Below are 120,427 nucleotides of genomic sequence, written 5' to 3'. Positions count from 1 at the left end.
CTGCAACTGCTTTATCAACTAACTTTATGTAACATTCTAAATCTTTTTTTGTCATTTCAAAAGTTCATAGCATCTTCACCAGAAGTAGATTTCATCTCAAGAAACCACTTTATTTGCTCATCCATAAGAAACAACTCATCATCCATTGAAGTTTAATCATGAGATTGCAGCAATTCAGTCGCATCTTCAGGCTTCACTCCTAATTCTAGTTCTCTTACTATTTCCATCACATCTGCTGTTACTTCCTCCACTAAGTCTTGAACCCCTCATAGTCATTCACAAGGGCTGAAATCAAGTTCTTCTCCACTCCTGTTAATGTTGATATTTTGACCTCCTCCTGTAAATCACAAATGTTCTTATTTTTGTTTGTTCTTTGGGTTTGTGTGTGTGTGTGTGTGTGTTTGTTTGTTGTTGTTGTTGTTTTTTTTTGAGATGAAGTCTCACTCTGTCACTCAGGCTGGAGTGCAGTGGTGTGATCTCAGCTCACTGCAACCTCCGCCTCCCAGGTTCAAGCGATTCTCCTGCCTCAGCCTCCCGAGAAGCTGGGGCTACAGGTGTGCGCCATCACGCCCTGCTAATTTTTGTATTTTTAGTAAAGACAGGATTTCATCATGTTAGCCAGGCTGGTCTTGAACTCCTGACCTCCTCTTGGGAGGCCTTGGCCTCCCAAAGTGTTGGAATTACAGGAGTAAGCCACTGTACTCGGCCACAAATGTTCTTAATGGCATTTAGAAGGGTGAATCCTTCCTGGAAGGTTTTCAGTTCACGTTGCCTGGATACATCAAAGGAATCACTATTTATGGCAGTGATAACCTTATTAAACATATGCCCTAAATAATAAGATTTGAAAGTTGAAAGTCAAAATTACTCCTTCATCTATGGGCTGCAGAATGGATCCTGTTACTAGGTATGAAAACAACATTAATCTTATTGTACATATCAGAACTCTTGTGTGACCAGGTGCATTTTCAATTAGCAGTAATACTTTGAAAGAATTCTTGTTTCTGAGCAGTAGGTCTCAACAGCGGGTTTGAAATATCCAGTAAACCATCCTGTGAACAGACGTACTATTATCAGGCTTTGTCTCATTTATAGAGCAGGGGCAGGGTAGATTTAGCATAACTCTTAAGAGCCCTAGGATTTTCAAAATGGTAAGTAAGCACTGGCTTCAGGTTAAACACCAGCTGTATTAACCCCTAACAAGAGAGTCAGCCTATCCTTTGAAGCTCTGAAGGCAGGCATCAACTTCTCTTTAGCTATGAAAGTGCTAGAGAGGAGAAGTTAATGACTGGCTCCAAAGCTTCAAAGGATGGCATCTTCTTCCAATAGAAGGCTATTCAGCTACATTGAAAATGTGGTATTTAGTGTAGGCACCTTCATCAATGATACTAGCTAGATCCTTTGGATACCTTGCTGCAGCATCTACATCATCACTTGCTGTTTCACCTTGCGCTTTTGTTATGGAGATGGTTTCTTTCCTTAAATCTCATGAACCAACGTCTGCTAGCTTTGAACTTTTCTTCTGCAGCTTCTTTACCTCTCTCAGCCTTCATAGAATTGAAGGGAGTTAGGGCTTTGCTCTGGATTAGGATTTGATTTAAGGGAATATTGTGGCTAGTTTGATCTTCAATCCAGACCACTCACACTCAAACTTTCTCCATCTCAGCAATAAGGCTGTCTTGCTTCATATTCATGTGTTGATTAGAGTAGCACTTTAAATTTTCTTCAAAAATGTTTCCTTTGCGCCGGGCGTGGTGGCTCACGCCTGTAATCCCAACACTTTGGGGGGCCGAGGCGGGTGGGTCAAGAGGTCAGGAGATCAAGACCATCCTAGCTAACACGGTGAAGCCCCGTCTCTACTAAAAATACAAAAAATTAGCCAGGTGTGGTGGCGGGCGCCTGTACTCCCAGCTACTCGGGAGCCTGCGGCAGGAGAATGGCGTGAACCCAGGAGGTGGAGCTTGCAGTGAGCCGAGATTGCGCCACTGCACTCCAGCCTGGGCAACAGAGCGAGACTGCATCTCAAAAAAAAAAAAAAAAAAAAGTTTCCTTTGCATTCACAGTTTTTTGGCACAAGAGGCCTAGTTTCTGGCCTATCTCAGCTTTCAACATGCCTTTTTCACTAAGCTTAATCATTTCTAGCTTTTGATTCAAAATGAGAGATGTGAGACTTTTCCTTTCATGTGAACACTTAGAGGCCATTTTAGGATTATTAATTGGCCTAATTTCAATACTGTTGTGTCTCAGGGAAGGGGGTGCCCAAGGGTAGGGAGAGAGATGGAGGAACAAGTCAGTGAAGCAGCCAGAAAACACACATTTATTAAGTTTGTTGCCTTATATGGATGTGGTTTGTCGCACCCTAAAATATTACAATAGTAACATCAAAGATCACTGATTACAGATCACCATAGCAGATGTAATAATCATCAAACCAGTTTGAAATATTGCAAGAATTACCAAACTGTGACACAGAGACAAAAAGCGAATATATGCTGTTGAACAAATGGTGCCAATAGACTTGCTCAACTCAGGGTTGCCATAAATCTTTAATTTGTAAGAAACACATCTACAAAACACAGTAAAGCAAAGAGCAGTAAAACAAGGTATGCCTGGGTAGATGAACTTAGCTATTCAAGACAGCTAAGCACAGCCTCAGACAATAAAGTATCCTTCATGTGATGAAACCAGAGTAACCGACAAGTCCAGCCTGGTTTGTTTAAATCAGATACTGAAGTTGGCCTTTATTAAAAAAAAAATTAGGGGGAAACTACGATCCAAAAAGACAGGTCTCAAACAAGGGCAAACTGCATGATCAAAAAACTTCCAATTTTTTTTCTTCCCTACACAAAGATACCATCTGCAACAATTTCATCATCTTTTTTTTTTTTCTTAACTTTTCCTGAAATTTTCAAAATATCATCAATATTTTGCCATATTGTTGAACTCTCCTACACTTAAAAATTTCTTTTTTCTGTTTGGAACACTTTAAAGCAAATTCTAGACACAGTTAATAAATGAGGTATGGCTGTACTCAGCAACTGACAGAACCCCAACATTGGCTCCCTGATTGAGTGTGGGCTATTATAATAGGAAAGGCCAGGTAGAACCACTAGAACTGCCTCCATCTGAAAAGAGAGTAAACCGAAAGCAATCCCACATTCCCAGAGGGACTTAGAGGTTAGTGCCACCATCAAGGACTTGATGGATGCAGTGGTGGTGATTCCACCACATCTCCATTCAAGCCACCTATTTCACCTAAGCAGAAAAAGATAGGTCTTGGAGAATGAGTAGATTATCACAAACTTACTCATGTGGTGACTCCAGTTGAAGCTGCTTTTCCAGATGTGATTTCATTGCTTAAGCAAATTAACACATTCCCTGGCAGCTGGTATGCAGCTACTGATCTGGCAAATGCCTTTTTCTCCATATCTGCCCATAAGTCCCACCAACAGCAGTATGCTTTCAGCTGGTAAGGCCAACAACATACCTTTACTGTCCTACCCCAAGGGTATATCAGCTCTCTGACCCTATGTCATAATTTCTCCACAAGGTCTTTGATCGCATTTCCCTTCCACAAGACATCACACTGGTGCATTACATTGATGATATTACGCTGATTGGACCTAGTCAACGAGAAGTAGCAAATACCCTAGACATATTGGTACGACATTTGTCTCAGAGAGTGGGAAATAAATATGACAAAAATTCAAGTGCCTTCCAGTTTACCAAAATTTCTAGGGGTCCAGTTGTGTGGGGCATGTCAAGATATCTCTTCTAAGGTAAAGAATAACTTGTTGCATCTGGCCCTCTGACAGTAAAAAAACAGTACATACCTAACAAGCATCTTTGGATTTTGGAGGCAACATTGTTTTCTATATTGCTCATGTAATTCATTGGTCTTACCATGTTCCCCATCATCCTGGAGCAGCTGGCTTGATAAAATGGTAGAATAGCCTTTTGAAAACTCAGTTACAGCACTAGGTAGGTGGTGACATCTTGCAGGGCTGGGGCAATGTTCTCCAGGAGGCTATATATGCTGTAAAATTAGCATCCAATATGTGGTGTTCTTTCTTCCATAGCCAGGATTCACAGATCCAGCAATGAAGGGGTGGAAATGGGAGCCGTGCCACTCACTTATCACCCCTTGTCCACTACCACAATTTTTGTTTTCTGTCCCCAAGTTCCTATGCTCTTTAGGTCTAGAAGATTTTGTTCCAAAACCAGTAATACCTCAAACAGGAGACACAATGATTCTATTAAACTGGACATTAAGATTGCCACTCTGCCACTTTGCACTCCTCATGCCTCTGAATTAACACATAAAGAAGAGAATTACTGTACTGACTAGGGTAACTAGTTCTGATTGCCCGGGGAAACGGGACTGCTACTGCACAAGGAAATAAGGAAGGGTATTTCTGGAATACAGGAGATCCACTAGATCTGTTTTACCAAGCCCTGATTAAAGTCAGTGGAAAACTTTAAAACCTATTATAGGCAGGACAACGAATGGTTCAGATTCTTCAGGAATGAAGGTTTGGAATACCTCACCAGGCAGAACCACAAATAGTCAAGTTGCTTGCTGAGAGCAAGGAAATATGGAATAGGCAATGAAAGGTAGTTAAAAATACCAGCTACAACCACACGTCCAATTGCCAAAACAAGAACTGTGATTATGTCTATTTATGTATACAAATATGTATATATTACACATACACACATATATACTGAACAAATCTTTTTCCCCCTCCTTTATCCTCTTAGCTAATGTAAGATATATTAACAGTGGTATCCTTACATCACAGTATTAAGGTACAGGATAGCAAGGAAAAAAGTGATCACCAAAGGACTTTGCATCCTCCTTTGGGGAATGGATTGCATCCTCTTCTGAGGAAACCTCCTCCAGGGAATATTTGCGGTTGTACGTGTTAGAAGTACAACCTACTTAGTCTTTATTTGGAGACTAAAATATGGTTTAAGATGCATACAGGCTGGGTGCGGTGGCTCATTCCTGTAATCCCAGCACTTTGGGAGGCCAAGGCAGGCGGATCACCTGAGGTCAGAAGTTTGAGATCAGCCTGGCCAACATGGCAAAACCCCGTCTCTACTAAAAATACAAAAATTAGCCAGGCGTGGTGGTGCACATCTGCAATCCCAACTACTCGGGAGGCTGAGGCAGGAGACTCGCTGTAACCCACGAGGCAGAGGTTGCAGTGAGCTGAGATCAGGCCACAGCACTCAAGCCTAAGTGACAGAGTGAGATTCTGTCTCACAAAACAAAAAACAAAACAAACAAACAAAAACAACAAAAAAAAGATGCATACAGGTGCCAAGCTGACTAGGAGTGGACTGTGAAGGTTAGTTTTATGCATCAACTTGGCTAGGATACATTGCCTAGTTATTATAACATGAATCTAGGTACTGCTGTGGATGTATTCTGGAGATGTACTTAATATTTATAATCCCTTAAATTTAAGTAAAAGAGATAATACTCCATAATGTGGGTGAGACTCATCCAGTCAACTGAAAGGCTTTAAGAGCAAAACTGAAGTTTCCAAGAGGAAGAACTTCTGCTCCGAAACCGCAGCCTCAGCTCCTACCTGAGACTTTTCAGTCTTCTGGCCCGTCCCACAGACGTTAGACTTGCCAGTCCCCGCAATCGCATAAGCCATTTCCTTGAAATAAATACACGTATATCCAACCGGTTCTGCTTCTTTGGAGAACTCTGAGACAACTTTCTTCCCCAAATATCCTATTTTATTGTTTGTTGAAATATTTCATTTCTATTATTTTTGAACAGTTAAAAACTCAAAGTACAATGAAGTTTACAATGAAAAGGCTCACTCCTGGGATCCTTATCCCCCAGGTATATAGTTCCACTCCTTGGAGACTACCAATGTGATCAGGTTCTTCCATGTATGTCTTCAGAGACAGTCTACCATATACAAATAAATAGGAATACATACATATTTTTTCTTTTTATACATCAATTGTAGCATGCCATAGTTTGACACCATGCTTTTCTCAATAAACATTATTATGCCTTAGAGATCCTTTCATCTCAGTACCTAAAGCACTTCTTCATTCCTTTTTCCACTGGGCAAATTAAATGTTTCACCAATCCTCTATAATTTATTATCTAAAGTGAGACATTGAGAGTGAAAGCACTATTAATAATTATCCAAGAACAGCAGGTATAAACTGGTAGTCTTCAAAAAGCCAGAGCATATGGTTATCCTACCTATGGCAGATATTTAGGTTGCTTCCAATTCTTTGATATTACCAAGTTGCAAAGAATATACTTGTAAATACATACTTTTGCACATCTATGTGCTTTGTTTGGTAGGATAATTTCTAGTAGTGGAATTGCAGGGCAAAAGGTTATGTATATGAATTTAAAAGTTTCACAGACTGCCAATTGCTGTACGTAAAGAGTATAACAAGTTACACTTCCCTAGCAGGCATAGAGAATGCTTGCCCTACTTATTGAATAATCCTTTTCCCATTGTGATCCCATCTTTATAACAATGTTTTAAGCCCTCACATGTATGTACTGGTCTTTTTTCTGGGTGAGTACATACCACTGATATCTAGTTGTGCATTCAGTTCTGTACTACCTTTCAAAAATAGTTAATCTAGGTTTATATTACCCTTTCAAAAATTTCTTACCAATTTTCACCAACTTATTTTTCCAGATGAACTATGGGATAGTTTATCTATTATACTGCCTCAGAAATTTTAACAGTGGCAGCATTCAACATGTAAAAGTTAAGTAGCTCCATTTATTATCATTTCCTTTTCTAGGATTTTTAGATATACAATTATTACCTGCAAATAGAAATCTGGCCACCTCATTTCTAAAAGACATTGTTTCATGCACCATTGCACTGGCAAAAATTTCCTGAACAATATTAAATAATCCAGATAATGGGAATTCTGGATTTCAATGAGTACATCTAATATTTCAATTGTAACAATTAACTACAGTCATGTGTTGCATAACAATGTGGATACGTTTCGAGACATGCTTTGTTAGGTGATTTCATCATTATGTGAACAGCATACTGTACTGACAGGAGCCCCAGATGGTACAGCCTACTACTACACACCTAGGTTATGGTATAGCCTGCTGTTCTGACCACCCTTGTATGTGGTCCTTCACTAACTGAAACATCATTATATGGTACATGGCTGTATTTATAGCTCTTTGCAGGTAAAGCATTGTATCTCTTGCCTCTATTTTCTTGTCCATTTTAAGGCTATTTTCTTGCCCATTTTAGGTGCCCCTAGTCTGTGGTTCTACACCATCCTATGTATAGCTTTATCATAGCACTTTCTATACCTACTTCCTTTACTGAACTCTAAGTTCTACAAAGGAAGGTATCAGAAATTAATCTCATATTTACACTGGAAGGAGGGAGGAAGGATGGAAGGAAGAAAAAGTAGCACATGGCCCAGTGCAGTGGCTCACACCTTTAATCCTAGCATTTTGGGAGGTCAAAGCAGGTGGATCACTTTAAGTCAGGAGTTCAAGACCAGCCTGGCCAACATGGTGAATTCCTGTCTCTACTAAAAATACACAAATTTGCCAAGCACAATGGTGTAAGCCTGTAATCCCAGCTACAAGGGAGAATGAGGCATGAGAACAGCTTGAACCCAGCAGGCAGAGGTTACAGTGAGGCAAGATCATGCCACCACTGCACTCCAGACTGGGCGACACAGCAAGACTCTGCTGCTTAAAAAAAAAAAAGAAAGAAAAAGAAGCAGCACGGCACCTAGCCAATTGCCTCACTGCACAATTCTAGGGATAACAATCACACATATTCTACGCGAAAGACAACTCCCAGAGCATAGATGTATGATGAGACATGAATGGTGCTTCTTAGAATTGTGCAATGTGATAGCTCTGCTGACTGGCACACAGGTGCTCAATGAATATGTACTGAACTGTTCCAGGGAAAAACTGATTGTCAAAGAGCCTAGAAAGAATTTAACTCTGAATGATAGACTGCATTCCTGAACATAAAGGGCATATTCTAGAACTGTAGTACCTCTTTCATGCAGATTAAATTAGGTTCATGCCTGAAGTTTCTTGGTTTCTTTTCTTTTTTGTTTCTGAGACGGAGTCTCTGTTGCCCAGGCTGGGGTGCAGTGGCGCAATCTCGGCTGACTGCAACCTCAGGTTTCTTTTCCAATTAACAGTTCATACTACCATAATACAATCTCCAAACCAATACCTACAAGAAACACTCATTATTTATTCATGTGGCTGAAAGAGTAAATTAATTATGTTTAGATTTTTGAAAAAAGTCTGAACAAAAAAAGGACCTATACAGTGCTCAAACTATATTTTTAAAAATACTATTTTATTTTTACTCACATATGAAAAAAATGGCTGTACTATCATGTTTACATACATACTAACATTGGAAACAGAATAACGAATTGTATTTAAATTTTATAAAGAACACACAAACATTAAAACACTGATTGGTTACAGAAAGCAGAGTTTGAGGAAAAAACATTAGCTATAATTTTCATTTTCATTAAAGAGCAGCACCCTCTGAGAATAATCAAACTGATTAGTAATATTCATCTATACTGCAAAACAATATGTACAAAGGAAAGTTAGTGATTGTACTGATTTTATTACTTTTACCAAGCCATTTTATGTTCCTCATTCAATTCAAAGAAATAAAACATAATCTGAAGAAAAATATGTCCTTATTACTATTCACAATAAAAAGCTGGCTTCATTCTGCAAGCCTGGGCATATTGTACAATTGGGAGCACTTAACGGCTCAAGTGGATCGATGTACCAGTTTGATTCTGATCCACTTAATAGAATCTCTCATCCATATCTGGCGACCAGACTAACTCCATGGGAGCTGTGATAGACTGAACCATTTCTGTGGTATCCCTAGATCTCACTAAATAAGAAAGACCCTGCACCAGAAAATATAGCAACTGATCTATCTATAAATTACATCTATATGCTAGCTCTTTAGTGTAAGTTGGAAAAAGGGGCCCTTTCTTGAGCATATGGATGAAAGTATTATTGTAGTCTAAAGATTGCTGGATTGATATTGTGTTGTTATAATGAAGATAAGGTACACACTGAAACCACTGTCAGATTAAGAAACTTCCACAACTTGTCTCAATTCTTCAAATAATGGAGCAAGTTCCTTTTCTAGGCTGACAATTAGTCCTAAAATAAAGAGATTAAGAAAATTACATGTTAGAAAAGTGTTCCTCAAAGTCTGAAACTCAAATTTCCTTATGTCCAAAATACAGTTACCAAAAGTAAATCAGAACATAGCTTATTTCCCACGACTGAAATAAAATACAGGTTGACCATCCCTTATCCAAAATGCCGGGTACCAGAAGTGTTTTGAATTTTGGAATATTTGTACAATACTTACTAGTTGAGCATCCCTAACCCAAAAATTTCAAATACGAAATGCTCCAGTGAGCATTTTCTTTGAATGCCATATTAGTGCTCAGAAAGTTTCAGACTTTAGAATGTTTTAGATTTCAGATTTTTGGATTAGGGATGTTCAACCTGTACTATAACCCTAAATAAAGCAACCAAAAACTCCTCAGTCATTAAGTTTATTTTCAGCATCTATTACTAAAGTGAATGAGTGAAAAATACATAAGTATACATAATATACATAAGTACATTAGGAAATACAGAATAAATTATATGCACTATAATTTGTTAGAGTTTTGAAAGGAAAATCTTAATTTATACCTCACTGCTCCAAAATTTGCATTGACTCAGAAATAATGCGTACAATTTTTACTAACTAAAGCATACTTTTGTCTCTAAGCAAATTTTAACAGATTACCTCAAAAGATAGGTAGATAGGGTGCTTCTATATTGAACAAAGGAAATCAGAAATTTATTTTTATAAATTCAACAAAGCTAAGACATACTTCATTTCATTTTTCAAATGAAAAAGTATTTTAAAAATAAATGGTAGAGTACAAAACACACTGGAGTTCAATGATGAACCTGGAAGATAAACATCTAGAAATAAGCATATCTTGCTTCTCCTTAGTTTACTAGAGTAAAAGGCTATCTACCTCAAACAGAGCCTGTTTTATGTTCAAACAAATAAAGGTCTTTCTCTGTCTTATAGAATATAAAAAGCATCTGGACTCTCAAGGAAAGGGTCCAAGTACTAAAACAGTGTTCTGTACATTATCATAATATATAACAACTGGTGACTTAGTATGCGATGATAGGTGATTTATCAAAATTTAAGTATATTTCATAAATATACTTAAAATCTTAACACCATTACTATCCTATATAATTCAGAAAGTGTTTTTACATATAGTATTTTACAGATTCCTAAAATGTTTTGAAATGGAAGAGATCTAATAGATCATCAAATCTAAACCTCTCATTCTAAAGATGAGGTATCTAAGAACAGGCTGCAGTGACATAGCTAGAAGAACTTGCTCAGCTTGGGAGAAAAAAGAAACAGTAAAAAATATGTTACAATTCTCAACAGCAATCAAATCTAAAGGAGACAGACCTTTTAATAAAAATCCTACTTTATATAAAATGAAGTAAAAAAATTACAACCAAGTGAATAGTCATTATTTTACACATAAATATCCACTGAAGGTATTGGATACAATGGAATCTTACTATTCTCTGTAAAGGGTACAGCTTCCTAGAATTTGTTCTCAAATTCTTCAGTTCTCAAGAAGAGTGAGACTATGTTCATCCTATTCATGCTCTTTAAATTCTCAATCATATTCATTTTCCCCATTACGTAAAATTTTAAAAATTCTAATTTAATAGATTGGTCTATAACTCATCGATCATTTTAATGCATTTTGTTGGGTTATCTTCACCTTGTTTTCTTAAACTGCTATAATGGGAGCAAGACGTAGCACTCAAGATAACATTTAATTTTCCTGTCTCCAAAAAATAAAAAAAAAAAATCACTTAACCATACACTGTCTCATTTGAACTAGAAAATAACACTGTAAGATGGAGAAAGCGTATATTATCTCCATTATACAGATATGGAAACCAGGATTCAGAGAAATCACTTTTCCCAAGACATGGAAAAAAGATAGTGAAACTGGGCCACAAGTTCAAAATTTTTGGCTCTAAATCTACTATTCCTCTTAAGGTATGGTAATTAAATTAATTTTTTGAAATTAAGGATTAAAAGTGATATTTAAGGTAATTAAACAAACCTGTATTGGCATTGCTGCTGGCTATAAAACTCACCACCAAAGGTAAACGATTAAATTGAACCACCTAAAAAGAAAATAAAAGCCAAATAATATGTTGCATTATGAAAAGGTAGTATAACTAAACTGAAATGTCTTAATCTTTCAACAACTTTAAAATCATCAATGTTTTAGCCCAACATCATGGTATTATATTATGAAATAGGAAGGAACTTTATATTTCAGTGAATATTTCCATAAAACAGAATTAGTGATGATCTCTTAGAGACATTAATACCATTTAGCCTGGAAAGTTTTTAAGGTGAAAACATATCTCCATCTTTTTATCTCTAAAGCCCAACAGAATGTCAATTACATCGTAAGGACTTAATAAATAGTTGATAATTAAATGGATAAATGCAGTATTTCTCAGTTATTCAAGTAGTTTTGTCTTCATGTTATTTTCTGGCTCTTGTGTATTACTGTAATTTAAATTAAAGTAACTTTAAATCAACTATCTTCAAAAAAAAAAAAAAAACTTAGTTTCAACCTAATCCTTATTGATGAAATTAAAGGTCAGATGGTTTGGTTATCTTTTACCTAATACACATTAAAATATATAACTTTTAAAATAAAAGATGGGCCTGGCACGGTGGCTCACGTCTAATCCTAGCACTCTGGGAGGCTGAGGTGGATGGATCACTTGAGGCCAAGAGTTCAAGACCAGCCTGGCCAACATGGTGAAAGCCCGTCTCCACTAAAAATACAAAAATTAGCCAGGCCTGGTGGCACATGCCTGTAATCCCAGCTACTTGGGAGGTTGAGGCGTGAGAATCACTTGAATCTGAGAGGCCGAGGTTGCAGTGAGCTGAGATCATGCCACTGCACTCCAGCATGGGGAAACAGAGCCAGACTCTGTCTTGGAAGAAAAAAAAAAAAAGAGTAACTTAACATCAGTTGATTAGGAAACATCGCTCTAAAGCACAAGGAATTAGTCTTAAGAAAATGTAGCTTGAGATCAAGAGACATGCAAAAACTAACTTCTTTCCCACAAATAATAACCTCATTTATTACATATATATATTTCAAAACAATGAAGGAATTAGCAGCAAGAGCAAATTTAATAAACTTTCAAGGAAAGTTTTTTTTATCTGTTACTACAACAAAAAAAGTGTGTCATCTGAGAATTCAGTTGTTTAGCTAAGGGCACCATCTACTGGAGGTAACAGTGACCTGATGTACTCTTTTTAGGATAACATGTACTTTATTAAATCACTTAATTACTTTTGCATAGTAATTATTTCCTGGTATAAAATGTGAAGAAAATTACAACATTTTAATACAACCAATTTGAAGGCTAAAATTTTACAATTTCATCCGCTTCAAAACTAAAATTGAGAACTACAACACAAACTATTTTATATATAAAAGTCACAAAAATGACAACTGAAATCAGCAAATCATTTGATAATTATGAACTTACCTGGTAGGTGTTATAGTAACAGATGATACTTTTATTTTTTGAAAGTCCAAGTTTGCTCCCTTGGTCTGTTGCAAGGGCAAAAGTGGATAAGAAACCAGGTCGCAAAGCATGCTCCGGAGCATTGTCATTGGCCACTAGAAAAATAAGTGATTTAAATAAAAATTATGCAGAGGATATGGTAGAGAGATTTACAGCCCTTTTTTTTTTCATAAACCTCTTTTTAAAATTGAGCACAAAGGTTATGTTTCACAATACTGAAAATCATATCACTAATGGGGTCTCACCACTAATCAGGAAAAATTGCTCAATCAAAAGTTCACTGATCACAAGTCAGAGAAGAAATGCTGACTCTCACAATTTTGTTAAATTTTAAAAAGAAAACTAAATGTTTATATTTTCTTGATATCTAACTTAAAACATAGACCAAGTACATTTAATTGGTTATCTGAGGACTAGGCTAGAATAAACTAATGAAAAAAGTTACTAAACTTCTGCTCTTAGAAAACCCACAGCAGCAGTATCGCTCATAGATATTAACAATCTGCAGCTGGTTACCTGTTTCACGTTTCTCTCACTCATTAAAAGGTCTGCATGGAGTTTGTTATATTAATGAGCGCAGGGCTCAAGGCTTTAACACAGAGATCCTCATGAAGAACATTAGAGCTGGAAAATCTGAGATTATTTTGTTCCAATCCCTCATTACAGAATTAAGAGAAGGCAAGCAATCTGTCCACAGCCATTCAACAGCCATTTTATAGCGCGTTAGAAAGCACACTGGACCACATATCAGGAGATGATGGGTTCTATTACTGTTTTGTTACTGACTCATGTCCGACTTTGGACAGCAATGTCCAAAGATTATAAACCACAGGACCTCCTTCGTTCTTATAATGTGTTTGCCAAAATTCTCCCAGAAATGGAATCAATGTGTATATAGAAATGTTTATAATCTTTACAAATTCATGCAGTTTATTAATAAGAATCTAAGACATAGCTAACTCTCCATTAAAACTGCTAAGAAGTCCAAATGTCTTTGCACTTTATCACCTTCACTTATAAAATGAAAGAACTACATTAGTTGACTTCTAAACCTCCTTTCATTTCTAAAGTCTAAAATTATCTGATATATATGACAACTCCAGGTGGAAAATTGTAAACAAAATATACAGAACATTATCCAATATTTAATCTCTGATAAAGCCATTACAGTGTCCCAATAAAACTAGGAACATCCATTCTCCTAATACCATAAAATAGAAATAGTAAAAATTGTCTGAATCCATACTGACTCTCTGTGACATCATGTTTACTTATGATCCAAATACAAGGGTATTATCCTAAAACAACTAGCAATTTGATAAAATGTGTGTATGTATGTACGTATGTGTGTGTGTGTGTGTGTGTATATATACACATATACATATACATACATATATATGTAGGGATGTCTGTGTGTATATCCAGCTGAATACATGCTCACTCTCATCACTTAGATTTACTAATGGTTTACGTTACACTGTAAATGTCTTTAATGGGAAATGGATCTGTGATAAATCCATGCTTAAACTCTAGATGTTAATATGATACATGTGATACATAATACATTGTAGATTCAAATTCAACCTTTAACATACAAAAGCAAACACTTTCCCCAATACTAAGACCATCTCCCAAATTTACTAAAATGAATTTAACATGTTTGCCTGCTGTACTACTCAGATGTAAATTGCACACATTTTTAGTCAAAAGCAAAGAAGACATTTGCATTTAAATGTTCAGTTTTACCTTTAATAACAGGTACTCCATCTCTATCTGATACAACAATGGCATGGAGCCCTTCGACACTAGAAAAAGAAAATAGTTAAAATATAAAAAAAGTTAAAATATAAAATTTTTAAAAGTTAAAATATAAAATATTTCATTTTCTCAAACTATGCACCTCAAAGACATAATAATTCTCATGTATTTACTGAAAAACCACAGACCCCAAAATTCTCCCAGAAATGGAATCAATGTGTATTACAGAAATGTTTATAATATTTACAAGTTCATGCAGTTTATTAGTAATAACCTAAGACATAGATAACTCTCCATTAAAACTGTTAATGAATGATCAGTCCATGGTACACAAAAGCATGAAAGATTATTAGTGGCTATAGTGACAAAAAAGAACCTTTTTCCTTTTTCATTCATGCAAATATTAAGCGGCCAGTATTTGTGGCACTTAATACTTTGATACTATGAAAAACAGAAATAAGCACAATCATTGCCTCCACATGGCTTACAATCTAAAAAGTGAGTGTGTTATCAATAAAATAATCTCACAGTAACAAACGTAAAACTAAAACTGGTGGCAAGTGTTAAAAAGTTCATAGGGATATGAGAACCTAGAAAAGAGGAGGTTGATGTAGACAGACAGTGGGCCAGAGAAGGCTTTCTTGGAAGCAGTAATACATCAGCTGAGATGTTATGGCACTAAGTGAAAAGATGTGGAAAAACTGTTCCTGGCTAAAGAAACAGGGCAAAAGGAATGAAGGCCATGCAGTAATCCTTTCAGCCATGCTTACGTAAGAAGTAGTAAGCGGAATGGTCAAGCTATAGCTCTAAAGTTAGAAAGATCTGGGTTCCAGTCTAGGCTCTGCCACTTATTATTTATGCTATCTTGGGCTAGTTATGAAACCTTTATAAGCCTCAGATTAACAATCTGAAAATAGGAATAACTGTACTTACTTAGATATTGTGAAATTTAATAATATAAGGCATGTAAAGTGTAGGCTGGCACATAATTCAAAAATATCACTTATTAACTAATACCAATGGTGTCAATTGTACACACTGACAATGACATAATTTATCACTACAGTTTAAGTACTAAATTATCAGTGAGAATCCCTGGGAAATTAGCAATTAAGAAATACATACGGTAGAGCACAAAAATACTGTGTTAAAAAATATAACGTGACACTCCTCAACTTTCAACATTTACGCAAAACCCTTTCATTATAACATAAAACTTATAGTCCTGTAACTATCTTACGGTATCTATAAACTACAACTCAGAGATTTGTTCAATGTCCCTACAGCAACCCGGAATGATCTATTCTTTGTGTTAACTTTAATGTATTAACTAAGGAATAGGAAATACTTATATTAACCTAATGTTTAAATACTGACATTAAATTTTTAAAATTCCCATTGTCAAAAACTTTTAAGTCAGAGAAGTGTTATTAAATGTGAGTGGAAAACGTTACAAACAAAATCATTTGTCTTCCTTACATTAAAAATAAGAATAAAATAACTTTATAAATGACTTTTATACTGTTTTTATCCTATTATTGGCATGATTTCCTATTCATTCAATCCTAAACTTATTTATGGATTAAAATATATCTCTAAGATTAATATATAACATAGGCCGGGCATGGTGGCTCACGCCTGTAATCCCAGCACTTTGGGAGGCCAAGGTGGGCAGATCACCTGAGGTCAGGAGTTTGAGACCAGCCTGGCCAATATGATGAAACCCTGTCTCAACTAAAAATACAAAAATTAGTCGTGTGTGGTGGTGCTTGTCTGTAATCCCAGCTACTTGGGAGACTGAGGCATGAGAATCGCTTGAACCTGGGTTGCAGTGAGCCAAGATCGCACCACTGCACTCCCAGCCTGGGTGACAGAATAAGACTCTGTCTCAAAAAAAAAAAAAAAAAAAAAATTAATACATAAAATGAATATATTCTTCTAAGTTAAAAACTAGATTATATAAAACATATCCTACAGATATTTGTAGATATGCCAATTATTTTGTGCAGTTACCAAAAGCAACATCATTTGAAACGGTAAAGCATTACAAATCCAACTGTCCATCAAGAAGGACAAGGTAAGTTATGATATACACCTACAAAGGAATACTCTGCAGCCATGAGAAAGAGGAAGTTCTCTATGTACCAGGAAAGATTACTCTCAAAGTTACATTCTTAAGTGAAAAAATACACAGTTTAGAACAGAGTATAGAAGAAGCAATAAATTATGTACCAAAATGTGCAGGCATATATGTATGTTGCGTGTATAAATACGTGTATATACATGTCTGCTCATAGGTACATAAAATATCTCTGTAGGTAATGGTGGGTGCCTCTTTGAGGGGAAACTGTGCATGTGGCTGGAGAGGAAGGATGGACAGCTTCTCACTCTATGTTCTTCAGTTAAGTCTTGAATCTGAACTTTGTGAATGTACTACCTACCCCCAAAATAAATTAAAAAGCAGGTAAAAAGAGGACCACAAAAATGTTTAGAAAAATTAGTGCTACCACAGGTAGCTTCTTTTTTTAAATTTCCATGGAAATTACTTTAAATAAAACTAATGCTCCAAAGAAAATAAAAGGACTTTCTTTTTGATGGACTTCACAGAGAAATGAATTCAAGAAAGTAGAAAAATTATTTACACTCTTAAGTATATAATTGTAGAAATCAGGTCACAAATATAAAAGCTGTTTGCAATTCTACATACAATGCACAAAGAGTAATATGAATAGAATTTACTAATAATTAAAAATAACTAGCTCATTAAGAGATATTATACTTTTAGAAGAAATGAATTAAATTTTGTGAAATATTCTGAAGAAATCTAAATCTTATGCTTACTAAAACAACCATTTTTTCTAAAAACAAATGTTGCATTACTAATTAAAGACATAAGATTTAGTTTTATACACATAATTATGAAATATTTGGTTGTTTTAAAACATACAAAGTGGGATTATTAAAGCCTGAGACTGCTTTGGGTCACAACCAGATTTTAAATTGCAAATGCAAGAATGATATTTTGCAGAGAATTCAAAAAATGCACAAAAACACACATTCCATTAGTATCCGTAGCTGGCTGACTTTGTTACTGAGAGGCACTGAGGTACAACAGTTAAAAGTATGAATCCATGGCTCTGAAGCAGGATGCCTGCATCCAAACCGATACATCTAGCAACAAATCAAAGTGTATATTCTACTATTCTTCATAAATGTTCAAAACATTATTATTTCTTCATTATTATTGTTCTGGGATGCAGTAAGCCTGTTTTCAATAAATGATATTATGAGTTGAACTGGCTTTTTTTCATTATTAAAAAAAAAAACAGTACTAATACCTTTCCTGCCATTATGAAAGATTTTCATAAAGCTTTTAACAAATATCCTTTAACTGAATTTATTTCTTGGATAAGCACAACAACCTGATATTTCCCCTTTTGTTAAAAGATAAAAGACATCCGAATTCAAAGAAGAAGCAAGCATTTACTTTCCAACTATTTTTGATCAACATTAGAACTACTCAGTAATATAATAAATACTTTTGGTATTATTCTCTAATTCCTTTATACAGACAGCTGCACCATACCCAGTGTCACACGCTATTATGATTTTCAGAGTACACTTAATAGTTAAAATGAGATCCCCACTGTCTGAAACATTTTTATTGCTTATAATCACAGATGATGTAATTAGAATCAATTATTGCTTTATTTATTAGATCTCCAGGTGAATAATGAGTATCTTTCCGGTGGGTTTATAACTTCAGAACACTGAATGCAATTTTGCTGTTTCTTCAATAAGAGATGCTAACACTCAAAAAAGGATTGTAAATCACTAAGACTTCTAAGTGAATTAACTATGCACTATTAACTATTTCATCATATCACCAGTGTAGTGGGGTATCTCTCCGTCCCAATTTGAGCGCCCTTTCATTATGCTAAGGTAACTACAGAAAAAAACAGAAAGCCCTCATTTTGCACAGTTCCAATATGCACATTTTAGTTCCTATGGTTAAGTAACACCACTCCCTGCAGAAGAGCACAGGTCAAATATTAGTTAGGATGGCATAATACCTCAATAACTACATAAAGTATAAACTTCTCTCTTTAGTCCACAAATCACGACATAAATAATTATGTAATTAACAGATGCACACTCTCATCAGTAACAAGCCACATCATTTCTTTCAAAGTATGTTGATGGTTGGTCACTGTGCATCTGTTATGCAGTTCATGCAGAGATAGCAAAGCATGTAGTTTTGTACCTCCTTGTCTCCCAATGAAAAAGTATGTGACATTTAGAAAAAGAGATAATAAACAGAGGAAACTGGCCAACAAAGACGAAACACAGCAAAGAAATGAAAAGTAATAATGCTGGAAGTGAATTTCAAATAGAAAGTAAAGAGTTATAGAAGAAACAGATGACCAAGGGAATGCTGACACTATCGCTCTAGATACACAGAGAACTCAGTGAAGGCAAACTTGTTGACATAAATGAGGAAAGCGGTTGTGATGAAAATTTTCCAGAGGACATGATGCTGGCAAAAAATATTCATATTAAAGGAAATCTCAGAGATACTTCACAACATTGAAAATACACAGACAAAATACTTCATAAAATTAACATACGGCATATAGAATGTATTCAATAACAAATTAAACATTTCTTACCTTGGTAACTTTTTATACAAGAATCGCTTTAGGTCCTGAAAGAGAACATTTAAAAAAATCATGTTATAATAATAGGCCTTCCACTGTTTTCTAGATCCTGTCCTATCCAAATTTTAGGGAACTTCAGTTATCATTCATAACCTTTCTTGCTGTGTTTTATCTTTCTCTGTCTGATTTGGGTGTTTACTAGTCATGCAACTTGGAGTAAGTTAACTAACCTTTTTTCTCTAAGCCTATTTCATTATTTGTTGAATAGGGCTAATATAGAACCTACATCATAAGAGTGTTGTTAAAGTTTATTGAGAAGATGCATGGATTAGCGTACCTAGAAATGGGAAACACAAATACATTTTAGGCATGAAATTACATCATAATTTTCATACTAGTGTTTTACATCCTGTTGCTATTGTGTTCACTTGAGAAGACATTATAAACATCTTTCCATGTTCAAAGACAGACTTTCCACCATCATTTTAATGTTCTTGGGTAAGGTGATAAGACTTCTGTAAGACTGTTGTCTCACGTGACTATCACATTATAAAAATATGCCTTCCATTCTTTCATTATTTGTTGAACTCACCTACTCAACAAATAATGAAACAGTGTAAGGCATATTATTATAATGTAATTTTTAAAATATCCTGTTTAAGGACCTAAAATAAATTCTGTATGACTATGTGAGGCAACATTTTTTTCTTTGAGACGGAGTTTCGCTCTTGTTGTCCAGGCTGGAGTGCAATGGCGCGATCTCGGCTCACTGCAACCTCCGCCTCCCAGGTTCAAGCGATTTTCCTGCCTCAGCCTCCCGAGTAACTGGGATTACAAGCACCCACCACCACACCGGGCTAATTTTTTGTATTTTTTAGTAGAGACAAGGTTTTAACATGTTGGCCAGGCTGGTCTCGAACTCCTGACCTCAGGTGATCCACCCGCCTTGGCCTCCCAAAGTGCTGGGATTACAGACGTGAGCCACCGCGCCCAGCCTAGTCTTACAGAATATAAGATAAATGACAATGTGTGTCAAGTGTTTAACACGAAACACAGTTAAGACTAAAGAAATAGAAGACTATTTTATTTTTCTAAGCTGGGGCTCACTGCAACTTCCAACTTCTGGGCTCAAGCAATCCTCTCGCCTCACTTCCAGCATAGCTGGGACTACAGGGGTATCAATGTGTCTGGCTAATTTTTAATTTCTTTTTGTAGAACGGGGTCTTGCTACGTTGCCCAGGCTGATCTTGAACTCCCAGCCTCATTTTGAATTCCCAGCCTCAAGTGATCCTTCCATCTCAGCCTCCCAAAGTGCTGAGATTACAGACTAAACAACTGCATCGGCCAGATCGGCCAGAAGACTATCTTATTTTGTCTCATTACTCTCTCTCATCCCAGGAATTTCACTGACAATTTAGGTATCAATTTTGACCTCACATGGATTAATCAGGTATCTGTTGTTTTGAGCCTCCAACACTTACTATTCTCCAAACCCGAATGATCATTTTATTTCATGTTATGACTACTGGCTTACTTTTGTTCTCATCCTACACACACACACACACACACACACACACACACACACACACACACGTTACCATGTTTCTAAAGAGGCATGGGTTAGAAATCATCGTAAATTGCTACAATAAACCTAATGAGACATTGTTACCACTTACTGGAAAAAAGTATTGTGGGTACATGTCCTACTGACCGAATTCTGACAGGAAAAGCAGCAAACCATCATTCAGAATTTCAAATGGTAAACATACAGAGCCTCTCTTATGCCCCAGCTGGATTGGGGAGTAGGGAGAATATAATTTTCTCAGTCTCAAGCACCTTAGTGTCCTACACCCCCATTCGAGGCAGAAACTCAGGATCCTGCAAATTCATTCATATTAGTCTCCCACTTGAGATATCAGAGAAAATAATTAACTGGGATGAGTGGGGCTTGGAGGATCAAAACAAATTTCTACTTGGGAAGCTCTACCTCTCCCCGCTCAGTATTCCCCTCAAAATTCCCCACTCTTCCCTTCCTCTTATGTAGGGGTGTCACTCACATCCGCCATGATGAACCCCCTTCTCTCGCAGGATCAATCTCCACGCCTGGAAGAGAAACTCCCGGTGACTCTTCCCTCTTCGGCCTCCTCGTCCTCCCCACCCACAACTTAATAAGCGAGATCAGACCTGGTCAGAACCAGGTAAAACCCCCGCGGTTCTAGAGCTTGGCCCAGCGAGCCCAGCGGGAGTCGGAGTGCCCCAACACCCCCAGCTGAGTAAGGGTACTCAGCTGGCACGCCTTACCTCAGCCCACCCCATCCCTGACCCTCCACCCCAAAGAGCTAGGCCCAAAGAAAAGAAGAGGGGGTCCTCTCCTTCTGTTTAATCTCACCACTCGCGCCACCTGCGGGACTAGGCCTCAAAACCAGGCAAAGTAGCGCCAGTTACCTCGGGTTTCTGGGCTCTCTGGTTCTCTCCGCTGTCACTTAAGGGACAGCTTTAAAGACAGGTTCCTCCTCAAGCCACCGTCACATGATTCATGACCTCTTCTGCACTCCAGGAAGCACTTTTTACGCCGCCGTTGCCCCACGATATGGGATTTCCGGAGGGGCCCGGCGGAAGCTGCGAGGGCGCGGCCGCCGGCCGCGCCCCGCCCCTTCCCCGCCCACCGCGGGCCGCGTCTTGCGCCTGCGCCTTGTGTCACGGGCCGAAGGACGTCAGCTGTGGGGCAGAGGATTTGTACGAGATCGCTGGACCCTAAGAAACCCAGAAAATGCAAGCAAGGTTATGTGTTACAAGACATTCTTGTGCAGAGAGGGTGTATAAATGCCATTAGTTTTGCAGGGTCCGTTATCTTAAAACCTTTTCTTGTAGATGAAGAAATTTGAGGGGATGGTGTGATGAGCTGAAGAGCAAGCACCAGATTGCCTGTGATTGGAAGTACCAGGTCCACAGGTTTCTGACCTGTTTCCTAGGCTCTTGTGACTTCCCCAAGGGTGCTCTTTACTCAAGGCCTTATCTAGATTGAATGGGGAGGAGCCATGGGTATTCTGGAGCACTTCAAGCGTCTACTTTTAACATGCAGACACTGATTACGGGCACCTTTTATGTTCCCTTTTACATCAGAATTCTTAAAAATTACTAAGGTCTCATGTAATAAATAATAATTGAAAAAAATAAAAGCCTTGCCGGGTGCGGTGGCTGACGCCTGTAATCCCAGCACTTTGGGAGTCCGAGGCGGGACAATCCTTTGAGCCCAGGAGTTCCACACCAGCCTGGCAAGATAGGACCCCATCTCTACAAATAACAATAATAATAATAATAATAATAATAATAATAATAATAATAATAATAAATTATCCGAACGTGGCGTGCGCCAGGTACTCGGGAGGTTGAGGCAGGAGGATCCCTTAAGCCCAGGGTTTGAGGCTGCATTGAGTGGTGATTGCCCCACTGAACTCCAGCTTGAATGACAGTGAGACCCTCAAAAGAAAAGCTTCTTTAGAAATCGCATCCTCTTTCAGCTACCACCCTGTTTTTCCTCTACTCCCTTTCATAGCCAAATTTTCAGAAAACTTTAGCCTGGTTTTTAATTGCTGCTTCCGTATGTCACAAATCTAATCAGAGTTCTGTTGATTCTACCTGCTACATTTGAAAACTATTCACCTATCTATATTCCTACCCTAGTCCAAGCCATGATCATCTCTCTTTTGACAATAACCTCCTATTCTTCTTACATTCTCTTTTGCCCTCCAGTCTCCACAGCAACAAAAATTAGTTCTAAAAACCCAAATCAGATCATTTAACGCCTTCCTTGAAAATCAGGTTTATTGACTTACGATAAAGTTCAATATCAGCATCATGGTTTATATATCATTCTTACGGGGATCTGGCCCCTATCTTAATTCTCTCACCTACCCTGGATTCCTTATGCTATGATCATACAAGTTTGTTTTCACTTCCATAAAGATTTTTATCACTTTACCAACTTAGCACATTCTGCCTGAGATATTTCTCTAGCACACCTTAATGCTACTAATCTCATCTTTTGCATTTCAGCTTAAATTCACTCTCAGAGAAGCCTTCCCTGACCCTCACTGAATAGTTTAGGTCTTCTAGATAAATGCTTTCATTGTACCCTGTAATTTTCTTTGTAGAATTTATCATAATCATAATTAGTTATTTACTTGATATTTATTTTCTTTGCTAGATGTAAACTCTTTAAGGTTTTTGTCTTTCTTATTCAATGATTAATTTTCAGCACCCAGCTCACTGCCTGGGATGTAGCAACCAATGACATACTTGTTGAATAGTTGAATGAGTGAAAGAGTGGCCATATTAAGAGTATAAAACATGATAAAAACAAACATTTTACAGTGAGAACAGACCTTTTTATTAATATATTGAGATAAACTACAGAGACTGAAAGACAAAAATTCATATTTCATTCAGAACATTCATCAAAAATCAAATGCATTTACTTTGAGTTCTCACAGAAAATTTTATTTAAGTCTGATATAACATTAAATATTTTACAAATCAGACATTTCATTTTAAAATCTAATTTATAATCCTGAATGCATTATAGACAAAGTAAGCTCTCCTTTACCAGTTTCATTTAACTTATACAAGGCTTCCATTATAATTCCATCAAACCTTAAAAATTACCTGCAGCTTTTAAAAACACATAAAGTAAATGGAAAGAAAGTCTTATGTAGCAATCCAAAAACCAATACCAGAAATTGGCAAGAAGCATTTCTTAATACAGATAAACTGCAAAATATCATTTGTGTTTCTTTCTTCTCATTGGTTTAATCATCCTATTCAAAATAATTTTTTGAAACTAATAATTACAATACTCCAGTGTCACTGAAAATCTCTATGATTTTAATGGTGTATTTAAATGGCAAAGTAGAATATCAGATTGAAATGTACAGTCTTGTGCTGAAGTGAATGAGACTTGCCATGCCAGATGTCATCTGCTATGTAGTTACAAGACATCTTGGCAACTAGTCGTCCCAGTTTTTACTAACTTACTAAACAAGGACATTTCAAGAAATACTTCTTACCCCTATATATTTCCAGATGGCTGGATATAGAAAGATATAATTATGTTTGAAGCATGGGCCTTATAATAGGAATCTCTGCATTAAAATATGAAAAAGAGCAACGGAAAGAACTCACACCAATGAATTTGTATTGACTGATTTTCAAAGTTAGAAATAAAAACATCCACTGCTAATGGAAGCCCTGCTCTGTGCAAACATAGTGTGGTATATATTAAACAATCACACATTTGAGGTATTAGCTGGAAAATATATATATATATATATATATATATATACACCTATACATAGACATATCCACAGAATATTCACAAATCTATTGGCCCCAACACCAGCAGATAGTCATATTAAATGAAAAAAATCACATACCAACAGGAAAAAGTTACACATAGGGAATTTACAAAAAATATGGTGCTATAATCCTTAATATAAGGAGTATGTTTTGAATTAATGTTTTGAGGAAAAGTGTTTCCATTTATATGAAAGTATCTATTTAATAGTAATAAAACCAAAAAGGAAGCTGAATTCTAGGACTGTTTTGCCTGCCAAATAATTGAAGGGATGAGCAAGAATTCCTTGAAAAGCCTCATTCTATCCTTTTTCTTTGTAACTAAAAATTAGAATTTAAAATGTTGGAAATTATTGCCAGACAATAATTCATTGGTTTATAGAGAATTTTATGGATTTTAACTAGGCAATGGTCCAATGTGGTCAACAGACATGGTTTTTCAGCTGTTGAATGAAAATTAAAATAAAGATTTATTGTTGATTTTCATTAGTTTTTCTGTTCAAATAAGAAAAAAGATTATGAATTCCCTTTCAGTTTGCTTCACTAATTATGAAGATGGATAGTAATAGGATAGTACTGAACCCAAGCTTCATATGGGGAAGCTCAACAAATGTACAAATTCTCCTCTTAACAATTTGGTCCTCTGACATAAAACTTGCTTAACTGGCAAGATGGCTCACTTGGTCCTCAAGCCAACATCAAGAAATATTTAGCTGTCTTAATACAGGTGGGAGATTTTTTTTTTAATGAAATACATAGGAATCCATTAAGTAACATTAGCATGTCATATGTGTTAAATAGCTTCATTTAAAAATGTTACAGATCAACAGAAGGGAAATCAAAAACTTAATCATTTTTCTCAGTAACTACTTTACATACTAGTGTAATTAAAGATTTAACTGGAAGAAAAATTAAGCATAAAAGTATAATTAAAGTAAAAAGCTGGTATTCCACATTCCTGTTCCTGTGAACACCTGAGCTGACACAAAAGCTGAGTAGTTTAATGCATTGGCATGTATATGCCTTAAGGACTGTACTTTTCTCTACCAAATCTTTGTAAATCATAAACAAGCATGTAATGATTATTAAACAAATACTTATTTAGGCATTCAAATGTAATCTGTTTACAAAATATATTATTTTCACTTATTAGATGAATTCAACTTGACATTTTTCATTGTTGAGAATTCAGTTCACATTTAATCAAACTACATTCTGAAATTTACAAATAACTAAATGACTAGCACCAGTCTATTTGGGAATTAAGGAATCAAAAGAAGAGGAGAAAGGTACTATTTTCATTTCCCCCAAACCCTCACAAGGACAATAATGTTTGTGTGTATATGCATGGGTGTATTTGTGTTTATACAAAAAGGGGTAAAATGTAAAGCATTAATAAATATAACTGCTGCTAAACTGTTAGAATACCAGTTAGAGGAGCTAATAAAGCAATATTCAAAGATTGAGGACTTTTAGGTGGTCATTAGAATGAGCCAATGAAATTGCGAAGTTCATGTAGCTAAAAATAAGATGGCAAAATGTTGGGATTTTTATTATAAAAAAAAGCAGCAAACATGAAAATCTTTTATCTCAAGATATCTAAACTCTTCTTACTTTATACAATTAACTCCAAATTATAAGACACTTGTTGAGCTTTTATACCATGATATAGATGACATTAAGGACTGAATCTTTACTTGCATACTTCATATGTGGCTTAAATTGTCAGGCACTCAGTCTGTCATTTCTCATTGCAGAAAATTTTATCAAACACATTTTCCCTAGCATTTTATGAAATTTAATGGAATGCAGCAATGCAACTGAAATGTAATACTGTCCAAAAGCCATGTATGACTTTATAATATATACTTTATGGTATCACTTAACTTTGTACAATAGACCTATCTCCTTAAAGCTGGGATTAAGGGAAAAAGAATCAGTCAACAAGAAGGTAAGTTCACAGAATTATCAGCCATAATAGTGTAAATTTGCCATTAAAATTAGAAAAATAAATAGATGAAATTTTTTACACTCAAGTTTTCATAAATTTTCTGATGCATATGAACTTTCAAAGTTAATTAAAATGCTATGAACTTATTTTTTTAAAAACTTACTCTACAGGCTCAACAAAATATTTAAAATTGTATTTTCTCTTAAGCACTGCTTTTTTTTTTTAAGTTAACATTTCTAAGAGCAAGTTGGTTAAGCTGTCCAGTTTTCCTATGACAGTATGTTGTTTAGTTTAACCTACTAATTCAATCAGGCATTTCTATTGATTCACCTGGAAAAGGGGATACAAGAGAACATTTTTTTTTTTTTTTTTTTTTTTTTTTTTTTTTTTTTGAGATGGAGTCTCGCTCTGTCGCCCAGGCTGGAGTGCAGTGGCGCAATCTCGGCTCACTGCAAGCTCCGCCTCCCGGGTTCACGCCATTCTCCTGCCTCAGCCTTTCCGAGTAGCTGGGACTACAGGCGCCCGCCACCACGCCTGGCTAATTTTTTTTTTTTGGATTTTTAGTAGAGACGGGGTTTCACCATGGTCTCGATCTCCTGACCTTGTGATCCGCCCGCCTCGGCCTCCCAAAGTGCTGGGATTACAAGCGTGAGCCACCGCGCCCGGCCTAAGAGAACATTTTTAAGAGGTCATTTTAGCAGTTTTATTCAACAGATGCCATAAATTAACTACATTCAGAAAAAAAATTTAAACAAAGAACAAAGCCACCCTATCTAGCATTCTCTCACTCACAAAGAAGTATCAAAGATATGTTTATGTTCCATTAACTGAGTATGAAGCAAAATCATTAAAATATTACAACTGCTAAACACAGAAGACTAGAAATCAAATAGTTTCATATCCAGTATACAGGCACCAAAAACTTCAATTTTCAGCTGTTTTTTTTTTCTAATTCATATTATGGATTTACTTACAAGGAGCTTATTCCTATAGGATTAATTCAGTTACTCAATGGTGAATAGATTTTAGCTCAGAATTTTTAAAGGATGACTTGCTTTAAATTACTATTCTACCTGCTGCTATATTTCTGCTCACACTTGCATGTGGCCAAACAGATCATGCTCTGATCAGATAAGTATACTGTAATCTACTTATATGTTTAGGAGTTGGCATAGAGTTAAAAGGCACAAAGCTGTATTTCAGTACTCATTTTTCTTATTACTTATTTGTAGAAGAACTTCTTTGGATCCTGCTTAAATGATCACCAAGAAACTGCAAATTCCTATGGGGGAAAATGTGAGTCCTCTTTATAAATTTTAGCAGCCCTTCAAGGACATATACATCAAAATTTGGTGGCCTTTAAAGTATTGGAATTGTAAATGACATAACTGCACTTTACTGTTGAAGACCCTTTTAGTTTAATATTTATAGCCATTTCCTCATATTTTCTTTAAAATCTATCAGTATAGTATTTTCATTTCTATGCATGTATATGTATAGTAATTCATAAAACTAAATGGCAAACTGATATTCTACACCAGTTCATTTATCTCAATATATATTTTGGAATATAACGGCAATATTAAAAATATCAATTCCCTCTAAGCTGATAATACTATAAGATTTTACACAAAGTTAAAGTTTTTGTTTTTTCTTTTTGAAAAAGTTTCATTGTTTAAAGTCCACATATTTGACACCTTGATAAGGAAAATGTAAATGTGTCATATAACATTTATTCCATCAATTTAAACTGAAGTGTCTCATGGAGCTAAACACTAAAAGAATTTAAATAAAAAAGCAGTAACCTGTATGTACACAAAATGATCATTCCATAGATATTTACATGACAAGGGAAAAAAATGGGGAATCACTAAAACTGGAAATTGCTACAGGTGTGATAATCCTTTCTCAAGACATTTTAGTTAGGAATCATGTAAGCTTTTAAAATGAAAATAATTGTAGAAGCGTAACTAAAATATTCCATTTTAGTTTTCAGTTACTATTTAAAGGAGACAGTAGGTCATAAACAGTCCAAGATTTCAGGAACCAACTGTTCAGTTTAGTTTTCAGTATCAAATCTTTTCCTTCATCTCTCATGATGAAACCAAACTTACTTACAGAAAAAATAAAGAGTACGCTAAAAGGTATAAATAAAAATTCCAGTTCATCCTCCTTTATAAAGACTGGTAAGCCGCTCTAATTCTTTACAGTTGTCCATGCTCAAGGCATCTGCCTTCCTTCGGAGTCGATCATCACGGTATACTTTTGCTGCATACTGCATATCTGTTTCTGTTAACAAAGAAAAATATTTTGCTAATTGAATGAAATTTTTGTCACCTAGTTGCTTAAGCTCAAGTGATGCTTTACAGGAGCACTTCGACATATTTTGATTAACTGACCTAAAAAAATTCCAAGTACAACTCCTAAAAGCCATTTTAGTAGGAAAAAAACTTCTTATGAAAACTTTATCTGAAGTCTAGCAGGTAAAACAAACACAGAAAATAAATAAGGATAGAATCCTGTCAACTCATGTTGGAATCCTTTCTCTCTACTCCTGTTCCCCAGTGGTTTAAAAACTATTCCTCTGAAGCATCATCTTGGACTCTTTTCCTAAAAATATTATATGCTTTTCAATACTGCCAGTGGTTGTTTTTGCCGTGGCCTTCTGTTAAGATTTCAGATTATCCCAAGACTTACATATTTAATAAAAAATTTAAAATCTTATTCTGAGTTTACTTAAATTAAAAAAATACATATAATAATGTTACTGAAGGAACACAGATTAAAAAAATGCTTGTTATACGATCGTAATATTGCTATTCAGCAAATAAGTACTTCTGAGGCTTCCTTCAGTGTGTGGGACAGCACAGCTACTAATGATATACAGACTACAAATCAAAATTCTTCAAGGAGTATTTCTTGTTTTTTCCTGTTACTCTCAGTCATTTCACTGTTTATTAATACCTGTAAAGACTAGGAGCACTTAAAGAAGATGTAACAGAAAAAGAAATCAGTTACTTTCTGGAACACAATGGCCAAAGTAGAAGACATCTGCTTTATATGGATTAGTCAAGATCACATTCAAGATACACTCACAGTTAAGACAGTATTCCATTTGTAAAGATCTCCAGAAATAATCTTTACTAAATCAACTGGACTAGGATTAACAACTCAATCAATATTATCCTATGCCTTTTATTTACACAGAATGCGCTTATATCTATTTACAGATGACTCTTCCCAAAGAAGAAATTTGAGACTTAGATAAACCAAAGTTCACACTGCTAACGAATGGCAGAGTCTAGATTCCAATCCAATTCTCCAATGCCTAGCCTATATTCTTTCCATTATTTCAAAGTACTGCTTGGGCTGGATAATTTTTTTGTTGTGGGGGGCCTGTCCTGTGCATTGTAGGATGTTTAGCAGCATCTCTGACCTTAACCTGCTAGATGCCAGTAGCAATCCCTTTCCATTCCCATCCCATGATGACACACAAAAGTATCTCCAGACATTACCAAACATCTCTAGGGATGGGTGGGGTGGGGGAAGGGTGGCAACTCACTCCCAGCTGAAAACCTAAAAATCACTAGTCTAATGTAACCTTCTCCACACTGAGGACAGACTGATTTCACAAACTCATTGAGTTAGAAGTCAAAGAGGTCACATCTCTAACTGCCACTATATAGAGGAGAAAACGAAGACCAGAGAGGTTAAGGACTCTCTTAGAAGTTACATTTTATCAACTTTTCCCTAGCAAGGGGGAGATGATGATAACTGCTGACACTTTCTGAGCATTTACTATGTGTGAAGTACTTTATTGCCTGATTTAATTTTCACAACAAACCCCATAAAGTTGGTTATTTCTGAGAAGACTTTGGAGCACAGGGCCTGGATGCTAGAGACAAATTGTCTGGTTTTGAATCACAAACGACCTCTATGACCTTGGGCAAGTTAGTAATCTCTCTTTGCTTCAGTTTCTTCCTGTGTAAAATGAGTATAATCTCACAGGGTTGTTGTGGAGATTAAATGAGTTAATACTTATAACGTGCTTGGGACAGTGACTGAAACAGTAGGCATTATATAAATGATAGCTATTATTTCCTCTTCCCACTCATCATCACCAATTTTACACATGAAATAAACTCACAGAGGTTACAATTTGTCAGCTAAAAATTTCAGAGCTAGGATTCAACTTTACTCAGTTTAATTCCAAAGTCAGTTCTCCTAACACTACACTATATGGTCTACATCATTATTCATAACAATGGTCACAAAAACAAGAACCACAACACTCAATTCACATGCAACATCTCAGCAGATTCTTATGTCAATCTTTATAGATGGAACTGTTCCTTAAATTAAGAAAACTGAGGCTGGAAAAGCCTAAGCAAATTAAGTGTTCTGAAGAGCCTCTCTGTGTACAAAGTAAAGAAAAAAGAAATGTCAACAAAACTCATTGTACATTAAATTCTAAATACAAAAGCTAAATTAATAAAGAGTTTCAAACTTAACTCTGAAAACAGGATGCATCTTAAAATTGATGACATAGTTTATCTGCCAGGATTTTTTTTGTTTCTTGGTGGTACATAAAAGAATGATGTGTCTTATGATGGATATTATCAATACAATAAAATTTGGTATTACTTATTCAACCAAATATTTATGGATAACAACAATACACAAGTACCATTTATTAAGGCCTTACTATGTGTCAATTCCTGTGTTAGGCCACATGTATATAAAACACATGATCTCATTTAAGTACTGTGCTCCAATTATGTGCCAGGGAATTCCAGAACATTCCTTGAATAGGTAAATCTACATTAATCAGTTCTAAAGACTGTGAATAAGTTTTAAAATGTTAAAAACATGACAAACTTACTTTGTTGTCTTTCTTTCCAGCAGTTATTTCGAATATTAGTCACATAATCTTCCTCCACACTCTTTTCTACCTTTTGTAATAACATTCCTTTATATTCATTTTTAAAGTCCTTGTTGACATAATAAACAACACCCAAGTTTTCTGTCTGCATTTTAATAGTTTGCCCTGTTCCACTGTAAAAGAGATGCATCATTATTTTAATTAAAATTGGACATTCCAATATGCTACTGTAAACGAAGCGAACAAAAACAATTAAAAATCATTGAAAAGTTAATATCGGTAATACAGGTTGAGCATCCCTAATCCAAAACTCTGAAATCCGAAATGCTCTAAAATCTAAGACTTTCTGAGCATCGACAAGATGGCACAAGTGAAAAATTCCAAAGCTGACCTCATGTGATGGGTCACCTTTTAATCAAAACACAGCATCATAGGTGGAAACTAAAAGCCTGTAGTTGTTTGTCGTTGCTATTGTTTAACAGCTCACACAGGTATTCTAGTGATGCTAATATGCTGGTTATTTAACCCTGAACACATTATTTTTTCACTGTTAAATACTTATATGTGAATTAGAGTAAGAAAGTGATTGGCCGGGCGCGGTGGCTCACGCTTGTAATCCCAGCACTTTGGGAGGCCAAGGCGGGCGAATCACGAGGTCAAGAGATTGAGACCACGGTGAAACCCCGTCTCTACTAAAAAATACAAAAAATTAGCCGGGCGTGGTGGCGGGCGCCTGTAGTCCCAGCTACTCGGAGAGGCTGAGGCAGGAGAATGGCGTGAACCCGGGAGGCGGAGCTTGCAGTGAGCCGAGATCGCGCCACTGCACTCCAGCCTGGATGACAGAGCAAGACTCCGTCTCAAAAAAAAAAAAAAAAGAGAAAGTGATTGCTTATCAGTAGCATATAAATTCAGAGTCAGGAATGATGCCAAACAACCACAGGTTGTCCACATGGGTGGCTGAGATAGTAATACCTTTGCTTTCTGATAGTTCAGTGTATACAAACTTTGTTTCATGTGCAAAGTGACTAAAAATATTGTATAAAATTACCTTCAGGCTGTGTGAATAGGGTATATATAAAACATAAATTTCATTTTTAGACTTGGGTACCATTCTCAAGACATCTCATAAAATATACGCAAATATTACAAAATCTGAAAAAATCCAAAATCCCAAAATCCAAAACACTTCTGGTCTCAAGTATTTTGGATAAGAAATACTCAATTTGTAATTTATTTACGTTCTCTCAAATTGCCTAAAACTATGATTTCATGTCACAAAAAGTAACCACACTTTTAAATATACTATGTTTTTATAAAGTTATCTCAATTTTTTGTTAATAAAAATCTTATTTGGAAGAAATAAGGTAATTGTTATTTTTAGACCAATGTGATTTTAATACTGTAAAATCACTGATTTTTATTATTTTTTCTTTATATGTTTTTTATTTATTCATGCTGCTATAACAGCCAATATGATGTTATAGTTTCTTTTATGTTCACTGTATTAAAGTTGTCTAGATTGCATGCTGTATTAAATTTCCTTTATTTCCTGACCTCTTATACATAAAGTATATGGTGAAAAAAATACATCATAAAAAAGTAATATTTGTTTTTATTTAATTGATATTTTGCAAAATGAAGAGTAAAGTCATTTCCCCCTTAATGATATAAATCTATGTAACATCAATCATTGCTCTTTCTGTCTTTAGTTTTGTCCTTTAGAGTATTTTTTGCCTTTAATGTCAACACGTTACCTACCACATTAAATTGTTATCAAGTTCAAATACAGCATTTCTGTCCTTATCCACAGTGGAAGAATAGAAACGTAAATTAACAACATAAGACAAATTTATTACTTAAAGTAACTATTTTAAAAATTAGATAGAAATTTAAAATCTGGTACACTTGCAGTAATAGATTTGGCACTTAAAAATTTACAAGAGCACAAGCTCTTTAAAGGAAGCTAGGTCAGAAATAGCAACAATTCATTTTTGTAAAACTTCATTTAGCTACTTACGATCTGGGATATAAGGAATAAGGAGGATTAGAGACCATCAACTGGCTTAATAATGACACGAGGATCAATACAATTATGGGCATCAGCTGGATAAACACAGAAAAACCTCCCTATAAAAAATCATCAAAGAATAACAAATTGTAATATAACTGTAGTTGTTAATAATCCAACAGTTGTCATACATTTTGAGGCAAAAAGGGCATTTGAGATCATCTAATTCAGTGCTTTCAAATCTGCATAACCATACCAATGGGGTGATTCTTAAATATAACTGTCCAGGCACATCACCAGGAGATTCTGATTTGAAAAACACTGATAAAATTTGATTTCATTTTATAGATGAGGAAGTCTTCATTTATTTCTCTCTCTCTTTCCCGACTCCCTCCCCCGACACACACAGAGATGCTATCAATATGCTGCAGGCTGTAAAACCATTTTTTTACCTTGGATTAGAGGGTAGAAGATGGGAGCTGATGAGTGGCAAAGCTGGGGACCAGGCCTTTTAATTTCTAGTCTAGCGCTCTTTCCATTTACCTTTCCACTTCATGTAATTAAATTGCTATAGGCAATTACGTATAACTGCATTAGAACAAGGAAAGTTACCTCCAATTCAAGTTTTTCAGTATTCTAAATTCTTCAGGGCCAACAATAACAAGTTACCTTCACAACATGCATAGTGCAGGTGTACCTTCATTAGAATCATAGAATAACAAATCTAAAGGGGTCATACTATCCAACCACCCCTGGCTGACCTCTCCTCCTATTCCTACAATGTCCCTAAGGATTTTCTAGTCTCTACTGAACACCTCTAGTAAGAGAAAACTCATTATTTCCTACAACTACTTGCCCTCTTTTCAGACAACTCTAATTGCTTTTCCTGAGCTGAAATTTGCCATTTTGTGATTTCTAGTCATAAACGTACATCTCCTCTTTCCTCTTCTCTTTCATGTCCACTATGTCGATGCTGATGTTGTTGGCTATAACCAGCTCTTCCATTTGAAAAAGAATGTACACTACCTAAAAAATTAAAAGCAAGGTTAAATTAGGGAGAGCAATTATGATCAGAAAAAATACATTTTCTTTCACATTTTTCTTTAATTTTAAAAAATTACTAAAATAATGCATGTGTATTTTCAGTAGTAAATACTTATTGCCCTCTCCTCTTGTAAGTGAAGGGTGGACAGAAATATGAATGATTCTTCCCAATCTGCTTCCTTTACAGGTAGAAGTTCCTTCTTTATGAAAACTTGACTAAGAGTTTCTCTACACACATAGATATAAACCTCTTTTGTTTATGATTAGTTGTTTTTATAAATGTTGGATTATTACTTTGAAACTTTGCTTTTTGCATTTATCAATGAATCATAAACATCTCTAGAAATCAAAAGATAGTATTCGAATTCATTTTTAAAAAATAGCCCTATAATATATCTTGGTATAGATGGACCACAATTTATTCAAACACTCTCTTGCTGATAAACATTCAAGTTGTTTTCATATAAGATGACCAATCAGAAATGGCTACCATTGAGAAACTATGTTATAACTAGCAAAATAACTGCAAATCAAGTATCAGAAGAAAATTTACTATTGCCTGAAAGATTTCTGATTGTTCCTAGTATATTTCCAGTCAAAATTACTAGTTTTAATAATTTTTCTGTAATTATGTATTCTAACATGTCAAAACAAAGGTTATATTCAGTCATTAATTTGCATTTATATATCCTCTTTCCTTCAAGGGTGCTTTGCAAAATGTCCTATCAATGACCCCAACCTTGCCGGGCATGGTGGCTCACTTCTGTAATCCCAGCACAGGATTTGGGAGGCTAAGGTGGGAGGATCACTTGAAGCCAGGAGTTCAAGACCAGCCTGGACAACATAGCAAGACCCTGTCTCTACAAAAAAGTTTAAAAAAAATTAGCCAGATATGTGGTACATGCCAGTAGTACCAGCAACTTAGGAAGCTGAGGTGGGAGGATTGGTGGAGCCTAGGATTTTGAGGCTGCACTGAGCTATTATTGCCCCAGTGTACTCCAGCCTGGGCAACAGCAAGACCCTGTCTCTATTAAAAAATAAAAAGAAATGACCACAACCTTTCTCAATAATATTCAGAGAGGGCCACCAGGTCCAATTACATTGCTACATTCATGAAGATTCTCTTAATGTTGAATGGGATTTACTTCAGCACCTCAAGTAAATTTTGTAAACAAGACTAAAGCTATAATTTTAAGTACCTTAGAGGAGCTACATTCAAGGAAAATAGATATACACAATAACAACTCACAGTACAGTAAGTCCTCACCTAACGTCATCAAGAGGTCCTTGGAAACTGCAACTTTAAGTAAACATGATGTACTATATGCCTTAGCAATTTAACTGTTGTTTGTATCAATTAGCCTGTGGTAAAATTAGTTGTTATACAGAACATTGTTTCACTTACAGTCACAGTTTCCAAAAACCTTATGTTAAGTGACCATTTACTGTAAATGTAAGTGGAGTTTAATACTATTTATGTTGGTACTATAAAATCTATCCATTTAGTAGTATCACTACAATATTTCACTTTGATAGTCTAGTTAAAGTTAGCTATTTCTATTTTAATATAAACTTAAAAACCCACTTACTTTGTATATAACCTATGAATCAGATTTTCTATTGTTTAAATGGAAATAGAGGTGAGTACCTCTACATATATCCAAATTAGCCAACTATAATGTTATTGATAAAATATTTACAAAGATCTCTAGAGAAGCAATGTCAAATAGTCATCCAGGTTTAAGTAAAGAAAACCATTCATAATTGTAATAGTACTTACCTAAGACATTGCCATTACATTTCCTGCTTACATTCCCTTTCAGCTTTACATAAAATACAGAGTATCTGTACTCTTCATTTTTTTAAATTAAAATATGTTCTAGGAAAAAGGCAGGCTATTATAAAAGTAATAACCCTAATTTTTTTCTCCTGCTTTCATGAAAAACCATCACAGGATCATAACACTACAAGAAATGTAGGGGAAAAGGTAGATACGTCTTTAAATAATGTAACTGGAGGTGAGACTCTGTAGCTTCATAAAATATAGTATCTATAATTACATTAAAATACCTGAAGGAAATCCACCCCCAAAAAATATATTAAACAAGTCTTCTGGAGTTATGTCAGCTTCACAACCTCTATGGAAGTTAAATCTGCCATTGTTTTGGTGGTTACATGCTTGTTCTTCATTGCCTGTGAGATCATACTGTTTTCGCTTTTCTGGATTACTTAAAACAGCATAAGCATTTCCAATCTCTGAAAAAGTAATGAGTAAAAGTTGGTAAGCAAAGTTTTTATATTATAAAAGGCTGCCCCACATAAAAACTAATGTCATGCTGAAAAAAAGACTACCTAAAACTAATCCAGAAACTTGTTAAAAATAAGTTCTTTTAAAGATATATATTGTTTGCAATTACACATATTATCTCTCAATACAACTTTTTATACCAAACAGACAAGACTCCCTACTGCCTTGAAAACAAAGGAATATCCATCTTCCTTTTTTAACATTGTGCTCCATCTCCTAAAATCCTGCCTCTTAAGCCATTCTTCAAGTGGTTTAAACCAATAACAATAGCAGTAGCTACCATTTATTGAGTACCTAAGAACTGCCAGGCTCTGCACCCAATACCTTATTACATTGTCCGTTATTATCCCCACTTTACAAATGAGGGCCCTGAAATTCAAGAAGGTTAAATAACTCATGCAAAGTCAAATTATTCTTAGCACAATAAGTACACTCTTTTTATGCAGCCTATACCAAAAATCTTTTTTTGCACCCTGGAGCCTGAATGAGCTATTCTTTCATTCTATTATCCCGAACAATTTATCCCCTAAAACAGTAAACTCCATAAAGACAGGGACTGTGTTTATGCTTTCATGGCAATATCCCCAAGGTCCAGCATAAAGTCTGAATTAGTTTTTAAATAAATACAGACAGTCCTCAGTTTTTCTATTTCACTTTGCTACCTTCATAACAAAAAAATTCTATTTCCCATCTCACAGTCCCAAATCTAAAAGAGATAATGTTACACAGGTTACCAGAATTTACTTAAAACAGCATAAGCATTTCCAATCTCTGAAAAAGAAATGAGTAAAAGTTGGTAAGCAAAGTTTTTATATTATAAAAGGCTGCCCCACATAAAAACTAATGTCATGCTGAAGAAAAAGACTACCTGAAACTAATCCAGAAAATTGTTAAAATTTACAAATTTACCAATTTACAAGTTGTAATGCTTTGAATCTAAAACTAAGAACTATCCTATTCTTATTCTGACACTTCTAATAGTTAATCACTTCATAAATACATCTTGCTTCTTAAACTAGATTGTAAGCCTCTTGCAATACAGAATATTTTAAAAATAGTTTTTGGATCCCATGCGGTGGCTGCCATAGGTACTGTACAAGCAAACAGACGCTCATTAGGTAGTTGTTTTTGGATGATTACACATTACACTGAAATTAATTATATACAATACTCTAGATATTTTCTTCTAATCAAGCTTCTTAAAACTGGGATTCAGAGATTGCTTTCAAATGGTGTGTATACCTTGCTGAATGAAAAATTAGGTGAATGATCCATCTATCTGAGGAGACACTTTCTTCAGATTCTCAAAGAATCTGTGACTCAGAAATGTAGCCATCATTTATGAGTTATTTCAAAGGGAAAGTATAACCAAAGATCCAAACAATGTACTTACAAACAACACCAAGGTATTAATTCATACCTAAAAAAAGAAGCATATCTATCAATCTCTGCTAAAATTGTATTTTTAGTAACAACATCAATTTTAGGATTTAACATCTATAAACTAAAAGGGCTAGCCCATGTAATGTAATAATGCTACTTTAATAGTTTTAATACTTTAAAACTATTAATATATAGGCAACCCAATTATATTTTAAGGCTTCCTTTTTTAGAAAAAATAATTTCTAAACATTAAGATATTTTAGATGGTATTTGAGAAATACTGTCATAATCTATAATTGTACACATAAGACAATTTATATATTGTGGCCAGAGTAGATTTCTATTCATTTACTTTGTGCTATACCCATATAATCAAGATTTTTTTGCAGTTCCTTATTATCTAAATAATTATATCCAAAATTTATTTTGGTATTCAAAAGTTTTACAAAATGCATTTCTACCTCATTGTCACTTATTTCACCAAAAGGTACCTTCCACTTCATTTACTTTTCTTTAAACTTTTAATACACGGATCTGCTGTACCTTTTCCCTAATTTTTCCGAATAGTAATATTTTGCAAAATTATCTTACAATATCACAAACAGGATACTGACACTGATATAGTCAGGATATAGAACATTTCTAATACCACTCTCATGCTGCTCTTCCATAACCACATCCAACTCCTCCTCCTTCCCTTCCCAACCCCTGACAACCATTCATCTATTCTCCATTTTGACAGTTTTGTCATTTCAAGATTATATTAATGAAATAACACAGTATATAAATGAGATATTATATGATATATAAATGGAATGAAACCTTTTGGGATTGGCTTTGTAAATCATAATACTCTGGAGATCCAAGTTGTCATATATGCCAACAGTTCATTTCTTTTTATTAGTGAGTAGTAGTCCATCGTTAAGGATGTACCACTGTTTGTTTAACCATTTACCACTGAATAACATCTACTTTTTTTCTAGTTTTTGGCTATTACAAATAAAATTGCTATATACATTCATGTACAGGATTATGTGTAAACATAAATCTTCATTTCTCTGGAATAAATCCCCAGGAGTGCATTGCTGGGTTGTATAGTAGCTGCACAGATTTTTGAGAAATTGCCCAACTGTTGTACAGAACGGCTGTGTCATTATATATCCCACTAACAATGTATGAGTGATCCATTCCCTGCATCCATACCAGCATTTGGTATTGTCATTATTTTTCACTCTAGCCATTCTGATAAATGTGTACTGATATCCCATTTTGGTTTTAGTTTGCATTTCTCTAATGACTAATGAATGACAGTGAAAATCTTTCACTGTGCTTATTTGCCCTCTGTATATCATCTTCAATGGAATGTCTCTTCATTTTTTTGCCCATTCTAATTGGACTGTCTGTTATTTTACTTTTGAGTGTTTGGAGTTCTTTATATTTAATATATTCAAGATACCTGTCCTTTGTCAAATACGTGCCTGGCAAATCTTGTTTTCCATCCTGGAGCTTCTTTTCATCCTCATAATAGGGCAGAGCAAACTTAAAAAATCTTAAAGTCTAAGTTAACAACTTTTCTTTTTATGTACTGTGCTTTTGGGGTTAAGTCTTAAAAAATCATTGCCTCACCCTAGATCCTAAAGATTTACTCCCATTATTGTTGATTAAGTGTTATGTTTTATACTTACATTCATGATCTATTTTGAGTTCATTTTGTGTATAAGGAATGATACTTTTCGTCAGGGTTAATTTTTTGGCCTATGGGTGCCCAGTTGCCTCAAAACCAACTGTTGAAAAGGCTATCTTTCCTCCATCAAACTGCTTTTGCATCTTTGTCAAAAGCCAGTTGGCTATAATAGTATCAGTCTATTTCTGGGTTTCCTATCTTGTTCTATTGATCTATGTGTACATCTCTCTGCCATTACCACACAGTTTTGTTTACTGTTTATCTATACAGTAAATCCTGAAATCTGGAACACTGATTACTCCAACTACATTCTTTTAATAAAAATAAATGTTTTTAAATATTCAGGTTCTTTCTCCCCTCATATGAATTTTAGAATAAAACTTGTTCCTATCTACAAAACAAATCCTGCTAGGATTTCGACAGGAATTGTGTTAAATCTGTATATCAATCTGTGATGACTTGACATTTTTTTTTTTTTTTTTAAGACGTTGTTTTGCTCTTGTTGCCCTGGCTGGAGTGCAATGGCGCGATCTCAGCTCATTGCAACCTCCACCTCCCAGGTTCAAGTGATTCTCCTACCTCAGCCTCCTGAGTAGCTAGGATTACAGGCATGTGCCACCACGCCTGTCTAATGTTGTACTTTTAGTAGAGATAGGGTTTCTCCATGTTGGTCAGGCTGGTCTAAAACTCCCGATCTCAGGTGATCTGCCCGCCTTGGCCTCCCAAAGTGCTGGGATTACAGGTGTGAGCCACTGCGCCCAGCCGACTTGACATCTTTACTATGTTGAGTCTTCCCATCCATGAACATGATATTTCAGTCCATTTATTTAGCTATTTTCTGATTTCTTTAATCAATATTGTATAGCTTTCAGTATATAAATGTGATGTGTTTTATTAAATTTACACCTAAGTATTTTTTTGTATGACTGTAAATGCTAATATATTATTAATTTTAGTGTCTAAATGTTCATTGCTAGTAAATAGAAATGCAATTAATTTTTTGTATATTTATATTGTGTCCTGCAATCTTATGGGATTCACTTTGTAGTTATAGTTTTTTCTGTAGATTCCTTGGATTTCTACATAGATAATCATGTCATTTGCACATAACAACAGTTTTACCTCTTCTTTTCCAACCTGTATGCCTTTTATTTCCTTTTTCTCTCTTTAAAGCAGTGGTTACTACTTCCTGCATTTTGTTGAATATGAGTGGTAAAGAGATATTCTTGCTTTATTCTTGATCATAGGGGAAAAGCATTCAGTCTTTCACCATTTAATGTTAGCGTATATGAGTTCTGTAGTTGCTCTTTATCAAGTTGAGGCAGTTCCCTTCTATTGCTATTTTTCCGACAGTTTTTATCATGAATGGGTGGTGAAATATATCAAATGCTTTTATTCCACTGATTAATATAATCGTGGGATTTTTTTCTTTAATTACTGTGGTGGATTACACTTATTGATCTTCAAATAATGAATTGACTTTGCTACCTTGAAATAAACTTCTACTGTTTGGGGTATATAATTCTTTTTATATACTGCAAAATTCTGATATTTTGTTAAGGACATTTGGGTTTATCCCACAAAGTATACTGGTCTGTAGTTTTTTTTGTTTTTTTTTGTAATGTCTTTGGTTTTGATATAAACGAGGTAAAACATTTCTTAACATTAACTGGAAAATGTCTCTTCCTCTTCTATTTTCTGGAAGAGATTATGTAGAATTAGTTTTAATTCTTCCTTAAAAAGTTTGGTAGACTTCTTCAATAAGAGCATCTGAGCCTGGATATTTCTTTTTTGGGAATTTCATAATTACAACTTTAATTCACTGAACAGTTCTGTCTTAGTCCATTTTGTGTTGCTATAGAAGAATACCTGAGACTAGCTTACGGTTCTATAGGCTGAGAAGTTTGTGGGCATGGCCTTGGCTTCTGGTGAGGGCTTTTGTGCTGCATAACGTGGTGGAGAAAATCAACGGGGAAGCAGACAGGTGCAAAGAGGGGAAAACCTGAGGGGTGTCCTGGCTTTATAACAACCCACTCACTCAGGAAATAATCAATTCCTGCAAGCACTAATCTAGCCTCAAGAGAGCAAGAACTTACTACTGTGAGAACAGCACCAAGACATTCATGAAGGATCTGCCCCCGTAACACAAACACTTCCCACTAGGCTACACCTCCCAACACTGCCACATTGGGGATCAAATTTCAATATACCGAACCAACACAAATGTCCAACAATGATAGACTGCATTAAGAAAATGTGGCACATATACACCATGGAATACTATGCAGCCATAAAAAAGGATGAGTTCATGTCCTTTCTAGGGACATGGATGAGGCTAGAAACCATCATTCTCAGCAAACTATCGCAAAGACAAAAAACCAAACACCACATGTTCTCACTCATAGGTGGGAATTGAACAATGAGAACACTTGGACGCAGGAAGGGGAACATCACACACTGGGGCCTGTTGTGGGGTGGGGGAAGGGGGGAGGGATAGCATTAGGAGATATACCTAATGTAAATGACGAGTTAATGGATGCAGCACACCAACATGGCACATGTATACATATGTAACGAACCTGCACGTTGTGCACATGTACCCTAGAACTTAAAGTATAATAAAAATATATATATATATAAAATAAAAAATAAAAATAAAAAAATTTCAATATACCCAAACCACAGCAATTTCTATAGGGCTATTCACGTTATCTATGTCAGACTGAGTTGTGATGATCTGTATTTTTCAACTAACCGGCCCATCTCATCTAACTTGTAAACTTATGTATATGGAATTGTTCATAGTATTCTCTTATTATCCTTTTGATGTCTGCAGTGATATCCTTGTCTCTGACACCATTTCTGACAATGGTCATTTCTGTCTTCTCTCATTTTTTGATCAGTCTTTCAATTTTATTGATTTTTTTTCAGAGAACCAGCTCTGTTTCATTGATATTCACTAGTGTTACTCTTTTCAATTATACTGATTTCTACTCTTATAATTTCCTTTCTTTTGCTTGCTTTGAGTTTATTTTGCTATTCTTTTTCTAGATTTGTAAGGTAGAAGCATAGATAACTGATTTGAGGCTGTTCTTCTTTTCTAACATATGCATTTCATGTTACAAGTTTCCTCTCAGCATTCCTTTAGCTGGTCTTCTCAAATTTTGATTGTTGTATTTTCATCTTTAGTTAGTTCACTGCAAGCTCTGCTTCCCAGGTTCACGCCATTCTCCTGCCTCAGCCTCCTGAGTAGCTGGGACCCCAGGCGCCCTCCACCACGCCCGGCTAATTTTTTGTATTTTTAGTAGAGACGGGGTTTCACCGTGTTAGCCAGGATGGTCTCGAATTCCTGACCTTGTGATCCACCCACCTTGGCCTCCGAAAGTGCTGGGATTACAGGCGTGAGCCACCATGCCTGGCCAAGTTAGATCAATATATTTTTTCAAATTTGTTTTGATATTTCCTGTTTGACCCATGGATACTTAGAAATATGTTGTTCAGTTTCCAAGGACTGGATGTTTTCCTATTACCTTTGTGTAACTGATTTCCACTTTGATTCCACTGTGGTTAGTGAACATACTTGTATGATTTCAATATTTTAAATTAGTGGAGGTTTATCTTATGACTCAGGATATGATCTATCTTCCTGTGTGTTCTGTGGGCACTTGAAAAGAATTTGTAGTCTGCTGTTGTTGAGCGGCATGTTGTATAAATGTTGATTAGATTTTGTTGAGTGACGGTGGTGTTTAGTTCTTCTATATTCTTGTTGATTTTCTGTCTAATTGTTCTATCAATTATTTATTTTATTTTATTTTTTGAGACGGAGTCTCGCTCTGTCGCCCAGGCTGGAGTGCAGTGGCGCAGTCTCGGCTCACTGCAAGCTCCGCCTCCCGGGTTCACGCCATTCTCCTGCCTCAGCCTCTCTGAGTAGCTGGGACTACAGGCGCCCGCCACCATGCCCAGCTAATTTTTTTGTATTTTTAGTAGAGACGGGGTTTCACCGTGGTCTCGATCTCCTGACCTCGTGATCCGCCCGCCTCGGCCTCCCAAAGTGCTGGGATTACAAGCGTGAGCCACTGCACCCGGCCTGTTCTATCAATTATTGAGAGAGCGGTATCAGAGTCTCCAACTATAACTGTGACTTTGTCTATTTCTTCCTCCAGTTCTATTAGTTTTTGCTTTACATATTTTGCAGCTGTCTTTTGGTGCATATACATTTATGTCTTAAAGGACTGACCCTTTTATCATGTATATGTTCATAATGTACTTCTCTGGTAATTTTTTTACTCTAAAGCCTACTCGCTCTAATATTAATATAGCAACTCCTGTTTTCTTTTGATTAATATTTACATGATATATTTTTTCGATCTTATTTTTATTCTGGATATAGTGTTATCAAATAATTTTCTTGTAGACAACATACAGCAAAATCACGTTTTGTTTTTGAAACAAGGTCTCACTCTGTTACCCCAGCTGGAGTGCAGTGGCACAATCACAGGTCACTGCAGCCTCAACCCCCCCAGGCTCAAGTGATTCTCCCAACTCAGCCTCCCAAGTAGCTGGGATAACAGACACGTGCTACCACGTCCAGCTAATTTTTAAAATTTTGTAGAGATGGGGGTCTCACTGTTGGCTAGGTTGATCTTGAACTCACGGGCTCAAGTGATCCTCCCACCTTCACCTCCCAAAGTGCTAGGAATATATAGGCATGAGTCACTTCACCTAGTGAAAACATGCTTTTAAAATGCATTATGCCAAAAGACTTTTAATTGGCATAGACAGGTCACTTACATGTAATGTAATTACTGATAAGTTAAGGTTTAAGCCTGCCATTTTATTTTTTATTTTCTGTTCTTTCATTCCTGTTTTCTTTTTCCTGACATCCTGTGAGTTAGTTACTTGAACATTTTTTAGAATTCCATTTTGACTTATCTACAGTGTGTTCTGAGTATGTATCTTTGTATAACTTTTTAGTGGTTGCTCTAGGTATTATATATACATTATATATACATAATTTATATGTATTATATATACATAATATATACATAATTTGTAACCCTCTGGTGTCATCATTTTGTTAGTTTGAATTAAGTACAGAATCCTTACCTCCCTTTACTTCCCTTTATCTTCCTCCATTTAAAACATAATTGTCAGCCCGGCACGGTTGCTCAAGCCTGTAATCCCAGCACTTTGGGAGGCTGAGGCGGGTGGATCATGCAATCGAGAGATAGAGACCATCCTGGCCAACATGGTGAAACCCCGTCTCTACTAAAAATACAAAAAAATTAGCTGGGTGTGGTGGTGCGTGCCTGTAATCCCAGCTACTTGGGAGACTGAGGCAGGAAAATCACTTGAATCCGTGAGGCAGAGGTTGCAGTGAGCAAAGATTGTGCCACTGCACTCTAGCCTGGGCGACAGAGACTACATCTCAAACAAACAAACAAACAAACAAAAAATTGCGTTATATATTTTCTTTACATACATCTAAAACCTTATCAGACAATGTTATAAGTTTTGCTTCAAATATCAAACATAATTTAGAAACTTGAGAAGCAAAAGTATATTGTATTTAACCATATTTTTGCTTACCATGTGTCTTAGTCCATTCAGACTGCTATAACAAAATATCATAAACTGCATAGTTTATAACCAAATCTATTTCTCACAGCTACAGAGGCTTAGATCAAAACACTGGCAGACTCAGTGTCTGGTGAGGGCCTGCTTTCTGGTTCACAAATGGTTCCTTCTAGCTGTGTCTTCACAAGGTGGAATCTGACCTCCCAAAGGTCTCACCTCCTAATACCATCATATTTGTGACTAGGTTTCAACATACGAACTTTGGGGCACCGCAAATAATACCAGAGTACCATGTTCTTTATCTCCTCTTGATATTTCAAGATTCTTTCCTTTATTGTGTCCTTTTGTTTAAAGAACTTCCTTTAGCTATTCTCTTAGGTTGTATTTGCTCATGACAAATTTTCCCATTTTTCCTTCATCTGAAAAATGTCTTGATTTCCCCTTCATTCCTGAAAGATATTTTTGCTGAGTATAGGATTCTAGGTTGACAGTTCCTTTTCCTTCAGCACTTGAAAAATGTGCCACTTCTTTCTGGCCTCTGTGGTTTCTGATGTGAAATGTGCTGTCATTTAAATTGCTTTTCCCCCTATAGGTAAGGCGTCATTTCAAACATTTATATGATGACTCATTGAAACATCTATATGATCATAAACATTTATAGAGTGTGAGATATTCCTGGTTCTTAGACTGACAAGTAATTTTCAACTGAAACTTTGTAATTTGGGTATTATCTTATGACAGTCTGGATCTTATTTACATATTTTGTTTTTATTGTATTCCTCTGACTCCACTTTGGAAGAGAAGGGGGAATACCATCTCATTGTTCCTAAGTGGGAGTGGAAGTCCAGGGTTTTTCCCTTGGCCTCTGAAGACACTCAAGGGGAGGGGTCCCACTGGATAGATATGTAAGTTCCCTTATGGGAACATTAGGCCTCCACTCACATCTCGCTGGCTAGGAGGAGAAGAGATACTTCATTACTGTTCTCCATTTAACTTCCCTGATACCATAAGGAAATGACTTTGTTACCTCTGGGTGGTGACTGAAGTCCTGACTGTACATTAGGCTACCTCTGATACTACCCCAGCAGGGAGAATGAGCACCCTTTTACTGCCAGGTGGAGGTGAAAGTCCACATGATCTCCACTGACATCATGAGGGAAGCCTTTCTTACTACCCAGCATAAATGAAAGTCTAAGCTATCTAGTTAACCTTCTCTGTTACCATCCCATTAACTACTGTTACTCGCCAAGCGTGTGTGGATTACAACTTGAGTTTTCTATGCAGTTTCCATCAGTGAAAAATGGGCTCATCGGCCAATTCCCTATTCTGATTCCTCTTTGGGACTAATAAACTGGCATTCTGATTTACGGGTAATCAAATCTTTGTGTATTGAACAATGTATCCTCTCCTCAGATATAAATCACTTCCCAGCATGTTGGTAAGTATTAAGTTTCTAGTTTTGCAAAGTAGAGCACTAAACTCTGAAATGTACCACACGAAAGTGTAACCAGCTTTGTAAAACCCTACTGAGTGTCTAGCTGGCTTCCTTAGGTGACATCTATGTTGCTAACCTATTCAAAATGCAACACAGGCTGTAGAAATATGTTACATACATTGTTATTCCAAGATGCTAACATGACTTCAATACAGAAGTGGAAGAAATAGTTTAATGTTCTTAGCGTTAATAAAGAATTAACATTGAAATCACTTAGCAGATCACAAACATACAAATAACCCACTGCCAAAATATTTTAAACATTTTTAAAATTCAAAAAATTTTACATTAAATTTGTGGAACTCATAAATCTAAACTCACTTTTAGCTTTTGGGGGAATATATGATAATAAGTTAGCTATTTAAAGATTTCAGTTACTTCTTCTGGTAACTCTGTGACTGCATACATTAGGCTCAAGCTATAAAACAAATTAAACAAATATTTATTCTATTTGACAATTCCATCAGAAATTTCCCAACTTTCTGTATTATTGATTTATAAATTAACCTAAGTGCTATTATCTGTGTTATTTTTCAAAATGAAAGCCTTATTTTTGTTTAATAAAGGTGTGTATTTGGAGGAAATAAAATAATGGCACTATTTTCTGGACACATTCTTCAGGTAATAAACTGAAGGAAATGTAATTTGCAAGTTAGTGTTTTCGAGTAAAGCTTTTCCTGTACTTTCAACATGCCACTTTTACTTTAAGGAAACAAACTGAGACAGCCCTCGCTGTCACAGTGGTATTTTACTTTCACCAGCACCACTTTGGCAGTGGCTTTTATTGGAATATATTATTAATTCCCAAATGTATTTTCCTTGGCAACTTCCTTCAAGAAATAAAACTGTTTTGGAAACAATCTTAACAGTGTTTTCATGAAGGACCAATTGATTCTTCTATCTTTTTGGAAGATGTTTAAAATGAGTATCTACTTCCAGTTATTCTAAGACCCCACCATTGTACTGTAAACATTTTACACTGGCTTTATGAATGACAAATTCACAAGAATGAACAATCACAAATTTAAGCATTTAATTATGAATTAGAAATTAATTATTACAAATAAATTGTATTTAACAAAATATAAAACTACAAAATCACTTCTCTGACATTTATTAAATTGGAAAAAAATTTAAAGAATATTGGGATGGAAAATAAAAAATAAATAGTAGGCAAGAGGAAAGATTAATTTTTAAAAAGAAAAAAATCACATTAGCTAAAACTACATATATAAAATGAAAAAACTGAGCAAAGTTTAATAGAAATAAAAGAACACTGAGGAGATATTTCTTAAATATCCAAATTCCAGACAGTCTCTTGTACCTTAAAAACTCACAAAAACTATATTTTGCTTTTAGTTCATTTAGAACCAGATGACAATACGCTAGAAGCTCATGCATAATCATCATCCTACTTGTTCCTGGTAAACAAGAAAGCATGCATACGTGCCTAGAAAAGTTACTTGAGACTGTATCAGAACTGGAATGTTGCTTTTGTGAAGCCAAACTGCATTTGTTTGACTTCGGGTATAACTAATTAATACTGAAGTTTTAAAGGATTTTCCAGACTCTTGCTTACGCTGGTCTCTAAATGCACCAGTCCAAAAGCAGATTTAATATTCTGAAACACTGTAAAGTGAATTCTAAAGACAGCTTAGTAAAATTGCTTTAAAAGGTTTACTTTACTTTTAAAAGCATCTGTTGCTCCAGGTGCATGGTTTTTGTCTGGATGAAACTTCAAAGCAAGCTTTCTATAAGCTTTTTTCAAATCTTCATCACCAGCATCTTTCGTAACTCCAAGTACTTCATAGTAATTTTTACATTTGTTTATGCTGTGAACAAGAGAGTGTGTTATAATGTAAATTTCAAGGAAGACGGTCATGTAATATCTCTAATTTTTAATTTATTAGAATACTATAAAGAACTATCTGTGGACTCTTTCTCAAAATCTAATGATGGCTTATCCCTTTAAGGATTAGTCTGCTTCATTCTCTTTTTCGACCACAGACCATTCCTCCAACCTCTTCCCGAGTCTAAGAAGAGTAAACCATGAAAATGTCCTTAGTGTAATGTATCACAACTACAGAGAAGTAAAGCAAAGCCCATAATAATTGTGGATGAAAGTCAGAGCATATATTGTAACTAAAATGAGACAATAAGAATAATTTTTTAGTACTTGTAAGTGGATAAAGAAATTCCAAACTCCTCAAAAGTATGTCACAGCTAAGAATGAACATGCATTACATTCCAAAAATTTTGTTCTTGCATAATGTAGATCTAACCAACTATCAAAGCAACAGTTTAGTACACGCAAAACAACTGCGGTATTCTATGGTTTAAATGTCAAATTAAGTTAGCCCAGTTATTTATTTATTTATTTTTGATATAGATGGGGTCTTGCTATGTTGGGGCTGAGGCTAGTCTTGAACTTCTGGCCTCAAATGATCCTTCCATCTCAGCCTTCCAAAGTGCTGGGATTACAGGCATAAACCACTGCACCCAGCCATCCCCATTATGCCAAAGATAATTTATCTGTGTCACTCTCTGAAAAAGATAACATCTCATGATAAAATATAACATGGGACTCAAAAAATGTTATCCCTGATTTTCATTGTGATAAGCACATTTCTAAGGATACATATAGTTTGTACCTTAAAGATTTAACAGATTTAATCCTGAAATCTTTAAAGTATATTAGGATTAGAAAAGAAATACTCTGAATGGAACAGAGAACATTAAGTACATGTAGATGCCAACCTTCTTCCACAACCTAGTAATTTACTTTCACAAAAGCCACAAAGCCACAGTACATTTTCAAAATTTTTAGAGAGTACTTTGCAACTTTAGATATGTTCCATGTGTGGGTGGCTTGATGACAGAGGTAGTGACAGGCAAAATGATCTAGGGTATAAGTGGACACTGGCAGCAAAAGAACTGCAAACACTGACTCAAAGTTTTCAGAGAAAAGAGACAAGATTGATCTTTTTTTTTTTTTTTTTTACTATTAAACCTATTAGTTATCACAGTGCTTGGCACACAATAGGGTCTCAGTAAATATTTTTGAAGGAAATGAGCCTTAGCTTTCTTTATATAATGAAGGCATCTATCATTTGTTATATGAACTTGGGGGTAAAAAGGGAAAGTAATATAAAATTATACAAATTTACAGAAATTAAAATTGGATTTTTCTACTTTAGATACTTAAAAAACATTAACATACATCAATTTTATTCCAAAAACATGACGTTTCCTTTATTTAGTCAATAATATTTATTGAATACCAACTATGCCCAGACAGTGTTCTAGGCATTTGACATGTATCTGTAAACAAAAAAAGAGAATGATCCCACCTGTGTAGAGACTCATTCTCCTAGAAATGTTTTGAAATTATGTGATAGAAAAAAAGGAAATGAGGGGCATTTATAAAACACCTACTGTGTGTTAGGTACAGGTCCACCATCCCATATCAATGTTCTAATATCCATAAAGCTCTGAAAAATCAAAGTTATTCTATAACTAATTTGACTGCATAAAAAACTGAATTGGACTCTAGATTTTGCCTCTAGGCAAAAATCTGACCTGAAAAGATGTGAAGCTACTACAGAATCTTCATTTATCCCATTTAAGTGTGAATACCTGTATGTTTTGCTGTAGAAATGTTACTATTTGTTATGGACTGCTGCCCTAGACTCTAAGATGTATAATATATAATACACTGTCATCCCTTGGTATCCACAGGGGATTAGTTCCAGGATCCTCCCTCCTTGAATACCAAAATCTACAGATGCTCAAATCCCTGATATAAAATGGTACAGTATTTACATATAACTTTTACACATCTTCCCATGTACTTTAAATCATCTCTAGGTTATAAATAGTACCTAAGACAATGTAAATGCTACGTCAATGGTTGTTACACTATATTAGTTGTTTAATGTGTATTATTTTTTATTGTTGTATTGTTATTTTTCACCAAATACTTTGAATTCACAGTTGGTTGAATCCACAGATGCAGCACCCATAGATGTAGAGCGCCAACTATATTAGTACCTTTCTAAAATATGAAGAATTCTGAATTCCAAATTGCATTTGGTCACAAAGATTTCACATAAAGAATTGTAGAATTTTATTATACTGATTATTTTACACAAATTATCTCATTTACTCCTCATTTGGTAGATATTATTCCTATTTAACCAATGAGGAAACCAGTCTTTGAATGGTTAAGTAAATTGCCTAAATTCACATAACCAAGTAACAAATGAGAATGAGGACTTATTTCTTCAACAAAAATTTACTAAGCATTTACTTTGTGTTAGGCACAATTTCAGATGCTACAGTGGTGAATAAAACAGTCAAAATCACATTAAATTTACAACTGGGAGAAGAACAAGCAATAAACAAATATATAAGTAAAATATAATGTACATCATATGGTGATAAATATCTGGAGAAAAATAAAGAAGCTAATAGAAACAGAGAATGGAAGGGCAGGCCTCCTATTTCAAATAAGTAATAAAGGAAGGCCTCACAGGCTAAGAATTCAAATCTGTTCATCTGACTTGAAAATCTTGCTGTCTCAGAACTGGAATACAGAAAAAAGGATACCCTTCAGATTTCAAAGTGACCTATCATCTTCCTATTTCTTTCTTACAATCAGTATTGAAGCTGACTCTCTTACCTCTTAGATCTTTGCAATTGTTTTTGGTGCTGAACACACCTTCTCTGCCTCTCTTCTTGGTTAGCTAGTTTCTACAACTTCTCCAGACCCTGGCTTAGCTCTTCCTTTTCCTAAGAATCCAAATTCCTCAGGACTAGGTTTGCTGCCCCTCTTATATCCTCCCCACATCCTCTGAACTTAGCCTTATCCCAACAATTACCACAGTGTACTACAGTTGCCTCTTTACTTGTCTGACAACACTTCTAGATCACAGATTCTTTGAAGGCAGGGATTATGTTTCGTTCACCATATATGTTGGATGGATGGACAGATGACTTTCAATTTGAGAGCAGAAATGATGAGGATCTAAAAAGTCATGTTCAGATCAAATGTGATGAATGCTGTCATGAAAACGTAGTTGGTACTAAAAATCATTTGGAATAGAAGAGAAGCAGTTAACAGAAGTGAAACAGACTATGAGACAAGGTGTAGAGGTACGAATATGGCAGACACTACCTGAATGCAAAAAATAAAAGGTAAATTAAACACTGAACAATCCTAAAGCCTTACTACTTGGTTTGAGTGTGTAGGATGTTTAATTATGTTCCAGATTAAGCCTCTAAATTGTCTTGTTTATAATTACTGAGCACAAAAGCCTGGTCAACTTAAAAAGGCAGCTGGATAGTGTAGACAAAGTAGGTGAAAATTTACAGTGCTCTAGATAGGGTCATAAAGCTAAGAATTGCCACAGACAGAAAAAAAAAAGGGGGTGGTGCCAGACAGGAAAAACAGTTATTTCACTAACTCTTAGCTGTATTCAGCTCCACCATATCTTCTCCACACTAAATTTTTCATTATATATTAGAGAAGAAATTCTTGAGAAGCCAGAAGTTACAGTCATCATCACCAATGGACAGCCTGAAGACTAAGTATTTGAAGTAATGCTCCAAATATACCCATTCACCCAAGTTTTCACATCTGAATGAGAAATTATCATTCATATATCTATTTTCATTCATATTGCTGTTCATCATGCTCCTTTTCATCAGCTACATGTGTTTGTCACACTTTTTACAATCTGCTGCTTTCTAAAAGAGGAAAACCTTCTCCTGCCTCACTGAAGAATTAAAAGAAATTAAAAAGGAGTAACCCATTACCTATCTTGGAAGGAAATAATGTACAACAAGGCCAAAAGGATCTGTGTGGAGCTCAACAATGGGAAAACTCTGCCTGGTCCAGACTTTGTCTTCTCTTATGTGCATGGAAGCATAGTTGGTGGGAGAGGAAGGTCATTTTTCGATTCTGTTTTTTTCATGTGTGCTATATAGCTAATTATTTAAATATACTCCAAATTTACCTAGTGTTTAAGGAAACATTTATTTATTCCTGAGAAAAAGAATTACTTATTTTACAAGTTTAGCAAAATGATTTCTTCTGAAAGAACTGAAGCTTAAATCAAATCTTAAATTCAAATCCCCATAATTAAATTGACTTAACAGTTGTACAGTGTTTCTAATTGATAAATACAATGATACTCCAGTTAATAATTTCACACTGATCTTGTAAAGTTTTTAAATGATATATTAAAGTTTTTCAATGGTATACTAAAAATTTCAAGTAAGATCCATGACAACTTTGTCTCAATTATTTTTCAATATACTTCAACTCAAAAAAAGCAAACCGCCAAGTTTAACAGAATATTAGTTTACAAAGTTACACACTTTCTCTTCAGTCTTACTGTAAGCTAGCTCTTACTTATGCAATGGATGCAGTATTATTGCAAGACTTCTCCCCATTGAGCCAAATTGTCACTGAGCAACTTGTTTGCATAATCGTGCTAACCAACAAGATAACATGGCTTTCTTCAGAAAAATCCCCTGTGTATAGGTAAAAGAAAAAACAAAAACATACATCACGTAAGCGTTTGCTGGTGATCTGTACCCTCACTAAAGCAACACTTATGAAGGCTAATATAAAAGTTATATTCAGCTAAGAAACTCACATAAAGTACAGACTGAAGTATTTCGAAAACTTGGGGATTCTCTTAGAGACTGTTCCAATCATATTTAGTCCCCAAAAGAAAAAAAAATACATTTAATTAAAAAGGTATAATGAGATTATTGACCAGAGGACCAATCTCTAATACAGGTATACTACTAAGCTATTTCTTCCACTCTTAAAAGAATTCATGGTCTCAAATGTGGCTGGGCCTCAAAGCTAAATCAGCAATATTTCATTCCCTTTGCTTTTCTCCTCTGCAAATATTCCATACTTTTACCACTCTTAAGCTTTCAACCTCATCTCTTTTCTTCTAACTCTCAGAAGACAACCTCATCTCCAATTTGACAGAGAAAACAGAAAAATTCCTTCCACCTTTTATGTCTCCACCTGTCCAACTCTGGCCACATACAGAATGTATCTACACTCAGCATCATCTTTCATTCTTCCATTCTCAAGGTGTCTCCTTGCCTACAGCCAGTTCCTCTGGGCTTTGGAGAACCACACACACAACCACCCACATACACACAAAACCAACCCCACCCCACATATATATATATATAATCAATACCAGTACAAAGAGGCATCAATGCTCTTCCTTCCTTATTTTTACCACACCTTGGACTACTTTTCTTTTTCTTTCAAGGCTAGGGTAGAGGAAATGAAGAAACAGACTTTTTAAAATAACACCAGATTTAGGAGAGTCTTCTTTTTCAAAACTTTCAACCACAGTTTTTTGGTAAACTTTCAAATATATAGGTGATTCTATATTCTTAAAAATATATATATAATACATTTAATTTTCTTTGAATCCTTCATTGAGAATATGTTCTCCCAACATAAATTAAATCCTATAAGCAAATACAATTTGTTTTCGAATGTGGTTTCCAGGAACGTGTTTCAAGCATACTGCTTACTAATAAAAGCTTTTTACGAAATAAATTCAAAAGTAAGTCTCTCACTTATTCACTTCTTTCACTTATTCAGCTACCTCTGACACAGTACTATAAGTATAAAAGTGGTTAGCAGCATTATTTATATTCTCAAAGTGCTTCACTACCATTCATACTAATCAAATACTCTACCATGGCTTTACCATGATTAAGGAATCCTTTGTTGTTCATTTGTTTGTTTGTTTGAGAAGGTGTCTTGCTCTGTCGCCCAGGCTGGAGTGCGGTGGTGCGATCTTGGCTCACTGCAACCTCTGCCTCTTGGGTTCAAGTGATTCTTTAGCCTCAGCCTCCCGAGTAGCTGGGATTACACATGCCTATCACCATGCCCGGCTACTTTTTCTATTTTTAGTAGAAATGAGGTTTTGCCATGTTGGCCAGGCTGGTCTTGAACTCCTGACCTCAGGTGATCTGCCCGCCTTGGCCTCCCAAAGTGCTAGGATTACAGGCGTGAGCCACCACACTCAGTTAGAGAATCCTTTTTTCTCATTGTAATCACTCTTAAATAAAATGTTACAATCAAACTTTAGCATTTACATATATAAGGACAAATGCAAAATATAAACATATGGGTATTTGATTTTAAAATTAAGGTAGGATAACAAATCACTTTCCTTAATAAATAAAACCTGTATCTCAAAATACACTTCAATCACAAATTATGGTAAATAAAAAGTTGAGAATGGGGTAAAAAGGTGAAAAAAGAAATAAAATTAAAAGAGAAACAGACAAGAAAGGACAAATGAAAAAGACAACCTAACTAATTTCAACTACTCTTCACTTGAGTTAGTTCACTATATTATGATTCACTCTCCATGAGAATTCTTGAATTAATCTCTGTTCAAAATCCTTAATCTTTAGTTTCCCTAGCAAAGTAATATCAGCACAACAACAATATAGCTTCCTTAAGCTTTAGCAGGAAACAAAACAGACTTTAGTGTTTCAAACTCAAAGTTTCATTTCATTTCCAGAAAACCTTTTACTTATAAAATTAAAAAAGCCAGATACCCAAAACCCAGTTTACAGCTTTTCAACTCTAACATTTCTGCGAAAGGACATTATAGTGTCTGCATATCTATAAAGATAGCCCTTCAAAAAGAATATAAATAGGAAAAAATCCTTCACTAATAGAAGTAGGAAATTGAAAATGTTGCTATTACATTCAATATTCCTCTCATTAAATTCTCCCATTTTCATCTATGTAAAATAAAACAATTCTTCATCCTCTTTTAATATTGCTACATAAACAACATATTGTGTGAAAAAGGTGCAATAATTTTTCTTAAAGAAATTATTTGGAAAAAGCTTTGTAACTTGAGGTTACTTTAAAAAATAGAATATTCGGTAGAGTTGGTACTTTACAGACCAGTTTTATAACGAATATGAAGCATAAGACACACCCAGAGTTCAATTCCTTGATGTCTATTCTTCTAATGTTATATTTCACTTTTTTCAGGTGTTAATAACATCAAAAAGTACATTAATAACAATTATGATTGAGATGTAAACCATATTTATTCCTACCTGAGAACTCCATCTACTTGGTCTTTGGTATAGCCTTTTCCACCTTCACCACTACCAGATGTGCTGTCCTTTGTGCAATTAGGCTTGCTTTGATCACCACTACCTGATGGTTTTCGGCAATGAGGGCTATTTCCAGCCGTGCTTCCATTTTTCATAATTATTTCCAATAGTGCTGTAGAAAGATAAGTATACTGTGCCTGTTTACATCAAGGTACATACACAAGATCCTGAGAAGAAAGTTTTAAAGCAGACAAATTATGAAGTGTGATCTCCAAAAAGATTCACCATAGGATCTTTTTAATTAGCACGCATTCCCCTATGTACTTAACTGTTTACAGAACACTAATAACCATCTAGAAGTAGAATGTTAAGTTAAAGCTAGTAACGTGAGATTATAATCATTCAATTATTTATGACATAATTTTATTTGTCATATCACGTGACACTGCAGATTACCAAAGAAAAAGAGGTAAGTCTTTAAAGTAGCCAGTGAGATCATCCACAAAGTAACAGAAATTTAGACTTCCTGTTTAATTCTCAACAGCAACAATGGAAGCCAAGACACTGGAATATTATCATCCAAATGCTCAGAAAAAATAAACTGCTAACTTGAGTTATGCACTAATTTCCCAGAAAGTGCACAAGATAAAAACATTTTCCAACAAATAGAAAATTTATCACTAAAAGATTTTCACTAGAGGATACTGTAATATATACATTTCAGGCAAAAGGAAAACATTTACAGATAGGCTGAGATGCAAAAAGGAATGGTAAGCAAATAGTGTGGTAAATATGAGAGTAAATGTGAACAATGAGTGTAAAAAATAAGTCTTATCAAGGATTTGCTTTTTAATAATCTAGGGAGGAGAAGCATAAAAGTAGGGGTAGAAACAATGTGAATGAAATAAGGTTGGCCATATATATTCATAATGGTTCAAGACAGGTGAGTGATTATACTATTTTTTTCTCCTTTTGTGTGTGCTTGAAACTTTCCATAATAAAAGTTAAAACTAAACATAAAAAATTTTAACAAAACTAATGGAAAAAAGGGAAATCCATCATCATTGTGGATTTTAACACATTTCAATCAGTAACTGACATAAGGCAAATTTTAAGAAATCATTGAGGATACAGATGACTTAGACATCAAATTTATAAGCTTTATCTAAGAGATATAACATTATACCCAACTAGTGAATATCCCTTTCTCACAGGCCCACATTACCGCTAGACCATAGAGTGGTCCTTTTCAAATCTCAGAGAATTATTGCCATATATATATACCACAATCTATTAGCACAATACAGTTATATGAGAAATCAATTACAAAAAAATGTAACTAAAAAAAATCACAAATGGGCTGGAAAAGAAAAAACAAAACAAAACAAATCTAGACAGCTTGTGTATCAAAGAAATAATTACAATAGAAATTACAAAATACTTAGAACTGAATAGAAATTAAAATACTACATATCAGAACTTGTGGGTCAACAACTAGCTATCCATATGCAAAAGAATAAATTTGGACTCCATCACACTGGACACAAAAATTAACTCGGAATGGATCATGAACCTAAGTGTAAGAGTTAAAGCTTCAAAACTCTTAGAAGAAAATACAGAAGTAAATCTTCATGATGTTGATTTAGGCAAAATATTCTTAACTACAGAAACAAAAGTAAACGTGGTAAAAGGAAAACAGAAAATGGGCTTTATCAAAATTTAAAACTTTTGTACTTCAAAGGCTATCATCAACAGAATGGAAAAAAATGTTTACAAATAACATACCTGATTTTCAAAAAAAATGTATCCAGAATATATAAAGAATTCTTACAGTTCAATAATAAAAAGATCAAAAACACAAGTTAAAAAAACAGGTGAAGGATCTGAATAGACAATTTCTCCAAAATAAACAAACACATGGTCAATAAGCACAAAAAAAGTTGCTCAACATCATTAGCTATTAGGGAAATAAAAATCAAAACCACAAAGAGATGTATCACTTCACACCCACATCCAAAAGATGAACAATAGCAAATGTTGAGAAGGATGGGGAGAAACTGTTACCCTAATAAGTTTCTAGTGAGAATGTAAAATGATGCCGCTGCTTTGAAAAATCATCTAGTAGTTCTTTAAAAAAGTAAACATAGTTACCATTTGACTCAACAATCCCATTCCTAAGTACATATCCAAGAGAAATGAAAACATGCTATACAAAAACTGATACACAAATGTTCATTGCAACATTATACACAATGGCAAAAAGATACAAACAACCAAATGTCTATCAACTGATGGATAATGATATATCCAGACAATGAAATATTTTCAAAAATAAAAAGAAACAGAGTACTGATATGTGCTACAACATGAATGGACCTTGAAAACATTATGCTAAGTGAAAGACTCCAGTCATAAAAGATGGTATACTATATGGTTCCATTTATATGAAATGTACAGAACAGGCAAATCTACAGGGTCAGAAAGTAAATGAATCATTGCCAAAGCTGGGGGTGCGGGGGAAGGTGGAACTGGGAATAAATGAGGAGTGACTGCTAAAGAGTAATGAGGTGTCTTTTTGCAGTAAGGAAATGTTCTAAAATTGATTTCCATAATTGTTGTGCAACTCTGTTAAAATACTAAAAAAACACTGAATGGTATAATTGAAATGAGTGAATTGTATGGTATGTGAATTATGTCTCAATAAAGCTATTTATATATATATAATTATATGTAAATATTTATAAAACAAATATATGTATACATATATTTATATATAATGTTATATATATATACACACACACACACACACACACACACACTCAACTAGGTACCAATCTATCAGTTATTAATGAGAAATATAACATAAATATTCTTTTTTTTTTTTTTTTTTTGAGACTGAGCCAGGCTGGAGTGCAGTGGTGTAATCTCAGTTCACCGCAACCTCCGTCTCCTGGGTTCAAGCGATTCTCCTGTCTCAGCCTCCTGAGTAACTGGGACTACAGGTACCTGCCCCCACACCCGGCTAATTTTTTAATTTTTTTTTTAGTAGAGATGGGGTTTCACCATATTGGCCAGGCTGGTCTCAAACTCCTTACTTCAAGTGATCCGCCCCGCCTTGGCCTCCCAAAGTGCTGGATTTACAGGTGTGAGCCACACACCTGGCCAATTTTTAAACTATAGTCTGTATTTAGTCTGCAATCACAATGAATGGAAACCAGCATGGTCTAAGGGAGGTAGTGGTTCACAATATTTAGACATAAAAACTTTTGTGGGAATTCTGGAGAAAAGGCTTTGACATCAGCTTAAATTTTAAATCTCTCCGAATTCCCTCATAAAATCAGAGAAAACCTCATGCACAAAATCCCAAAATATAAGGTGGGGAAAAACCACCAACTGCCACAAGATCTGTGTGCGCAGTGGAGTATAATAAAGGGGCATTTGCCAGCCCACAGAACATAAAAAATAAATAAAAATAAAAATAACCAACAGGGACCCTCTATACAGCACAACAGGCAAAACTGGGAAAGGTGTGTAAAAAGGAATGAGTTTTGCCTACTACAATAGTACACAAGTGCAAGGGTCCACAATAAAGCTTGAAGGGCATGGAAGACTCTAGTCACTACATGCCCTCAAAAATAATCAATCAAAGCTCTCTTCCAGAACAAAACCACACCAAGAAGAAACTGCTGGGAACAGGACCCAAACTGAAGAGGACAGGGAAAACAGAAAAGAAACGAAAAGAGAAACTCCAGATAAAAGTAGGGAAGGATAAAGGAATGAGAAGATCTTATTTAGCAAGGTGACATTTTTAAACATTACACAAAAACAGAAGGATCTCTAAGTATTTAGAAAGTCTACCAGCACATAAAAATGAGTAAAGCAAAATGACAGAAGTCAAATCTGATACAAAATTATAAGAAAAAAAGGATGAGTATGAATTAAACCTCTGAAGACAATGAATACACACCACAAACACTTGCTAACAAAACAGATGAACACTTTAATACTTCAAAATAAGCTGAAAAGACTAAAAAAAAATGTGTGATATAAAAGAACAATATATATCAAAATTACAACAACATCAGAAATTACTGTCCAGATGCAGTGGATCACACCTGTAATCCCAGCACTTTGGGAGGCTCAGGTGGGTAGAACACCTGAGGTCAGGACTTCAGGACTACCCTGGTCAACATGGTGAAATCCTGTCTCTACAAAAATACAAAAATTAGCCGGGCATGATGACCGGTGCCTGTAATCCCAGCTACTCGGGAGGCTGAGGTCAGAGAACTGCTTGAACTCGGAGGTGGAGGTTGCAGGGAGCTCAGATTGAGCCACTGCACTCCAGCCTGGGTGACAGAGCAAGACTCTGTCTCAAAAAAAAAAAAGAAAAAAGAAAAGAAAAGAAATTATCTGTCGAAAACTTATGTGATAAAACTCAATAAAAAATGACATTTTAAAAAATCAATTAAAAAAAGACTAAACTAGGAGAAACAAAGACTCATAAATACAACAGATAATGCTTTAAGAGAAAGAAAATATACCGGAAGGAAATTTAAAAAATTTTTTTAAAAAGTCAAAAAGACAAAAAAATTTCAAGAGAAAACAGCAAATATTAACAGTAAAGATCCACCATACATACAATAGGAGTACTGAAGAAAAACAAAAAAATAGAACAAATAAACTTTTCTGACATAAAAACAAAAAATCTGAAACTATTAAATGAAAGGGCAAATCACAGACCTAATACTGACCAAGAATAACTAACACCAAGACATATTCTAATAAAATTAACTAAATATCTAGGCAAAAAGAGCAAATGACTTATAAAGGAGACGAAATTAGACTGTCATCAGGCTTTGTTCATCAGTAGTACTTGCATAAAACAATGGAGTAACACAGATACAAATGGAAAGAAAATGTACGGCAAAGACTTTGTATCCACCAAAATAACTTCACGCAGTAAGGCCACAGATGAACTGTTTTCAACATTCTAGAATTAATGGAGCTTAGTTCTCACAAGCCCCTCTGGGAATCCACTATAAAACAGGCTTTAGGAATCCAAAATAATTACATATATGCTGACATAAGGACTGGTAGTAGTAAGCATTAAATGTATAGTTATTTATACAACTAAGACTAAATGACGGTTAAGAGAGAGCGTACAGCATGTAATGACAGTATCTTCTAACACTGTAGATACGGTTTGAATATTTTCTAAATGGTGGGCTTCCCCTGTCTTTCCTTCTTCTAATAGAAAAATTATTAGGCTTCTTCCTTTCCCTTCTCTTCCTTTTGGCATCTGGGGCTGGCAATGCCTGAACCGTGAACCAAAGAAGCTTATTGGGACTCAAGAGACAGTCATGGCCAGGTGCGGTGGCTCACGCCTGTAATCCCAGCACTTTAGGAGGCTGAGGCAGAAGGATCACTTGAGGTCAAGAGTTTGAGACCAGCCTGGCCAACATGGTGAAACCTCGTCTCTACTAAAAATACAAAAAGTAGCCAAGTGTGGTGGCACGTGCCTGTAGTCCCAGTTACTCGGGAGGCTGAGACAGGAGAATCGCTTGAACCCAAGAGGCAGAGGTTGCAGTAAGCCATGATTTTGTCACTGCACTCCAACCTCGGTGACATAGACTGTATCAAAAAATAAAATAAATTTAAAAATAGAGACAGTCACAACCAAAAACATGGCTGAGCTCAAGAGGGCCTGGACCAATGGCCTTTTATGTACTAAAATACATACAAAGTTTTTTTTTTTTTTTTTTTTATGTTTTGAGAAGGAGTCTCGCTCTTTTGCCCAGGCCGGAGTGCAGTGGTGCTATCTTGGCTCACTGCAAGCTCCGCCTCCTGGGTTGACGCCATTCTCCTGCTTCAGCCTCCTGAGTAGCTGGGACTACAGGCGCCCGCCACCACGCCCGGCTAATTTTTTGTATTTTTAGTAGAGACGGGGTTTCACTGTGTTAGCCAGGATGGTCTTGATCTCCTGACCTCATGATCCGCCCGCCTCGGCCTCCCAAAGTGCTGGGATTACAGGCGTGAGCCACCGTGCCCGGCCAAATACATACAAAGTTTTACATAAAAGCTCGATTTTATGTAATGAAGCAATTCATTACATAAAAGGGAAAATGAGCAAATAAGTGGGAGCCACATTTCTCATTCTGTTCTTATTCTCTAACAGAGAACAGAATCACAAATATGGAAATGGAGATGGCTGGAATGAACCCTGTGGCATTTTACTAAAAATGGAAGTGTGTGAATATACTATATGTGTGTGCATGTGTCACAGATACTAAAATTAATATTGACCAAATTACTATAAATATGTGTAGACCACAAATACATATAAAACACATATGTACAGAAATATACATACATGCATTCACGCATATATTTATTTCCTGGCTCTGTCCACGGATAGGACTAGAAACAATGACACTTCGGTAAGCTATGAGTTCATGTAGTATCTATATCTAGTTTCTAAATACCATTGTCCAGTAAAAGGAGTCAGGACTTCTTGGAGAACTAGCTGATTCCTAGGGCAGAGAAAGTAAAATGTGAGCCTGAATTTTTTTTGTGTTAGGAAACTTAAAAATTCAAAGAACAATGAGAACATGTCCAAAAGACACAGGAGCCAGCCTGAAGGGGCTCCCACTAACTAAATCTGAACACAAAAATAAATGATGATAATGACAGATTAAATCGGAAACCATGAATCTGTAACAGACAATTGAGGCTGAATGCTAACTGATAAACGTAGAAGGAATTATGGAATTAGAAAACCACATTTGGCAAACATCAGAAATTTTTTCAGGAAAGAATAACCAATGGATGCTACAAAGAGATAGTGAAAGTTTGTTGAGTAACAGGACACATACACAGTTTCAAAGTATTTCCCTACAAAACATGTATTCATTACAAAGAAGAAAAGAATAACATCGCCAGGCGCGGTGGCTCACGCCTGTAATCCCAGAACTTTGGGAGGCAAAGGCGGGCGGATCAGGAGGTCAAGAGATAGAGACCATCCTGGCTAACACAGTGAAGCCCTGTCTCTACTAAAAAATACAAAAAGTTAGCCAGGTGTGGTGGCGGGCGCATGTAGTCCCAGCTACTCGAGAGGCTGAGGTAGGAGAATGGCGTGAACCCGGGAGGTGGAGCTCGCAGTGAGCCGAGATCGTCCCATACACTCCAGCCTGGGCGACAGAGGGAGACTCCATCTCAAAGAATAACATCATAGTGGGGAAAAACAGCAATCACTAACTTAACTAAGTGATCAAAGTAACCTCACCAGTAAGGACCAAATCAACATCATATGTCTCCTGATATGTTACACTAAGAACACACATCAGCTGGGCACGGTAGCTCACACCTGTAATCCCAGCATTTTGGGAGGCCGAGGTGGGCTGATCACTTGAGCCCAGGAATTCCAGACCTGCCTGGGCAACATGGCAAAACCTTGCCTCTACAAAAAATACAAAAATTAGCCAGGTGTGGTGGCATATGCCTGTAGTACCAGCTACTTGGGAGGCTAAGGTAGAAGAATCACTTGAGCCCAGGAGGCATAGGTTGCAGCGAGCCATGATCATGCCACTACACTCCAGTCTGGGTGACAAAGTGAGACTCAAAAAAAGGAACACACGTCACTTCCATAGCATTACACCAAAAACAGATACGATGAAATATCAGTCAAACCCAAATTAAGGGCTGGGCATGGTGGGATGCCTGTAATCCCAGCACTTTGGGAGGCCAAGGTGGGAGGATCACTTGAGCCCAGGAGTTCGAAACCACCCTGGAGAATACAGTGAAGCTCTGTCTCTATTTATTTAAAAAAGAAAAAAAAAAAAGTTGAGGGAAATTCTATAAACTCACTGGCCTAGGCCAGGCACAGTGGCTCACGCCTATAATCCCAACACTTTGGGAGGCAGAGGCAGGCGGATCACTTGAGGTCAGGAGTTCAAGACCAGCCTGGCTAACATGGAAAAACCATGTTAAAAAAAAAAAAAAAAATAGTCGGGCATTGTGGTTCATGCCTGTAATCCCAGCTACTTGGGAGGCTGGAGAATCGCTTGAACCCAGGAGGTGGAGGTTGCAGTGAGCAGAAATTTAAAAAAAAAAAAAAAAAATTGGCGTATACTCATCAAAAATACCAAGGTCAAGAAAAAAAAAAGATGGTATCTGGAGAATATAACATCATGGCCACATAAATGCGACATGTGCTTTTTTTTTTTTTTTTTTTTTTTGCCATAAGGGGCATAATTGAGAAAACTGGCAGAATGTGAGTAAGGTGTAAGCACTGATTTCATAAACTTGATGGTTACACTGTGGTTATCTAAGAGAGTGTCCTTGTCTTAGAAAATGTATGCTGAATTATTTAGGGGTAATGGGAGATCATGTCTACAGCTACTGTTAATTGGTTCCAGAAAAATAGACTGTGGTGTGTGTGTGTGTGTGTAGAAAGAGGAAGAGAAAGAGAGAAGGGTAGCAGAGAGGGAGACAGGAAGGTCATGATAAAGCAAACGTAAAAATTTTAACAAATACAAAGCAAATGAAATGTATTTGCAAATTAGTATTCTTTATATTAAGTTTGTATTATTTTATATTTGTGTAAGCTTGTATTATTCTTCCAACTTTTCTGTAAGTTTGAAATTATTTCAAAATTTTCCAAAACTAAATATACTAATATAAAGGGGCTCCCACTGACCAAAAACCTAAAAAATGGTAACTTGCTAGTTTTTGGAGAATGAAAAAGAACAGCCTCCTTTTCTTGAAAACTGATAAAAGCAATCAAGCATTTGTCATGATTTTCCTATATAAATGATATCACTGCATAACCATAAGACAGGTGGAGGAGGAAGTATCTCTTTATATAAATATTTCGGCCAATAAATAAAAAAAAAACTTTTTAAAAATTGTAGAGCCAGATATGAAAGTGATTATATATGTTTAATATTTAAAAGTGCCCACCAGCTGGGCGCAGTGGCTTACAGCTGTAATCCCAGCACTTTGGGAGGTTGAGGCGGGTAGATCACCTAAGGTCAGGAGTTCGAGACCAGCCTGGCCAACATGAGGAAACCCTGTCTCTACTAAAAATACAAAAATTACCTGGACATGGTGGTGCACGCCTGTAGTCCCAGCTACTTGGGAGGCTGAGGCAGGAGAATTGCTTGAACCCGGGAGATGGAGGTTGCAGTGAGCCAGGATTGTACCATTGCATTCCAGCCTGGGCAACAGAGCGAGACTCCATCTCAAAAAATTTTTAAAAATGAAATAAAACAAAACAAATAAAGGTGGCCACAATGACCCAATGCATGCTAATTAGAAGTTATCTGTGTGTTCCTCCTTTCATTTTTAGCACAAACATGTTCTCCCATGGTTCCTCTGGATATTTTCCATGTTAACACCTAGATTTTGGATATTGCTAAAGCAGAATCATATAGTTGTTACAGATTTTTGGCATTTTTGATAATGAAAATTGTTCTGGAATTTCATGCATAGGGCTTCTGCCTAACAGTAGCTGTGTGCATACATGAGCTCATACTACACAGTCTTTGGCTCCATCAAGTGAAAATGTGGACAAGTTGTATTAGTTCTGGGCCTCAAAATCTAGCTTAATCATCTTAAAAATGGAATCAGCAAAGTTGTCAGTACTAATAATCACTGGAACTGATGCCTAAGAAGATGACTCAGTTCAACTACCATGAGAATTTAGAACACATTGGATCTTTCTGATTTATTAAATGTCTTAGTTATCACATGGGATCTCTTTTACAATAATGTGCAGTGTTACAAACATTAATTGGGACAGTACTTATAAACCAGAGAACATTCACTTTTATGAAATATTTTATCCAATCTTATGCATTTACCTTCCAGACATACTGCTCTACTAGGAGTTTTAACATAATCTGCATGTAATTTAGTATATTCCATATTAAAGACCAATGAAAAAGTTAATATAGAATTTAAAATGTTTTTGTTGATAACCCAAAAAGGAAGAACTGAGATCTATTTTTATTCTTAAGTTTCTGTTGCACTCCTATATAATGTCTACCATTAGCTGAATTGAATATCAGAACACATGATTTGAAAAACAAATAAATTTTTTATCTTTCTCACAAAATACAAATAGCTTTTATTTGTGTGCTTATACAAACATGTGTGTTCAGCTTATTAAAAAACGTAACAGGCCAGGAGTGGTGGCTCACGCTTGTAATTCCAGCACTTTGGGAGGCTGAGGCAGCGGGATCACTTGAGGTCAGGAGTTTGAAACCAGCCTGGCCAACATGGTGAAACCCTGTCTCTACTAAAAATACAAAAATTAGCTGGTGTTGTGACACACACCTGTAGTCCTAGCTACTCGGAGGCTGAGGCAGGATAATCGCTTGAATCCAGGAGGCGGAGGTTGCAGTGAGCTGCGACTGCCACTGCACTCCAGCCTGGGCGACAGAACAACACTCTGTCTCAAAAATAAATAAATAAAATAACAAAGTAAAAATCACTTATAAATCCCCTTCCAACTCTTCCCCCAATCCCCCCCAAAAAATCACTATACCCTTTTGGTTACTCTAGCTAGCTAGCTGTCTAGCTTTTTAGACATTATTAAATTAAAAAATATAATAATCTACCTGTTTTTAGCTTAATTTTCTTCAATTGTTGACATATTAGAGATATCACCTTATAGCAATAAACACAAGTCCATGTCATCATTTTTAATAGGTGCATAACTTATGAATGCAATGAATTTAATCAGTTTCCACTAATGGACATTTATACGCTTTCCAAGTTTTTGCTATAAAGACAATCCCTATATATATATATATTTTTTTTGAGCACTTAGGCTGATTATAGAAAAGCTTCATTTGTGAATGTATTAATATAGAAAGCCTTACAGCTATAATATTTTCATTTAGTTATTTAACAAATTATCTTTATTGAAGAGAGTAAAATTAAATAAACAGCTATCATTCCAGAAAATCCAGGCCCACAGATGTCACAAATATATGTAAAATACTGTTAGGCATCATGGGAGTAAAAAAGATAATTAAGATTAAAATGGTTCCTGACCACTAAGGTATTTTAAATGTAAGAGAGAGACAGCTATATACACAGGCAATGTAAGGGATGAAGTCAGCAAGGCAGAAGAACTAAATGTTAACTAAGCATGGAATGAGTAGTTGAATACAAATTGAGATTACTCCTAATTTAAAGCAATTATCTTATGCTCAAATAATTACTTTAACAAATGACAGAACAGACAAACATACTATCAACTCCAAGGTACTATGCAAGTTTTTTTTCCTATAGAAATAATACATGACATGCTTACAGCACTTAAGATAATAAAATATCCTCACAATAAGCCTGCGAAGATTACAAACGAGAAAGCTGAGGCTCAGGAAAGGAAGAGGCAATGACAGAAATGGAATTATTATGTCATATACCAGACAGATACTTCATATTTCCCCTGGAAGGTAAGCTCCATGAGGACAAGGACTTTGTCTTACTATCCACTGAATCCCCAGTTCTTAGAATATTGTCTGGGACAGAAAAATGTATATTCAGTAAAAATTTGTTGAATAAATCAAACCCCATTTTACAGATGAGGAAATTGAGGTTCAGAAAGATTAAGCTATATACCCAAGGTCACATCGTTATTAAATTAAGATTCAAACCCTGAATCAGTATTCTTTCTTCAACTGTAATATCTGAAATAATTTGGCTACTAGTTGAAATTTGGAAATCATTTTTGTAACACTTCAGTTGGTGCTATAGAAATAATTGTTTTGAATGTATAATTTGTACTTGTCACTAAGTTTTATTTAAGTCATAAACACAAAAGACTGAAATTATCTTAAAAAGAATATGTTGGATAATACTCCAGATGTATAATGACAATTTTAAAAGCTACTTTTTAAACCGTTTTAAGTAAGACAAAAAGAGACAGAACTTTGAATTTTTTATTAGATATAAATTTTAAAATGTCGCAAAAAATTAGGAAGAAAAAGGACTTTAAATTGCTATTGTGCAGATAGATGCTGCAAATTATATACTATTCAATACATAATTTGGATTATCATACTTATCCATTCATTACAGTAGATGAATAATGGCCTTTTTTGAAGCTGTAAGCCACCAATTGATTCAAATTACTAGTGTTCCTGAAAACAATAAAAATGCTTTTCTCTAAAAAAAAAACAAATCTACACTTCAAACTATCTCCCAATTATTATGAAATTGCAATGCAAAGCATTAAAACAGATTGTATCCCTCTCTGAAAATCCAGAACATATCAATAACTCAATAAATGTACAGTTTATTCAGAAACTAGTTACTGAGTTCTGCTTACTGACATTTTTCTAGAATATTTATATTTTCTATGTGGTAGCTATTCATATATATCAATACTTTAAAATATTTGAAAGTTATACAACTGAATTCACTTAGAAGTCCACTGCAATAAGTAAACTGTAAAATAATATTCTCAACTAAAAACATGGAAAGAAACAATATTCTAGATCCATGTGGGGATTAAGTTTTTTGTCAAGAAAAACTCTTGCCAATTTCTGAAAGTGTCTTATGTATCAGACTTCTTACCTGGCAAAAATAATATTTTAATGGGACAAAAATCCTGGAATCTAGCAGGAATTTAGTCTCATGTTTTACCATGTAAGAATAATGGAAATCAAAATGTGATCTTTTCTTTTGCCTCTCTTAGTTTAAGCATATCCAGACGAACATTCAGTCAACTTTCTGAGTTATAAGAATTTGGTGGTGGACTAGTATAAGTGAAATTCAGGGCTAAAATTTTAAAATCTAATTGTAACCAATAGCTTCAACTTCCTTCTATATGAAATATTTTATCAGGATCTCACACAAATGTCCTTGATCTTTCTCTCTCCTGAATTCTTAAATTGTACCAATAAACATCTTCTAGAATGTTCTATATAAAATACACTTCTCTGAGTACTGGCACATAACTTTATTTCAGCTCACATAAATCCCGTGATGACATCTTCACTTTACATATAACTAAACAAGGCTCAGACCAGTTAAGTAATTTGTCACTGGTGAAAAAGGAGTCAGAGACAACATCTGCATCTGAACTAAGGTTTTTGGACTACACAGTTAGCCCCTATCACTTTATTTGGTAATCACATACTGCCTTACATTTGTACTACCAACTTTCACCCTTATATTTCTTAATTTTTCCAACATTCATGTCTTTAAGAGCAACAAACTGTGTTGTGCTTTGGTATCTTATAATATCTTTTAGGAGATTTATTCAAATTGTTTGCATGACAGAAGCATGATAGTGTGTAAATTTGGATGGGTTTTACGAATTCTCAGAGCTTCACACTTGCAAAATGGGGATGACACCAAAATTAATTGAGTGCTTACTGTTAAATGCTTTACCTGTATTAACCCATTTAATCCTCACAACAGCACTATGAGATCAGTACACTGTCTCCGTTTTACAGATGAAAAAGCTAAAGGCTAGAGAGGTTCCCTACCCTGCTCAAAAATAAGGTTACAAGCTAGTAGGTGGAGTCAGACTTCAAAAGCCAAGTTATTCTGTCGAGACTGCCCACTCACTTAATGTTAAAACTGTCCCTCTAGGACTAGATAATGACTAAATGAAATCATATTCAACAGTAGGGGAGGATTCAAAAATAATTAACTCCTGGCAATGATTTCTTGAATATGACAGCAAAAGCACACACAAAAAAAACAAAGCAAAAATAGAAAAAAGGCACTACAACAAACTTAAAAACTTCTGTGCATCAAATAACACCATCAACAAAGTGATGAAAAGGCAACATATAAATAGGAGAAAACATCTGCAAATCACATATCTGATAAGGGGTTAATATCCAGAATAAACAAGGAACTCCTACAACTCAACAATAAAAAAACAAGTAATGTGATTTAAAAATGGGCAAAGGACCTGAACAGACATTTTCTCCAAAAATGGGACATTATAAAAATAGTCAATAAGCATATAAAAAAGATGCTCAGCATTACTAATCATCAGAGAAACGCAAATCAAAGCCACAACGAGATATCACCTCCCATCCAAGGATGGGTACTATCAAAACAAACAAAAACAGAAAATAGGTGTTGGCAAGGATGGTGAGAAACTGAAACCCTACGTACTGTTCGTGGGAAAGTAAAATGGTGCAAGCGCTACACAAACTGTATTGTGGTTCCTCAAAAATTAAAAATAGAATTACTGTATGATCCTACAATCCCACTTCTGGGTATCCAAAATAATTAAAAGCAGGATCTTTGCATATCCTTGTTCATAGCAGCATTATTCATAATAGCCAAGAGGTGAAAGGAACCCAAATGTCCACAGATGAATGGATTAACAAAATGCGGTGTATATATACAATGGAATATTATTCAGTTTTTTTTGAGACGGAGTCTCGCTGTGTCGCCCAGGCTGGAGCGCAGTGTTGCGATCTCGACTCACTGTAACCTCCGTCTCCCGAGTTCAAGCGATTCTCCTGCCTCAGCATCCCCTAGTAGCTGGGATTACAGGCATGCGCCACCACGCCTGGCTAATTTTTTTGTATTTTTAGTACAGATGGGGTTTCATCATGCTGGCCAGGCTGGTCTCGAACTCCTGACCTCAAATGATCCACCCGCCTCGGCCTCCCAAAGTGCTGGGATAACAGGCGTGAGCCACTGCGCCCAGCCTAATCAGTATTTTTTTAAAAAGGAATTCTTCACATGTTACAACATAAATGAAACTTGAGAACATTATGCTAAGTGAAGTAAGACAGTCACAAAAAGATACTGCATGAATCTACCTATCTGAGGTAACTAAAGTAGTTAAATTAACAGAAACACAAAGTAGAATGGTAGTTGCCAGGGTCTTGGGAGATGGGGCGGTAGGGAGCTGTTTGATTAGTACACAGTTGTGTTGTAAGACGAAAAAGTTCTGAAGAGTCCTTGCACAACAATGTCAATATACTTCAGTAATGGACTACACACTTAAAAATAGTTAAGACCGTAAATTTGGCGGGTTTTTAAACCACAATTTAAAAAATTATTAACTCTTTTCTTTCATTTTATTTTCCTGTCCTCATGGGTATAGTGTTAGAAGGCAATGTAATGGAAAGGATAGACAGAAAAGTAAAGAGCACAGGGCTTCAACGACGTAGAGCAAAAAATTTAAGAGACAACAAAACAAGTAGCCCCATATTTTCATTAATAATTTTCTACAATTAATTGAATCTATCGATAACTTTCTTAACCTGGAAATACTAATGGCAAGGCAACAGTGTAGCGGTTAAAGGCCTTTTCGAGTCTGAAAGTTCAGCTACTATTCTGACTTTGCCACTAATTGTGTGACCTTGGGTAAGATATTTTCATTCATTCGCTAATTCATTCATTAATTATCAAAAAGTCTGTTTCCACGTGGGTAAACCTGGTCAAATGAATCCTGCACCTCTACACAGAATTGTTCTGAGGAATAAATGAAATAATCCATGCAAAATGTTAGGCACAACTATTGGCACTTTGTGCTCAATAAATGTTGGCTATAATTACTTCGAAGCCTATCGAGTAGGAAAATAAATAAACTGAATTCAACTAAAGGAAACCCAGTACCATATTCCTCAGAGATTTGGTTCGTCGATAATTATGGTGTTATCAAATCAGATACTCTTCAGCAATCATTACTGACTCTTGACCATTCTTGCCGAATGTGTGCTCTTCTCTTTTAAAGGAACTCTCTCCCAGGGAAAAGCAATGTCATCTCAGGTATTCAATGTTTGCTTTGGGAACAGTTTTCTACAGATCTCAGAAACGATGGAACCTGAGATTAGCCACTAGAGTACACCGTTCCTCTCACTTCGATAGGGGCCTAGGCCTTATGTGGGACTGAGAATGGGGAGAGAGGGGGCCACATAAACAACACAGATACAAATAAAGCCTCACTGTGGTAAGACGGGACCAGACAAGTCTCCTCCAGGGAGAATGAAACCTGGACATTTAGGACAGCCGAACGCGGAGCCGGCGGGCAGGCGGGTGCAGAAGAACATCGCGCAGCATTCCCCGAGCCCCGGCCGGGAGCCGGGGCTGGGGCCAGGGCGAGGGTGTGTCGGGATGCTCCCCACCGGGCCTGGGGCTGGGGCTGGCTCAGGCAGGCCGGGGGCCCCGCAGGCTTCCAGGAGGAGCCGAGGTGGGGGCAGGGGCGGGCTACGCGGTGGTCTGGGGATTGGGCAGGAAGAGAAGGGACGCTGAGGTCTCACCGCGGGCCGAGGGCAGTGGGTAGAGCTTCTCGGCCTTCTGCAGGAAGCGCTGGGCCTTCTCGCGGTTGCCGGCGTTCAGGGCCTCCCGGGCGATCTCGACACATTTCTCAGCCTCATCCTTGTTCCCCTCCATAGCTTGCTCCTTCTTCCGTTTCCTCCGGCAGCGCAGCTAAGAGGGGCGGAAGCCGCCGCCGCGGAGGAGGCGAGGCGGGACCGGCTGGGGGCGTGCGGCGGCAGTGGGGAGGAGCGCAGGGGACCGCGGCAGCGGCTGCGACGGCCCGGGCGGGCCTCGCAGCTCCGCCTCCTCACGGCGGCCTCCCCGCCCCTCCGCGGGCCCCTAGGGCGCGATCCGCATCCGTCCCAGCCCAGGACCAAGCTCCTGGGCCCAGGCGTATGAGCTGACTCGGTGGTCAGCGCACGGCGCCAGCAGGCTCGAATCGGACCTGCCCGGGAGGCGGACGATAGCGGCCGGGCTGCCCATCGCGGGGAGGGGTTCCGCCCGGGACCCTATTGCTGACATTGGAAGCGCCGTGCCCCGTGACCTCCAGGCGCGGCCCTCGCAGCTGGGGCCAGGAGGACGGGATGGGGAAAGGGGACACTCGTTTTCAGTAAAATTCCCAGGACTTGGAGGCCCCGCCTCTGCGCCCCTCAAGCGAGGGAGGATGCGGTCAGGTGAGGACCAAGGTGTCAGTCCAGTCTCAGCACTTCCGGTTTGAACCTAATCTTAGGGCTTGTATGACAGCCTTATTTCAGCTGCATTTTTTCTGACCCAGATGTCAGGCTATCCAAAGTACAAAGCAGTTTAATTTGTAGCTTGCAACGAGTGGTGCAGAGCGGCCTTAATCCTGTGTAGCCAAAGCAAGGAAGGAGAATCAGCCCCTCAGGGGCTGCCCTAACAAAAGCAAACTTTTGATTTCACCTTTTCCTTCCCATTTGGATAACATTACCACTTGGAAGTACCATGTCATGTTAGTCTTCACGGTGGGGGTGGGGGAAATGTTTGCTATGTGCAAATTTTTTTTTTAAAAACATGACAAACTGTCAAAATGTCCTGCTCAACCCAACCACAAGATAACAATTTTTACATAATGCTGTGAGTCAAGCTGTTAATTCTGCTAACAACTACCATAACTCGGTACTTTCAAATATGAAACCCTGCTTCTCTTCGATAAAATGGAGATAATATATCCCCAATGATGTTACTGAGTACTTAACAGTTTCATACTTCAAAGCAGTGCCTCGCACGTAGCACTATTATCTTTAAAGTTTAAATTCGGAGTTCATTCTGTGGATATACAGGAGATTCCTACCTATTCTCTCCCTCCCCAAGTCCACCACACTAACAGCATACTAGTGCAGTGCTGTCACACAGCAAGTAAAGCCAATGTACAAACTGAAATGGTCAAACTTAGCCTAAGAAACTGACAATCCCACTCCGGCTCCTGCCAACTTTTTAAATTAAAACTTTAGTAGCTCATTATATAACATTAAAAAAATATACTTGGGCTATCTTACTTTGTTGATCTACAGATTTGACAGTTCAGTCACAAAGAAATGTGCTTAGTTATTGCTGCTAGATGAGATACTCAAAACAAGTTCCTATTACAACCAAGCAAATTGAATACACAACTACTTTGGGATATGACCTTTATTGAGCTTATCCACCAGAGTGGAAATAATGTCTGTACAAAACCAAATGTTTGTTACTATAACTTCTGCATCACAATTAAAATCCAAACAGTTTTTTAAAAACAGTCAACTCAATCAAAACCCACTACTTCAGAATCAATAGCTTCTTTGAAGCCACAGTAACACTTAAATATGGTTAAGACTCGAATGCAGAAATTTGGTTGGTTGGAAAGCTAATTAAACTTCCAACTTGCTCAAATAGAATTACAAAAAGGCAAAATTGTGTTTTTCACAGAGATACAGTCCACTGGAATCACCAACACTGGACAGCTGTTAGAGTATTTAGAGTCCTGAGATAACAAGGAATCCAGGCATCCTTTAGACAGTCTTCTGTTGTCCTTTCTTCCCAATCAGAGATTTGTGGATGTGTGGAATGACACCTAAGAGAGTGACAGGAATTAATTCTACTTAAGATTTTTTTTTTTTAAATCACAGTATTTGAAACCAATAAAGTGTATACTGTTCAACTTGAAAGGTATCTTTAAAAACGTGCAGCTCAAGTATGAAGTAAAAATTCACTGAGTTATACATATAAATCAAATTTCATGATACAACCATACTTCCATCATTGAAAATATACTTAAATTTCCTCTTCTAGAAAAACTAATAAAGCAGCAAAGAATTCCTTCCTCTGAAGAAACTTTTTAAAATGTTAGAAGTTAACATACCACCACCAGCAATTGTAGCCTTGATGAGAGAATCCAATTCTTCATCTCCACGAATAGCAAGTTGCAAGTGACGAGGGGTAATACGCTTTACCTTTAAGTCTTTTGATGCGTTTCCTGCCAGTTCAAGTACCTAGAAGGCAGAATCTGTATCAGTTGCCTTCCAACTTTCCTTTGGCCAAGATTCAGAGAACAGAATAAAACCCTCACAAACGTAGATCTACCAACTGGAATCGTTCCCCACTATCTGACTGGCAAGATATACAGGGGGCACGCAATTTTAATTCCAAGAGCAGAGAACTCAAGCTCAGTAGGATCCTTGTTGAACACCAGCTCCCTCTAGCGTTCTCTTAGGCCTCTCGCCGCGTTCAGGGCCTGGGAGTTTTCTTGCATCACTTTCCTCCTTCCCTCTTGCCGCCTCCCCGCCCCCCAAACCTTCTCCGGATTATAGGCGTTCACCCATTTACCTCTGCGGTGAGGTACTCCAGGATGGCTGCGCTGTACACAGCGGCAGTCGCGCCCACACGTCCATGACTGGTCGTCCTAGATTTCAGGTGTCGATGAATACGGCCCACTGGGAACTTAAATTGTAAGCATACACAAACATAAATACACAAAAATGAGAACTCGAGATGGGGAAATTACATGCGCGCCAAAGCAAGGGGCACGGGCGCAGCAACGCGTCCCGACATCGAAACACGTGATTCCTCCCCCCCATATTTATCGTATGGGCAGCCCAAGTCGCGACACCGCATCACCCACGCATACACAAAACGCCCATCGAGAGCGATGAATAACAAAAAAGGAAATGCAAAGAAAAACATCATGACTCCCAGACTGCACGAACAACTACTGACCTGCAAGCCGGCTCTCTGCGAGCGGGAAACCGCCTTTGTCTTGGCCTTTCCGGAGTCCTTTCCAGCCTTACCGCCAGCCTGCGGCGCGCACACGCCCGCGAGCGGAGGAGGAACGGAGAATATAGAATTACCAAGGCGGCGCGCCCATCCCCCACCGCGGCGCGTCCCGCCGCGAGCGCGTACCCGCACCCCGCCGGGGTCTCCGGCCCGCGGCGCGCCGCAGGGGCGACCCCGCCCGTTCGCCCCCCGCCGCGCGCTCGCCACGGCCGCGCGCCTCCGCCCGCCCGCCGGCCCCCAGCGGCGCTGCGCGCGCCACCCAACCGTCACCGCCCGCCGCGAGATCCGAGGCTGCTCCGCTAGCAGCCGACAAAACACCTCCCCCCCCACTCTTCTAAATCCTGTCTCCGCGCGTTCCCAACCGTCGCCACTTCACCCCCATCCCTCTGTGTAACGGGTTTTTCTCCCGCCGGCAAAAACCCGCGGAGTCATCGAGCGTCTCTGCGAAGTTTACCATTTCGAATTCCGCTGAAGCTCAAGCAAGCAAGGCAGAGAAAAGGCTAATCGGACCCACGGTGAGATCCCACCACCTACTCCTTCGTCGCACCGCGATTCAAACTGCGCTGTCTCCCGCCTTCCTTGCTCCCTTTATACTGCAGAATGTTCCCTCATCCGGGAACTCGGATTGCTCATCCCACCAATGGCTGCCACCCGCCTTCGGGACGCGTCCTTGAGACTTTAGCCAATGAGCAAGCGAATAAAAGGGTGGAGGGGCGGGCCCTTCTAAGCTCCAGCCGCGATTGGGGTGTGGGGAGCGAGGCGGGGGAAGGCGGAGGGATGGGAACCGGGGAGAAGAAGGGCACCGCGGCGGGAGGGAAGAAACAGAGCGAGCTACGCTGCGGGAGCGCAGTTACCAGCCGGCTGCGGTCACGTGCCTAGAGGAGGAGCTGAGACCTCAGGGGAGGGGCGCGCGGTAGTGCCCCGGGTCCCCTAGCAGGGCTCTGGAGACCACGTGAAGTCTCCTTGGTATGTAGCACGCCGCCCCCACCACTCCCAGCCCCACTCCCAGCGCCTCTCGGGCGGAGACCTGCGACCCGCAGCCGCCTTCCGGGACCCCGGGCACCCCCTCCCTACCCCCTCAATCCCTGGCGGCTCCTCCCGTCTGACAGGTGGCGCGAACGCGTCCAGTGAGAGGAGTCTGAGGTTTGCCCTGACGTTTACCACAGCCTTAGTAGAGATTCCGTGTTTCTTCCCTCTTGGCGAGTCCCCAGCCACCAACAGATCACGACCCGCTGCTCCCACTTTATTTTCAGCCGGGTCTTCGACCTCTCTCTCACTACTTATGAAATCCCCCACGGAATAGTTCTGTGACAGCAAACGGTGAAGCCAAGTCACCTCACTGGTCACGAAACCCTTTTTGTCTATACTTAGGGAGCTTCTGGCGAGGCAGTATTCTTTAATCAAATCATAAACCATGTTTTTTGGAGACTACACATCAATGGATTGTACCTGTAGCCTGGTGTGTAAAGCTCATTTAGTGAAACCTCAGAGCTATTAGGTGTCAACTTTTCTACGGTAAATATTTTGCCACATGACAAATATTCGGCAAATGTCGATGGAGTAACTCTGACATGATTTTCAGGCAGTTACAGAGGGTCCATGCAATGCAATCAATTGCAAATGATGAGGTTAAAATAATGTTACTGTACACACAGTACTATCCTTCCAACTAGTAGATTATTAACACCTATGTATATCTCCAGCTGCTTGGGGACAGTAGTGTCACAATCTCATTTGTAGTGTTTTAGTGTATTACACTTTTTTTGTTTGTTTGTTTTGTTTTGTTTTTGAGACGGAGTCTCGCTGTCGCCCAGGCTGGAGTGCAGTGGTGCGATCTCGGCTCACTGCAGGCTCCGCCCCCCGCGGTTCACGCCATTCTCCTGCCTCAGCCTCCCGAGTAGCTGGGAATACAGGCGCCCGCCACCACCCCTGGCTAATTTTTTTGTATTTTTAGTAGAGGCGGGGTTTCACTGTGTTAGCCAGGATGGTCTCGGTCTCCTGACCACGTGATCCGCCCGCCTGGGCCACCCAAAGTGCTGGGATTACAGGCGTGAGCCACCGCGCCCGGCCTACACTTTTTAACATAATTGAATAGTTTCAATGTGACGAACATTTTGAAACATATACTCTATGCTGGGCATGGTGGCTTACACCTGTAATCCCAGCACTTTGGGAGGCCAAGGCGGGCAGATTACGAGGTCAGTAGTTCAAGACCAGCCTGGCCAACATGGTGACACGCCATCTCTACTAAAAATACAAAAATTATCCAGGCATGGTGGCATCCACCTGTAATCTCAGCTACTCGGTAGGCTGAGGCAGGAGAATCGCTTGAACCCGGGAGGCGGAGGTTGTGGTGAGCCAAGATCGCGCCACTGCACTCAGCCTGGGCAACAGAGCGAGACTCCCTCTCAAAAACAACAACAGCAGCAAACATATACTCTGAAGTACTTTAGATTGGGTTTCAATTTGAAAGATTTTATCGAATTAGAAGACCTCCCAATTTCTGTGAGATAAATTCTAGAGAAGAGCTTCCCAACAATTTTGACATTGAGGTTTATTATTTCTTGGAACCAAGGAACTCTTATGATGTCGTCGATAGCAAGACTTCATCCGTTTTCCTACTGATAATATAATAATGATATATTAAGCTATGAAACTTGATATAATAGTTCACGATGGCTCCAGGGAAGCTTTGTGATATGTAATAAACCAACATTAATGCCATCTCTAGTTTAGATAATACTCTGCCAGCTCTTTGCTATGAAGCCCAACAAGAGGAATTTACTGTTGCCTTGCTGAGTAGTGGTTAGGAGGATGAACTCAGAAGCAAGTAGAGATGGATTCTGTTCTGCCTCCTCCTCACTGTGTCATCGTAGTTACTAATCTTTCTGAACTTCGAGTTCCTCTTCTGTGAACAGATAGTATCATCTATTTTCACATGGTTGAAAGATTAAGGAAAAAGGTATGCAATGTACATAGTAGCATGTGTTTGGCACGTAGTTAGCCGTCAGTAAATAACTGCTATTATTTCCTACATTGGATGCTAGAGAGGGATGAAATAAAGTATCTTTTGTTTCTAAATCTTTTTTGCTATTTGGTATATTTTCTTTCTCCGATGTGGAAGCAGCAAGCTTGAAACCTGCCCAGAGTATACACAGCCAAGTCTTCCAACATCCAAACTAAAATCCAAAATTGGTTTAATAACTCAATAGTTTTTCTTCAGAGAACAGGACAGTATTACTTTCTGCACTTTTCCCAGAGTGGTGTGATGATTTCCTACTCTCTTTCCTCCCCCCCCCCGGAAAAGGTATGATACAAATATGTTAATATTCTTGGTTTATCTTTTCAGTTCCTGTGTTAATGGTAATACATGTATATAATATACTTAGCCAGAGCTATGTAATTATTTTTGTTTAATGCCATACCCAATTAGTTCTCTTGCCATAAAAAATATGAGATGCCAAGGCAAGAGGATCACTTCAGCCCAGCTGTTAAAGACCAGCCTGGGCAACATAGCGAGACCCCATCTCTACTAAAAATACAAAAATTAGCCAGGCATGGTGGCCCCTGCCTGTGGTCCCATCTACTCGGGAGGCTGAGGTGGAAGGACCACTTGAGCCCAGGAGGTTGAGGTTGCAGTGAGCCATGATTGTGCCACTGAATTCCAGCCTGTATGATAAACTGAGACCCTGTCTCGAAAAAACAACAACAAAAAATCCTAATATGAGGTAGGCGAACCCACTATTATTGACTCTTTCTTTAATAGCCTTTTCCTAACTAAGCCAGATTTTCCATGACTAGTTACTGTCTCCTTTGAAACACTAGCATGTATGTTAACTACTATTGTTCTTGTCTTTTTATGTAGAAAATTTGAGAGTCTTACAATTGGGAATTATAAATTTCTCAACTACATCTTGCTTTAAAAACATACTTTTAAGAAAATATGAGTAAGTTCTCCAGTTATTTCCAAGGATATTAGCCTAGATCGATAATGGCAAAATTCTTTTCATCAGGAAATCCACATTAGAATCTTGGTTCTCTCTGCCTAGGGCATCCAGGAAAAATATGTGCCTTCAGGGATTCACACAGCTGTGAATAACTGAGTTCCAGTGTGGTATTATGCAAAATATTGAACTAGAGTAAAAGAATGAGGGTTGAGTTTGGGTAGCCACTTACTTGCTATATGGCCTAAAGTATGTTAAACACTGAGGCACAGTTTATTCATTTATTAAATAGGGATTCATAACAGCAGATAAACCAACTTGATAGAATTATGAAAGAGTTTCATTAAGTGTGAAGAATATGTAGAGTGATGTAATAATATTTTTGGCACCGAGGCCATAGTCCTTCCTGAATTCTGTTTAGTTTGAGAAGCCTATGTGTTTAATTCAGTGTTGATAAAACCAAAACCATCAATTTAAATTCCAAATTGCCCAGCTTTGCACTTCTCATGATCACAGATTGCACACAGGTAACAATTCACAAATGCAGGGAATAGATTACAAAGATCAGCAGAATCTACTCAACCCAGATCCACTGCCATTTCAGGAAAACCAAAGATCATGGGACCCAATACCCCTTTTAATATAGCACTAATTTACTTTTTCCATACATTAGTCCTCAGAATTTTTGGAAATTTATTGTTTTAAAATAAATCAAGATTCTTATCATATTATTCTTTTATTATCTATTATTGATATCAACATTGATCTTTAGGATTTTCAGGGCAGGGAAAGGGAGTCCATGTGTTGAAATTTTTTTCCTAAATAATAGTGTATTTGCCTAGGCAGTGGGTCCTCCTTCTCTGTATTCCTGTGTTCTACATCTGTGGATTTAACCAATTGAGGATCAAAAATATTCACAACATAAGCTGGGTGTGGCCAGGCGCTGTGGCTCACACCTGTAATCCCATCACTTTGGGAGGCCGAGGCAGGTGGATGACTTGAGGTCAGGAGTTTGAGACCAACCTAGCCAACATGGTGAAACCCTGTCTCTAATAAAACTACAAAAATTAGCCACGTGTGGTGGCATGCACCTGTAATCCCAGCTTCTCAGGAGGCTGAGGCAGGAGAATCGCATGAACTTGGGAGGCAGAGGCTGCAGTGAGCAGAGATCGTGCCACTGCACTCCAGCCTGAGTGACAGAGTGAGACTTGGTCTCAAGAAAAAATAATAATAATAAGCTGCGTTTGGGGTGTGGCGGTTCATCCCTATAATCCCAACAATTTGGGAGGCTGAGGTAAAAGGATCACATGAAGCCAGGAGTTCAAGACCAGCCTGGGCAACATAGCAAGGCCCTGTCTCTAAAATTTTTTTTTTCAATTAGCTGGGCATGGTGGTACACACCTGTACTTCCAGCTACTAGGAGCTTGAGGTGGGAGGATACCTTGAGCCTAGAAGTTCAAGGCTGCAGTAAGCCATGATCACACCACTGCACTCCAGCCTGGGTAACAAAGCAAAACCCTGACTTCCTTTCTATTTGAAAATTTTAAAAAGTATGGTTGCATCTGTACTAAACATATACAGACATTTTTTCCTGTAATTTCCTAAACCATATAGTGTACCAACTATTTACATAGCATAGGCATTGTAATGGATATTACAAGTAATCTAGAGATGATCAAAAGCATACAATGTATATAGGTTATATGCAAATACTACTATGCCATTTTATGCAAGGGATTGAGCATTCATGGATTTGGGTATCCAAGCGGTGGGGTGTGGGGACAGATCCTAGAGCCAGTCCCCCACAGATACAGAGGGATGATTGTATTAGTATTTTTGTGACACTTATCTCCACAGCTAAATTATAAATACACACAGTAATGCCCCTATTGCATATTTCTAACATAGTGACCAAGGAAATTGTTGTAGAGATTTAACACATTTTTATTACTGTATTGTCTTCTTTTGTCTGTATATATGCAACTGAGATGGAAGGCAATACCATACATTATACCGCATGATACATAACCATTCCCTAATAACAGAATATATGATATCACTAGATTGGTGCTGTCAGCCTGTTAGGTAAAATAGAGCATAGCCATCAAGTCATTCTACTTTCCAGGCAATATGCCAAGAATAGCGGTTGGGAGATGGGATATGTAGTGCTTAGGAGCTTCCCTCAATCTAGCTAAGAAGACTAAACAGGGAGGAAAATTCAAACAATGTCTTAATCATTAAAACCACATTAAGAAGGCTGTTACAGACTGGGTGTGGTGGTTTTCGCCTGTAATCCCAGCACTTTGGGAGGCCGAGGTGGGTGGATTGCTTGAGGCAAGGGATTCGAGACCAGCCTGGCCAACATGGCGAAACCCTGTCTCTATTAAAAATATAAAAATCAACTGAGCATGGTGGTGCATGCCTGTAGTCCCAGCTACTCGGGAGACTGAGGCATGAGAATTGCTGGAAGCCAGGAGGCGAAGGTTGCAGTGAATGGAGATCATGCAACTGCACCCCAGCCTGAGTGACAGAGCGAGACTCTGCATCAAGAAAAAAAATAATAAAATAAATAAATAATAAATTAGAAGGCTGTTACAAAATAAGTATCTGATTGGCTGCCAAATAAACAGTACCTCTAGTTTAAAGGACAGAGACAATTGCAGGCTGGAGCATTTTGAAGAGTTTATGTTTAAATGGACTAAGGAGAGTGTTTGACTGGAATGGTGAATTGGTGTAAGAAGTAGCAGTTAGAAGGTAGGACACATAGTGTTTTAATCTGTTTTGTGCTACTGTGATGAAATACCTGAGACTGCATAGTTTATAGAACAGAAATTTATTTCTCACAGTTCTAGGCGCTGGGAAGTTCAAGATCAAAGCAGTGGCAGGTTTGGCTGTCTGGTTGAGGGCTGCTCTCTCCTTCGAAGATGGAGCCTTGATGCTGTATCTTTTAGAGTGGAGAACACTGTGTCCTTACATTGTGGAAGTCAAAGAAAGTTGAAAAGGGATGAACCCTCTCCATGAAGCCCTTTTATGAGGGCACCTAATCTCAATCATGAGGGTGGTCCCATGACTCAATCTCCTCCCAATGGCCACACTTGCCAACACTTTTGCATTGTGAACTAAGTTATAACATAATTTTTGAAGGGGACAAAAACATTCCAACCATTGCTAATGTTCATCAGAGTAAAGCTAAATTTGGTGTTGAAAATAAGTTTTGACCAAAAGGTATAAACTGCAGCGGTGGGTACAACATCCAGGAAGTTTCCTTAAATGAGGCAAACCGATTTCTTATTTTTGCTGACTGGATTGAAGACAGAATTGGAGAGCTATCTTGAACCATGAAATGAACTTAGGAATATAGGCCACACATAAGGGAATAACAAGATAAATGGAGCAAAGGTCTTTGATACTATGGAGTGTCAAACCTACCCTGGATCTCTGAACATGGGCATCTATTTTATTTGAGCCCCTTTTATTTTGGGTCATCTGTCACTTGCAGCTGAACCGAATCCTAACTATTATAATAAATCAATGCCCTAAATACTTGGAGAAGGATAGCAGACTTTACCCTGAGAGACTGAGGAACCAATGAATATTTCTGAGAAAGAAAGAATACAGGGTTCCTCATTTTTAGGATACTAATTTAATATGGGTTACAGGGCAAATCAGAAAAGAGAAAAATTTTGTTAGAAGGCTGATAAAGTTGATATCACTTAGGTATAAAGCCTATGATACAGTTTCTCTGTGTCCCCACCCAAATCTCATCTTGAATTCCCATGTGTTGTGGGAGGTACCAGGTGGGAAGTAATTGAATCATGGGGGCAACTCTTTCACGTGATGTTCTCATGATAGTGAATAAGACTCACGAGATCTGATGGTTTCATTGTTTTTTTATGTTTTGCTTTTTTTGAGAAAGAGTCTCCCTCTGTCACCCAGCCTGGAATGCAGTGGCACGATCTCAGCTTACTGCAACTTCTGCCTCCCAAGCTCAAGCCTCAGCTTCCCAGAGTAGCTGGGACTACAGGCGTGCACCACCACACCCAGCTTTTTTTTTCTTCTTTTTTTTGTATTTTTAGTAAAGATGGGGTTTCATCATGTTGGCCAGGCTGGTCTTGAACTCCTGACCTCAGGTGATCCGCCTGCCTCAGCCTCCCAAAATGCTGGGATTACAGGTGTGAGCCACCACATCTGGCCGAGATCTGATGGTTTTAAAAACAGGAGTTTTCCTGCACAAACTCATTCTCTCTTTTTGCCTGCTGCCATCCATGTAAGATGGGACTTGTACCTCCTTGCCTTCTGCCATGATTGATTGTGAGGCTTCCTCAGCCATGTGGAACTGTAAGTCCAATTAAACCTCTTTCTTTCGTAAATTGCCCAGTCTCAGGTATGTCTTTATTAGCAGCATGAAAACAGACTAATACAGCCTAAAACTTACATAACACTGAAACTAAGTGAAGGTTGTAAAACATCTTGAAAGAAAAAGCACTAATATTTTGTTATTAATATGCTATTTAGGAAGATGTAGGGGGGATGGTGGATACTAAGCACATAAGAAAAAAACGCCAGGTTTTTGAGGTTGGTGGTCTGGGATATAAAGTACAAAATCATCTATAGGAATAGGGAAGGTAAAAGGATAGATGCGAATTAAGAGGGATAGAGAAAGAGGTAAGTCAGGGAAGTTATGAAATATTGACTGTACATTGACCTTAGGGGAATCCAAGTAGAATTTCCTACTAAGTATGTTGGCAATAAGGAAAGCAATCATTAAAGAGTCAGGAAACAACAGATACTGGAGAGGATGTGGAGAAATAGGAACACTTTTACACTGTTGGTGGGACTGTAAACTAGTTCAATCATTATGGAAGACAGTGTGGCGCTTACTCAAGGATCTAGAACTAGAAATACCATTTGACCCAGCCATTCCATTACTGGGTATATACTCAAAGGATTATAAGTCATGCTACTATAAAGACACATGCACATGTATGTTTATTGCAGCACTATTCACAATAGCAAAGACTTGGAACCAAACCAAATGTCCATCAGTGATAGACTGGATTAAGAAAATGTGGCACATATACACCATGGAATACTATGCAGCCATAAAAAAGGATGAGTTCATGTCCTTTGTAGGGACAGGGATGAAGCTGGAAACCATCATTCTCAGCAAACTATCTCAAGGACAGAAAACCAAACACCGCATGTTCTCACTCATAGGTGGGAATTGAACAATGAGAACAATTGGACACAGGGCAGGGAACATCACACACTGGGGGAGGGGGGAGGGATAGCATTAAGAGAAATACCTAATGTAAATGACGAGTTATTGGGTGCAGCACACCAACATGGCACGTGTATACATATGTAACAAACCTGCACATTGTGCACATGTACTCTAGAACTTAAAGTATAATAAAATAAAAAATAAATAAAAATTTTGAATTAAAAAAAAAGAAAGAAAATTAAAAGGCAGCCGAAGAAAAAGACCCAGAAAAGTAAAGGGTGATTTCACAGTGGGCACAACGACTTCATACTAAACTAGAAAACTCTCTTTAGTTATAACATATAACAAGATGGTGTTCACATTTCTGCATGTGTATTGCTAGCTTTGCATAATGAACATCAAATCTGTTTTTGATCTGTAATACTTGATTGTTTACTAAAGATGAAATGTTGCCATGGATTCTGTGACTAAATTGGGTATTATGAAAACTCTTGGTTATTATGTACATTTCTTATGCCCAATGTTACAAAAGAATCATAACTGAGAAAAACTCATTGGCTAAATTCTTTACGTTTGAAATTCCATACAGCTTTCTTAAAGGGAATCTAAGTGCCACCTTTGTCCTAAAAGGGAGGCGCCACAAAATAGAGTGTAAAGTTATGTAACATATACTTCACACCCCTCCACAGATTCAGCCTCAGGGCAGAAACCATATAAAAGGTGTGACCAACACACTTTTTACTGAAATCTCAAAACAGATGTATATGACTCCTCAGTCCGTTCAATAGGATGGAAATGGCCCAGAGAAGAGTCCAAAGGCTTTTCTTTCAATAAATAATCCTGAGATAACTGGCAAGCCACATGTAGAAAAATGAAACTGGGTCCTCATCTCTCACCTTATAAAAAAATCAACTTATGATGGATCAAATATTTAAATCTAAGACCTGAGACCATAAAATTTCTAGAAGATAACATTAGAAAACTCTTCTAGACATTGTCTTAGGTAAAGAATTCATGACTAAGTACCCAAAAGCAAATGAAACAAAAACAAAAATATATAAATGGGACCTAATTAAACTAAAAAGCTTTTGCATAGCAAAAGAAATAGCAGAGTAAACAGACAACCCATATAGTGGGAAAAAATATTTGTAAACTATGCATCTGACAAAAGGACTAATATCCAGGATCTACAAGGAACTCAAACAATCACCAAGATAAAAACCAAATAACTTAATCAAAAGACATGAATAGGCAATTCTCAAAAGAAGATATAGAAAGAGTCAACAAACATATGAAAAAATGCTCAACATCACTAATTATCAGGGAAATGCAAATTGAAACCACAATGAGATACCACCTCACTCCTGCAAGAATGGCCATAATTAAAAAATAACAGCTGTTGGTGTGGATGTTGTGAAAACGGAACCCTTTTACACTACTGGTGGGAATGTTAACTAGTACAATCACTATGGAAAACAGTATAGAGATTCCCTAAAGAACTAAAATTTGAACGGCCATTTGATTGAGCCATCCCACTTCTGGGTATCTACCCAAAGGAAAAAGAGTCATTATGTGAAGAAACATGTACATGCATGTTTATAGCAGCACAATTCACAGTTGCAAAAATATGAAACCCTCCTAAATGCCCATCAACCAACAAGTGGATAAGGAAAATATGGTATATGTATATATGTCATAAATACTACTCAGCCATAAAAAGGAACAAAATAATGGCATTTGCAGCAACCCGGATGGAACTGGAGGCAATTATACCACGTGAAGTAACTCAGTAATAAAAAACCAAGCATCATATGTTCTCACTTATAAATGGGAGCTAAGCTAAGAGGATGCAAAGGTGTAAGAATAATATAATGGACATTGGGGACTCTTGGGTAAGGGTTGGAGGGGGTGAGGGATAAAATACTATATATTGGTGGGCACTGTACACTGCTCGGGCGACGGGTACACTAAAATCTCAGAAACTACCACTAAGGAACTTATGTAACCAAAAACCACCTGTTCCCCAAAAACTACTGAAATAAAATGTTTTAAAATAAAGGCTTTTCTACACCCTTAGAGTTTCTCAACTCTGTTTTGTAGTGGAATGGGGGGGTAGAGGAGCTTAAAGTCATTGGTTAGCACAGCATAACCTAGTGGAAACAAATACAGCTGTCAATGCATCTGAGAATTATCTTGGTAAATATTGTATCTATTGTTATTTAATTACTGTTATTGGAATTTAATATTGTTAGCGCCCAAGCAGAGAATTAAAAAGCAGTGCTTTTGTGCATAGGAATAGATACATGGTTATCAGATAATGATTAGTGAGTCAGCAGATTTAGGATATTTGAGACATGATATTGAAGATCAATTGCTCTAAAAGACTTCCTAAGGATTCATTTCAACCTGAAAACATCCAAGGTAGACATGAGCAGAGCTTATCTTTATTTTAAAAGATGAAAAAATAGATTTAAGGGACATTCAGGCATACAATGACCAGATTCAGGTCCTCCATGCTCTTTCTATAACTTTGTACTTCTAAATGAAACACTTCTCAGAAGAGGATTTAATTAGTGCCTATGTCTCTACATATCTGTGATTTTCTTTGTCTTTAATGAAATATGTAAACTCTATTATTGAACAACTTTTAAGACATCAATGACATTCTTTCTAGATGAATATTGTTTTCATTGTTTCCTATTGTCCTCATAGTTTGTGAAATAGTCATTTCTTCCATAATCCTTCTCTACTGCTCAGATTCTCAGTAGGAAATAGAGACAATCTCTTCCTCCATTAATAGATTAGTCCAACATCTCTAGGCAAGAGCTGTCCAGGGGACTTCTCATATTTCACCACAAGATATAAAAATTTACATGCTGGCTCTTTGTTTAGTTTTTTTTTTTTCTTTTCTTTTCTTTTTTTTTTTTTTTTGAGACAGTCTCGCTCTATTAGGCTGGAGTGCAGTGGCATGACCTTGACTCACTGCAATCTCCACCTCCTGGGTTCAAGCGATTCTCCTGCCTTAGCCTCCCAAGTAGCTGAGACTACAGGCACTTGCCACCATGCCCGGCTAATTTTTCTATTTTTGTGGAGATGGGGTTTCACCATGTTGGTCAGGCTGGTCTCAAACTCCTGACCTCAAGTGATCCGCCCGCCTCAGCCTCCCAAAGTGCTGGGATTACGGGCGTGAGCTACTGCGCCTGGTCTAAACTATAGGTAAATTTCCAAAGACTTGTTGAAAATTCCAGATGACTAGTATCTGAAATATTGCAGCTCTGTTCTCAGTTGGCTGTGGCAGTTTGATTGTCCTACAATGCTCGGGGACATAACTTGAAACTACAGTTATAAACAAGCAGCATTTTTATTCGGACTGCATATTTTGGAGGTGGCCACATCTCCCCAAGTCACCCCTATATGCTGAAATTTGTTTTGAATGATAGCTAATGTAAAAATGTAGTCTTTTTTTTTTTTTTTTTTGGAGATAGTTTTGCTCTTGTTGCCCAGGCTGGAGTGCAATGGCGCGATCTCAGCTCACTGAAACCTCTGCCTCCCAGGTTCAAGCGATTCTCCTGCCTTAGCCTCTGGAGTAGCTAGGATTACAGGTGCCCACCACCACACCTGGCTAAGTTTTGTGTTTTTATTAGAGACAGGGTTTCGCCATGTTGGCCAGACTGGTCTGGAACTCCTGACCTCACATGATCCACCTGCTTTGGCCTCCCAAAGTGCTGGGATTACAAGTGTGAGCCATTGTGCCTGGCCCATTCATTTTTAAAATTGTAGCTGTCATTAGCTTCCTCACTCCATTTGCTTCTCACATTTCCAAAACCTACTTTGAGTGGACAAGGCACCATTGCACTTACATGATCTTCATATGGATTATGGATTATAAATATGTATATAAACATTGGGGTAAAAACTCTGAAGAATATGAGTAGGTAATCAAAGCCCTGAATGGCTGAGACTGGCTCACTGTTCACCAGACCCATTTCTTCTTCCGGAGGGGTGGCCATGTGATGGGTTCTTGTTAGTGTGTCTAGAAGTGACATGTGTTATTTCAACATGGAGGCTTTTAAAAAGTAGGTGTGCCTCCTATGCCTTCTTTTTCTGTATTTGAGAGTTGTACACATATGACTCCACAGCATAGAAGAGGTTAAATTCACAAGATTGATCACGTGAAAGAATACCTGACAATCAGTAACACTGACACTTAAATTGTGTTAAGCTATCACAATTTTGTTGTTTTTTTTTTGTTATAGTAGTTAGCCTTCCCTAACTAGTATGCCTGGTCTACAGTCACAACACAATCAATGTAAAGACATTTTAAAGAGATTTATATCTATGTAATAATTCATTATTAGGACACTAGTCTCATTTGCTAATTAGCATATAATAGAAGAAGTTTCGGCAAACATTTTCTCCTAAATAACCCTTATTTTAATCATTCTTTACTTTTAAAAAGACTGTGCTTTGCAAAAATAAGAAGAAAATTATTCACAAGATTATTTATTGTGGCATTTGCAACAGCAAGTGATTGGAAAGAACTATCACATGATCATTGATAGATAACTTAGTGAAAAAAATATGGTACATCGACCCAATGACATAGGATGGAGCACTGAAAAGTAATGACGAAAATATTTACACACAAATATAGAGTCAGCTCCAGGATGTATTATTAAGTGAAAGAAATAAAATGCAGCAAAGGGTATGTAGTAAATTATGTGAGGGATAAAATGTTGCATAAATGGTCATATTTACAAAACAACAATAGTGGATGAATAAATGAAAAATTAATAAAAATTATTACAGTGAATGGAAGGGCAGAGAGGACAGAGAACAAGTTTGAAGACTCTTCCACTGGCCAAAATGGAGTACGTTGAGCATCAAAAATAATAACACAAGTTTGAGTCAAACCTATTGGATTTTTAAAAAGTAATGAGTTCAAATTGAAGAGAAAAAAGAGAGTTCAGAGAGAAGACAGAGGAGGAGAAAGAAAAAGGTAGAAGGAGAGGAGGAGAGAGAAAAAAAATTTTGCTGGATGCTGTTGGAAGTGTCCACAGCACCAACTCATTACTCGTATCTCAAGACTGATAATTAAAGGTGAAGAAGTAGGCCAGGCAAGGTGGCTCCCGCTTGTAATTCCAACACTTAGGGAGGCTGAAGAGGAGGATTGCTTGAGCCCAAGAGTTAGAGATCAGCCTGGGCAACACAGTGAGATCTCTTCTCTAAAAAAAAAAAAAATTAGCTGGGCACAGTGGCACATGCCTGTGGTCCCAGCTGCTCTGGAGGCTGAGGTAGCAGGAGGATTGCTTGAGCTAAGGAGGTTGAGGCTGCAGTGAGCCATGTGACAGAGTGAGATCTTATCTCAAATAAATAGATACAAATAAAGGTGAAAAAATAAGCATTTATCCTGTCTGTATGCTATGAATTATGTTTCAGTTTATACTGAACTGATGAGAAAAATTTCTCTGAACAAAAGAATCTCAGCTAATAAATGCAGAAGAAATAATATAATTTTTTTAAAATCTCAATTTTTAAACCTTCACATGAATCATTTAAAGGTCATTAATCTACTGTAAAATCATTAGATGAAAGTTTAGGAAATTTACAATGAAGGAATATGGCTGTTACCCCCCCATCAATCTTAGTATTGTAAAACTAAAACAACCAGATAAACCAAATGCCTCTTGATGTAATCAATATGAAAATGAACTACACAACCCCACCTATGAAATATTCTTAAAAAAAACAACTGAACCCATATCTGTTCAAGTCTTCAGGACTAATTTCTTGGCACTGCAAATAAGCCACCAAGCAGACAATGCAAAGAAGCATTAGCCACATCCACAATGTGTAAAATTGACCTGGTTTTTTTCAATAAGGCAATGGAATTCAGGGAAGGAGAAAAAAGAGGAGAAAACTATTCTTTTTTTTTTTTTTTTTGAGACGGAGTCTCGCTCTGTCGCCCAGGCTGGAGTGCAGTGGCGCGATCTCGGCTCACTGCAAGCTCCGCCTCCCGGGTTCACGCCATTCTCCTGCCTCAGCCTCTCCGAGTAGCTGGGACTACAGGCGCCCACCACCACGCCCGGCTAATTTTTTTTGTATTTTTAGTAGAGACGGGGTTTCACCATGTTAGCCAGGATGGTCTCGATCTCCTGACCTCGTGATCCGCCCGCCTCGGCCTCCCAAAGTGCTGGGATTACAAGCGTGAGCCACCGCGTCCGGCCGAGAAAACTATTCTAAATTAAGAGATATTTAAAAAGAATTGCGAGATAGAACAACCCAGTAAAATGTGTGAACCTTGGTTGGAAGCTGATACCATTAAACCTCTAATTAGTGGTAGTGGTTTTTTTTTAAGGTTTTACATAATTGGGGAAATTTGAATACAGACTTAGAACTAGGTAATATGAAGGAATTATTGTTAATGCTGTTAGAGAAAACAATGGCATTCGTTTATGTAAGAAAATGTCCTTTGTTTTATTACTTTTAAAGAAAGCACATTAAAATATTTAAGGGTAATATAAAATGATTTCTGAAATTTGCTTTAAAATGCTCCAAAAATTTTTTCTAATGCAGGAGGCATAAACAGTACAGCAAAATATTTATAATTACTGAAATTAAATATTTATTTGAAATTTTCAGTAGAGTTCAAAAAGAAAAAATTGGTAATGAAATTGCTGCAGATGCTGTCTCTGTGTAGGAAGAAAAAAATGGTAAACTTTGCTTTGTGGTCATCAGTTTGCCGTTGTTTGGGACCTTTTCATATCATAGTTTTTACCCTTAAAAAAAAAAAAAAAAACTAACCCCAATATCCTGTTTAAACAAACCAAGCTTCGCTTCTTAGCCACTCTGGCTTCACCACATAAACGATACTTTATTGTTTGAAGTTGTTCTGAGCTGTCTTTAATAGCTAAGTTTATCTACATATATAAATATTCTGACTGTAAATTTTGTTTTGTTGGGCTATACTAAAATAACATGCAGAGAACTTGAACATGAACCACAGAAGGTAAGAAGCAAAGATGCAGCAGTGGAAAAAAAGAGGAAAATTGAATTCAGAACAAACTAGATTGGACATTTATGCATCCCAGCTAAGAGACATTGGTCTAATCAACCTATGTGAGCATTCCACTTCTCTTGGGCAGAATGGGACTATTGTGAAGACTGCATGAGCTAAGTCATGTGCTTTTTCAACTGTAATGCATCATACCAAGATAAAATATTATTAGCATGAAGAATGAATGCTGGCAATATTTCATGACTATTTTCCTTTTACAAAAGTGAAAAATTATCTACACTGATTTTTAAAAGTAATTAAAAATAATTTACAAAATTTCCCCTAATAAACAGCAATAAGAAGCACATTTGGTCTGCCTTTACATATTTCCATCAGGAGAATCAGATCTGCTCAACAAGCACAGAGTTCCACTTTGGTTATTGACTTTGTTCCTGCTAAGAATCATTTTATTACAGTGATATTAGGTCTTACTTAGAAAAACTATTATTCTGTCTCTTCAGGTATAGTTAACTACACTGAAAATTTCCATTAGAAAGATACCAGAGTGGAGAAATAATTTTATAATGCAGAAAATCACCACAGTTTTACTGTTTTATACCCTATCTTTAATATATCAAGTTTGTTTGTTTTAATTTCAGCACCTAATACAATTTCGCCTCTTCAAAAACTTACAGATAAATTGAGTACTATACTCAGAAGGCACAGGCAACATTAACTGTGACTTAGATGGTTCTGAGTAATTTATAATTCAATTTGCAGTCAATATTCAGTGTTGTTATGCACTTGGACTCAGCTTTTCTGGAAATTGTTTAAGGCACGTAAACATCCTGCATTAATGAAAAGTTGTTCTTACAATATAATTGTGAGTCATGAAGACAGAACTGAAGAAAACACCACCTTTTTTCCTTATCCTTTCTTTAGAAAAAGAGGCCACATGAAAGAACATGAATATCTCTTTAAAGTAATTAATGGCTTAAGGGCTACAAAGTACTTTGAAAACAAAAGCAAAAATTTCTCCTAATAAACAGCAACAAGAAACACATTTGGTCTGGCTCTAGTATTTCCGTCAGTAGGAGAATTAGACACACAAGGATAGAGTTCCACATTGTTTTTCGTTGTTGTTGTTTGTTTGTTTGTTTTGAGACAGAGTTTCGATCTTGTTGTCCAGGCTGGAGTGCAGTGACACGATCTCGGCTCACTGCAACCTCTACCTCTCAGGTTCAAGCGATTCTCCTGCCTCAGCCTCCCAAGGAGCTGGGAATACAGTCATGCACCATCATGCCCGGCTAATTTTGTATTTTTAGTAGAGATGGGGATCTTACCATGTTGGTCAGGCTGGTCTCAAACTCCTGACCTCAAGTAATCCACCTGCCTCAGCTTCCCAAAGTGCTGGGATTATAGGCGTGAGCCACTGTGCCCGGCCCACATTGGTTTTTTACTTTGTGCCTGCTAAGGATCATTTCACTACAGTGATGTTAGGTCTTATTTAGATAAACTATTATTCTGTCTTTTTAGGTGAATGGTAGAGAAAATAGATTATATTCCTGTGGACACTGCTAGTACTTTCAATACCTTTATAACGGGCTCATTTGTATCTCTTTACTCTCACTTTTCATTATTTTTAATGGTCTCAATCTGGATGATTCTTTTCCCATTTAAAAAGCCATTATTTATTAATTGATTTATTCTTGAAAAGGCTAAACTTGTCAATGTTTCAACATTTAAAAGGCTAAAAAAAGTGGTATAGAGTAAAAATTCTCTCTCCCACTCCTGTCCTTCAGTGGCTCAGCAATGTGTTTTCTCCATAGTTTCCTTGATCACCTGCTTTTGTTTACAAAGCTTTTGTTGCTTCCTCTATCTGAAATGTGCTTCAGATAGCTGTCAATTTTTGCACCTTACTTCTTCAAAATATGGCTCAATACTCTCCTTTAGTGAACATTCCCTGAGCCACCGTCTCCAAAATTGATCTCTTATTCGTCTTGATTCTGCATCATTGAATATGGTTTGTACCCTGCTTTCTTTAATATACTTTAAATTGCTAATGCTCCTAAATTACTTTCATATTTTCTGGAATGATTTTAGATTTTTGAATAGCCTACAGATTTACAGCGACTTGAAAGCAAGAAATGACTTTTATTTTATTTTTCCTACGTAGTAGTCTGGATCTATGCAACTAGCTGGTGCCTAGTATCTTCTGTATCCTCAAAAAGCATTAACTGGCATTTCTCAAAATTTGGTGCATATCAGAATCCTGGGGCCGAGAATGGAGGAGAGGTGGAAAGTGGGGAGCTTTTGAAACTCATGAATGCTAGGATTCACACCATACCAATTAAATCAGAGTCTCTTGGGAGTGAGATTTGAGCATAAACAATATTTAAAACCTGCTGGATGACTTCAATGCACAGCTATGTTTAAGAATCAGTGATCTAACCCACTCCCTGCCCTCAATTTCAGTGACGACCTCATTCCATGAGAATCTGCTCTTCCTACCGGTGTTACACAATTCTCCCTGCATCTGCACCCATCTTCTCCTGCTTTGCCCCCACTACAGCTAAGAAAGAATTCCTCTGCTTCCCATAGGCCTCCTTCCAGCTGCCACATTGTCTTTGCTCCCTTTCACAGAAACCTTTTCATGGGATTTTTCTTTGCAGGTGGTTGTCACTTTTTCGCCTCCAAATCTCTCTTCAACCACTTATATTTGACTTTCATTCCCATCAGGCCTCCCAAATGGTTCTTGTCAGTGTTACTTGTCATGTTGCCAAACCCCAGGGTCTGTTTTCTGCCTTCTTACCTCTCAGCAGCATGACCACACTTTCCTCCAGATACTGCCATTTCTTGACTTCCAGGATACCATATGGTTGCTCCTCTTCTCCTTTTATTGCTTTCTTTTGTTTATTGTCTCTTCGTTACGTGACTTCAAGATGGCACTTTCCCAGGTCTTGGTCCTAAGCCCTCCTCTTTCTCCACATATTTCCATGTACAACTTTTAAGTAGAGATGATTTCAGATAGTAGATGATTGAAAATTTTTTACCTTTATAGTTAAGTACAGTCGTCTCTGGTTATCTCAGGAGATTGGTTCTAGGAACCCTGGTGGATACCAAAATCACCAGATGCTCAAGTCGCTGATATTAAATGTTGTGGTATTTGCATATAACCTATGCACATACTCCTGTGTACTTTAAATAATCTCTAGATTACTTATAATACCTAATACAATGTAAATAGTTGTTACACTGTATTGTTTAGGAAATAATGACAGGAAAGACATTCAGTACAAACACAATTTGTTTTCCAAATATGTTTGATCCACTGTTGGTTGAATCCATGGATGTGGAATCCACGGATAGAGAGGGTCCACTATTTATTTCACCTTGACAGGTAAGTATTAGAAAAGACTACAACCTGAAAATCAAACTCACATTAAGGTTAGAAAATAAAGAAGAGTGAGTTCAAATAGCAAACCATATGGCAAATTTCAGAAAATCTGCTTTTTACACATCTCTTTTCTTTTCCTAAATTTCTTCTCAAGTACACAGCTATCTTCACTCTTTCCAAAAGCCTCTACCTATGGTCAACCATTATATCTTCCCCTGCAACCTTTATAATTTTTCCCCCAATCATACTCTCCAGCCTTTTGGTTCCATTCTCCCCACTCTTCATTCATCTCTGGCAGAAGCACATCTTGCTGATGAGCTTCCAGATGCCCTGTATTGAAACTGCATATATTACTGATGAGTTAGGTTTCACTTAACTGGGAAAGCTTCAAAATAGGGAACAAATATCTTGCAAGGAAGCCATTGAAAATTTGCTGGATATAGACGAGATACTCTGGGGAAGAAAGAGGTGTGGTAATAAAACAATATACAAATATTTTAAATAATAAAGTCTGTCTTAGACTTGTTGTCTAAGAATCTAGGATAATTCACATTTAAGAATATTGGTATTCTTTGGGAGCCCAGGAGCCACAAAAGCACCTGGGTCGAGATCAAAGCTGGCACCTTGATCACCAAGCTAACTTATTTTAGCATTACCAATATATAGTCTCTCTAATTATTAGATTTGCATCTCTAAGATTCTAATATAATGGTCCTAATATAAAACTACTATTTTCTAATAGTTTGGTTAGAATCTTTTTATTTTATTTATTAAATTTGATTTTATTTCTTAGAGACTGGGTCTCACTCTGTCACCGAGGCTGGAGTGCAGTGGCACAATCATATCTCACTGCAGCCTTGACCTCCCATGCTCTAGTGATCCTCCCACTTCAGCCTCCTGAGTAGCCAGGACTACAGGTGTGTGCCGCCACACTCGAATAATTTTTTTATTTCTTATTTTTTGTAGAAATGGAGTCCCACTATGTTTCCCAGGCTGGTCTTGAACTCCTGGGCTCAAGTGATCCTCCCGCCTCAGCCTCCCAAATTCCTGGGATTACAGGTGTGAACTACTGCTCCTTGTCCCATAGAATCTTTCTAACTCTGACATAATAAAATAAAATTTAACCTGACAGAATATCTCCAATAATTCTGTTTTTACTTAATAATTCTAGTAGTACCTGCAGGTCATATTTAGATTATATATACTAGATTATAATAAAACTGCAAGCAATATGTTGTTTCTGTATGACAGGAAATAAAATAATACAAATACCAATATCTTAATGATTAACCAATTTCTGTTTTTATCCTGGTACTAAATTTTGGCTTTATTTGTTTTTGCCATTTTCAATGGGGTTCTTTAGTATGGAGAGCATTCGGTCATCTCTTTTCAGAGTCAACAGACTATATCACCAGATAAACTGCCAATGAGCCAGATAAATAGGATATAAATCCTCAGTTTCTTTAGATTAAAAAAAATGCTAACTTATACATTTATGTAATGATTTTTAACAAGTCAGCCCTGTTTTTTCCTGCTCCGCGATGGCCAACTAGATGCAGGCAGGAGGAACATCTGCAACCGAGTGACCGAGACGTTGGTAAGACTGGTGCACTCCTAGCAGAACTTCAGAGGGAAGCCATTGAGAGCAGACGGAGAAAAGACACACATGCTGAGCTGAAGGGGAAGGAAACTGGGAATCTTGCATAGGGCTACTGTTCACCAAGACTCATTCCTGGTCCCCAGAAACTCCTAGGGAAGGGGTGACTTGAACAGGCAAGGAACAACCCACTTTTACCACAGTACTCTGGAATCCTGGCAGGAGGAGACCCTGTGATCACCATGGACACTTGTGTTGGCAGGGAGAGCTGCTTAGATAAGTGGTTGGGGCAGAACTACAGCCAGCATGGAGCCCAGTTGGTTTGATGTGAGAGCATCCTTAGTGGAGCAATGCCAGGGACGCCCATTCCCCTAGGTTTGACTTGATCCCATAGGAGACTTGAGCCCTGGTGGTACTGTGCAACCTGAACTCTGCTGGGTGGTCTTGCCTGTGACATGGGGCCATCTGACCTGAGCACTCTTCATTCTGCTGGTCTCTCCTCGGGACCTGGCTTGACCACGCCTGCTTGCAGTGCAGCCCCCAAGTACCTCCTAGGGACCCACATCATAGCTTCTGGCTGGTGGACCTGGCCTGACCATCAGAGTGCTCTAGCAGGGAGGCTGGCAGACTCTCACCAGCCCACTTGCACCCTCCCCACTTGGCAGCCTGCCCTGTGTGCTTTGCCCTGTGTGATGGCCACTCACTCATGGCCATCCCTCTGCATCACTTTGCTGGCTCGGGTGGACCTTACCTTTCCTGTCTTATCAGTGTGCATGTACACGTGCACCCTGCCATGCCACTGCTGCCTGCATAAGTGCACCCATCCTTCCCCCAACTCCACTGCCATTGTCGTTGGAGCATTGGCAGGCACGAGCCCGCTAGCCCTGCCCTGGCTAGTGCTCCAGCCCTGTGCTGACACTGCTGCTGGCGTGAAACATAGGCATGGAAGACAGTGGATCCACCTCCACCCTGAGGGCCACCTCCACCTACAGGAACAGGCACAGAGGGCACACACAGTCCTGTACCCACTGGTGCCCCACCCCTGTGCTGATACCACCACAGGTGTGAACACGTAAACAGTCACCAGCAAGGGTCCCCTGTCCCCTTGAGCTGTGCTGCCACCACAGCTGCTGTGAATGCCGGCACAGCAGCCAGCACCCTGGCACCTACTAGCACCCTGGCACCTACTAGCACCCTGACACAGCTAACGAGTATGCAACTCCTGTGCTGCTGCTGCCTCTGCTGCTGACTTGTGCACACGAGGATAAATTCTGCTACCGCCACCCTATGAAGTGTTTTGGCTGGCACCACCCATTGGAGTGTTGTGAATAGCAGTCTGGGAGCACCTCAGCTCCTACAGTGCAGCAGGTTCCTAAACTCAAGAAGCCAGAGAACAAAGCTGCAGCTCAATGCCAGTCCCCTAGAGCTATAGCATGGAGTCCAGGAGTCCTGAACTGAGCCTTAGCCCCCTAAAATCTTTCAGAAATGAAGCCAGTCGACTGAACCCATGTTATACCACAATCAAACCCCCAAGGTCATCAAATAGGATAAAATAAATAAAAACCCATCCAAAAACAGCAACCTCAAAGATTGAAGGAACATTATTAGCCCACACAGATGAGAAAGAAGCAGCACAAGAACTCTGACAGCTGAAAAAGTCAGAGTGCCTTCTTTCCTCCAAATGATCACAGTAGTCCTCCATCAAGGGTTCATAACTGGGCTGAGATGGCCAGAAAGACAAATAGAATTTATGGCTAGGAATGAAGATCATCAAGATTCGGGAGAACATTGAAACCCAATCTCAGGAAGCTAAGAATCACAATAAAGTGACACAGGAGCTGACAGACAAAATAGCCCGTATAGAAAAAATGTAACCGACCTGATGAGCTGAAAAACACACTACAAGAATTTCGTAATGCAATTGCAATTATTAACAGCAGAAGAGACCAAGTGGAGGAAAAAATCTCAGAGCTTGAAGACTGGCTTCCTGAAATAAGACAGTCAGACAAGAATAAAGTAAAAATAATGAAAAGAAATGTAAAGAGAGCAAATCCACAACTTACTGGCAGCCCTGAAACAGGTGGGAAGAATGGAAGCAACTTGGAAAACATATTTCAGGATATCATCAGTGAGAACTTCCCCAACCTAGCTAGAGAGGCCAACATTCAAATTCAGGAAATGCAGAGAACTGCCACAAAATACTTCACAAGATCATCCCCAAGACACATAATCATAGATTTTTCCAAGGTTGAAATGCAAGAAAAAAATGTTAAAGGCATCTGGAGAAAAAGACAGGTCACCTACAAAGGGAAGCCCATTAGACTAACGGTGGACCTCCCAGTAGGATCCCTACAAGCCAGAAGAAATTGGGGCCTAGATTCAAAACATTCTTAAAGAAAAGAAATTCCAACCAAAAATTCCATATCCACCCAAACTAAGCTTCACATGCAAAGAAGAAATAAGATCCTTTTCAGACAAGCAAATGCAGAGAGAGTTTGTTACCACCAGAGCTTCCTTACAAGAGCTACTGAAAGAAGCACTAAATATGGAAAGGAAAGATCATTACCTGCCGCTAAAAAAATATATCTAAATACACAGATCAGTGACACTATTAGCAACTACATAAACAAGTTAACATAATAACCAGCTAACGACACAATGACAAGATGAATCCATACATACCAATACTAACCTTGAATGGAAACTGGCTAAATGCCCCAATTAAAAGGCACAGAGTGGTAAGCTGGATACAGAAGCAAGGCCCAATGATATCCTGTCTTCAACAGACGCACCTCACATGCAATGACAACCATAGGCTCAAAATAAAGGGATTAAGAAAAAGCAAATGGAAAACAGAAAAAAGCAGGGGTTGCAATCCTAATTTCAGACAAAACATAATTTAAGCCAACAAATATAAAAAAAGACAAAGAAGGGCATTACATAATGGTAAAGGAGTCAATTCAACAACAAGGTTTAATATCCTAAATATATATGCACCCAACACAGGAGCACCCATATTCATCAAACAAGTTCTCAAAGACCTTCAAAAGACTTAGACTCACACACAATACTAGTGGAAGACTTCAACACCCCACTGACTGTATTAGACAAATCATTGAGGCAGAAAAATAACAAAGATATTCAGAGCCTGAACTCAACACAGGACCAAATAGTCCTGATAGACATCTACAGAACTCTCCACACAAAAACACAGAATATACATTCTTTTCATTGCCACATGGTGCATACTCTAAAATCAACCACAAAGTTAGACATAAAACAATCCTTAGCAAATGCAAAAGAACTGAAATCATATTAACCACTCTCTTGAATCACAGTGCAATAAAAGTAGAATTCAGGACAAAGAAAATCACTCAAAACCATGCAATTACATAGGAATTAAATAACCTGCTCCCAAGTGACTTTTGGGTAAATAACAAAATTAAGGTAGAAATCAAGAAATTCTTTGAAACTAATGAGGACAAAAATACAACATTATCAGAATCTCTGGGACACAGCTAAGGCAGTGTTAAGATGGAAATGTATAGCACTAAATGCCCACATCAAAAAGTTAGAAAGATTTCAAATTAACAAACTACATTACAACTAAAAGAACTAGAGAAGCAACAGCACACCAATCCTAAAGCTAGTGGGAGACAAGAAACAACCAAAATTAGAGTTGAACTGGAGGAGACTGAGACACAAAAAGCCATTCAAAAGATCAATGAATCTTTTGATTCATTGTTTCTATGAAAAAATTAATAAGGGGTTGTTTCTATGAAAAAATTAATAAGATAAATATATTGCTAGCTAGACTAATAAAGAAGAAAACAGAAGATCCAAATAAACACAATTAGAAATGACAAAGGGGATATTACCACTGACACCACCAAAATAAAGATGACCATCAGAGACTACCACGTATACCTCTATACACACAAACTAGAAAACCTAGAAGAAATGGATAAATTCATGGACACATATACCCTCCTAAGACTGAACTAGGAAGAAATTGATTCCCTAAATAGACCAATAATGAGCTCTGAAATTAAATCAGTAATAAATAGCCTAACAACCAAGAAAACCCCAAGACCAGATGGAGTCACATTCAAACTCTACCAGATATACAAAGAAGAGCTGGTACCATTCCTACTGAAACGATTCCAAAAAATTGAGGAAGATAAACTCCTCCCCAACTCATTCTAAGAGACCAGTATTATCCTGATACTGAAACCTGGCAGAGATACAATAACAACAACAAGGCTTCAGGCCAATATTCTCAATGAAAATTGATGCAAAAATCCTCAACAAAATACTAACAAACTGAACCCTGCAGCTTTTCAAAAAGCTAATCCACCATGATCAAGTAGGCTTTATCCCTGGGATGCAAGGTTGGTTTGACATATGCACATCAATAAACATGACTCATCACATAAACAGAACTAAAGACAAAACCACATGATCACCTCAATAGATGCAGAAAATGCTTTCCATAAAATTTAACACCCTTCATGTTAAAAACTCTCAATAAACTAGGTATTGAAGGAATACACCTCAAAATAATAAGAACCATCTATGACAAACCCACAGCCAACATCATACTGAATGGGCAAAAGCTGGAAGCATTCCCCTTGAAAACTGGCACAAGACAAGGATGTTCTCTCTCAGCACACCCATTCAATGCAGTATTGGAAGTTCTGGCCAGGGCAATCAGGCAAGAGCAAGAAATAAAGGGCATCCAAATAGGAAGAGAGGAAGTCAATCTATCCCTGTTTGCAGATGGCATAATCCTACATCTAGAAAATCCTGTAGTCTCCTCCCCAAAATTTCTTCAGCTGATAAACAACATCAGCAAATTTTTAGGATACAAAATCAACACACAAAAATCACTAGCATTCCTATACATCAAAACAACCAAGCTGAGAGCCAAATCCCATTCCCAGTTGCCACAAAAACAATAAAATACCTAGGAATACATCTCACCAGGGAGGTGAAAGATATCTAAAATGAAAGCTACAAAACACTACTCAAAGAAATCAGAGATGACATAAAAAAATGGAAAAACATTCCATGCTCATGGATAGTAAGAGTCAATATCTTTAAAATGGCCATGCTGCCCAAAGCAATTTACAGATTCAACGCTATTCCTATCAAACCACCAATGACATTCTTCACAGAAATAGAAAACACAATTTTAAAATTCATGTGGAAGCAGATGCAGTGGCTCACGCCTGTAATTCCAGCACTTTGGAAGGCTGAGGAGGGTGGATCACAAGGTCAAGAGATCAAGACCATCATGGCCAACATGGTGAAACCCCGTCTCCACTAAAAATACAAAAATTAGCTGGGTGTGGTGGCACGTGCCTGTAGTCCCAGCTACTCGGGGCTGGGGGTTGGGGGTTGGGGGTGGGTGCTGAGGCAGGAGAATCGCTTGAACCTAGGAGGTGGAGGTTGCAGTGAGAAGAGATCATGCCACTGGACTCCAGCCTGGTGACAGAGCAAGACTCCATCTCAAAAAAAAAAAAAAAAGTCATGTGGAACCAAAAAAAGAGCTTGAATAACCAAGGCAGTTCTAAGCAAAAAGAACAAAGCAGGAGACATCACACTAATCGAATTCAAACTATACTATAGAGCTACAGTAACCAAAACACCATGGTACTGGTATGAAAGCAGATGCATAGACCAAGGGAACAGAATCAAGAGCCCAGAAATAAGGCAGCACACCTACAACTATCTGATATTCAACAAGGCTGTCAAAAGTAAGCAATAAGGAAAGGACTCCCTATTCAACAAATGGTGCTGGGATAATGGGGTAGCCATATGCAGAAGACTGAAAGTGGGACCCTTTCTTACACCACATGCAAAAATCAAGTCACAATGGATTCAGAACTTATATGTAAAACCCAAAACTATAACAATCCTGGAAGATAGCCTAGGCAATACCATTCTGGACATAGGAACTGGCAAATACTTCATGACAAAGATGCCAAAAGCAATGACAGCAAAAACAAAAATTGACAAATAGGATCTAATTAAAGAGCTGCACAACAAAGTAAATTATCAACAGAGCAAACAGACAGCTTACAGAATGGGAGAACATATTTGCAAACTATGCATCTGACAAGTTCTAATAACCAGTATTTATAAGGAACTTAAACAAATTTACAACAAAAAAACCAAACAACCCCTTTAAAAAGTAGGCAAAGGACGTAAACAGATGCTTTTCAAAAGAAGACATATATAGAGCCAACAAGCATGTGAAATAAAAGCTCAATATCACTGATCATTAGAGAAATGCAAATAAAAATCACAATGAGACAACATCTCACACCAGTCAGAAGGGCTATTATTAAATAGTCATTTAAAAAAATAACAGATGCTGGCGAGGTTGTGGAGAGAAGGGAACACTTATACACTGTTACTGGGAGTGTAAGTTAGTTCAACCATTGTGGAAAGCAGTGTGGCAATTCCTCAAAGAGCTAGAAACAGGACTACTATTTGACCCAGAAATTCTATTACTGAGTATATACCCAAAGGAATATAAATTGATCTATCATAAAGGCACATGCACATGTATGTTCATTGCAGCACTGTTCCTGATAGTAAAGACATGGAATCAACCTAAATGCACATCAATGGTAGACTGGATAAAGAAAATGTAGTACATATACACCACGGAATACCATGCAGCTATGAAAAAGAATGAGATCATGTCCTTTGGAGGAACATGGACAGAGCTGGAGGCAATTATCCTTACCAAACTATTGAGGAAGAGAAAACCAAATACCGCATGTTCTTACTTATAAGTGGGAGCTAAATGAGACGCAAAGAGAGGAACAACACATTCTGAGGCCTTCCTGAGGATGGAGGGTGGGAGGAGGGAAAGGATCAGAAAAAACTATTGGGTACTAGGCTTTGTACCTGGATGGCCAAATAATCTGTACAACAAACCCCCATGACATTAGATTACCAACAGAACAAACCTGCACATGTACCCCTGAGCTTCAAATAAAAGTTTAGAAACAGACAAAACCAAACAAAAACCAAATTAGCCCTAGCATTTGTGGAGGCATACATACTATATTCCTGAATATTTACATGTTTAAAGTTGACAAATTATTGAGTAAAATGTTTTATCATCCTACATTGACAAAATTATATTTATAACATTTTTAAATGTGAAGAACTATGTTACTTTTAAATAGCTGTAAGTTAGTAAATGTAAAAGATGATTTATTTTAATTATGCTTGGCATGTCTGGCCTTCTAGTGATAGGCCAGTGATGTTTGAATGGTATAAAGCAAAGATATATATGATGAATACATTATTATATATTTATTTCATAAGAATTGTTTTTTCTTCATTTTAGAAAAATTGCTAATTGTGTTATAATCAATATTTTCATTTAATTTGTATTGACAGCATGCCAAATGAGAGGACATTGCTTGATTTATTAAAACTTTTTGATAGATTTTAAAATTAATTTTAATTGGCCAAACTATCACTCTGCTGAAACAATAACACCTGGAATTTTTAATGAAATTCTTAAAGCAATACTTGATTTAGTAATGGATCATGAATTTTACATATAATGTTTGAGCATTGGTTTGCATATGATAAACTAATATTACCCCATAAGATTTTACAAAACATTTAAAATTTCATTGCTATCACTTACGTTGTAATTTATATTGTCTTTTAAGAAAGATCTAATCTGTATACTAATGTAAAAAACTGATAGCACAGTCAACTGATGCTGTATCTAGATTTATATATTCAGTTATGTAATATTGAAAATTGTTCCTTAGCCACAATGTACGACTTGGTGATTATTATGCTAATTTATGAGTATTTTCAGAACCACAAATGGAACACACAAACAAAAACAGAAATGTTCACTCTAGGCACTACTGGGATTTTGGGGGTTTTTTTGTTGTTGCTGTTATGCAAGAAACTATTACATTGCCCTCGTTTCAGAATTGCCTTGTAGATATGTGATGTTGTCAACAAATAGTTCTATTTCTAAACAAAGAAGTATATTTTTAGGTCGTAAGAAACAAAGCCAAATCTCTAGTTTGTTAGATTCTAATGATAGAAGGAAAAGGCAGATACCTTAAAATATCACAGATATTTGAAATCATAAATTGAAAACACATATCTGCCTACCAATAAGATATAAAGATGCCATAAGTGGTTGATGTTAATTTGTAATTGAATAACATTTTTTAGAACAACTTTACTTTAAATAGTCTTAAATGTACATAATAATGCCAAATTTCTATGACTCAACAATATTTACAACTGCCATTTTCAATACAAGTGAAACTCATGAACCATTATAACAGCAAAATATTGATTTAGCAAGGAGTAGTCTGTTGAATATTAAGAAATAATTAATATACAGGAAGTTTTTATTGACAACTCTGTGGCAGAATCTCAATATAAACAAGATACAGATGATTTTAAATCAACCTCCCCCACACATATATATACATGCAAAGCATGGCAATGTATTTTATTGCTAACTTGTGAGATCTATTTTGTTACTTCATTGATATCCATTTATATACTTACTTTTGGATTATTTTTTTAATTAGAAGTTAGGATGAAGGAATTAATTGAGTTCTAAAAATCTCTAACTCTCTACCTTGTTTAACATACTTAGACTTAAACAGTGAAACTCAATAGCCTTCTGGGTTTTTGATGAACAAAGAGCTATCAATTTATAGAGCAAAAATAGAACCTGTCCCTGAACAACCAACTATATTCAGTAACTTAATGACTATTTGAGTACATATCATATGCCAGCCACTGTTCTACACATTGATTTACAGCAATGAACAGAAGCAAATCATCCTACCTTCAAGGAGCTTACATTCTAGAAATGGAATGGAGTGGGGGTGGGGGCATAGAGAGCAAATATATCAGTAAATTATGTGGAATGCATCAGGATAAATACTGTGAGGAAAATAAATTAGGATAAAGGAATGGGAGTGCTGGGCAGAGGTTGTAGTTTTAAAGAGATTGTCAGAGAAGAACTTACTGAGAAAATGACATGAGTCATAAAAGAGGTTATTTTTAAAACTTTTTAAATTTTGAAATATTGTCAAATGTACAGAAAAATTACAAGTACAATGCAAAGAATGTTATTTTCTTAAATCATTAGACAGTAAGTGGCTGACCCATTACCCTCAAATACTTTGAGGTATATTCTTTACAAACAAAGACATTCTTCCTACATAAACCATAGTATAACCATTATAATCAAGAGATTATCATTTCTATGTTACAAGCATCAAATCCATATCAAGTTCACAGACCCCATTTACATTTCTCCATTTGTCCCAATAATGTCCTTTATTGCAAAAGGATCTATTTCAGAATTGTGTGTTGTATTTGTCATGTCTTTTTTTGTCTCTTCAGTTTGGAATTATTCCTCAGCCTTTCTTTGAATTTCATGACCTTCACCATTTAAAACAAAGTTACAGGACACTTATTTTGTAAAATGTTTTTCAATTGGATTTGTCTGATGTTTCCTTATGGTTATATTCAGATTTTGCATCTTTGGCAGGAATATCTCAGAATTTCATTCTATCAGGTCGCTATTAATTTCAATTTGTCCCACTACTGAGGCTATTAACTTGAATCACTTAAGGTATAGTCTGCCAGCTTTCTCCACTGTGAATTATTCTAGGTTTTTTTTTTTTTGTAATTTCTAAGTATTTTGTGGAGAGGTACTTTGAAACTGCTCCACACTCTATTTCTCATCAAATTTTCTATGTATTCATTTATTTATATAAATTGAAGCCATGCATAATAAATTTTTACTACTGTTACTACCAGGCTTAAGGGCCCCAGATTTGCCCAGTAGGAGCTCTTTCAAGCTGATGCCCACATGCTTTACCTGTCCCTATTTTTCTAAGGCACTTCCTTGCTTTTGAGGATAAGATATTTCAGGCCCATCTCGTACTGTGTCAAGCCCATCCCTGAAATCAGTCACTTCTTCAAGGAAGACTTGATTCCTTTTAGTGGACACTGATTTTTAAGCCATGATCTGGGTGCTTGGTGTGATGATTCCTATTGCGGGTAGGGTGTGCGGATGGGGTGGTCACTGCTCCAAGGCCCTATCAGTGGTTAGATGTAGGAAGTATATGTATGTGGACACATACATATGTGCACACACATATATGTGTAAATACACATATACATATTTACAACTGCATTAATTTCTACATCTATCTCTAAATATTGAAATCCATGAGTTACATTGGCACTTTCAATTCTAATCCAACACCACGGAATCCAACCTAGTTTTCTCCTTTTTGTGTTTATTTCATCAATCTGCTGCTCTGCCTCTCCCATATAGAAGCCCCCCACCTTCCCCCGCCCTCCTGAGACGGGGTTACCTCCTTCCCATCAAATGTGCATCTTCCTTACTCAGGCTTATATACCACATCAGGCTACTTTCCTTGCATGGATGACTTCTTTATCGTCCTTGAACTCTGACACCCCAAGCGGGGTCTCCTTCCTTTATGGACTCCCTCCTTAATCCACTCCAGCTTTGAGACCCATAAGTTACCCCCATGCATGGACACCCTCCTCAGGCTCTGCTTCACTGCAGGACTACCTCCCCAGGTAGATGCCCTCCTCACTCTCTTCGGGCCTTGATATCCCATACCACATATCTCCTTTGTGTAAGGACCTTCCTTACCCTGCATAAGCTTTCACACCCTGACCCAAGTCTCTCCCCTCTCCATTGCACCCATTTGAAAGCCCCCCTCATGTGACTTTGGCTCTGACATGTGATGCCAGATTACTCTCATTAAAGTGTGTCATCCTCACTCTTTTGGGCTCCAAGTCCCCATGCCAGGCTCCCTCTGTGTGGGGGCCTTTCTCACACCACTTGGGAACAGACATCTCATTCTAGCCCCCTTTTCCTGTGTGGATGCCCTCTTCACCCTTCTCCCATTGACACCACCTGCCAATGTGGTTGCCTTTCTCATTCTTCCTGGGTTTGACATCTCATGCAAGTCAGTCCCTTTGTTGATTCCTGTCTGGCTCTGCTCCAACTAATGTTTTTAAGACTGAATTGCTCAAAAAAAAGAAAGGGAAATGGAGGGAAAGGGCAAGTGAAGGGGAGGGGATGGGAAAGAGAAAGCTGAGTTTTATTATATTTTAATAAAAATAATACATGTGTGTCACAGCACTATGCCAGTCTGGAATCAGCCTTCAATTTGAACCAGACTCCAACTTTTGTTTCTAAGCCTCTGAGAAAAATAGTTGCCATGAACCTCAATCTCCTGCATGATTGCAAATGTGTAGAATCACTCCACCAAAAAAATATTTATGTAGTTTCTATGAAGACACAGAAAAGTCACTATTGATGAAGCTTTTCATATTTCAAAAGGATTTCCTCATATAATAACACAGTAAGTAATGGTTATACTACTGAATGAGCCGTCTATAAAAGGCAAAGTGAGGACCCATTTACTTTATTTTTCAAGACAGAAAAGTGCAAAATACTCACCTTAAAACGTTTCAAAAAATGGCTGACAATTAATTTAGTGCTTACATTTTAGTTATCTGGAAAATTCACACGTGGAAAAACTCCATTTCATTTACGTAGTATCACTGGAAAATAAAGTGCTATTGCATGTATTAGAGCCACACTAAACTCAAGGTCCTAGACTGTTATGGCCTCCAGCCATTTGCTGGATCTTGGGGTAGTCACTGTAATATTCAGGACCTTTAGTTTCCTCACCCATAAAATTAGAGTTAGTCTAAACTCAAAGATAATTGCCAACTCTAAAATTCTATGTCTTAAGGCAGAAAAACATACAGGCTTTTTACCTCCTAAAAAAGTTTAAAATATGTATAAATCAGTAAAGGATAAAGTACCTATATTTTGTATTAGTAATTGCCCAATGGAGCAAAAGGCACTGATTAGAAATGAAATCGAATCATAAGATGCCCACACAAGTCCAAGAATAAGGTGTGGTTTTCTCTTAACTGGTAGTATATTTAAATAATGGAACATGGAGTCCGTAAGTAACTGATTTACCATTTGTGACCTACATTAGCTATTGGAGATTAGCTGCTGGAATTTCCCAGAAGGTAATTTCCCACTACTGCTTGTTTTCCCCAATGTATGGTCTACTAGAAGGCACACTAGACTATGAATCAGAACAGTAACTAACATTTGATTTGTATATTACATCTACTGTAATTATCTGTCACCCCAATTTCCCCATTCTTGCTTCAAGTCCATTTATATAAGCTGGCTGCTCAAGGATATCACTTTAAGATTTAGAGGTTTGGGTTTATTTTTCCCCGACTTAAACCAATCATATTTTCTCACTTGGGATGTTGAAGCAAAGAATACTGAAACTTATTTAGATATAAGTGGAAATCGAAAGACTACATTTAAAATTGTTTCAGGAACCTCCAAACTACTTTCCACAATGGCTGCACCACTTTGCTCTCCCACCAACGGTGCACACAAGGGTTTCAATTTCTCCAAATACCTGCTAACACGTCTTGAAAAAAATTGTAGCCATTCTGACAGATGTGAGGTAATATCTTATTGTAACTTTGATTTGCTTTTCTCTAATAACTAGTGACACTGAACATTTTTTCCTATGCCTGTTGGCCATTTGTATGTCTTCTTTGGAGAAATGTCCATTCAAGTTCTTTGCCCATTTTTAATTGTTTGTTTTTTTACCACTGAGTTGTAGGAGTTCTTTGTATATTTTGGAGATTAACCCCTCATCAGATATATGGGTTGCAAATACTTTCTCTGCTTCCACATGTTGCCTGTTTATTCTGCTAATTCTTTCTTTTGCTGTGCAGGAGCTTTTTAGTTTGATGTAGTCCCACTTGGTTACTTTTGTTTTTGTTGCCTGTGCTTTTGGTCTCATAGCCACAAAATTCATGGATCAACTATCATGGAGCTTTTCTCTTATATTTTCTTCTAGGAGTTTTACAGTCTCAGGTCTTATGGTTCTTCCTTGTTATTGTCTTTAAAATAATTATTTTTATATTTAAAATTTTTAATATTTTATTATAGTATAATAAAACATTTGTATTACACTATTATAATAACATAATTGATAGTAATATCTAAAACATTTTAGCATCTATAAAGATAAACATACATTTTACAGTGTTTAGGATACTTTTTCCCCTAGCTTTATTCAGATATATTTGACAAATAAATATTGTATATATTTAAGGCATACAATATAACGTTTTGATATACATAGACATTGTGAAATGATTGCTATAATCAGGCTAATACAACACCTCACATAGTTACATTTTTTCCCTGTGGACACCTAAGATCTGCTCTTAGCAAACTTCAAGCATACAATATAGTATTATTAACTTTAGTTGCTATGATTACATTAGCTCTCCAGAATTTATGCATCCTGAATAACTGAAGTTTTGTACTCCTTTAATCAACATCTCCCCATTTCCCTTGCTTTCCAGCTCTGCCAACCACCATTCTGCTCTCTGCTTTTATGAGTTCAATATTTTTATTTTTTGTGTTTTTCTTTACTTTTTTTTGTGAGTTCAATTTTTAAAGAATCTACATATAAATGAGATCATGCAGTAATTGTCTTTCTGTGTCTGGTTTATTTCACTTAGCATAATATCCTTTAGGTTCAACTCAGGTCTTATGTTTAAGTCTTTAATCCAATAATCCTACTGTTATGATCTGAATGTTTATGTCTCTCCCAAATTCGTATGTTGAAATTCTCACCCCCAAGGTGACGGCATTATGAGATGGGGCCTTTGGGAGGTGATTAGGTCATGAGGGCAGAGCCCTTATGAATGAAATTAGTGCCCTTGTAAAAGAGGCCAGAGAGAGATTCTTCACTCCTCCTACCATGTAATGTTAGAGTCTATGGTAGCTATCCATAAGCAAGTAGGCTCTCATCAGACACTGAATCTGCCAACACCTTGATCTTATACTTCCCAGCCTCCAGAACTGTGAGAAATAAATTTCTGTTGTTCATAGGCCATTGAGTCTATGGTATTTTGTTACAGCAGCCTGAACAGACTAAAACACTGTCTTCAATGTATTTATCCAAAAGAACTGAAATCAAAAGCAATATCGTGAAGCACTCCTATGTTCATTGCAGCACTATTCACAATACCCACGATGTGAAAACGACCTAAATGTCTATGGACAAGACGAATGTATAGAGACAATGTGGCATATACATACAACAGGATACTTTCAGCCTTAAAAAGGAAGGAAATTCTTCTGGCTGCCAGAGGCCAGCAGGATTGGGAGCAAAGCAGGGTGAAATGTGGAGTTACTAATCAACCAGCATAAAGTTTCAGTTAAGCAAGATCAATAAGCTCTACAGATCCACTGTATAATTTGTACCTACAATCAATAATAATGTATGTACACATAAACATTTGTACAAAGGTAGATCTTATGCTAAGCGTTCTTATCACAATAAAATAAAATTTAAAAAATAATTTGACAAAGGAAAAACAAGAAAAAGACTACACTAAGAGATCTGAACAGGTAGATGTGGGAAATGATGGGTCACATGCATGCTTTGATTATTGGCTGCAGATAAACTAAAAAAGTTGGGGAGGCCAGGCGCAGTGGCTCACATCAGTAATCCAGCACTTTGGGAGGCCAAGATGGGTGGATTACGAGGACAAGAGATTGAGACCATCCTGGCTATCACGGTGAAACCCCGTTTCGACTAAAAACACACACAAAAAATTAGCCGGGAGTGGTGGCAGGCGCCTGTAGTCCCAGCTACTCGGGAGATTGAGGCAGGAGAATGGCGTGAACCCGGGAGGTGGAGCTTGCAGTGAGCTGAGATCAAGCCACTGCACTCCAGCCTGGGCAACAGAGAAAGAATCTGTCTGGAAAAAAAAAAAAAAAAAATTAGCCGGGTGTGGTGGCATGTGCCTGTAATCCCACAACTCGGGAGGCTGAGACAGGAGAATCGCTTGAACCCAGGAGGCAGAGGTTTCAGTGAGCCAAGATCGTGCCACTGCACTCCAGCCTGGATGACAGAGAAAGACTGCATCTAAAAAAAAAAAAAAAAAGGTTGAGGAGAGAAGTGAAAGGAAATGAGGAAAATACAAGTGCATGATCTCAATTTGCTTTCACAGCTACTGTGGAGTAGTAGCAACATATTATTACCACTAACTGCAATTTACAAATTAAGAGACTCATACTTAGGTAAATGACTGATTTTTCACAGATTATACGGCTAATTACTGCTACAGTCATTTTTGAACCTTAATGTTTTGATCTAAACTAGTTCTCTTTCTTCTGTACTGCGCTGATAGTACTGGCTCTGCCATTAGTTAGCATGACCTCGGGAAAGTCCATTAAGTTCTCTGAGTCTCAGATTTTAGGTCTGCAAAGTGGGGTTAAAATATGAGCCTTATCCTATTTAATAGGATTAATACTACATATCTTATTTGTTATTGTGTTTTATAGTTTGTAAAAGTCACTGATGTATGATTTCATAAAATTTCTTACAGAAGTACTATAAGAATCAAATGAGCATGTATTGCTAAGATAATAGATTTTATGTTATGTATTCTTATTATAAAATAATAATAACAAAGAGGGTAGGAGGAAACTATTAGAGGTGATAGATGTGTTCATGGCATAGATTGTGGTGATGGTTTCACAGGTACATTCTTATCTCGAAAGTCACCAAGTTATATATAGTCATTTGTCGTTGTGGTAGGTGGAGGGTTGGTTCCAGAACCCCCCAACCCCTAGTGGATACCAAAATCTGAGAATGCTCAAGTCCTTTATATAAAATGACATAATATTTGTATATAACCTATGCACATGCTCTTGTATCCTTTAAATTATCTCAAAATTACTTATAATACCTAATATAAAAATGCTATGTAAATAGTTGTTATACTGTATTGTTTTAATTTGTATTATTTCTTATTGTTGTATTTTTAAAAATATGTGGGACCTACAGGGAGGGCCAACTGCACATTAATATGTACAGCTTTTTGCATGTTAATCATAACTTAATAAAGTGGTTTTAAAAAATCAATGTGAAAGCAGTTGCACAGTAATTATCATCTGCCTCTGCTTCCATATACTCCTTCACATCCCTGAAGTTGTTGAAATTCTTGAGATTTTAGTTAAGATTTAAAGGTTGTCTGGGGAGAAATTTCAAATGGACTCCATAGCCTCTGATAATACAATGAAATAAAAGCATAATAAGAATTTTATAATCTGCAAAGTCCAAATCTCAAACAGCCTTTTAGGACCATTAACAATCTATCCACCATGACATAACATTCATCTAAACATCCTCCAACTTTATCATCCCCAGGCCTAAGTGAATTCTTCCTTTATGTAGTCCTGTTTGGGGGTTCTATGAATAGTCAGTTCTATGCCTGTGTCTCAACACAAGCAGCCTCCCCTGCCTAGAATACACTCTTTGTGTTCTCTATCTTTCCAGGATAGGTAAGATCTGACCTCCATCTGATTTCTAACTACACTAGTCTCCATTCATAGTTTCTGTTCTCTAATCTCCATTAGTTCTTATTGTCTACAGCAGGGGTCAGCAAACCATCTCCCCAAGCCTATTTTTGTAAATAAAGTTTTATTATAACTTACATATGGCTGTTTTCACACTACAAATGCAGAGTTGAGTAGTAACAACAGAAAGCGTATGGCACATAAAGCCTCAAATATGTACTATATAGAAAGAGTTTGCTAACTCCTAGTTTATAGCATATAAAAACCTGAATTGGCATGATGGAGAAAGCACATTGTGTTTTTGAAATTATTTATTATTTACAGTAAGTTTTAAGGACATTTAGATTACAATAGCAAGTTGAATGAGTATTTTATTGCTATCCCTTTCAGATGCAATTTAGAAATTCTACTAAAAGATGAAAATGATAAAAATATTTTAGTGTCATAGCAATGATAGCTCATCAGAGCCAAATAATATAATATTACACAAGTATTATGCAATATAATAACTAAGGTAAGGTAAGGTAAAGGTGAGGGTTAAATAGCAAAAGGTAACTCTTAGCAGGACACATCAATGACACCTACTGAACAGAGAAAGCTGAAGATCACAGTCAGGACAATAACCTAGTGCCTACTGTTACTGCAAGCAGGGCCAAACATCATACAGATTGATAATCAACCAAGTCTGTTAGGGTCTGCAGGAAATAGCTCCTTATTTGTGGTGAGGATGAATGTTAAGGAAGAGCAATTTCTGACTATTAGGAAAGCACTGGATTGCATGGAGAGTACTTTTGCATTCTGTCAAATGGCACCAGCTGAGAAGCACTTGTCTATGGACTCCTTGTTTGTCTGTAAGCAATATTTTCCCACATATACTGTCTATTTAAGGCTATGAACAAAGCCACATACTTTCACCATTCACATAAGGGATAGTGTTTCCTTATTATGTGTTAAGGCTAAACCGACATTTGATCCCACCCCTCTACATAACTTTATTATTATTATTATTATTTTATGAGATAGGGTATCACTCTGTTGCCTAGGCTGGAGTGCGGTGATGTGATGATAGCTCACTGTAACCTTGAACTTCTGGGATAATGTAATCCTTTCACCTCAGCCTCCCTACGCACTGGGGTCATAGGCATGAGCCACCATGCTCAGCTCTTTTTTTTCTATAGAATAGTTTCAAGGAAAGATTATTTCCCATGGAAACAAATATGGTCCCCCAGCTATTAAACTGAGAGAACTCTTCAAATGTTACTGAATGAAAGTTTTTAAAAATGAAGTGTCCTTTCTAAATTTCTCCATGAGTCCTGGTAGAAAGCTTTCACTGTCCTCCTCCTCCATAAATATACATTAAAATGTAACTTCATAATTATAAAAATTTTAAATAATTTAGGCATTTATGCCTTTTGAGAATTTAATTTTTAGTTATACATAAAGATGATCATTTCCGTCACACTTGACAGCTGCCTTTCTACTTATTTTAGTAATAAGTTATTTCAAATTCAATTGATATTTTAAAGAAAAAAATTATTTTAAAACTTAGGCTACATGGAGAAGGTGCCCTTATGGAGTTGGGACATGATTTCTAATTTCATGAAACTAAAGGTAAATGATTGATTTTTTTTTTAGCTTTTAAAAACAATTGTGGTAAAGTATACATAATATAAAATTTACCATTTTAACCATCTTTATGTGTACAGTTTAGTGGCATTAGGTACATTTACATTGCTCTGCAACCATCAATACTATCTGTCTCCACAACTTTTTCTTCTTTCCAAACTGAAACTCCATTATCTGCTAAAAAATAACTCCCCATTCCTACTTCCCCCAGCCCCTGGCAACCACCATTCTACTGTCTGTCTCTATAAATTTGACTACTCTAGATACATCATAGAAGTAGAATACTTGTCTTTTTGTGTCTGATTTATTTCACTTGGCATAACACCTTCAAGTTTCTCCATGTTGGAACATGGGTCAGAATGTCACACCTTTTTAAGGCTAAATAATATTCCATTGTATGTATATACGACATTTTGTTTATCCATTCATCTGTGATGGACATTTGAGTTGCTTCTACCTTTTGTTTTTTGTCACAACGATGCTGCTACGAACATTGGTGTATAGATAACAGATAAGTCTGGTTTTTTTTTTGTTTTGTTTTTATTGAAAAAGCCCTCCTTTTTTTTCAGAGACAAATGAACATTTATTTTTATGCCTTTCTTCCTATGTGTATTTCAAGTCTTTTTCAAAACAAAACCCCAGGAATCTCCAGATTCAATTATGTCCCTGGGCTTGGTCGACTGCTGCAGGAATCTTAGGGAGCCTTATACAAATGCTAGAGTTACTCATTTACCAACATTAAATCCTAGGTTAGAAGATGCAACAAAGCAGGACTCCTTCCTCCATGGAATGTGCTGATTTCAGACGAGGCGGCAGCCAATGTAGAAAAGGCTGAAATTTTTCCTTGGAATTGGACTGTGATGAGAGGTGCTTGCCATGAAACATAAGTTACTGTCTTTTCTTTTTTTGAGACAGAGTTTCGCTCTTGTTGCCCAGGCTGGAGTGCAATGGCTCAATCTCATCTCACTGCAACCTCTGCCTCCTAGATTCCAGCGAATCTCCTGTCCCAGCCTCCCAAGTAGCTGGGATTACAGGCATGTGCCACCATGCCCAGCTAATTTTTGTAGTTTTAGTAGAGACAGGGTTTCTCCATGTTGGTCAGGCTGGTCTTGAACTCCCGACCTCAGGTGATCCACCTGTCTCAGCCTCCCAAAGTGCTGGGATTACAAGAGTGAGCCATCGCATCTGGCCAGGTACTATCTTTTCTTTGACCCTTCCTTTCCAGTTTTTGAAGATAAGGCAGGAAATAATCTTCTCTAAAGATACTTGATAAAGATTCCCAAAAAAACAAAAACACATGCTTCCACTTCATTGATAAAAATTACTGCAATTTGGCACCTGGGTCTAGTTCAGCTGGTGGATGAGCTGATTGATGCGTTCACCCCAATAGCCAGGTGTGCCTATCTCCTTGAGGAAGCCCACTCTATTTTTGGTAGCATGACGGGCCACTGAGAGGTGGAAAGGGCGCAAGAACCATGAGATCTCCTGGAAATGCTTCCCTGGGAAGGCAATTTAATGAATGAGGTCTTCCAAGCAAATGACGCCAAATGTCCCCAGGTGCTCCTCAATCACTGTGTTGTCTGTCAGAGGGATGGTTTTATTCTTGACCTTGGCTTGTCCACATTTCAAAATGAGTTCCTGGGCAGACTTCAGATTTGGAAATCCCCAGGTCACATAAGGTTCCACTACACGCAGCACTTTTAGGTTCTAGGGGGTGACTTTTACAAAGACACCACTAAAAATTTTCTTTAGGCGAAGTCTTGCAATGGTTCTCTGCACCAGTAAACTCAGGCTATCGGTCCTTTCGATGCGTACATCAAAGGCCAAGGAATGTTTATCTGGCAATTCCAAGGCATGAGGTTTCACTTCTAGTCGTCTGAGACACAGCTTGTCACGTTTCTGCTGCCGGAATCATGTAGGAATTATTCCAGTCGCTTAAACCTGGGCCCTTTTCCTTTCCTCTGCTCCTTCTTTGACAAAAGTGCCTGCTTTGCCTGGGTGGCTTTGAGGGCTTGATAAGCCTTCCCCTTCTTCAGGAGATTTTCTGGAACCAAAGGGATTTTTCTTTGCTCTTGCTCCACCATCTTTATAGTGGTGCAGCTCAAAAAAGCCCTCTTATTTAACGAGTATTTATAGACTGCCTAATACTTAGTAGATACTGTGCTAGGTGCTGGGTACACACTGTTGATCTTAGAGCTTATCATTATGCCTTTGTATTTCTTGGATGTATAGGGCCCATATCATTGAAACCTAGGTTAATAAAAAAAACTAATCAGCAGTTATTATGACATAGCTATTCAGCAATCCAAATCCATAATGCCAATATTAATGTATTTGGGGATTAAAAGTGAAATATACGGAAAATATTTTCTCATAAACTATTAAAAATCATATTGCAGAAGTTTAACATTTAAATGATTATGCACTTTTTGAAAGCAGCACCTTCTTTTAGTTATACAAAGCATGTTTCCTTTGTTTTAACAAAACATTCTCATCTGAAAATTCTCTTGGGAATGGAAGGAACATGTATATCTAGCCTGTGAGGCAGTGATTGGTTGCTTTTTCACTTCATACTAAGCAGAGTGATAAGAAAGAAGAAAAAAGTCTCCACGGCAACCACTTTGATCATTAAAGTTTGCATTAAAAGGAGAGAACTAAATCTTGCTTGAACGTTACTGTTTTTTGCTAGGTTCTCTGGCAAGTCATTTTGCCTCTCTAAACCTGTTTCCCAGGGATAGTAAATACTGTATCTACTTTGCAGAGGTGTTTCAAGAATGAAATAACTCATATGAGGGCATTTTGTGACTCAAGCGCTACACCAATGTAAGGGTTTTAAAAAGTTGTTATTTTGCTAACATGCCCAGATATTAAATTCTAATAGCTACAAAGAAATGCCAAAATCTCTCAACATCCTGCTGTTTGTTAAAGAATTTAATCTAAGTTGTAAAAAGCTTTCCCCAGTGGAATTCAGGAAAGCTATTTTGAGTTAAAAAAAATGTGTCCTACAAATTTTTTTTCCCCTGAATTGGGCCATGTGCTGAAAAGTTTTTTCTCTATCATGCAGTGAAGCACATGGCTCCCTTCACAGATCACACACAAACCCTTGTGACACAGAAGGCCCCCTGCCACACACTTTTCCACTTCTACAGCTTCTACTAACTCATCCTAGTTCTGCCCCTATACGCACACAGAATATCCCTAATTAAATGCTCCTCAAATATTTAAAGAAGGTTATCAAGTCCTTTGGCTATGGCCTTTTCTCTGGAAAAACTAGGTTTTCAAAAATTTTACCTATTATATATTTAAATTTTTTATTTTCTCTATTTCTCATAGTGTCTAGAGTGGAGCCCAATATTCTAGATACAGTATGAATATTAAAGGAAAAAAATCACTTTCCTTATGCTGAGCCTTATGCTCCTATTAATATGTTCTAGGTTCATATTAAAGTTTTAATCTAAAATCTTGGCTTTTTTTTTTTAAAACAAGAACTGATAGTTGAGCCATATTTTACTCATTCCTTTTTCCTATAATGGCTTTTTAAGGTTCCACTGCAAGAGTTTCATCTATTCTATTCTTTGTAGATTTTGTCCTGTCGGATGCGAAACTGAAAGAGTATACAGAAAACATTTTTGATTCCCAGTTTTGCTTTTTTTTTTTTTTTTGAGACAGAGTCTCGCTGTCGCCCAGGCTGGAGTCCAGTCGTGCGATCTCTGCTCACTGCAACCTCCGCCTCAGCCTCCCAAGTAGCTGGGATTATAGGTGTCTGCGGGATTACAGGTGCCTGCCACCATGCCCAGCTAATTTTTGTATTTTTTTTAGTAGAGATGGAGTTTCACCACGTTGGCCAGGCTAGTCTCGAACTCCTGACCTCAGGTGATCCGCCTGCCTTGGCCTCCAAAAGTGCTGGGATTACAGGTGTGAGCCACCGTGCCCAGCCCCAGCTTTCCAGTTCGTGTAAAACCTGTCCTTACTTCTTTACTCTCCTTGAATTAGGCGAAACCCAAGAACAGTGCTTCTGCATCCCAGGTATTAGCACTCCTTTTACTTGAACTAGTTTGAGTTGGCTTCTGATGTTTGCACCCAGAACAGCCTTGACTGGAGCACAGCATTAACCCAACTTGACCTTACTTTACATATCCTTCGTCTGTAGAACTGAAGTCCAGCTGAAAGAGTTGTACCGAATGTATAGAAATTTAGCTGCTCTGGCTATGGGATTACAAGAGAAGGGAAAACATACCTCCTTCGCTTTGTTTCATCTCTTTTATACTGAACATGGAAGAAGCACCTCCTTCCACATATGGAAGGATTACTTCTGGAGAGCAAGCAATTCATGTGTGTAGTGGAAAAAAAAGTACTGAACGTGGATCTGAGGAAATGTTGGTTAGGGGAACATTTATCCTAATTCCCCTGGATTCAGGCAGTGTAAATTCAGGCAAGTCACCATTCCCTAGGTTTCAGTTTCTTCATATGTAAAAATTAAAGAATTAAGAGGATTATATATGATGTCTAATGTCTCTTTCTGCTTGAAATGTTAGCTTTAAGCATACCTCTGGCAGTGCATACAAAGAACCACTTTGCCATCTGCTGTAGGAGCCATCTTTTTCATTTCTGTGTTGAAAAGACATTTCTCCCCAAATCTTGGAGACAGCCAGGGCTGTCAAGGTGTGTAACGATGCTCCATGGATTCAAGACCCCTCTTCTTTCTCTCTAATTTGTATCTCTTTTTCTTTGCTGAACACATACAAATCTTCTTCCTCGTTGTTCTTAAGACTTTGAACAAGTCCATTCTTGCTTTGCCAAATTGTCCCAGGCCTGTGGTAAAATCTAGGGTCAGAGGGAAAGAGTTTTATCTATCACATTGTATCAGCAAAAATAACAGACATGGGTTATTTAACTAGAAGCAAATTTATGGATATTTTCTGCATGAATCTAATTCCTAATAAGGTACTTATTTTTGGAATTTTGGGTTTATTCTTATAATTTTTTAAAGATTTTTATATACTTACATTTCTTTATAGTTAAAAATGATTTACTATATCCATGCATATATGTATAGTCTACTTTAGTACCTTTTGTGATTTTAAAATCAATAATACAGAAATGTATTATAAAATTCAAAAAATACAAAAGGACATAATCTACCCATCTGCCCTATTCCCTGGACACCCAATTTTCCTATTCACAAGTAATCCCTACTTGTATTAACAGGTTTTTTAAAAAAGAGACCTTCTAGAGATATTCTATTCATACACAAGCATATACACACAAATATAGTCATAAAGATCATTATAATTATTGTTTTCCCCTAATGGTAACATACTATATAAGTAAGCATTTTTTTGTCACTTACCAATAAGTCCTGGCTATGATTATGACATCAACATTTGGAGACCTTCCTGGCTTATTTTAACAGCTTCATAGTATTCTATTTTTTTGATATACCAGAACTGATTTAATTAGTTCTTGACTGTGGTTGCCATTAATATCCTTTTACTTTTGTTGTTTTATGCATGTGTATATCTATTTGCAGTGTTAATTCCTAGAAATAGAACTGCTGGGCCAAAGGGCAGCTGCATGAGTCATCTAGATGTATGCTTCTGAATTTTCCTCCCAAAACGTGGTTGTCCTGATTTATATTTCCACAGGCAACATGAAAGGGCCTATTTCCCCACA

At 37.2% G+C, this 120,427-nt stretch overlaps 3 protein-coding genes and 1 pseudogene across 5 annotated transcripts; all 4 read right to left on the bottom strand.

Annotated features, from left to right (window-relative positions):
- Positions 1–8,344: 8,344 nt before the first annotated feature.
- On the bottom strand, positions 8,345–24,132 carry LAMTOR3 (late endosomal/lysosomal adaptor, MAPK and MTOR activator 3). Its single transcript, XM_063611009.1, has 9 exons — positions 24,067–24,132; positions 22,076–22,199; positions 21,699–21,888; positions 21,580–21,628; positions 19,147–19,181; positions 14,465–14,523; positions 12,680–12,813; positions 11,221–11,284; positions 8,345–9,205 (listed from the first exon to the last, which is right to left on the bottom strand). Exons 1-9 carry the CDS (start codon positions 24,130–24,132, stop codon positions 9,132–9,134), a joined length of 795 nt encoding a protein of 264 aa, XP_063467079.1. The 3' UTR covers positions 8,345–9,131.
- A 2,983-nt stretch (positions 24,133–27,115) lies between these two features.
- Positions 27,116–72,503, bottom strand: DNAJB14 (DnaJ heat shock protein family (Hsp40) member B14). 3 transcript variants are annotated; one of them, XM_055296914.2, is made up of 8 exons: positions 72,204–72,503; positions 55,951–56,122; positions 48,505–48,650; positions 36,442–36,627; positions 34,259–34,353; positions 33,337–33,446; positions 31,320–31,492; positions 27,116–28,726 (listed from the first exon to the last, which is right to left on the bottom strand). In XM_055296914.2, the coding sequence occupies exons 1-8, from the start codon at positions 72,334–72,336 to the stop codon at positions 28,602–28,604; spliced, it is 1,140 nt and encodes a 379-aa protein (XP_055152889.1). In that variant the 5' UTR covers positions 72,337–72,503; the 3' UTR covers positions 27,116–28,601. The 3 variants fall into 3 exon arrangements, with proteins under 3 accessions (XP_055152889.1, XP_055152890.1, XP_055152891.1); XM_055296915.2 differs by lacking the exon at positions 55,951–56,122 and having other exon boundaries at positions 72,204–72,444; XM_055296916.2 differs by lacking the exons at positions 27,116–28,726; positions 31,320–31,492; positions 33,337–33,446; ... (1 more) ...; positions 36,442–36,627; positions 48,505–48,650 and adding an exon at positions 50,044–50,309 and having other exon boundaries at positions 72,204–72,496.
- A 1,333-nt stretch (positions 72,504–73,836) lies between these two features.
- On the bottom strand, positions 73,837–76,571 carry H2AZ1 (H2A.Z variant histone 1). Its single transcript, XM_055296917.2, has 5 exons — positions 75,926–76,571; positions 75,415–75,492; positions 75,025–75,138; positions 74,561–74,690; positions 73,837–74,272 (listed from the first exon to the last, which is right to left on the bottom strand). Exons 1-5 carry the CDS (start codon positions 75,926–75,928, stop codon positions 74,211–74,213), a joined length of 387 nt encoding a protein of 128 aa, XP_055152892.1. The 5' UTR covers positions 75,929–76,571; the 3' UTR covers positions 73,837–74,210.
- A 39,514-nt stretch (positions 76,572–116,085) lies between these two features.
- On the bottom strand, positions 116,086–116,850 carry LOC129492074 (large ribosomal subunit protein uL30-like 1; annotated as a pseudogene).
- Between the last annotated feature and the right edge of the window lie 3,577 nt (positions 116,851–120,427).

This window comes from Symphalangus syndactylus, chromosome 10 (assembly GCF_028878055.3).
Source record: "Symphalangus syndactylus isolate Jambi chromosome 10, NHGRI_mSymSyn1-v2.1_pri, whole genome shotgun sequence".
NCBI lineage: Eukaryota > Metazoa > Chordata > Mammalia > Primates > Hylobatidae > Symphalangus > Symphalangus syndactylus.
The sequence above is the reverse complement of the archived record's forward strand: the minus strand, read 5'-3'. Positions and strand labels throughout refer to the sequence as shown.

Coding starts and splice junctions, on each gene's coding strand:
- LAMTOR3 (XM_063611009.1), bottom strand. CDS start 24,132: ATGTCTTGTAACTACATAGCAGATGACATCTGGCATGGCAAGTCTCAT. Junction 19,182..21,579: donor AGAGAGCCCAGAAACCCGAG/GTAACTGGCGCT, acceptor GTTCTCTTTCAG/GACCTAAAGCGATTCTTGTA. Junction 12,814..14,464: donor TGGAGTACCTGTTATTAAAG/GTAAAACTGAAC, acceptor TTATTTTTCTAG/TGGCCAATGACAATGCTCCG.
- DNAJB14 (XM_055296914.2), bottom strand. CDS start 72,336: ATGGAGGGGAACAAGGATGAGGCTGAGAAATGTGTCGAGATCGCCCGG. Junction 56,123..72,203: donor CCCACTGCCCTCGGCCCGCG/GTGAGACCTCAG, acceptor ATCTTTCTACAG/CACTATTGGAAATAATTATG. Junction 33,447..34,258: donor GAGAAGAGGAAAGAGGAGAT/GTACGTTTATGA, acceptor GATTTTTTATAG/GGAGGTTTTTCTGTGTTTAT.
- H2AZ1 (XM_055296917.2), bottom strand. Junction 74,691..75,024: donor TGGAGTACCTCACCGCAGAG/GTAAATGGGTGA, acceptor TCTGCCTTCTAG/GTACTTGAACTGGCAGGAAA. Junction 74,273..74,560: donor GGCTACAATTGCTGGTGGTG/GTATGTTAACTT, acceptor TCACTCTCTTAG/GTGTCATTCCACACATCCAC.